At 35.2% G+C, this 117,412-nt stretch overlaps 13 protein-coding genes, 1 long non-coding RNA gene, 1 other non-coding gene and 1 pseudogene across 47 annotated transcripts; 9 read left to right on the plus strand and 7 right to left on the minus strand.

Moving 5' to 3' along the window:
- Window positions 1-5,176: 5,176 nt before the first annotated feature.
- BHLH093 (beta HLH protein 93) lies at window positions 5,177-7,123 on the minus strand. The gene is made up of 4 exons (XM_086650347.1): window positions 6,197-7,123; window positions 5,939-6,112; window positions 5,593-5,760; window positions 5,177-5,479 (listed from the first exon to the last, which is right to left on the minus strand). The coding sequence occupies exons 1-4, from the start codon at window positions 6,770-6,772 to the stop codon at window positions 5,393-5,395; spliced, it is 1,005 nt and encodes a 334-aa protein (XP_086506473.1). The 5' UTR covers window positions 6,773-7,123; the 3' UTR covers window positions 5,177-5,392.
- A 9,669-nt stretch (window positions 7,124-16,792) lies between these two features.
- On the plus strand, window positions 16,793-25,899 carry LOC147533483 (phosphoglycerate mutase-like protein 1). 4 transcript variants are annotated; one of them, XM_086645306.1, is made up of 11 exons: window positions 16,896-17,149; window positions 17,499-17,567; window positions 18,339-18,400; window positions 18,521-18,628; window positions 18,780-18,859; window positions 19,175-19,337; window positions 19,685-19,759; window positions 19,896-19,984; window positions 20,683-20,802; window positions 21,227-21,271; window positions 21,372-21,734. In XM_086645306.1, exons 1-11 carry the CDS (start codon window positions 17,020-17,022, stop codon window positions 21,496-21,498), a joined length of 1,068 nt encoding a protein of 355 aa, XP_086501432.1. In that variant the 5' UTR covers window positions 16,896-17,019; the 3' UTR covers window positions 21,499-21,734. The 4 variants fall into 4 exon arrangements, with proteins under 4 accessions (XP_086501435.1, XP_086501432.1, XP_086501431.1 ...); XM_086645305.1 differs by having other exon boundaries at window positions 16,918-17,149; window positions 18,336-18,400; XM_086645309.1 differs by lacking the exon at window positions 17,499-17,567 and having other exon boundaries at window positions 16,793-17,149.
- On the plus strand, window positions 24,252-25,899 carry LOC147533484 (Octicosapeptide/Phox/Bem1p family protein). The gene has a single exon (XM_086645304.1). The coding sequence runs from the start codon at window positions 24,252-24,254 to the stop codon at window positions 25,746-25,748; it is 1,497 nt and encodes a 498-aa protein (XP_086501430.1). The 3' UTR covers window positions 25,749-25,899.
- A 273-nt stretch (window positions 25,900-26,172) lies between these two features.
- LOC147533485 (GTP-binding nuclear protein Ran1A-like) lies at window positions 26,173-33,293 on the plus strand (annotated as a pseudogene). Its single transcript, XR_015228126.1, has 3 exons — window positions 26,173-26,364; window positions 32,548-32,693; window positions 32,795-33,293. The product of XR_015228126.1 is annotated as a GTP-binding nuclear protein Ran1A-like (transcript).
- A 6,079-nt stretch (window positions 33,294-39,372) lies between these two features.
- LOC147533486 (transcription factor GTE7-like) lies at window positions 39,373-42,102 on the plus strand. Of its 2 annotated transcripts, none has more exons than XM_086645541.1 (3): window positions 39,373-41,149; window positions 41,246-41,450; window positions 41,540-42,102. In XM_086645541.1, exons 1-3 carry the CDS (start codon window positions 39,614-39,616, stop codon window positions 41,629-41,631), a joined length of 1,833 nt encoding a protein of 610 aa, XP_086501667.1. In that variant the 5' UTR covers window positions 39,373-39,613; the 3' UTR covers window positions 41,632-42,102. The 2 variants fall into 2 exon arrangements, with proteins under 2 accessions (XP_086501667.1, XP_086501668.1); XM_086645542.1 differs by having other exon boundaries at window positions 39,377-41,149; window positions 41,261-41,450.
- A 1,324-nt stretch (window positions 42,103-43,426) lies between these two features.
- On the minus strand, window positions 43,427-46,828 carry LOC147533487 (heat shock 70 kDa protein, mitochondrial). 2 transcript variants are annotated; one of them, XM_086645539.1, is made up of 6 exons: window positions 46,664-46,828; window positions 45,975-46,039; window positions 45,806-45,884; window positions 45,148-45,714; window positions 44,448-45,068; window positions 43,427-44,317 (listed from the first exon to the last, which is right to left on the minus strand). In XM_086645539.1, exons 1-6 carry the CDS (start codon window positions 46,730-46,732, stop codon window positions 43,691-43,693), a joined length of 2,028 nt encoding a protein of 675 aa, XP_086501665.1. In that variant the 5' UTR covers window positions 46,733-46,828; the 3' UTR covers window positions 43,427-43,690. The 2 variants fall into 2 exon arrangements, with proteins under 2 accessions (XP_086501665.1, XP_086501666.1); XM_086645540.1 differs by having other exon boundaries at window positions 45,975-46,099; window positions 46,209-46,828.
- A 1,238-nt stretch (window positions 46,829-48,066) lies between these two features.
- On the minus strand, window positions 48,067-51,086 carry LOC147533488 (endoribonuclease E-like protein). The gene is made up of 6 exons (XM_086645544.1): window positions 50,803-51,086; window positions 50,189-50,463; window positions 49,860-50,025; window positions 48,980-49,224; window positions 48,664-48,851; window positions 48,067-48,543 (listed from the first exon to the last, which is right to left on the minus strand). The coding sequence occupies exons 1-6, from the start codon at window positions 50,993-50,995 to the stop codon at window positions 48,339-48,341; spliced, it is 1,272 nt and encodes a 423-aa protein (XP_086501670.1). The 5' UTR covers window positions 50,996-51,086; the 3' UTR covers window positions 48,067-48,338.
- Window positions 51,087-59,714: 8,628 nt separating this feature from the next.
- On the minus strand, window positions 59,715-63,553 carry LOC147533489 (pentatricopeptide repeat-containing protein At4g14850-like). 2 transcript variants are annotated; one of them, XM_086648125.1, is made up of 4 exons: window positions 63,143-63,543; window positions 60,172-62,748; window positions 59,864-59,994; window positions 59,715-59,789 (listed from the first exon to the last, which is right to left on the minus strand). In XM_086648125.1, exons 1-2 carry the CDS (start codon window positions 63,233-63,235, stop codon window positions 60,553-60,555), a joined length of 2,289 nt encoding a protein of 762 aa, XP_086504251.1. In that variant the 5' UTR covers window positions 63,236-63,543; the 3' UTR covers window positions 59,715-59,789; window positions 59,864-59,994; window positions 60,172-60,552. The 2 variants fall into 2 exon arrangements, with proteins under 2 accessions (XP_086504251.1, XP_086504249.1); XM_086648123.1 differs by having other exon boundaries at window positions 59,715-59,994; window positions 63,143-63,553.
- A 458-nt stretch (window positions 63,554-64,011) lies between these two features.
- On the plus strand, window positions 64,012-64,084 carry TRNAE-CUC (transfer RNA glutamic acid (anticodon CUC)). The gene has a single exon. It is a non-coding gene; the product is annotated as a tRNA-Glu (tRNA).
- A 407-nt stretch (window positions 64,085-64,491) lies between these two features.
- On the minus strand, window positions 64,492-70,288 carry SHM1 (serine transhydroxymethyltransferase 1). The gene is made up of 16 exons (XM_086645545.1): window positions 69,513-70,288; window positions 69,328-69,375; window positions 69,095-69,181; window positions 68,816-68,937; window positions 68,637-68,713; window positions 67,900-68,024; window positions 67,698-67,790; window positions 67,378-67,470; window positions 66,826-67,023; window positions 66,510-66,614; window positions 65,834-65,899; window positions 65,644-65,721; window positions 65,326-65,437; window positions 65,114-65,227; window positions 64,829-64,991; window positions 64,492-64,703 (listed from the first exon to the last, which is right to left on the minus strand). The coding sequence occupies exons 1-15, from the start codon at window positions 69,600-69,602 to the stop codon at window positions 64,843-64,845; spliced, it is 1,557 nt and encodes a 518-aa protein (XP_086501671.1). The 5' UTR covers window positions 69,603-70,288; the 3' UTR covers window positions 64,492-64,703; window positions 64,829-64,842.
- A 445-nt stretch (window positions 70,289-70,733) lies between these two features.
- On the minus strand, window positions 70,734-74,983 carry LOC147533492 (Magnesium transporter CorA-like family protein). The gene is made up of 6 exons (XM_086645546.1): window positions 74,501-74,983; window positions 73,354-74,324; window positions 72,712-72,791; window positions 72,138-72,402; window positions 71,745-72,034; window positions 70,734-71,140 (listed from the first exon to the last, which is right to left on the minus strand). The coding sequence occupies exons 2-5, from the start codon at window positions 74,102-74,104 to the stop codon at window positions 71,766-71,768; spliced, it is 1,365 nt and encodes a 454-aa protein (XP_086501672.1). The 5' UTR covers window positions 74,105-74,324; window positions 74,501-74,983; the 3' UTR covers window positions 70,734-71,140; window positions 71,745-71,765.
- A 1,895-nt stretch (window positions 74,984-76,878) lies between these two features.
- On the plus strand, window positions 76,879-79,740 carry LOC147533493 (uncharacterized). Of its 6 annotated transcripts, XR_015228211.1 has the most exons (6): window positions 76,887-77,239; window positions 77,358-77,447; window positions 77,675-77,807; window positions 78,130-78,334; window positions 78,414-78,465; window positions 78,710-79,740. It is a non-coding gene; the product is annotated as an uncharacterized LOC147533493 (long non-coding RNA). The 6 variants fall into 6 exon arrangements; XR_015228212.1 differs by lacking the exon at window positions 77,358-77,447 and having other exon boundaries at window positions 76,894-77,239; window positions 78,540-79,740; XR_015228213.1 differs by lacking the exon at window positions 77,358-77,447 and having other exon boundaries at window positions 76,894-77,239; window positions 78,130-78,302; window positions 78,540-79,740.
- Window positions 79,741-83,962: 4,222 nt separating this feature from the next.
- Window positions 83,963-89,876, plus strand: LOC147533494 (oligopeptide transporter 4-like). The gene is made up of 6 exons (XM_086645077.1): window positions 83,963-85,159; window positions 85,263-85,360; window positions 87,643-88,206; window positions 88,343-88,595; window positions 88,737-88,919; window positions 89,035-89,876. The coding sequence occupies exons 1-6, from the start codon at window positions 84,647-84,649 to the stop codon at window positions 89,647-89,649; spliced, it is 2,226 nt and encodes a 741-aa protein (XP_086501203.1). The 5' UTR covers window positions 83,963-84,646; the 3' UTR covers window positions 89,650-89,876.
- LOC147533495 (heat shock protein) lies at window positions 86,455-93,999 on the minus strand. 15 transcript variants are annotated; one of them, XM_086645099.1, is made up of 12 exons: window positions 93,608-93,999; window positions 93,436-93,534; window positions 93,201-93,360; window positions 92,908-93,087; window positions 92,045-92,179; window positions 91,843-91,925; window positions 91,047-91,140; window positions 90,855-90,954; window positions 89,327-89,725; window positions 88,426-88,655; window positions 87,413-87,497; window positions 86,455-86,777 (listed from the first exon to the last, which is right to left on the minus strand). In XM_086645099.1, the coding sequence occupies exons 1-8, from the start codon at window positions 93,880-93,882 to the stop codon at window positions 90,871-90,873; spliced, it is 1,110 nt and encodes a 369-aa protein (XP_086501225.1). In that variant the 5' UTR covers window positions 93,883-93,999; the 3' UTR covers window positions 86,455-86,777; window positions 87,413-87,497; window positions 88,426-88,655; window positions 89,327-89,725; window positions 90,855-90,870. The 15 variants fall into 15 exon arrangements, with proteins under 15 accessions (XP_086501225.1, XP_086501226.1, XP_086501221.1 ...); XM_086645100.1 differs by having other exon boundaries at window positions 89,327-90,409; XM_086645095.1 differs by adding an exon at window positions 90,410-90,587 and having other exon boundaries at window positions 88,426-89,725; window positions 90,815-90,954.
- Window positions 93,214-101,049, plus strand: LOC147533496 (Homeodomain-like superfamily protein). 7 transcript variants are annotated; one of them, XM_086645080.1, is made up of 13 exons: window positions 93,214-94,037; window positions 95,682-95,934; window positions 96,510-96,576; window positions 96,669-97,168; window positions 97,260-97,320; window positions 97,491-97,717; window positions 97,837-98,077; window positions 98,171-98,271; window positions 98,390-98,433; window positions 99,307-99,604; window positions 99,820-99,964; window positions 100,352-100,476; window positions 100,598-101,049. In XM_086645080.1, the coding sequence occupies exons 3-13, from the start codon at window positions 96,531-96,533 to the stop codon at window positions 100,769-100,771; spliced, it is 1,962 nt and encodes a 653-aa protein (XP_086501206.1). In that variant the 5' UTR covers window positions 93,214-94,037; window positions 95,682-95,934; window positions 96,510-96,530; the 3' UTR covers window positions 100,772-101,049. The 7 variants fall into 7 exon arrangements, with proteins under 7 accessions (XP_086501206.1, XP_086501210.1, XP_086501204.1 ...); XM_086645084.1 differs by having other exon boundaries at window positions 93,913-94,037; window positions 98,174-98,271; XM_086645078.1 differs by lacking the exon at window positions 95,682-95,934 and having other exon boundaries at window positions 94,015-94,303.
- A 3,957-nt stretch (window positions 101,050-105,006) lies between these two features.
- LOC147533497 (bZIP transcription factor 44-like) lies at window positions 105,007-106,755 on the plus strand. The gene has a single exon (XM_086645547.1). It carries the CDS (start codon window positions 105,887-105,889, stop codon window positions 106,412-106,414), a length of 528 nt encoding a protein of 175 aa, XP_086501673.1. The 5' UTR covers window positions 105,007-105,886; the 3' UTR covers window positions 106,415-106,755.
- Window positions 106,756-117,412: the final 10,657 nt, after the last annotated feature.

Consider the following 117,412-nt stretch of genomic DNA (forward strand, 5'->3'; position numbering starts at 1 on the left):
ATGTTAATTAGGTTATTTTTCCTAACAGTTTTTTCATTTATTCACCTCAACCATTTTTCTCCCATCCACATCCCCATTTTACTCTGCATGATCAAACACTCTCCTTTCTCTACTCACCTCTTTTTCTTCTTCACGGTCGACAGTAAGAAGTTGTCTGCTGACAACCTTCTCTGGATCACGTGTAAAAAAAAAAATTTATCTCCCCCCCTCTCTCATCTCTTTCTTCTCTCTGTCTAGGGAAGGGGGAGAGTACTGGATGGTTTTAGACCTTTTTCAGATAGAAAAGAGAGAGAGGGAGAAACTTTATTTTTCCTTTTGAAGGTCGTCGTATAAGGTTGTTGGTCGACAACCTTCTGTTGGGCGACCGTGAAGAAGAAGAACATGAACAAGACCTAAGGTGGAGTGTGGAGAGTGTTTGATGATGTGGAGTAAGGATGTGATGTGAAGGAGAGAAAAATAGTTGAGGTGGAAAATCGTTTTTTTGTTAATATAGTATCACAAAGATACTTTTAGAAAAAAAATACAAGACAATTGGTTCTTGAATGCCAAAATGAACTTGCGGGCGCTTATGAAGACCAAAATAGTCTGTTAGAGCATCCCCAACAATTCACTCTAAAAATTTACCAAAAAAGAATATTCACCAAAAATTTTTTAGTGTTATGAAGATTTTGATTTCATAAATTAAAAATGAGTTAATTCTTATTTGGCCCCCTACTTTGTGACCAGCTTCTTTTATGGCCCCCTTTTTTTTCGTAAATTCAAATATGGCCCCTTTTCTTAACACCGTCAGTCAACCTTTATGTTTAATCTTTTTGTTTCCATTATTACCCTTGTTTGTAAAAGAGATTTTGAAAATTCAAATTTGACCCCCTTAAAAAATGGGTTGATTCTCAAAAAATTTAAGGTGTTTAGAAAAAAATTAGGGGTCAAAACAGAATTTCTTTTAAAAATACCAAACACACTTCTCTCACCTCCATGTCATCACCAATCTGCCCACGTCATCACTCACCTGCCACCTCACCATCTTCTCCGGTCATGGTTGCCGGACGGCAAAAAATTCCGGCGACCATCTTTTTTTTTCTCTTCTTCTTCTTCATCTTTTCTCTTCTTCTTCTTTTTCTTTCTCTCTCTTCTTTCTCTTTCTTCTTTATTCTCTCTCTCTCTCCCTCCTTTCTACTCTCTCTAATGCTCCGGCGAAGGGGTCCTCCCCTTCGCCGGAGCAATGGAGAGAGAGAGAGAAAGAGAAAGAAGAGAGAGAAAGAAGAAGAAGAAGAAGAAGAAGAGAGAAGAAAAAAAATGGTCGCCGGAATTTTTGCCGGCCGGCGACCATTGCCGGAGAAGATGGTGAGGTGGCCGGTGAATGATGACGTGGGCAGATTGGTGATGACATGGAGGTGAGAGATGTGTGTTTGATATTTTTAAAAGAAATTATGTTTTGACCCCTAATTTTTTTCTAAACAACTTAAATTTTTTGAGAATCAACCCATTTTTTAAGGGGGTCAAATTTGAATTTCCAAAATCTCTTTTATAAACAAGGGCAATAATGGAAACAAAAAGACTAACCATAAAAGTTGACTGACGGTGTTAAGAAAAGGGGGCCATATTTGAATTTACGAAAAAAAGGGGGCCATAAAGGAAGCTGGTCACAAAGTAGGGGGCCAAATAGGAATTAACTCATTAAAAATGCAGTGCACCCTCTCAAAAAAGTTTTAGTAAAGATTCACAGTAAAGATCATAATCGGATGAGGAACAAGAGAAGGAACTACAATCTTCAGCAAGACAAGTATTTCTTTTCGTCTATATCTATCCTAATAGAAATTTGATTTGTTTTAATCCTGATGAGCCAACAACATAGAGCAATCTCTTTGTCGAAAAGTGGAAGCCCTCCTTGGTGGATTAATTTCCAGATAGTAAGTACAATGGCTTCTTATAATCGATTTTGGCTTCCATCTTTTTACTATTTCAGATGTTATATAACTTTTTAGTTTGGATACTGGGTCTTAATATTTAACACACGTTGAGGTGACCCTAGTAGATTTTGGTCTGATACTTGGACGTTTGATTCACTTAATTGGTCCTTTTCAAGACTTGTCAATAAAGGGTGAGTAGACAATAATATCAGAACGCAAGCATAGTTGTTGTTACACAACAAATGACTCTTTGTCTTTTCAAAAAAAAAAAAAAAAAACAAATGACTCTTTGTGTACTACCTCTTGTTGGTTACAATAGACTGCAGAGGTGTTACATGCCATGATTACCATCATATACAAAAAATTTTTTTTTAGACTGCCTTTTGAAATAAACTATGCAAGATGGTGATGGGGGAGTTGAACCTCTAACCTAGTAGGCAAACGATGCTCCCTTTCACCGTCAAGCCAGACACACTTTTAGTTGGTACTATTGGCATGACCAAAGTAGTGGAGGGATTATAGAGGCTGCATTTCTAGTCCTAGTTTCACCACAAAAGTGAGGAGTAACTGCACTACGTGCAGAGTGACCGGTTTTTTTTTAGTTTTCTGAGTTTAGTTTCATGACAACTTAGCTTTAGTCATGAAATGTGGGGGAAGTGTGGAGCTATGATATGTCATAGTTGTTTTCCATTCAATGTTGAGGATTTATGTTAAAATTGGAATCGATTTTGATTAATCTGCAAATGGTACATAAGATATATACCAACGTATAGTTTTATAAAACTATATGAATGTCCAATCAGTTGTCGAAATCCACATAACATATGTGTATTTCAACTGAAATAGATAAGATAAGAAAATGAATTTCTCAGAGGATATTCGAAAATATAATATGATAATTCATATACGGATCGACAAAATAGTACCATAAAATAGTAAGGTCGTGGTATATGAGTCGACATAATATTATCATGAAATGATTGCTCTATACAGTTTGATAAACTGAATCAACTATGCATGCATATAAAGTTGAACGACAACCTAGTAGGATCCAATTAGAAAAGGTGTGTCAATCGCGAGCAATTATCATTAAGGGGAATGGGACTATTGCCTAAGTAAATGAGTAAAGTCATAACGGAAACCCAACCTAGTTGACTGGAGATCCCAAGATCTAGGTTCAATGGGAAACTGAAGTTATATACTGACTCGCCAGTAACACTGAGAGAGAATATTCTCTTACCCATTCCTATGATAAATCAGTGTTGCCTGTAATGAGTGAGGATAAGGTTATCTTTTAATGATTCCTAAATTTAGAATTATTTTCTCTAAATAGGGTATAACAGGATACCTTTAATAGGATATCACCTATATGAGTTTGAACTGGTGCCGGTTCCGTGAGAAGATCGTAATGGCCGACTTCTCTAAAGCGCTCATGAAACCCGAGAATGTTCAAGGCTGAAATGAACACAACCGAGAACTGAAGGTTACAAGGAGTGTCATGTGTGATAGCTACTGCATCCGTTTACAGTTCATAGGACCCAGTTCAAGACATAGTTCACTAAGGTCCTTGTAAACCTGGTATCTATTCACTACGGAATATTCAAAGCCAAAAGCTATCTTTCCCGATGCATGGTACCTCCTGTTATGCTCTCATATGTATGTATGTTTGTCTGTCATGTGTTTCTATGTCGTCTGTCTTTTGTTGGTAATTTCACTCATGTGGGGGATTGTTGGAAAATTATTTATGGTATAAATAATTTTTTATTTGAGTGAAATTATATCTAATAGGTACTTGTGAAAAATCACAAGTTATGGATAGTCATACCCCAATGGAGAGACATCTTGTGGATTTTGTAGAGTCATGACTAACTCTATAAATACCCAATTTAGTTTCTCTTTTAGATAAGTTTTTTGGACAGCTTTTAGTATATTTTAAAGACAATAGTTGAGTCGTCTAGAGTCATGTTTGAGAGCATAGTAACTCGATAGTTTGATGGAGCATATAGAATTGTAGTGCTTCTTTCTATATGCGTGATCGTTGTATCTTGGGAGACAAATGTCCGTAGACCGTTAGCACCGATGCGGGGACATGATTGTCTTAAGGAAAGAGTGACCACTCGCCTCGATCAAACAAGATAAGTTTTTCATTTTTATATTTATATAATCTTAAAGTGTTATATGATTAGTTGTCAAGCACCGAATCCGTAAACCCGAAGCCAACAGTCCCAACCACCAAATACACAGTTCATGGGACATTGGGTGGCCCGGGCCGGTGGATACCAACTCCACAAGACCACAACACCGATTTTTGGTGTCACGGATTGTTGTTGGGGATGCTCTCGGTAAACAGATCGGGAGCCAGGATAGATTATTAACCCTATTTATAAAGCTACAAGAAAACACATCAAAATAACTTTTGCTATGATTTTATGATTGAAACGTAACATCACTCTGGCTTTACTACACGGAAAAAGTAAAAGTGAAATTCCTTTCTATTCTTCTGCCAATTTGATTTTGATTTCATCCAAATATGTTCTTATTCTTGCACTAAAACATTTATTCAACTATTATAGACTTTTGAATCTATCAAACAAAGTTTCTCCAAAATATTATCTTATTACATGCTCATCATCTACTATTCTAACAGACAATTCTTAATGATCCGAAGTATCACAGCGAAGATTTCTACTCCTCGTCAGATATTATAGCCACTTGTTTTACTTCTCCGACATATTTATTCACACCGTAGAAAACAAAGTTAAGGTTAAACAATCGGGAGATGCTAGAGTTACAAAATATTTTGACAAAAGAAAGTTCCCAGCTGATGTGGCAGTTGTGATATTTATCTCTCAACGGCCTAGATTTGGTCAAAGTTTCAAACCACAACCGCCACATCAGCTGGGAATTATCTTTTGTCAAAATCTTTTGTAACTTTAGCATTTCCCTAAACAATCATACTAGGACTATAAAACTTAAAAATGATTGGATGAAATTTGTTAAATTACAAAAGTTCTATTATAATGTTTGCATGCATATGCATTACTGGAATAGAATTGGAACCGCTTGGGGTACGACCGACTGAAGAGGTTGCGTGTTAAATTGCCCAGTTTTTGTTTCCATATTGTTTTTTGTCGTTGGATTCAAGTTGATTCTGATGAAAAAAAAAAAAATGTGTCTTGGAAAATAAGTACTTTTATATTGGAAACCAAAATGATGACATTTTCCCCTTGCAAAAGTTCCAAAAAGCTCAATTCAAAACTCCTAACTGATTGAATTTGGTTTATTATTGCTGTAGGGTTTCAGAAAAGGTACACATTGTTCAGTTGCTACAAATGCTACTCTGAACCTACAGACTTTTAAAAAGTCACAAATTAATCAACATCTCTCATTGTTGAAGCAAAAAAACACAAACCACTTATTTTTTGAAAATAAAAAATATTACAAGAACTAAAAACCCTCCCATCCTTATTCATTTTCTCTCTCTAGATAATCCTTCCTCCATAGCCTGCTCCTCTGAATAATGTTTGTTTTATTTCTTCAGTACTCATTAATTGTCTCTGCTCCAATTCCTATCATCATCAACACACAAAAAAAAAAAAATCCAAAAAAGAAAGTTAAGGAAGAAGTCATAAGCTCAAATTTTTATAAGCTCTTTTAGTTTAAGTGATTTTGAATTTTGTACCTCTGAACATGATGCTTGCATGGAAAAATCATTGAAACAACTTATAACACATTGTTCAATCTCAAAGCCTAAAGCTTCAATGGTGTTTATCGTTGAAAATAACAAACTTGGCTTCCCCGAACAACATATCTCGATCCGGGTATCAGATATTCGCCTTTCTACATCAAACTAAAAAAAAAAAATCGTTCACGAAAATTTGAAAAAAAAAAGGTTATTAGTAAAAAAAAAATCGTAATAGTAAAATACGACTACGTTGCCACTTGTGAGTTAAAAAGTCATTAACATTAAGTAGTAATATTTTCAGCAAAAAAAAAAGTAGTACTAGAAGTATGTCAAATAACTATACCTTGGGAGTATTCCTCACTAGTACTTCCTTTTGTTTAATATCTTCCATGATATTCATTAGATTCAATTGATTTGAGTAACCCTCTACTTCAAACTCACCTCTCAAAATCTTGATTCTCTCTAATAGCTCTTTCATGTAATCTATGGTATCTCCAAGTATAGATGTCCTGTCCATCTTTTAAAACATAAATTACAATTCATTAGACCTTGTTTAAGATGAGCATTACAAGTAGTAGAGAACAAAATAATTTGATCTTACCTTACTTATCTTAGGAACAATGGATCGAAGCATTGAGAGGCGATCGTTTAATCGTTTTCTTCTTCGTCGTTCTGCCATGAGATTCTTTGATGGCTGACCATCTACTTTCTTTGATCTTTGTTTCTTCTCTAAACACAAACCCATTTCAGATACTTGAATTTCAGTAGGTTGAATTGGTTCAACTTTAAAATTAGTTTGATTCTCTTCTAAATTTTGAGGATGATCTTGATGACCAAGTAAAATGGATATTTCATTCTCCATTGTTGGTGGAATTTGTTCTTGAATAGATGTAAATAGAGGTGAATACTGATCTTGGTAAAGTGAATTGATATTTGGTATAATGAAGGAGTTATTTCCAAAATGGGAGTTGAATTCATTCAATGAAGAACTGAAATCTAGTTGAGTTGAAATTTCAAATCCTTCTAATGAAGAATTTAGTAAATCCATGCTTGGGTTCTCATTGTAATTAGTCCATCCATTGCAGAAAATGTCATTTACTTCTGGAGGATAAGTAGTCTCCCATGTCTCTCTTCTTAGAGTTAGTACATCCTCAAGGAAACCACTTTCATCTTCCATTTTCCCTTACTTCTCTATCTCTCTGTTTCACCCTCTCTCTTGACCTTCTCTATGTTTTGAAAGCTTTCAAGTACCAATTCAATTAGGAAACAATGGTATTATGAAGCTTTACAAGTTGAAGCAACTATATATAATAAGTTTCAAAGTGAAGATTTAGAATCTGTGTCATATGTCAAATAATGTGGTTTTAGAAAACTAGGTATAACCCTTGCCTTTGACACGGACGAATCAGATAAAAATTAAAGTTTGAACTGGTAAAATATGAAGGTTATTTTACAGTCTTCTTAATATTTGACAAAGTTGATACGACAAAGTCTTCGAGAATAACATTTTTTATCTTACTTATCTTACAAGTGAACTTATAGGTCTACATTATCTATTATATTAAACAAAACTTGGACCAATTATAATTCTTGAATTGAACACTAATAAAATAGCACAAATGTTAAAAAAATTGTAATATATTTGAAAATACGAAATATAAAGAATTTACCACAAATTTTCGAGAGAGAGAGAGAGTAAATGAAATTATTTCAAAAAAAAAAATACGAGAGTGGGTTGGTTCACATAGGGGAAATGGGAGTTATAGGCATTTGTAGTCTCCCTTATTCTCATTACCAGTTTGCCCGAACAGATCTTACTGGTCTACCTTGACGCTTCGACCCCATTGAAACTCGACGAGTTTGATCAATTACTTTCTCCCTTTAGGTTCCACCACAACGGTAAAAACACCACTGAGAATGTCATACCGATCCAACGATGTCCCTTGATTGCCCATTCACAATCGTTGGAGACCTTTCTATCTCTATGTTTTTCTTTTTCTTCCATTTTTCACATTGTTTTGCAATAGGCTTTTTGCAACAGTATGTTTCTGTCACAACAAACAACGCTTCTAATATCGTGATTTTTCTAATTTTTATAACGTTATGACAACCGAATCAACCACTCCTACGGAGACCCTAGTTTCCAACAACACATCTTAATTATAAAGCAATGATTTCTTCATCACCGGACTATTCAAATGATTATTATATCTACCCATTTGACAACCTGACTTGCGTTTCTTTCTTTTTTTCGAAAAAAGTAAGGTTAAAATTTTAGTGTCTTCAATATAATGAATCAAAATATAACTACTCAACCGTGGTTAACTTGGCATTACTAATTAGTAGTAGAGAAGTTTCCATTCACATGTGTGTCTGAATCGAAAAGATTTGTTGTTTGACGTAGTCAGGGGCTACTATTGTCTAGTTCTCTCAATGTCTCCTCTGTGTGTATATATTTATGTACATGAAGAAGATGTCATCTTGGGTCCCGTTTCATCAGTACTTATTCATGCCTTTTGATGCCTTTCTGGAGGAGATACAAAATTTTCAAATCTGGTTAGGTAGTGAATAATAAATCATCAATGTGTTTCTTTTTACTTCATTTCAATTACAACCAAGGACACTCAGGTTTAACTCGTTAGGTTAATGGTAATACTAGAGGAGGTGTCAGGTCATATATATTGAACTATTGAAGTAAGGTTGGGATGAATTTGTATTGAAAGTTTAAGAGTAAATTTTCAATCTTTTGTACTCCAATATTTATTGAATTATGTATCTATATAGATATATAGACTCGTATATTTAAAAATATCATGTTAACAAATATAATGAATCAAAATATTAGATCCTATCTCACATTAGGTTATGTGAGAGGAGTTAGCTACAGAAATTTAGTTGTTAGGTACAAAAATTGCATTTACAAAAAATATTAGGTCTTAGGTGATTGATTGACAATGGGAAGATGATTGGTGACAAAGACCAGGAGAGTACACGTGTACAGAAAGATAACGGTGGTTTCCCAAACTCCCGGCAAAAGCAGTTTCAGTTTAGCTGTTTTTAAAGGAGCGCCCACAATATCATTTTCCCCTCGCTCGCCCACAATATCAACTTATTACCCCGTCCGTCCTCGTCCAAAACCGCTTTTTACTGGTTTTGTCGGGTTCTCTCGTAGCAAAATGAAAGTTGAACACCCCAATAAAGTACTGTGAAGAAAATCACGTCTCTCATTTTTAGAGAAATAAAGTACTAACACAGTACCAGAACCCCACACTTCCTACACCTTCGACAAATTATAGGGTCTGATAGAGTACGTAATATTACTATGAGGCCAAGAGATACTAGGTCACTTAATTATGCACATATTCTTTAAAAAAAACTTACTCGTCACATGTTGGATTGAAATTCAGAGATCATGTGTTCCATATACAATAAAGATGGAATAATTATTTATCGAATAATACTGAAAGGTATAAAGTAAATGCAAGAATAGACTTTCGTTCCTCTCTTTACGTGGTCATTATGTCTAAGATGTACTCTTTAGAGCTGGTAGTTATCTAGTTTATTTAATTTATGTTTTTATTCATCATGTATCTATATATCATATTGAATGTAATGACTCTTCTAGCCTATGTTAAAAGAAAATAAATCGTTATGTGGTCGTTAGAAAATTCTAAATTAAAATATTTATTTAAATTAAAAAGAAAAAACTAAGGAAAAAAGTTATTTGATCTCAGATTTTTATCGGAACACAACCTCAATGATGATTTGATATTATGTAAAGTAGAAAATGTACATGCAATGTCATCACTCGGACCATTCATGATCGAATAAAATTCTCGAGTCAAGTAGCAACATTTAGAACTAAAATTAGCACGGGTACTGAAGAAAAACATTTTTGGACATGGCAATATCCATCAATATCTGAAATATTTAAGGCATTTAAAATGTCTTCACTGTTTGTTCGGGATATTAGATATGGATATTTCTGATGTCCCTTAATGTCTGGAGTATTGGTTTGTGACGGTCATATGTTTCCCGATATCAAGAATGTTGGTTCAGCCTTCAACCCGTTATATTTGGAGATACGAATGATGGTAACAAGATATTCTTATAATATCATTGAAATACTTCCAGTCATAACATAATAAGTATAAAGGTTAATTTCGTTTTCGTCTTCAATTTGTGACCAACTCGCCCTTTTTCTTCTTATAAGTATCTGGGAGTTCGATTTGGCTCCCAGGACTGCTTTTCGTTTTCGATCAGTAATTACATCAACAAATTATGACCCAATATTTTCTATTCCGAGGGGCAAATCGAATTCTCTGACATTTATGGGGGCTAGAACGATGAGTTTGACACTATTGGGGGCCAAAACAAAATTAACCCTAAGATAAACAAAATATTCACCCATACTCAAAAAAATAAAAATAATTGTCTCAAACTTTCATTTCTGGTTTGTTAGTTCAAATGATCAAAAATAAGATAACAATTATATTATAATAGTAATTATCCACCAAATGCCCACGCGATGTTTCCAGAAGATATAATATCAGTAAAAACATGTTATTTAATATGGTAAGATAATAATAACTATAAGTCAACATTTGGTTGCCCAAGTGATTGATAGCGTTGACATAAACTTCAAAATCTGGAAGGTTCCGAATTTTAAAGCTAAAAGAAATTCAAATATAATTGTACTATTGTGGTGTAGCAGAGGTAGACAAGAGAAAAAAATAGCCAAGTAACATTCGTGTATGCGTTGAACTTAAGTAACTTAACTTTGAAGATTTTTTTTTTGCGAAGAACTTAAGTAACTTAACTTTTTTAACTTAAGTATTTTTTTTTGGAATTTGACTACGAGAGACGATAGTCATTACAAGGTATTGATACATCGAGTAGATAGGATAAGCACGATAATCGTCAAATTTAAATCCTTATAGTTTAGTTGTGCTTTAGGTCTATTCTTGTTAAAAATTTGGCGGTTATCATGCTTAGATGTATCAATGGCATTGTAATAACTATACTACATTCTAGTTAATGAAAAGGGTTTCCATGGTTTCAAAAAAAAAACTATACTACATTCTAGTTAATTTCCAAATAATAAAAGACATTATCAACCACTTGGACAAACAGTAATGCCACAACTACGTTAAAAAACTTTTTTAATTTAACCTATAGTTGGGTAATTATTTTGAAAGTAAGGAAGACTGGTTTGATCTTCGTTCACGTCTTTCAGGCCGATCGGCACAAAAGAGAAGGTGTTTGTGCCTCGTTGCCTAGTTAATTTAAGAAGTTTTGCCCCACTTAATTTAAAAAGCACGTTTGAAGTGGTATTTATTTTTCATAAATTGTTTTAGTTCATTTTATTTTAATTTAATTTTGTCTGGAACATAAAGAGTTACAGAAAACATTCAACAATATTATTTAATTTAGAGTTTTTTTTTTTTTGAAATTTAATTTAGAGTTAGTTTATGTATGATTTACATATCTTTAAACTTAGTTTGACTAAGCAATTTAAGTAAAAATTAGAAGATAGTAAAAATATATTAAATCCGAGCTCATACATCTCAATGACATTGACACATCATGATCATGCATAATATGCAATACATCATGCGTTTAGATTATCACTGTAACATGAGATAAATCTTGATAACAAACTACTTCACCGAGATTCGATTTCAAAATTTCATAGATAAGACTTGTGTCAACCACTATACCAAAGAACGGGGACAACTTTACGTCAGGCATATGAATTTTTGATATGGTACATTGGCACATGATAATGTGGGTGAAGTGGACAAATTGGTTTTGATTAAAATGGTAAGGAAAACAAGAAAGTGGGCCTCAATTCCCTCAACATTATTCACCAGGAGAAGGAAGTAGAAGGGGAAGGGGGAATGCATGTAACGGGTATCAAGTCAAATCAAATAAGCTGGAGCGTGGAGGACCCTAAACATCTAAATCTACCCACACATGCTCAACAATGGATCTACTATTTGATGAGATTGTTTCCTATTTACTTCTCTATTTGGTAGAAAATAGGAATAGTTTAGGTTAAGAGAATAGGTTTCTGCTCATTAATTACCCGCCCCATACGAGAATAGTCGAGAATAGTCGAGAATAGAGGTGTATAATGTATAGATTTTCTCTTTCGTTTTCTATCGATTTGGTTAAATGACCACGAGCTTAACATAAAATCAAAACTATGACCACAATAATATATTTAAGTGTCACACATACTCTATGTTATTTAAAAAGAACAGAACACGTGCTAAGCTAAAAAAACAGTTTCACGCAAGAGAGTATGTCAATTAGTTTTAATTTAGATGACCACAAATTTAACATACATAGTATCAGAATTTTCCTTACACGTAATATGTTTAAACTTGCAAGTGTTTCACATCACGAGGAAAAAAAATTATTCATGTCGGTATATATATGTTTTATTTTATTTTGTTGAATTTCATATAATCATTAGTTAGTAGAGTTGAATCAACAAGAAGCTAATGTATAAAACATGATTGAAGACAAACTAATTTAATCACATAATGATGAGAATGAAGATCCTTGTACAGCTTTTCTGGTAATTATGTTCCTACGAAAGTTAGTACGGGAGTAATAACTTTGCAGAGAATATTGATAGCAAGGGTCAATTAAGTACTAGGGTTGTGTGAATCATTGCTCGGTTTACAATCTTTTTTTCACTGATTTGATGTTAGATTCGCCTCACCTATACACCGATCAAGTGAGTGTCTATAGAATTTCCAGACAGGATGGCCCTAATATGGTATCCATTCTTCAAGAACAAATGTTATAAAGCACCCACATAAAATGATACACATTCACTTTTCACTTGACTTGGTCACTTGAATTATGTGTGTAACTGTGTATATAAAATTTTCCGTTCTGAAGTCATCTAGGCACAACGATCTTTTGCGCCCCCTACCATCTCGTGTGGGGCTCCAGTTTTTACGTTTACGGTGCTATCTTTTTCTTTTCTTTTACGAGAAATTTGATGTACACCTGTTGACAGAACTATATTTTTCGTCTTTTCTTTTCTAATTTTATGAGAAAATTAATGTACAAGGAGATTGATCTTGTATCACTTTTAAGTGATATTATTTAAAAAAAAAAATCACTTGTAAGTGTGAATGTGTGATAATAACTTTTGTTTTCCACCTCTCGACGTACATAATGTTTCTCTTCGAAGAAGAGTTATTACTCATACTAATTCATTAAGTGTTCGAATTTAGTTGAAAAAGAATTATAATATTTTGTGCCGAAAATATACATCAAGAGAAACTAATATTAATAATAAAAATATGATCAAGTTGTATCATGGAGTTAAAGTGTCGAAAACATGCATCATGAAATTTCATAAGTGCAAAATATAATTTCCAAATTCTAAGTTGGAGCTTATCTTTCTGCTTACTTTGCCACGCTTATAAGTGATTCTCACTTATCAAGTGAAAAATTAATGTCTTAAATTTGTTCCCGTTTAGCGTTTCTTCCACCTTCCCGCTTATCACTTAAATCCACTTTTCACCTCTTAAATTCACTCAGTGTTCATACAAGATATTCATCTTCACCACCACCTCTGGTAAACACTACCCAGGGGCGGACCTATGAGTAGACCAGGCGTGAGGATTTGTAAGAACTCATGTAGAAATGTGGCGGTGACAGAGTTGTAGCTCAGTGGGTAGTTCTTTGCTTCGCGCATGATCACAGTTTCACATCCAGTGCAATGCAATTCTAACCAATTTTTGCTCGTATTCTTTACATATTATTTTGACACCAGTTTTACCTTGATTCTTTTTAATATTATGAAAGATAAAGAGTTATTATGAGGGAGAATAGAAGATTCGGTATTTTTCCTCTCTACGTTTCTCCTCAAATCTAAAGTTGTTATCTCTTCTTTTATCTTCCCCTCGTAGAAGACGATATTCATTTGTAGAGACGGACTAGATTCATTTGTAGAGACGGACTAGTGTCTTTCTCTCTTTTTCTTACCTTCCCTTTTCAAACTATTATCTACTCTATCTCGGGAAAAAAAAAATCAAGATTTGAATATATGATAATTTGTGAAATTGATAGACATATACCTCATATATATATTTTTTGCTTACAGTACTTTAAGTTTATCCCGACTAGTTAAAAATCTTGGTTCTGCCCCTGACACCATCTCAGACGACCACCACCTTCGGCTAGTGCCACCACCACTACCACCTCTATGTTTCTTTCTCTATTGTCACCTCCATCTTCATCATCACATCCTTCATCACTGCCTCTTCGTCTTTATCGTCACCTCTTCATCTTCATCACCACCTCTTCATTTTCATCACCACGTCTTCATCTACTGCATGATCTTAAAGACAAGTCAATTTTTTTTTCTTTTTCTTCAAATCCCTGCTCACCTTCTTAACCATTAGTTTTCTCTCCATCATCACCTACTTATCTCTCTCTTCTATTTATTTATGAGTGAGGTCTTAAAAGAATACCTTTTGTTCAAAAAAAGATATTCTAAATATGTCTTCTCCCTATTGTTCACAAGGATATCCCATTGTAAACGAAATGGTTTCTATGAAAAGAGTAAATATCTTTTGCCAGAAGAGAGAGAGAGAGAGTACGAGGTCAGGGTGAACATCGGTTGGATAACCGACTTTTTGGGTCAATCCAAAGTCCAAACCGAAGGGTTCGATTTTTTCAGATTCAAATCCGAACCAATCTGTTCATGGTTTGGTTCGGTTACCGATCCGAGCTATGCATTAATGGTTTGAATCAGTTGGATAACCGAACCACCTGTGACATTTTACCATAAACAAAATTTTGCATTTTGCAACTTAAAAAGATGGAACTAACTTAACTATTAAATTAAGTTACAATTCTCCACGCCATTACTTTCTCTTAGACATGCATTAAGTTACAACATCAACAAACATGAAACTAGCTTAATTATTAAATCTCAGTCATCTATCATTCTCATCATATATTTATATTTATAATATATAAAAAATAACAATAAATAGTTTGGTTCGGTTTGTTCGGTTATCCATAAACCGATCCAAACCAATCGGTTTTGCCATTTTAACATCCGGATCACTATTGGATCGGTCCCCAAACCGTTCAAATTCGTTTATCGGATTGGATTGGTCGATTCGGATACTAAATGAACAACCTTATATGAAGTGGGGGTGAGTGTCAGTGAGAATTGACTTAGTGAACTTGACCGAGTCAGGTGAGATGTGACTGTGCCATATAGAAATAACAAGTGTATTTAAAAGTTTCCTTATCCTACCCGAACAATCTCCCACATATTTTTTCTAATTTTCCCCTCAACTACGGTAAGGTAACAATGTTAACGCGGTTGTCATCAATAGCTTGTTTTTTTTCGGTTTTTTTTTTCGGATGAAGGAACTCCTTCCAAACCGTCCCTCTCTCTCTCTCCTAGGTTTTGAAGAAAAAAAACAACCTTTAACTTTCTAGGGATTCCGGTGAAGGGATCTCCCTTCACCGGCGCAGATCTGTTATCCTGTCTCCTCTTCCTCTCCTATTGCTTTCGTTCCTCCCACCAACCACCATCAATGAAGATGAAAATCAACTACTCATAACCAATACAAGTCTTTATCTTCATATCCATAATAGAATCAACAATATCTTTTCAATCTTCTTTCATCTTTGAGAGAGAAAGGTGTTAACGGGATAGAGGGAGAAATACATAACTTTATGGGTGAACATCAAAAGAAGAACCCAATGACGAGCAACAAGAACAAGGGAAGGCTAAGAAATCATTTCTTCTTCTAGACCTGCTTAGATATATGTAGATCTGATATACATCCTTATATATAGTAGTATTAGATGTTCATAATTATCTCTTGATTTTCCTAGTCTGTTTTCTTTTTGTTGTAATACTTAGTCTGTTGTTTTAATTCATCATCATCATTAGACTTGTTGTTTTAGATTTCAGGAACAAAGGTGTGCAATTTCGAATTTCATTAACGTGTTGCCGGTTTTTCTAGGGTGAAGGCGGTTTTCCGATGATGAAGGCGGTTTTCCGACGACAAAGGTGGTTTTCCGGCAACAAAGGTGGTTTTCCGGCGAATGTGATAAATTAGTTTTCTTAAATTGTATTATCAGTTATTTTGGTGACCTTTAGGGTCTTTTCATTCGTGATCTTTAGGATCTTCTCATCCTTTTTCTATCTTTTTTCGTCAGAGTCTAGTCCAATTTCTGTCTTATTTATGAGGTACTTTGCATTTAAAGGTATGCAACTCTCATGAAGTTAGAAGAGAGAAATAACAATTACATCCATGTAAATAATGTGATTTTTATCACTTATGAATGTAAATCGATTCCCGTGGCTTCAAAAAAAAAAAAAAAAAAAAAAAAAAGCTTGTTTTTCTTTATCAAACATGGAGTCTGGTACTCAGTTTGCATGCCATATTCCATCCCGTTTTAATTTTATTTGGGTAAGGTAGTATTTGTTTTTGTTTCCTCTTAATAAAATATAAAATTTAATTTTGAAACAAAAAAATATAAAATTTAATTCGAATTGATTAAGTCAAATTTTAGCATGTAAATTTAGGTTTATCTAATTTAGGTTTGTTCTTTTAGAACTATTCATATTCATACGGATACGGAGTCAAATTAATCTGCCAATTAAATTCAAAAAAAAAAAACAAACACCACGAAAGAAATAAAATATGTTTTAGTTAAGTATATATTGTCTGAAAAACTATAAGATCATTGAACTCATTACCAAATCCAGTCACGTTCCGAAAATTAAGATTTAAACGAACAATATTCACGCAAATCATGTATTTAAGACCATAAACAATGAAACAAATATCACTGCATTGTCGAAGGATTAGCTCATTAATGGTAGTTATGCCCGTAATAAATCAAAAATCTTTGGCAAGAATAATCACAAGTAAATTTCAATTTTTTTTTTTTTTGGAAGTCGACTACGATCAACGTATGTCGTTTCATTTGACATTTATACATCAAAGATGTGATAAGCTCGATAACCGTCCACTGAAACTCTAACAGAACCGGGCCTATAGTCCAACTACATTATTTATGCCCTCATAATCCCAATTCAAATAAACCAAAAATCCCACCTTCTCTGGGATATGAACCTGAGACCTCCAAGACTTTCTGGAGTTTATGTTAACACCTTGGAACTACTTGGGCTACCAATGGTTGACTGTAAATTTCAGATTTAGAAAAGAGAGTCATGCCCCTTAAAAAAAATATGTTCATTTTTGTGCAAAATAACCCCAACCGGGCACTTTATCCATATCATTGGGCATATCTCATCTCGGACTGTTTTAAGAATCCGAACTTAAAAAAAAGGTGAAAGTTAAGGCTGAGAAGGTTGATAAGGAGTATTCAGAAATGACAAGCAGTGAGTGACTGACGGATATGTCTGCTATTAACTTGTTTATTCCACCATTAAAATCTAATAAGTTAAAGGGCATCACTCCCAGAAGAGGAAGAAGATCATCATCTCCTACTATTCTTCTTCGTACCTCCTCCTCCTCCTGTGTTTCAGGTAAGTTTCTTTTAAAACCCTATCCCTATCTCTCCTTATCTCTTTCTTATCTACTTCATTATCTACAATTTATCGAATTTAGGTTTTAGTGGTTTTGATTGATCCTAATTCATGATGTGAGTTTTACTCTTCAATGTATAATCAGTCTTGAAGTTCGTTGAAATCAAATAAACATTAGCATTTTTGTAAACTAAATTGCTAGCCAAATAGGTGAATGGAAAGAATTTAATGAGATAAAGTTGGTTTCTGTGAAAATAGTTTGTAATTGAACTATTATTATTTCGCCAATTGAAGATGAAATTATGAGAAAACTGGTGGAATTTGACTGAAATGTTGTTGTTGTTCATAGTTGAGTTCCGTCGGGAAATCGGTGAAGTCATCTCGTTTCATACTTCACTAAAACCACATCTTCCAATAGGTACCTCATTCCCAAATCTTCTTCGTTTTTTGAGGTAAAATGTTTATATATTGACCAAGGGCTAAAGAAAGAGTGAAGTACGTCGTATTTTAGGAAGAACAACATATACTTAAGTCGTATTCGTACAATCCGATATGTTGTTACACACTATACAACCTCGTAACCAAGTAAGTGTGTAACACACATAAGCATACGACTGATGCCGTAAGTGACCGAGAGTTTTTGGTAAAACTAGTAGTGAAATTCTCCAGAGGCGAGGCTTCTCCTTAGACTTATAAACTGACCACCACTCCCTCTGTCATAACCAATGTGGAACAAATCAAACATCGTTTTCTCCATGCGTTGGGACCTGGAAAACTATCTTCATCCTCCACAATGGGACATGAAAGGGTTTGGGGAATCTGGGTTTTGATACCATTTGTGGCTAGGGTCTTGGGCCTTCCTTGCCAAGTGTTCTTGGGCATACCTCACGCCAAAAGCTGCCTCAAGAGGTCAGCCTTTTCCTCGTACTTACAAAGCGACCACCACCCCCTTCGACAGTTGATGTGTGAGTGTGACTAACTTCAACACTGCATAGTAGTGAGTACTTTGTACGGTTTGAGTAGATCATATTTCTTGTACGTTTCCGATTTCGTAGCTTGTCATTTCAAGCGTTTCATAATGTTAAAACTTCAATACTGTTACTGAGGAACAGTTAAAGTGACATTATCTTATCATTACAAATCAATAAACCTACGGCTAATCATAACTTTCCTAGTTGGTTCTTAGCAGATATGGAAGGCGCAGCAACTCCGAGTCTGTACCCATTACACCGTTGTAAAACTTTGCATCTGGTTTGTTTTGATCACCTTTTCAATTTGATCAATGTCAAATTTGAGCTTGATTAGTTCAAAACTAACTTTTTGTTCTGCTGTATTCCAATGCATCTGTTTAATATATAACCACAAATTCAGGTGAGGCATGCACAAGGAATTCATAATGTAGAAGCTGAGAATGACTTAAACGCGTACTTATCTCCTGCACTTTTGGATGCAGCTTTAACCCCTCTAGGTTGGCAGCAGGTCCACTCTCTATCCCTTGCATATTTCTTCTTAAAGAACATGAAGTTTAATATATATATATATACTTTTCCTTTAGTCTAATCATGAATTGCACAATAAGTGTTCAATTGAGAGACCTACTCTCCTGTACAATTTTGTCCAATTTAAATAGGTCGATCATTTGCGCAAGCATGTTCACTCCTCTGGGCTTTCCAAAAGGATTGATCTGGTAGTAACATCTCCTCTTCTTAGGTAAGATTTTCGGTTCTCATAGTCGTAACTACTATTCATTTCTCTATTACACATGATATCTAAATGGGGTACTACATGGTTGAAAAATCTTAAGGTGGTGAACCATATTTGTTTAGAGACTGGAGTTTTCTTTTCTCTTCTTTCTTCAGTTGTTTATTTATTTGTGATTTTCTGTACCCTATTAATGGCGGGCAGATTTATGATAGGAGAGATTGGTTCGTTTATTTCTAAAATCCATCTTTACTTCTATAGTCTGGCAAATACAGAAGTTTGTGGAGGCATAATTTCATCGAATATGTCTCATCTCAATTGCAGGACATTGCAGACTGCAGTAGGAGTATTCGGAGGCGAAGGTTATGTGGATGGAATGGATGTACCTCCACTAATGATAGCAAATGCAGGAAATAATGATCGTTCTGCATACTCAAGTTTGAATTGCCCACCTTTTCTGGCAGTAGAACTGTGTCGAGAACATTTTGTACGTATCTCAATTACGTTGAGCATTACTCTGGGAGTAGGGTAACAAGCTTATTTCGATAAGTTCTAGTATTGCTGAGTTATTCATTTGCTGTTTGTTTGCAAGGATGAATTTTTAGCCCTGAAACATCAATATCGTTGATAAACTGTAACTCTGTGCTTGATATAAAAAAAAAAAAACTTCGCAACTCTTGAGAGTTTATTAACTTGCTCTTTTTTTGCTGGAGTTGCATACATTTTCTTATTAGAGAAATATGATCTATGTAACATAATATATTTTATTCATCCAGTTGTATTATGTATGTCCCACTTTGCTTTTTCCTAATTAGTGCTAACTTATAACTTCAGGGTGTTCGTCCATGCGATAAGAGAAGAAGCGTTACTGAGTATGAGCATCTTTTTCCTGCAATTAATTTTTCACTGGTGAGTACCTAATGATATAGGTACATAACCATGTACTCATGTGTTCTCGCTGTCAGGTCTGGCTGAACTCAGATTCTAGTAGAAATTTGTTGGAATTTTAGTTTCTAATTTTGTAAGTTTGTTTCTTTTTTTTAAGATAGAAAGTGATGAGGACGATTGGTGGAAAGCTGATATTAGAGAACCAAATGAAGATGTCGCAAATAGAGGGCTGAAGTTTTTGAACTGGTGAATACTTCTCTTTTGCCAGTACGAAATGTATTTGAGTATTTTTAGAGTCGGAATTTCTTGCTGCGAAACGCCCCCGCCAAAAGAGTGATTTTCCATTGTGGGGCCTTCCCGGTCAATAAGTTGGTGCACCTTCGTCCATTCTTTTGGAATGGTATGCGGTCCGTTTTCATAACTACCCGAGTAATCTCTAAAACACGTAGAAGAAAAAAGCTGCATAGAAATGTCATTTTATTATCGTGCAAACTGGTTTGACCAAAACTATCTTATTTCATGAAAAATCCGATCCTTATTATAAAGAATCAGACGTTTCTACTAATCATATTTTAGTATAAGCCATTTGCTCAGTTAGATAAATGACTTTATGCCTGTCTTAAGAAATTGAATGGTGAAACCAATATTAGTATTTTCCAAACTTGCAACCTCAATTAGTCATGCATGAATTTATTGTCGCTTATCAGTAGAATGAATCTGTTTATAGGTTTTGTTATTGTTAAGACACTCCGGCCATTGTTGAAACAACGTAACTGAAGAAGCACATAACTAACTCCAATCTCACTCCTATCGTGTACTCAATATTTTTCGTATTGTTAACTGTATTTTAATATGTACTCAAATGTTTATACACCGTAGGTAAGAGACAAATGACAAACGTATAATTCTACCACCGTCTAATAGTTTTTTTTTATTTCATCCAGGTTGTGGACAAGGAAAGAGAAGGAAATTGCAGTTGTTACCCACAGTGGGTTCTTGTTTCATACGCTAAAAGCATTGGCAAATCAATATAATCCAGTTATGAAAGAAGAAATCTGCAAACAGTAAGTGAAAATATAAGTTCTTTCAACAAAAAAAAAAAAAGGTGAAAATATAAGTTCCGAAACACAAAACAATTATCTTTCTTAGCATGTGTTCGAGCTAAGAGTAGAATATGGATACAAACCATGATTTTCTGTGGTTTCCTTTTGGCTCAAATACCCATGATTTAAGTAAAGTTCTACTTCCACACGTCCATGAAGATTGACCCTTGGAACGCCGAAAAATTACCTTAATATTTTTTTCCGATCTTTTGAAATACACATTCCTTCTGTAACCATCCGAGTCACACTTGATGTCTACTTCACTTGGTCGAAACCGAAAACAGAAAAACCAGATCTAAACACAAATTTTGTGGTTGGTTACTCTGATATTTGTTGAGAATATCAAAGATAGTGGTTCTAAGTTCTATATGTTATTCACCTGCAGCTTTGCCAACTGTGAACTTCGTTCAATGGTGATCATCGATAGAAAGTCAGTATCTCTTCCTTTATGAAATTTTTTCACAGAATATTGTCATCTGCTTCTCAATTCATTCTCAGGAATCTAATATCGGATTTTGTTGAATCTGCAGTTTGATAGGATCAGATTCCTCAATGACTAACTATCCTGGCAAGATTCCTTCCGGACCTGACCTCCCAAGCGATGATACCATTGATGAGAAACACCAACTAAAAACATCATCCAATTCGTCAACGTAAAACAAGCGGTAACCCCAAAACAGAGTTCAATACTTCAATCCACTCTTCATACTCTTTTATGAACTATTCCTTGTTTTATACTCTATTTCCACTCGCATAAAATCCAGTATCATGAACCAACTTAAAATCTAACTCTAGTATCTAATGGAAAGATATGAAGAAACATTCAAGATCAGATCAATATCATAACTGTTGTTATTTGCACAACTTCTTAATACAACAAGATATATCGAGTACATGCTTACGTGGGCTATAGTTTTCTATTGGGATTTTTCGCAGAGATCTAGATAGTATAGTGCAGGAGAATCCAATGATAAAGATTTATCCTGACTCGAATACTGTTAATGCTAAATTGATTAATATTATATGTACCACTATGTTTAATTTAGTATTATACATACAACTATATTAAATTTTTACGTACGTAATATACAAATCTATACTGACATAGTCAATCTATCATGTGGTTCCATGTGTATCCATGCATTTTCGTCGGACTTAGCCGCTAATTTTTGTGATTACTGTCTGATTTCTGCATGAAATAATAAAATAACATGTTCATGAATAAATAAAAAACTAAAATAACAGCAAAAATAATTCAGATACTATGGTTAACTGGATATGATAAATAAATAGAACCCATCTCAAATTATTCAAACAAATATAAATAATTAGAAAAGTTATATAATTAGCTGAAAAATATAGCTACTAGTTTATAATTATGATCATTGGATGTTCCAATAATGCAACTCTCATAAACAAAGAACCCAACTTGTAGTTGTATAAGAATGTTAGACAATAAATACTTGTAAGTTCTTTGTATGGGGAGAAAATGTAGAGTTGTTGAGGTATAATAGGCATTAATGGTGTATGGTGCATATGCATATATAATGATTCATGAGTGAGTGGAGAGAGAATCCTAAGCTAAATTGTTATTGAGCTGGTATCTGTACATACAACTCCTTCACATAAGAGGGTTGCCCGACAGTATGTTGAATCTGTAGGTGACCCACTTATGCGTTTCTCACGTGAGAGAGTTGTATGTACAGACGGAGTAAGTTAATACAACAACACACAACACCTCCGACAACGGGCCCAAGTTCAATTGAATAAAAAATGTGAAGATTATATAGTAATGAGGTCAAGCCTCAAAAAATGCAAACTAGGCTAAATTAAAAATGATGTATATAAAAAAAATGATGTATATAAAAAATACAAGAAAAAGAATGTACTTTTGGGTAGTAAATAAAGATTCAAGGTTGATGCTAACAGTTGTAAATTCCAGCAAGATACCAACCATAAAAGTATCAGAATTGTTATAATTTCAAGAATACTTTCAACCTAGAAGTAAAAAAAGCTCTTGTTGTCTTCAAAGTAGTAGTAGTATCTATTTAGAGTTTCTCTCATCAGTTTCTCTCTCTCTCTACTGTGTCTCTGTTTCTGCAAACATTTCAACTAGTTTAGTAATACTTCCTTCTCCCAAGAAATAATATTATATATATACAACAAGCTAGTAATCATTCATTTATATATATTATATTAGGGTATAAGCTGTATTCTTGTATAATCTATATGAAAAAACAAGAACAAAAAGAGAAAAGAAACCATTGAAATGTAGAAAAGTGAAAAAAAAACAGCAAATCTACTATGTTACCAGCTCACACACAGCCCAACCTCACCCTCATTTCCAAGCCTTACGGCACCCTTTTCTTTTTCTTCTTCTTTGACCTTTTTGGTATTTATTTGTTTATCTTTTCCACTAGTTAACATTACATAAAAGAGGACACAAGGCACCACAAGTAGGTTATATTATATGGTCACTAGACCTCATACCATTGTTTATGTTATTTGTTTAACTTTGTTTAGATAAATTCAAAGATTGTGTAAAAGGTAAAATATGCACACTTGGAACAATTGTTGTTCGAAATTCAGTTGTGTTCATGGAATTGAGAGTTTTCTTTATGGTCACTAGAATTCATACAACTCCAACCAAAGATTGTCCATGGAGATATCAATAGACAATAGTCTAAGTTTTGTCAAGTAACTCCCACCAAATATTGTCGACGGATATGTCAATAGTCTAAGTTTTGTCTAAGTAGAGTCACTGTTTTGCAAGATCTCTCAACTGCTCGTGGTTGCGGGATCTGATTTTCAGACTTTTACTGCACCTAAGAAGAAATCTAACGTAACGGAGAAGAAGTACGTTTAGTCCAACCAGTGCTGCGTGTACTACTGAATCAAACCTCTCCACACTCACAAGCATTGCCTCGTCATCTCTTCTCATCTCCGAACGGCGGATTTATCACGCAAATACATAATTTTATTCACTACTTTCTTTCTCACTCTAAACTCAATACAACCACCTTTAATATCCCAACAAGTGTAAATCCTCATTCGCCTATAACCGTTAAAAATCTATTGGACGAATCCAACGAACCAAATCCATCAGATCAAGTGGGAGAAGCCGTCCGCGGTCCGCCCATTTGTATCATTTTTCCGAGTATTAATTAGGTGGGTCCCGCTACTAGCACAACCAACTCCAATAAAAGGATCGTTTGGTTCTTTCTTTCATTTTCCACATTCACACATGAACCCTCAAAATCAGAGGAACAAGTCACGCGCGATTTTAACTTTCCCCACCGAATCCATGGCGCACTAAAACCCCAAACTATATCTCTCTTTCTCGCTCTCCATCGTCAAGACGAAACCCTAACCCTAGTTTCTCACTCTTGTTCGTTGATCTGATTACTTCGATGGAGAATTCTTACTCTTCTTACGCCGAATCAGGAGATTCATCACCAAGATCACGAGAGATTGACAGCGAACATCACTCCTGGGATGAACTTCCTGCTAATTATAAGGTGAAATTTATGTGTAGTTATGGTGGTAAGATTCAACCTAGACCTCATGATAATCAACTTGCTTATGTTGGAGGTGAAACTAAAATTATTGCTGTTGATCGTAATACTAAATTCTCAACTGTTAATAATAAACTTTCATCAATTTGTGATTATGAAATTAGTTTGAAGTATCAATTACCAGGTGAAGATTTAGATGCTTTAGTTTCTGTTACTAATGATGAAGATCTTGATCATATGATGATTGAATATGATCGTCTTTATCGTGCTTCTGCTAAACCAGCCAGACTTCGTCTCTTTCTATTTCCTATGAAATCTTCAAATCCTTCTAGTTTTACTGGTAAAGATCCTAAAAGTAATCAACAGTGGTTTGTTGATGCTTTGAATTCTGCTCAAATTCAACAATCTCTTGATGCTACTTCACCTCCGGCATCTGATACTCCTAGTAATCCTGATTTTCTGTTCGGATTGGAGAATACTAACAACAACAATAAAGGAATTACTCCAGCTTCTCCGGTGGCTAAATTGCAAGATCCTTTGCCTGAATCAACAATTCATGAACCAATTCAAACACCAGATCAGGTTCAAGTTGGATCTGATTTCGGTAGAGAAGAACCGATCGTTTCTCAGGCAGAGATTCAGAGGCAGATCCATGAATTACAGAGGATGCAGATCTCTAATCAAGAACAAACTATGTATCAGAGAAATAGTGATGAGAATTTGAACAGAGGTTTTCATGGAGATTATTATGTTCAGAAATTTCCAGAAAGTACAGTTCAGGCTGGTAATCAGGTACCGGTACAACAACCACCGGTTTCAGTTCCTCAAGGTTACTGGCAAGAAAGGCATATAACGGCACCACCGGCTACCGGAGCTGATCATCCTGTTTACTTGATACCAACACCTTCCGGTTACTATCAAGCTCCAACTACAGTACGTCAGGTGGCAACTGGTCAAGGTTATTACGCGATGCCTAGAGATGTTTACAGGGAACAGCCGGTGTACGGCGTTCCACCACCACAACAAGCTGCTCAGTCACAACAGCAAGCACAACAGAGGATGGTAGCAGGATATGGTGAAGGGGTTGGGATGGTACGACAACCACCACCACAAACTGGAGGAGGAATGACAATGGCAATGGCGGACGGGACTTATGCTCAGGTGGGGTATGACAGTGCAGGAAGGCAGGTATACTATACCACGGCGGCTCCAGGAGGAGTAATACAACCACCGCAACCTTCATATGCGACCGTGACGGCAGGAGGAATGGATTTGAGACAACAACAAATGGGTGCAGTAGGAGGAGGAGGAGCTTTAGCTGTTAATCAAGAAAGTGGTGGTGGTAAGATCCCTAATCAGATTCAGAAGCCATCACCTCAAACTTCTGTTTGATTCTCTCTTTATCTTTTCTGTTTGTTAATTCATATTAATCATATACTATTAGCTATCTAGAATTGTTGAATTCATGCGTGATGTTTCTGTTATTAAACTCTTATTTTTTTCGTTCTCTACTGTGTTTAACTATTAGTTTTGTAGTTAAAAATCTTATCGACTCTATTAGTTTGCTTTCTGACCAGCTAAATGATAGTAGTAGTATGCCCCAATGAGTGGGCAGACCTTGGAGGCTGACGGCCGTTACTGGTCTCATGTCTCTCTCTCTCTCTCTCTCTCTCTCTCTCTCTCTCAATTGGTTGGTAAAATCCGGCTGCCTGCTTGGATTTCGGACGGCCGTCTACATTGGATTTCGGACGGATTTCGACTTACTTTTTAGGGACATAAGGTCATTGTTGTTATGACCGGACAATAATGAAAATTGATGATAAAGAGTGGTGGTCCAAGGGAAGATCAACCTGGTTGGGATGTAGTGCCTGAAAAGGAAACGGTGGTGGTGACTGGTGAGGAAAGGTGGTGGTGGGTTTTTGGGGCTGAAACTTTTGCAGGCGATTCAGGTGAAGGTCTGGATTCAAGACAGGGAAAGAGAGTTAATGAAGGTAAACAGGGTGGTGGGGTTTGGGGTGCAAGTTGCAAGTGTGAAAATTGTGACAGAGAAAGTCAAGAGGCCAATAAGGGATAAGATGCTTCTTCTTACTTGTCTGGCTTTCTCTTCCATTTTTCTAATGGTGGGGCTCCTCCTCTCTAATAAAATACACCCAAACTTGATTTACAAGTTACAACCCCAAATCTCACTCATAACTCATCTATAATATGAGCTCATAAAGATACCTTATAGGCATAGATAGCTCCCTGCCTTTGAATAATTTGTACAAAAATGATGAAAATCTAGTCTCAAATCTAAGGTACATGATTGGATTTCACGTCCTATTTCTCTATTTTTAGTTGTTATGGTAGAATCACTCCATCCACTTCATATTTTAGTCCTATAATTTGAGCTTGTTTATTGTTATAAATTGTGTGCAATTTCTTTACTCGAGTGATTAGATAGACAATCGTGACTTGTAAGACCTATTACTTGTATCATATCATTTTTTTTTGAATCATGTCTATTGAGATTATAAGGCTCTTCTCTCTTACTATTACTGATATTTCTACTCTTGTTTCATAAGCAGACCAAGACTCAAGTTATGGTCATATCTAGGGCTTATCCATTCTTATATTATAAGAGAAAGAAAAAGCTTGGGGACTCTTCATTTAAAAAATTGTTTATAAATTGAATAAGCACAGCTGTTATGTTTAGTGAAAGTGAAACATGTTGATTAGAGAAAGGGTCATAGTTGAACAACAACCCTATAGTAAAATTGGACCCACACCATCTGAGCTGCCCCATCTCTAAGGGATTATGGAGTTTGAAAGGTTCTTTTTTTTTTTTTTTTATTTTATTTTACCCTGATTTTCAGTATAAGAAAGTATTAGGGGTAGGAGAAAAGTTGTTATGAATCTTTTTTTTTATTTTACTAAACCCTTATTTCTAAACCTAATCCCTTCTAGATGACACCTTTAACAGAGGAAGATTGCTTAATTACCAACAATTTTGCTACAAGATTCTAACCAATTCTTTGATGTGGAGGAAGAAAATCTGAAAATCTGAAAATCAATTAAAATTCCACTCTAATGATGATGTTGAGTTTGCCTTTGAACAAAAAATTTCAAAAGTAATCTTTGTGGTTCACTTCTTTGGGGATGTTTGAATGTTGAAAATGGGTTTTCTTTTTTACGAGATCAACTATTTAAACTGAAAGAGGAAACCAAGTTATGAATGGAACTTTGCTCTTTGTTTGATTACTTTTTTGTCTTTGTTGAATGGCAACCAAATACCCACCTTTCTCACTGTCTCAACCAAGTCAACCAGAACGTCAATGGGGCAGCTAAAAATAGTGAGTGTATATAAAATTACCCAAGTGGATTTCAATTGTTTATAAAAGTGAAAACTCAACTATGAATTTGGTTATAAGCACTCTAAGAGTATCTCACTTCAAATATCTATGTTGGAAATTAGAATTGTTGGATGTAAAAGATTTAAGTGCTTTTGGGTAGTACTTGTTGAAAACCTTGCAACATTGAAATTTCCAATGGCAAGCTACTCTCATCATTCATTGTCTATGTATTATTAGTTAAGGAATCTTCTTTATTTAGAAATGGAGAACCCTAACTCAAATTCTTCAATTATGATGTCAAACTCATATGACAATGTGTGTAACTATTTGGGACTAACTATATTTCTACATTCCATTTTAGTTTATTTAGTGTTAAAAAATACTTGCATGATCTTAGAGCGCATTACCCTAAAGCTAAGAATTGCATGATCAAATGAATAAAAAATTAAAAAGATGGAATGTAATATTGATATTAGTGTAACCCTTCCCATACCTAGGATAACAATTAAAACTAGCAGAGTTAAATAACAAATACATTTCAAAAAGTTTCTCAAAGGTTGAGTCTACTTATGCTTTTATTATTTTGAAATTGTATACAAATTCGACTACATACCTCTACTACTAACTACCAATTATTAAAGAGAATGAACGAATCCAATAATAAGATGGGGATTGATAGGGGTGTTCTTGTTGTTATGCTCACAATTACAATTATCTATTTCCTCACTTCCTACCATTTCATAGCAGCTTTCAAAAGTTTCCTCTTTAACTTCCATCCATATGGACAATATGAAAAATAGAGCCAATGCCATAGGCTTAAACCTAATAATACTCTGTTTTGATCTCCTTTCCGTTCTTGCAATAACCAGAAGGGTGACTTTGTACGCGCCCCACCTTTTCACATATTTTGTCTCTAGGCAGTCCCATCACTCCTTTACTTTTTATTCTTCTTTTTATTCCAATTTTCTTTCCGAATCTTCATCGCAACATCTTTTAGTGTTTAAATATACTAAAAAAAAAGACTTCAAAAGATCAAAATTTCTTGTAAAAACCAGTTCTAAAAACTCTGATTTTCTTTTTTAATGATTTTATTTTCTAATCAAGTGTGTGAAAAATTTGGAAATAGTTAAATCCTAGAAAAGTATTCATCGTCGATTTTGGATTGATTTCGAATAATTTGTAAGTAATGTTGTTTACTAGATCTGACAATTTATGAATAGTCTCAGATTCGTATCGATCTGAAGGGTCTTGAACCAGAAAACTAAAGCTATAGGTACAGCCTCCGGCTGGCCGAGACCACAAACAATGTTCCGAACTATTGAAGATTATGCTTGATTGACCGGAGTCAGTGACTCAACCTAGCGTCTACAAAAAAAAAAAAAAAAAAAAACATGGAACCTATATAGACACCCTCTCGTAAATCAAAACAACCCCTATGGGACTAGATAGCAGATAGTGTAGTACTTTCGCATAAATAGATTCAAGTCCTTCATTTCTTTCGGACCTGATTATTGCGAACAAGCATTACATACAACAACTAATGCAAACTAAAAAAAATAACCAAAATTGTAGCCAAATGAAGTTTTCATATCTACTATATTAGGAAGAAATTTGATTCATATAATATGGATTAATATTTTTGAAGGTTGTCGCACCAATAATTAACTGTATTACTCATCAAACTATACAATAAAAAATATAATATATAGTAAAATAATGAATTTATATATTACTAGAAGGATCATTATATTATAATAGCATGAAATACATCATGTAGTACATTATGTATCATGAGATAAGGAAACCCTTAAACGGTAATTTAAGCAATATAACTATATAAACAAATTGAAATGGTCCCAACAAGAAGAAAACCTAATCTTAAAAGTTTATAACAATGAACTTATAAACCAAACAAAAAACATGATAATTTTATTTTGGCCCCTCACTTTTTAATTCATTTTGCATCCTCGTTTTAGTTGTTTATTATTTTCTCATCCCTTGAATCATTTTAGTGTTTGTGTTTGGTCTTCATGAAATATTTTTTTATTTGGTCCCCAAAAAATAATAAAATGTCGTAATGATCTTAATTTGTAACTTAAGTCTTATATTTTCAATTATTATTTTAATAAATTAATTGTTATCTCATTTTATTTTAAAAGTGAGTATTAAAAGCGATAAAAATAAAATTTGGTGTGATGAATAGTGATCTGGTGGGAGTTTTGGTGTTTTGTCTTTGGGTTCAAAAATTTGAAAACACCAAATAATTTGGTGAAGATTCCTTTTTGGTGAGTAAATTGGTGCTAACCATTCGGGATGCTCTAGGCCCTAATTCCACTTTGTTGGGATTTGGGTACCCATTTGTGTACTTATGGATTATATTTAAATGCTTTCACTCCAATATTATCCTCCGTATGTCTTTACTAAATTAAATGCTTCAACAAGCCGAAAAGTTTATTTTTATCGATCATTCACCAAATAAAATTTCCTATGGTGATTTTGAATCAACAAAATAAGTCATGAATTTGATGAATGGACACTTGTTGTAGTTCGTGATGATCTGCCTTCAAGATTAATTGGTCCACCTAATGAATAAGATGGTCATGACTAGATTTAAGGTGAAAATTTGACATAATAATTGTGGAAACACAGAGTTCTAAGGAGAGAAATAGAAGAAATTGCAAAGGGAGAAAGGGAGAGAGGAAAAAAGAAAGAAAAAAGGGTTATAAGAAGTGAAGAGGAAGGGTGTCTTAAATGGTGGAGATCAATGGAGAAGAATGTCGTCTTTGGAACTTAAGATTTTGGGATGACATGTAGATATTCTTGGAGGGGCAAAATCGGGTAAGAAAAATACGTGTATCTAACATCTAGCAAAAGCAGGGCCGGCCCAAGTATATCGGGGGCCCCAAGCGAAATTAAAAATTGGGGTCCCATACAATGGATATTAGAAAAAGTTTAACAAAATTTAAACAATGTAAAGGGTATAAATCGAACCCCTTGACCTTTTATCCAAGATCTAAACTCTTTACCACTAAGCTACGCCTTAAATTATTTTCGAAATTAGTTTGAAGTATAATTAGTTTTTTTAAAGTTATATACGAAATATGAAACATGAGGCCCTTGATTATTTGGGGCCCAAAGCGACCGCTTTGGTGGCTTTGGTCACGAGCCACCTCCGAGCAAAAGATAAGACGGAAAAATGAAAAAAATGAACCTAAGTGGAAGCTAGTTATCTTTAGGGGCCATTATGGTATCGATTCAATGGGGTCTTTCATCCTGATCGCAGGAGAAATTACCAAACGTCTAGCATTCCCTCACGCTTGACGCTAATGAGTTTTTATTTGAGAGAAAAAGTAGACTAAGCCTTCACCGTATAGAATATGAATGATAAGTAATAACAACATAACACTTCAAGGTCGAGCAAACCATTATCATTTGTTCATAACAAGAGATTTTGTATCAAGAAAGTGGTATGAGATAAAAGGTATTTGGGATTTTTGAGGGAGCCAAAATAGAATTTTTCCCATAAAAGAAATTTCCAAGTCTTCCCTCAAACAACTTCATCTTTCTTTGTCGGCACTTGCTTGCCCAAGTGGTTGGAAGTATTGGCATAAATTCCAAAGCTATGGAGGTCCCAGATTCGATTTTCAGAAGAGGTGAAATCAAAGATTTATTAAATTTAGGTTATTAAAAATGTTTAAATAATGTAATAATTTGTCGGTCTTTAGAAATCTTTCATGTTGTTTGGCTTTGAAACTTCTTTTATTAATAATTTAATTTAGACGGCGGCGTGCTTATCACATCTTGGTAATGTTTTAATATCTTGTAATGGACTAATGTAGATAGGGTTGGGAAAACGGTCCGGGAATCCGAGTCCCGGCCCGGACCGTTTGGACCCGCAACCCGACATGTACCCGAGCCGGGCTTACCCGGCCCGAGAGAACCGGGCTTATAGGGCGGGCCTCGGACCGGCCCTCAATTCCGAGTCCCGGCCCGTTTGGCCCGTCCGACACCCGAGCCCGCTGGAGAGCCCGACGGACAGCCCGATAGAAACTACAATCCGTGTGAAATGATTTAGATCCGTAGATAGGGCATCTGTTCGTATTATATCTGGACAATTGGATCAAGTTGTCCCTTCATTTCTTATAAAACCCCTCCCCAACCAAAAACCCTAACAACTAACCCTAAATAATCTCTCTTTCCGCCTCTCTCTCGCTAACTCAGACGGAAATCTGTAATTAGGGTTTTGAATTTCGTTGCTCAACTTCAAGACTAGGGAATCTCGAGTACTGTTTTCAGGTATAGACATGTTCTCTTTTTGTTTTATTTTTCCTATTCTTGTTTTAAATTAAAAGAAACCCTAATCCGACTTGATTTGTGGTGAAGAACTCATCATCTCCAGTGTCTGGTTGCTGAAAGCCCTAATTTCTTTTTTACTTGGTTTGTTTGTTTATTGTTTTTCACTTCTTCTACTTGTTCCTAGGGATAGGAGAAAAGAAAGTTTGAATTTTTGTACTCACAGTTCATGAATCTGCTATTGGGTTGAATTGAGTCTAGAAAAATACTTTTCTTCTAAGTTAGAACATTGAAGAAGTGGTAAAAATAGAAAAGGATTCATGAAAGATGATGAAGATATTGTTTTATTTGTAATGAACTCAGTTATTTCTTTGATGTTTGTATAGTGTGTACATGTTCTAGTACGATGTTCAATATTCTTAGCCGTTAGGGTTTAATTGAGATGTAAATTTGAATCTAAAAGTTTTTCACCTTCTAAGAATCTTCGGATTAATCGGAACAAGATTTTGTTTTTCTTTTAAAATTTACTTCTCCTGATGTTGTTTTATCCCTCTATTCTATTGTAGGAGTTCATCCTTGCATCTTACTGTTGGGATACAGCCGGTCAAGAGAAATTTGGTGGACTCAGAGATGGTTATTATATCCATGGACAATGTGCGATCATTATGTTCGATGTTACAGCTCAACCGACATGGCACAGGGATCTCTGCAGGTCTGTTATACAAACTCCGATCTTCTTATTTGCTGTTGTTTAAGTATGTTCGTGGTCGCATTTTCTATATGAATTTAAATGAAATGGGTATGATTTTTTAGGGTTCGCGAGAATATTCCAATCGTTCTTTGTGGAAACAAGGTTGATGTCAAGGACAGGCAAGTGAAAGCAAAGCAACTTACATTCCACAGGAAGAAGAACCTGCAGTACTATGAAATTTTCTGCCAAGAGCAACTACAATTTCGAGAAGCCTTTCTTGTATCTCGCCCGAAAGCTAGCAGGTGATGTTAACCTCCACTTTATCGGGTCTCCTGCTTTTGCCCCTCCAGAAGTTCAAATTGACATGGTTGCACAAGAAAAGCATGAACAGGAATTGCTCCAAGCTGCAGCTCAGCCTCTTCCAGATGATGATGATGATGCATTCGATTAAATGTGATGATAATATTAAACCATGTAGCATCAATGATCCTTTGATTGGGAAGATTTGTGTTAGGAATTTGAGTGCCCAAAGACTATGCTGTTTTTTCTTATTTCAGCTTTAATGGGTTTGTGTTATTAAGGAGGGTCATTGTTTGAAGTAAATGGTTGAGACAAAAAAAATTGGTTTTTTTTTTTTTTTTTTTCAAGTCACAAAAACCCGAGCCCGTCCGGCCCGAGCCCGTCCGGCCCGAGCCCGTTGGAACCCGCTCGGGCAGCCGGGCTCGGACGGGCTACGGGCTCTTATAGTCAGTGTTTGGTCCGGCCCGATCCGCCCGACTCCCTATTGCGGGCTCGGCTTATTCGAGCCCGATTCGCCCGAGCCCGTCCGAGCCCGTCCGATTCCCACCCCTAAATGTAGATAGTACATAGTAGTCTGCTTTCTTACAAAAAAAAAAAAGAAAAGAAAAAAGTTATCCTTCTTTTTTAATCCTAATAAAGATTCATTGAAGTTGCCTAAAAGAAGTGCCGATAAGCCACGCATGCAATAAAAGGATTTTTTAAAGGATTTTTTATTGAAAAACCCAAAAAATGGGCTCAAATACAAAACCAGGCCCACTATGTATTAATATTAGTTGAAAAACCCATTTTTTTTAAAATAAACAAAGATCAAACCCTTTTCCTGATCCCAATGCTCATTTACTCATCTCTAAGTAGTCATATTTTCAGATAATACCTCTTTTGCCCTTTATATATTAAGGATTTTTTTCCCTCTCAAACTTCCTGTATATATTTAGTTTCCCTCTTTACAAAACTATTTTCCTTCCATCCTCTCTCTCTCTCTCTCATATTTGGCAGCGAAATATCACACACAAATCATAACCGGACTGAGCATCCCGATCATTTCGCCGGCAATCTCTCTCCTTAAATCTCTCCCCTTCCATCTACAGGTACTTTATCTTCACAGAAAAGTATTTCTTGATCTTCATCTTTCTTCCATCTTTTCTCTCTCTAGATTCATCTTCATTTCACTTTATTTTCATACTAACCATTTTTATCTATTTCTGTTCATCTTTATCACCAACACCATGTTTTGTTCATCTTCATTTAAGCATCTTCATTGCACCTTCATTTCATGCTAACAATCTCTATCTATTTCTGTTCATCTTTATCATCAACACCATGTTTTGTTCATCTTCATTTAAGCATATGATTTGTTCTTCAAACTTAAGCATATGATTTGTTCTTCAATGTTTGATATCTTTTTAGATCTATTCTTTTAACTTTAATATGATATTTTTGTTCTAAGAAAACAAAAGTACAATTTTAGATCTGTTTTTAAGTTTCTCTCTCTAGATATTACGTTTTTAACATATTTTGATTTTTAACAACCAAATTGGTTGTTGTTTTAAGCATTTTAAAATATGTTTTTAGTTCGATTTTAATACATCGAGCAAATTTACAAATGTTTTATTCATTTTTATTGATGTTACCACCAGAACTCAGATTTGTCCCTTCCACAAATTGATTGGTGTTTTAAGCAATTTAAATTTGTTGTAGAAACAATGTTGATGCAACTAGCAAACTGGAAAATATTTTATATATTTCGTCATTTTTAAGAACTGAAAAAGTACAAACTTAGATCTATTTTTCGGTTTCTCTCTCTAGAAATTACGTTTTAGTATATATTGATGTTTAACAGACAAATTGAAAAGTATTGTAAGCATTTTAGAATATGTTGTTAGCACAATGTTAATACAACGAGCAAACTGAAAAATGTTTTCTGTATTGTTATAGTTGTTACCATCAAAATCCAGATTTCGTGTCTTACAAAAATTGATTGGTGTTTTAAGCATTTTAAATTTGTTGTAGAAACAATGTTGATTCAGGGGCCAAACTCGAAAATGCTTGCTCCAAATATTCACTTAGTGATTGTGTTTTTTAACTTAATAATATTTTCGGCAATGATGATTTTTTGGTTGCAGTTCCTTGGTTGATGTTTGCAATTCCTAACTTGCTATCAACATCTTCTTAGATGTTTATGTTTTTGCAATAATGCTTTGAGCACGAAACTATTATTAGCAATAAAGATTTAATTACTTCATTTGTCATCCTTCTCTCTGCAAGTACATTAATGTTCCAAACAATTTCAAATATGTTTTAGTTATACCAAGGGTTTGGTTTCTTTTATTAAGTTGCTCTCTGATAGTTTTTATTTGTTTGAGACATATTTTAAAATGTTACTGTACATTTTCAGAATAATAATCAAATTGTGAAATGTTGACAACATTTATGTTTGTGTCCAAGTTTGCATGCTATATGTTTTTGGAAAATTTCTGAAGCTGATAACAATGTTATAATTGTCCTATGCAAGGAACCATTTGCTGCCATAAAGCGGAAAGAAAAGGGAGAAATGAGAAGGAAACAGAGGTGGTTGAAGGAGAGAGGAAAAACATCCTTGGGATAAAAAAGTTGTCCAGATTAAATGTACCTTAAAGTCGGGCTAGAAGAAACTTGCACAAAGAAAACGGGCAGAATTGACAACTTTAACGAAGATTGGAAAATTAATGAAAATAATTGTTTTCGTGTCAACAAAACTCAAAATGTTTTGGATTCTTAGAGTGGGATTTCCGCTGTAAATACATGTTTATATAGGTTGGATTTTGTTGTGAGGAAATTTGCAGATGCTTTTGCAATAAGCTTCTTTTGTTTATTGCAAAACCGAAAAAACAAGAGCAAATTTGTTTTCGCTTTGAACAAACTGAGATGTGTCAGAAGTATTTTGATGTGTTGTATTTGTCAATATGATTTGTTCGATAATAGTGTTCTGTTTTATTTTCTTTTTTTTGTTTGCAAAAAAATGGATGTTATCTTCGAACAAAATCGGAAATGTAGATAAAACTGACTAAATAAATCAAACATTTTCGAGTTTGCTCGTTGCATGAACATTGTTTCTAAAACAAATTTAAAATGTTTAAAACATCAATTAATTTTTTTTAAGGCACAAAATCTGGATTTTGGTGGTAACATCAATCAAGTTATGTTGAAGACATTTGGGGTTCTTTTTCAAACATTTATGGTTTTGTTGACGACATTTTGTGTTCAGTTTCAGACATTCAGGCAAATGTTGATGATTTTTAAGTGCTTTACTTGGTAAAAAAAACTTTTGTCTTCGTTTAGCATTTTGGGTGGTTTTGAAAACATTTATAGTTATGTTAAAGACATTTTGGGTTCTGTTTCAAATATTTACAGGTTTGTTGTAGTTATTTTGGGTTTTGTCCCAGACATTCATTGATTTGTTGATGAATTTTGGGTGTTTTAAAGTCTTTGTTCTTAGTTTAGCATTTTGGAGAGTTTTTGAAAACATTTAAAAATATGTTGAAGACATTTTTGGTTTTGTTTCAGACATTCAGGGGAATGTTGATGATTGTTTAGGGTTTTACTTGGTAAAAAAACTTTTGTCATTCGTTTAACATTTTGGGGTTTTTTTTTTGAAACATTTAAAGTTATGTTGAAAACATATTGGGTTATGATTTAAACATTTGCGGTTTTATTCTTGACATTTTCAAGAATGTCACCTACAATGTTGGACATGTTCATAACATTTTATGATTAAGTTAACAAAAAATTTGTTCTTCAAAATATATGAGATGCAGAGACAATAAACAGTTTGTCTCAAGAATTAAACAAAATATGAAGAAACAATCAATAATGTTATGGACATTCTTCAGGTGCGTTTTTTACATTGTTTGACACTCTTTTGGATGAATAAGAAATTTACAAAATAAGAGTTAGCCATGTAAGGATCCATTCACTATACAACATGAGTTAGAATGTTTGGAACAATATATAAAATTCATAGACAAAAAGAAGAGTTTCTAAGACAAATAAGCAACATATTTGCAAATATCTAATTCATGTTGGAGACATACGGAAGAATGACAATTACAATTGGGTTCGACATGATTCACAAACTAGCTTTTCTTATCATTATTTTGAGAAGTAACAGGTACTCTATCCGGTTCCATAGATGAAAATTCTGCAAGCGGAATGAACAAATGATTATATGCAGTAGGAATATTGGAAAATGCTCGAGACATTAAAACGAACGTTATCAACATTTCTAAAAATGTTTAGCATTAGCGAAAAATGTCAAAGACATTCTCATTCAGAATGAATCCCGAATATGAAGAGCAAAAATATAGATTAAACAATTGATAAGTATGCTTTTAACAAAAGAGAAAGTGTTCTCATTATTGAAGAAGTGTCGGTATTTTGAACAACAAAAAATGCTTAACGAAGAACAATCACTTTTGTACCAAGTAAAAAAAAAATATCATCAACAACCCCTAAATGTTTGAAACATAACCCAAAATGTCTTCAACTTAACTTTAAATTTTTCCCAAAACCCCTAAAATGCTTAACGAAGAACAAAAGCTTTTTTACCAAGTAAAACACCCAAAAATCAACAACAAAACCCTAAATGTTTGAAACAGAATCCCAAATGTCTTCAACATAACTGTAAATGTCTCCAAAAAAACTCCTAAAATGCTTAGCGAAGAACAATAGCTTTTTACCAAGTAAAACCCCAAAAAATCATCAACAAACTCCTAAATGTTTGAAACAAAACCCCTTAACGAACAACATATTCTAAAATGCTTAAAACACCTGAAAATAGATCTAACTTTGTACTTTTTGGGTTTTGTCCCAGACATTCATGGGTTTGTTGATGAATTTCGAGTGTTTTACTGAGTAAATAAGTATTTGTTCTTGGTTTAACATTTTGGGGGGTTTTTGGAAACATTTTCAAATATGTTGAAGACATTTTGTGTTATGTTTCAGCCATTCACGGGAATGTTGATGATTGTTTAGGGTTTTACTTGGTAAAAAAAACCTTTTTTTATTCGTTTAACATTTTGGGGGTTTTTTGAAACATTTAAAGTTATGTTGCAAACATGTTGGGTTCTAATCTAAACATTTGCGATTTTGTTCCGGACATTTTGAAGAATGTCAACTACAATGTTGGAAACAGACCCCCTTAACGAACAACATATTCTAACATGCTTAAAACACCTGACAATTTGTCTGTTAAACATCAACATCTGCTTAAACGTAATTTCTAGAGAGAGAAACCGAAAAATAGATCTAACTTTGTACTTTTTAGTTTCTTAGAACAAAAATCTGTATAATGGATTTTACCTTGTTAAAGAAATTAGAGAATGTAGAAGTAAAACTCAAAAATCTTATAAGAAGTTTGAACATCATTAAATAAAACTTATGATTGTATGATGATGAAGATTAAAGAAGAAGAAGAAGATGAAACATTAAAGAAGATGAAACATTAAAGAAGATGAAGATGAAATCATACCGGTAGTTCAATGGTCGGACTTCGTTTCCGAAGAAACTAATTTCATGTCCGATCACCCAATTCCGGTGAAGGTAGAGAGAGAAAACGATTATGGTCTTTAGCTTCTGGGAAAGTAAAAAAGAATGAAGAAATAAAAAGTAAAAAATCTTGGTTTTTGTAATAAGAAGACTGCCCAAATTAATTTGGATGGGAAAGTGGGTGGGATTTTATGGGCATGATTTTGTGTAATAAAGGGTATAGTGGTACTTGTACATAGTGGATTTTTTTCTCATTAATATTTAAGATTGGGCCTCTTTCTTGTTATTCCTCATATTTTGGGCCTTAGAATAACGGGCCCCAATAAAATACCAAGTCGGGAGTATGATATGCAAAGAGCGTTTAGACCCACTGAAGAGTCCTCTCTCTATTCGACCCACGTGGATTTCGAATATGATAACTAGTCTGACCTGGCAACTCTTTATGATTTGGCGGGAAAATAGATGAATCTTCTGAACAAAAATACTTTTTTCAATTTGGTTTTTCCAGCTGTATTTACCTCCATGTCAGCAAAAAAAAAAAAAAAGAAATGCCCCACCACCGTGGCACCGTCTCATAAAAACCTAAATGCAAAGAGTCATGTACCCCAAAATTCACGCTAAATTCAACCTCCTCAAATGAAAATTTAGATCTACTATAATATGCAATTACATCTACGGTTTTAAATACTCCACGTCTATCAAACTCCAGATCTTCGCCCTTCATGACAGATAGGACGGTCAGTAATTAGGGCAACATGAAACGCGGATCAACCGTAGGATCAACTTTATTAATTAAATCAACGGATAATAATCTTCATAAGTACAAAACGGGCAGATCTGATTTCCTTTAAGAAGTGGTTCTCCCCCGCTCTCTTGTTCATCGATTGCGAGGGTCTTCTTCTCAAACCCTCTCTTCTCTTCATTCTCTCTCTCTAACCTTTTATCCTTTCAAGCCTTCTTCTCCGGTTGATTTCGTCGGCGAGGTGTCTGCTTCCGATCAATTTCCGGCATTTTACTGGTCTTCTGATGATTCATTACTTGCTTGCGTCTTTGAATGTTCGCCGGAGATTAAACGAGTTAATTCATCTAACCTAGAAGAGAGAGATTTCTGTTCATGCATGGCGTCAGCTCTCTTGGCCAGTCGGAATGAACCGCACTGGGGAGAAGAGAAGGTTTACATGAGGAAAACCCCTAATTCTAACCCTAACCCTAAAAAACAGATCTATAATGATCATCTTTCAAGCCAGATTAATGGCCGGCAGTCTGTATCAAACGATTCTTCTTCTCATAACCGGAAACCTAACACCGGACGCGAATTCTTGATGAATCGACATGTCACATTTAACATCTCTAGCTATTCTAAAAGAGAGTTGAAGGATCTGAAGAAACGATTGGTTTTCGAGCTGGAACAAGTCAGAAATTTGAGTAATCGGATTGAATCAAGAGATTTACAAGCAAGATCTGGTTATAGTGCTTCTCAGTTTTCCGGTGGATATGGCGGGAGAGAAGTTACATCATCAAACAGACCACCGCCGTCTCTGCATTTAAACAGCACCTCAAGCTCGCCGGTTTCCGATAGAACGCCGAGAACTAATCAGTACAACCGGCCATCGGAGTTCATATCGGGTAATGAAACGAAAACCTCAGGATTCAAACGCCCTCCTCCTCCGTTTGATTCAAAACCAGATCCGAAAAAACGTTTAATAGCTTCTGAAGGTATTATAGGAGGAGGAGGAGGAAAGGTATTCATAAGCGTGATGAAAAGATGTAGTCAAATCTTAGGGAAATTGATGAACCACAAATTTGGTTATATATTTAATTCACCTGTTGATGCTATTGGTTTGAAACTTCATGATTATCATCATATAATCAAGAACCCTATGGATCTTGGAACTGTGAAAATGAAGTTGGGGAAGAAACTTTATGGAAATCCATTAGATTTTGCATCAGACGTTAGGTTAACATTCAACAATGCCTTGACTTATAATCCTAAAGGTCATGAAGTTTATGTTCTTGCTGAAGAACTTCTCACTAAATTCGATAGGTTATTTGATCCTGCTTATAGGAAATTTGAGAATGAGATGAAGTTAATTGTTGGAGAAACGGTAGTAGAAACTAAGGGGGATTCGTTTTGTTCCGACGAAGAAAACCCTAATTTACAAGCTAGGGTTTCATCACCAGAGAGGTCTAGAACGCCTGATCGAATGCCAGCACCTAGAACAATACACCCATCTCAATCATTTTCACCACCTCCATTTTCACCACCACAACCACCACCAAGAACAATGGCACAAATTCCTGGTCCCATTTCGAAACCAGTTATAGGTAGAATGGGGAAGTTGCCAAGGCCAAAGGCGAAAGATCCGAATAAACGAGAAATGAGCTTTGAGGAGAAGCAGAATTTGAGTGAAAGCTTGCAATATTTACCACAAGAAAAGATGGATCAATTGTTGCATATCATAAAGAGAAGAAATGCTGAGCTTTCACAAGATGGTGATGAAATTGAGGTTGATATTGAAGTTATGGACAAAGAAACTCTCTGGGAGCTTGATAGATTTGTCTGTAATTACAAAAAGACAATGAACAAGATGAAAAGACAAGCACTTTCAACTCCCCAAGATCATCATCATATGGCGGCATTGGAAGGAAACAAGGTAAAACAGGAATAACCCAACTACCCAATTAATTTTGTTGTTTGCTTTCTCTTTGATCTTGTGTTTATCTAATGGTTTTTGTCTAACAAATTGCAGTCTCCTCTGGTACAGAGTACAACTGAAGTTCCTGAAGTTGGAAAGAACAAGAAAGGAGATAACTTTTTAGGAGGAGCAGAGGAAGATGTGGACATTGGTGAAGAAATCCCAACTAGCAGTTTCCCTCCTGTGGAGATTGAGAAAGATGCTGGCAATGGAAGTAGCAGCTCCAGCAGTTCCAGTAGTGGTTCTTCTTCCTCTAGTGGTACTTACTTGCTTTAGGTTTTATTCATTTCATGTTAGTTGGTATTGAATTAGATAGGTCTTAATTGTGGTAGTTTTGGGTTAATGTAGATTCGGATTCTGGGAGTTCGTCTGGAAGCGATTCTGAAGCTGATGATGCACAATCTCCCTTCGTCAACACAAGAGCTTCGCCAAGAAACTAATAACGCTGAGAACGGATCGATCACCCCTCTTACTTCAATTCTTAGTGAGAGAGGAGTGGATATTGGGTATTGGTATATTGCATGATCTCAACTGACATTCTGTTCGCAGGAAGAGGTTAATCTGATTGCTTTCTGAGATGAATTTTAACTGAGAACGAATTTTTGATTGAGATGCAAGTTGGGAATTAGGTTTTGGAGCTGGTTTTAGTAACTCAAGTGTACCATACAAACAAAATGTAGAGAAGAAAAAGAAAATCAAAGGAGTAGAAGGTAGATGAGTAGAAGATAGAGAGAGATAGAGAGAGAGAGAGAGAACTTAGTGAGACTGATGAGAGAGAAGGGGATGGGTGGGAGAAAAGAATTTGAATTGAATCTCTCCCCTCCAGTTTTGGGTGTTTTGTTTGTTTGTTTAGGTGGTGGTGGTGGTGGTGGGTATTTGAATGGCAATTGTGATATTGTTGTTGGTGTTAATTCTGGGTTTTGTGGTGTTCTATTTGTTTCATCTGAATATCCCAAGTTCAATAGATTCTCATTTTCTAGAATCTGCCCCAATTTTAAATTTTATGGATACAAAAACATTAACTAAGACAATTGACTGCTTTTAATATAAGAAAAATGAACAGAACAAGCTAAAAAAAATAGCCTAGCTCCTAGTTCTAAGTGGAAACCAATTGTTCAACAGAGAATGTTCATTTGAAGATTGTTGATTTTGTTCAAGTCTGGGGTATGATTTTTCTAGCATTCTCATAAAAACAACATTAAAGCTTTTTTCACATTGAAGTAATATGCACTTGCTTGCAACTCAAATGCGACCAAAACCCAGGAGTTGACTATGTAACCACATAAACTTAGGGCAGACTGAATCTCAGTTTTAGTAGCACTTTTTGGACCAATGTCTTGAGGTCATTAAGTTGTTTGATCCAAAATTGAAGTAATGTTTGTATTTGTTCTATGCGAAATGCTAAATGTACAAAGAATCTTTGACAAGATTCTTGACAAAATGCTATTTGAACGGTCCGATCAAAGTCAAACTTTGAAAAACTTTGATCAATTTTTACCATTTGAACGGTCCCGTTGTTCTATATTGTCTTGTTCATCCAACGCAAAGAGATTTGTAATCAACTCCAATCAATTGTTGAAATGACATCAGGAAACATAACAAAAAAAAAAAAAAAAACGTAATCCTCTCGTCAAAGCAACAAGCAATAATAGAAGCAGACCAAATTCTTAAAGTGACTTGTTGGTGTTCCTCGAGATCTGAGAAGCATATGACTGGAAAAACTCAGAGTCTCAGACATCAATTCATCCATCTAATGGATCTTATTAGCCTAGGGTTTATCTTTTTCACCATAATCTTTCCAAAGATGGGATCATTTGCGCCCAAGGAACCGGAACATACCTCCGTATCATATATCATCAAGGGAAGTGTATCTTGCCGAGGAATAAAATATAAAATGTAGAGAACAAATATTTTTTAACATCCATCACCTGCCTTTCACATCTGACCATAATAATAAGCAACCTCTACATTTTCTAACGAACTTTCCAATGGGAAAAGACTTTTGAACAACAATGAAGGCTTTTTTTTTTTTTTTTTTAGTGAAATCAGATTTCAAAATGTTTACCCTTCCCATGTTCCTTGACATGATGAATATGGAAGATATTACAGATGAAACAAAATAGCCACAATTTTAAATTACATATGAAACGAGTAATGGTAGAGAAGATATTACTACCTGACACCCAACAATGCCCAATTTAATAGCAGTAAATTATACGCCCGATCATAACACAATTGTAAAATAACACTTCTTCAGTTGATTTAACATATTTACTGTAAAAGATTTGTTCAGATTGCATCCGCAATCTTTAAGGACAAAAACACAATGGAAACCGAAATTCATCTGATTCAATTGGAACCCCTACAAAGACTGAAACTAAATTATGAAGTTGCAAAATTTAAAATTCAAACAAACTCGGATTATTGAGAGACAAACTCACTCTGCTCCTGAAAATATATCAAGACTCCCTCCCGTCTGTCGTTACAGCATCTAACTCCTCATTTCTTGACCTCTTCGTACTCAGCTTCTGGTGGTTGCTCACCGCCTTGAGAACCCTCTCCTGATGCAGCAGCAGCACCGCCGCCTCCCGTCATGTGCTGGCCGATCTTTGAGACTGCCTTGTTAGCGATATCAAGTTTCGTTTTGATCTCTTCCATGTTGTCTCCTGCTGAAGCTTGTCTTAGATCAGAAACTGCAGTCTCAATCTCTGTTGCAACTTCTGCGGGAATTTTGTCCCTGTACTCGCTCAAACTCTTCTCTATACTGTAGGCTGTAGAATCTGCACTGTTCTTGATATCGATCAAGGCTTTCTTTTCTTGATCTTTCTGGGCATGCAACTCTGCCTCCTTTACCATCTTCTCAATCTCGTCATCTGATAATCCTCCAGATGATCTGATTGTGATTTGTTGCTCTTTGTTGGTAGCTTTGTCTTTCGCAGATACTGTCACTATACCATTGGCATCAATGTCGAAAGTAACTTCGATTTGGGGCAAACCTCTAGGTGCTGGTGGAATACCCATAAGCTCAAATTCTCCCAGAAGCTTATTGTCCGATGCCATTTCTCGCTCACCTTGCAATACTCTTACACCCACCTGAGTTTGATTATCAGCAGCAGTCGAGAACACCTATGCACACAGTACAACAAAACCCATTTAGGGAGACAGAAACACAAATGTTCCATTTTCACCCGAATAAAGCAACAAGACAAGATACGTTAATGTTAAGAACCGAAAACTAAGGTTAATGTGTACCAACCTGACTCTTCTTTGTGGGAATTGTTGTGTTCCTGTTGATCAACCTTGTGAAGATACCACCCAAAGTCTCGATACCTAAAGATAAAGGAGTTACATCGAGAAGTAGAAGCTCTTTCACATCTCCACGCAAGATACCACCCTGAATTGCAGCACCCATTGCTACAGCTTCGTCAGGATTTACTCCTTTACTCGGGCTCTTACCGAAGATCTCTGTGACAATTTCTTGTACTTTTGGAACTCGGGTCATCCCTCCTACAAGAAGGACCTCATCAACCTCTTTGATAGATACACCTGCATCCTTGAGACAGCTCTTGCATGGATTCTTGGTCCTCTCGATTAAATCGTTAACCAGTGACTCGAATTTTGACCTTGTCAATGTGATGTTCAAATGTTTTGCACCAGATGCATCAGCCGTGATGAAAGGCAAGTTGATTTCAGTCTGGGAAGTGGATGACAGTTCAATCTTAGCCTTCTCTGCTGCCTCTCTAAGCCTCTGGAGAGCCAACCGATCCTTCGAAAGATCAATTGCTTCAGTTCTCTTAAACTCACCAACCAAGTACTCCAACAGTGTGTTATCGAAATCTTCTCCACCAAGGAAAGTGTCACCATTGGTTGCTTTAACCTGCGAAAATAGAGGTATAGTTAGTAGTAGAAGACAAATCAGATTACGTTATACTTAAAACGGGAAGATATAAATGTACCTCGAAAACACCATTGGAGATTTCAAGGATGGAAACATCAAAAGTACCACCACCAAGATCGAACACAGCTATAAGACCTTCCTTGTTATTTAACCCATATGAGAGTGCAGCAGCAGTTGGCTCATTGATGATTCTCTGTACATCTAAACCAGCAATTCTTCCTGCATCCTTTGTTGCCTGCCGTTGGGCATCATTGAAATATGCAGGAACTGTAATGACAGCTTTGGAAACACTCTTTCCGAGGTATGCCTCAGCAGTTTCTTTCATCTTTGTAAGAACAAAGGCACCAATTTGGCTTGGTGAATACTGCTGTCCATTAACTTCAACCCAGGCATCTCCATTAGGAGCCTTGACAATCTTGTATGGAACCATTTTCATCTCTTTCTGAGTCTGGGCATCATCAAAACGTCTACCTATCAAACGTTTCGTACCGAAGACGGTGTTTGTAGGGTTGGTTACAGCTTGACGTTTAGCTGGGGTTCCCACAAGTAGTTCCCCCTTTTGATTGAATGCAACCACAGAAGGTGTGGTCCTAGCTCCTTCCGAATTTTCAATAACTTTTGCGCTCTACACATAATAAGCGGCAATTAGATAACCAAAATAGGAATGAGAGACGTTAATGAGAGAAATCACCCGTCTAATGTAAAGAGAAACTAACCTTCCCCTCCATAACTGAAACGCAAGAGTTTGTCGTACCCAAATCAATACCAATTACATCATTTCCAGGTGGTTTGGAACTGTTCAAAAACAATATTACATTTAGCAAAAAAAAAAACACTTAGTTGCAAAGTCATCAATCATAAACTGAAAAGATAAATCAAGCACACCTGAACGGGCGTGCCAAACTTGCAAATGGGGAGCTCGTCCATGACTGTTTAACATTGCCAGTAAGCTGCATCGACATAAAACCACAAAAAGAAAATTACGAGTTTGAACTGCACAAGTAATTATACTAAACTAGCCCAAGAACGAAAAGATATTTAACTTAAAACTATCATATAGAACTCCACCAACATGAAAAGAATAAAAATAAACTAGCAATTCCACAACTTGGGGAATACCCAAATGAATAACCCAAGAACAGAATACAACTTTTTTGGAATATGGACTCTATTAAGGATTCAGAAACTACCATCCCATGTCAAAACTCCCAACTTCTAAAGAGTTGTAAAGACAACAAACATATATAACTCAACAATCATTTTCAAATACACAAATGAAATGATCTAACAATATAATATATTCACTAGAATTACAAGATATAGGTAACCACAGCTGAGACAATATATCAAACAAAATGAAAACCCTAAAATACAGAATGTTCAAATAAAGAATGTCATAATAGGATGCACAAGCTCAATTTATCACGTAGTATAGCCCAAGAAGCTGTTATAAAATCAAAATCATAGATAAACTGAAATCAGGATCATTTCATTTCACAAAAAAAAAAAGTAAAGAAAACTATGAATACTGAAAAAGAAATAGAAATGAATCAAGTGAAGAGAGAAGAACGTACACATCTATAAGCAGAAACAGATGATGAAGATTGACGCCTTAGAGATCTGAGAAGCATAGAAGTTGCCATGAAAAATTTCTATAGAGAAGAACTTTTTTTCTAGGGTTTTTTAGGGTTTTAGGGCTTCGTGGAGAACAAGAAATGCTAAATAACTAGCTCAACACCGTCCGCCAAATTTTTCTACTGTCTTTAAATAGTGAAGAGCTTGAAGGTCGTGGAAGTTTCTGGTCCCTTTTGTGGTTGATACTGGCACGTGCCAATTTACACACGTATGATGGGTGAACTTGTAATATTTGGTAAATAGGTTATCTTGAGCCGCAAGTTCGTTCGTGCCCTTACCACGTTTGAGGGTAATCTTGTTGGACTATTTCTAGCCATTGACACTAACCACTAATTTTTCACCCTTGGATTTTCTTTTATGTATACACTCAAACGTGTACAAGTATACACTCAAATCAAATTTATGTTGGGTTGGCCGATGCCTGTTTGTCCGAAGTCCGATCCACCCAAGTCATTAACAGGGCATGGGTGGGCTTTGATCATTCAAATACTTAAATTTGTCCGCCCGATTTACCCTACTGCCTGAGTGGTCAAGTAGTACAAGTACCCAACCTGCCCAAACCCGAAACTTAGCTACCTGTGGGTACCTATACCCGCCCGATTCCCACCCCTATTTCAGTATTTCTAGCCATTGACACTCATCACTAATTTTTTTCATCAAAAGACTTGGTCATGTCTTACTTGCATTATTGGCTGCTCTTTGGGCAAAGAATGAATGATTCTTGGGCGATTTTGGCACGTTTATACCTACTTCAACAAATGAATACTCAAGGGGGAGATGACGTTGTCTAAACTTTTTTTTTTTTTTTTTTTTTTTTAACAAAATAACATCTATTGATAATAAGATAAGGACAATTCCTTGATGTTACATTGTGATATCCCACAAGAAGGAAAACATGTAGAAACACAAGTCTTAGTTTTCCTAGATTGCACAGCAAGATTATGTGCTTTGCTGTTTAACTTTCTATTCACATAATTAAAAGTAAGTTTGTCAAAATGAGGATTTAGATCCCTAAACGAAAGGAGAGTATGTTTAGCAGTCCAGTGGACTGAGTTCTTCCTCCCATTCAAAAAGTTGCACACGTTCAAAGAGTCTCCTTCCAAAATGATGCTTCTGAAACCATGTTCTTTCGCCCATTTGATCCCATGCAAGCAAGCTTTTCCTTCCCCTTCATCTACCGATCTGCTGCTGCTGAATCTTGATTGCTCTGCAACTTTTTTATTTTTTGAATAAAGCTTTCAATAAATAGGAGAATAAGGTTTCTAAACTTTGTCTAAACGTGGTTTGGCCCTATGAGGCTATAAATTTCTCAGTAGTACTAGTAAAGGGTAGTTTAGCCCGATTGCCACACAAGAACAATATTTTATACAACATTTTCCATGATTAAATCATTTCCACTTCACTCCAAAGACATATCAGTTTACAATTACTTAAGCTCTCATCAATATGCAACTCTCTCACGACAAAATAGAACTGCATCGATCACATCGAGTCTTCTTTAACCTTATAACAGCAACAAATCTGTTTTAAGGTAAATGCTCGTATTTTGTACTTCATTGATGGACTTCACATTACACAACACATGATTTGATTCTTCGGTAAGAGCGAAGCAACTCATAGATCTTTCGATTCAGAGTTTTCTGTCCCAGGCGTTTGCTTCTTCAAGTACTCCTCTTCAATTGTTTCTTTGAGTATGAACAACCTTTGCATTACAACCGGTAGATTCATTTCTCTCACTTCACTGATGTCAGATTCTTCTTTATTCAAATGGTACGCGTCAAGCATGATCTTGATCCACTTGTATAATTCTTTCGGAGTTCTGCTTCACCACAACCCAAATTAGAAGGAGAAAAAACATCATATAAGCTTTACATTTTTAGATTTATATAGAGATAATTCTGCAAATCCACGGAGAAATTGTAAGTGATGGTGTTCTTACGTGTATAGAGCATTAGGATCTCTCGCTGCAGTTTCATCCCCGGGAGAGAAAGCAGTAGCTAATGCTGAAAACCGGTCTTCTGGATCTGTAATGTTCAGTAAATGTTTGAGTAGTTTTATCTCCTTCGGCGAAATGCTTCTAAGGCTACTCTTTGTTGTTTTATACAAGTGATACATTATGTCTTTGACCTGCAAGACAAAGTATAAATATTCAAGAAGCTTAAGCATGATTTGGGATTCAAATAGATTTCAAAGGTTTCAATTCGAAACAAACCCAAATATTGGTAGACATTTCTTGGTTTATAGGTTAGATATACCTCGTTCTTCATAGTTGTAGACTCTTTAGCTGCAGCCCAAGCACTATTTATCAATAAAATCAACGAAGAATCGAGCTCTTTCGTCTTTGCCAAACTTTTGATCTTCTCACATGCTATATCCAGAGAAGGAGAGTTGAGGATATCGTCAAACTTTACTTGCGCAGCTTCTAACATCTCTGTGTTTTCCACCGTGTTGTCATAAGCAGACACTGCAGAAAGACATCTAGCTCCAAGCCTGGCAATGGCTGTTCAAAAACGACAAGAAATGAAGAGAATTCTTTTTCCCATCAGTTAGAAGAGAAGGAGCAAAACAACAAGATAAGATTCCACTTAGTCATGAGGTGCATTCTACAAAAATACGACCTAAAGTGGTTAGATTAAGCTTTTGGGCCGTCTCTCTAGGTGCAAGCATATGACTAATTTGTATCAACCCCACGTTAATTTGGCCAGAAACTTCTGAATATTGGCAGCCATTGCTATAACGGATAATACACCGAATTCGGCTTCGGAAAGATTCATAACATGTGACACTGAATTTGAGTAACAACTAACAGAAGTTTGCAAAGCTTAATGACGAGTTGAAGATTGATAGCTGTCTTTATTTCTCCCAGTAGTTGATGAGATCATTAATTCTTTGTTTAATCGATTGTCTATTTTACCTAATAAAATCACTGTCTCCTAACATTTCGTTCTCCATAGTTGACAATGGAGAGAACTTGGAGAATATTATATAAGAAACATAAGCGAATGGTGGTACTTCCAAGCAACAAATCACAAAGTATACAAAAGCAGAAGCTGATTTGTATATCTATGGACAGATCAAAGGTGAGAAATTCATGCATCATAACAATGAAGATTAAGTTAGTGCTTTTTGACTTACCATCACGATCTTCCAAGCTATCATAGGTCTCCGATAGTAGAGTTAGGTGGCGGAAAAAATCTCCATTAAAGTCCTTACGCCTCTTTGCTACAACTGCATTGATATCAGTTGGGCTTTGCTCTAACTCTTTGAGAAGCTCAGCGTGTTTTTCCATTTCGTCATCAATCTGCAATTTTTACTCTTAAAATCAAACAAACTAAAACAAGTACAAGATATGTTCGAGAACACTAAACCAAATAGAAAAAAAAGGACTAGTTAAGCACTAAATCATTAATACTCTCAAGAAAACGAATTCGAAACTGAAATGAAAAGTAGAAGCGATTTTATACCTTCTTGACCTTTCTCCCTAACAAAACTAATTTCTGCCTCATACCAGGATCATCTTCTGTATCAGCCAGAGATCGACATCGATTATAGAAGTTATCCCTGTACTTGTTCCATTCTTCTCTGAACACCAATAACTTCCTCCAATCTTTTGTATGGGGTTTCTCATTCATGAAGACATCAATAATCTTATCACAAAATTGGGTAATTGTGTAACCTTCTGCAACTTCAACCTCACCTTGTTCTACTTGGGCAGTAGCTATATTACTTGCTTGAAGTTCTGAACAAGTTTATAAAGTTTTCAACTTTTCATATTGAAACAAACAAAACAAAGATATCTAAACCTTATCCAAAGCAAAAAAATAAAACACAAACTAAGATATAAAAGTCCCACATAAATAAAGAGGGGAAATAGTGTACCCAGATTGAAATCAAATACTAGAAGATATGAAACTGAAAGAAAATGAGAAAAAACTTATACCCATAAAAATAAAAACGAAATGAAACATACTGAGAGTCAAAGATTCAATAATAATGGAAGAGAATGAAATTAAGGAAATGGGAGTTAAATTACATGGGTAAGAATAGAAGTAGAGTAGGAAAGAGCTGTATTACTTACTTGGGTAAGAAGATTTTGAACATGGGGAGAAGTTTTTTGTTTCAGTTTTGAAGGTATGATTTCTTCTGCTGCTTCTCAGATTGATGGGTTTTGAGGGCAGTTTTATATTAGTTGTGGAAATTTCTCCATTGAAGGAGAAGAGATTACAGAGGAAGAGAGATGACCTAGTACTGATGAAAATCTCACTCCTCATGGCTCCTCTTTTTTTTTTTGTCTGAAGGTTTTCAGATAGGACTGGTACCCAAAATATTAAGGTATTTTTTGTGTGTTATCAGAGTGAAATCATAAAGGGTTGTTTCCGATATGGCTCCTATAGTATGACTAGTTTCCTATCTGGCCCTCTAGTTCACGTAAAATACTCAAATGAACCGATTTTTGCAATTTCCGTCATCCGACAAGGTCATATCTTATGTTCCATTTTTAGCCTGGTATTAATTTGCACTTATATTAAAAGTCAGAATTGGTCCACTTTTATTTCTATTTTCATTTTCATTAACAGCCTCAACTCCTTCCTTCATAAAATCACGGATATGTACTAAAGCCCAAAATTGTCTCTCGATCTCTCACTGCAAAGTTCTAGACCGACATCGCATTTTCCCTCTGAATTACATTCTCTAACACCGTCTTGTGATTGGATCGGTAATAACACAGGGTCTATCATCATCATTATCACTCCCTGTTACTCTACTTCAACTCAAACTCCATTTTCTCCCATCTTCTCCAACTTCATCTTATATTTCTTCATAGGTTGTTCTTCATCTCTCCGAATTTTTCACAGGTTGTTCTCTAAGTTCTCAACAAAAGCCACACCCCACTGGAATTTTCGCTTTTGCAATTACATGAATTGATCTGGATCATCAAATGCTTGATAATTCAGGGAGTTTTAGTTCTCTTTTAGCTTCTTCAAATGGGCAATTCGGAAATTTATTAGTGAGCTCTAATAATGTTTCAAGAGAGGTTCATCACAAATTTGGGAAATTTGTTGAGAGTCGTGCAAGTAACCAAACAACATTGGAGTTGCGATGTCTGGAGAAAGGTTCTTTGAGTTTTTTCCTAGACGGTCCACGATTTTTTTGAACCCAAACTTATCTTTTTTCTAGTTTCTCGAACAACTGTCAATTGGAGGCTATCTTTAGTTGTGAGTGTGGCACCTATGGATAAAGTATCTTTTGCAATCTTCAAACATTGTGGACTCACATTGCATGACCAAAAACATAGTAAACAGTTATCTAGTGGGGAACCAATATGATTGGGAACTTGTTTGGAACACTTGGTAGTTAAGTTTGACTATAATTGATCAAATTTGTGTGACTAATGGAAGGCTAAGAAATTAATTACTGAATTACAAAGAGAACCAAATTTGAGCAGAGGAAGATCTGAAATTGAGTAAAATTATACTAACACCGGGACCATGAGTAGCCACATTTAATATACAATATTTAAAAGGAAGTAAGAAAAATCAGTGGCATTTCATTTGACGAATGAGTGCGTCGAATATATCTATATAATAAAACAGGTGGATGGGTGCTGATTGGGACAAATTCCTAGATAAATCCAGTCGTCTGCCCACATCAGAATTCCTATCCACCGTTGGATTCAACCACGTCTAAAGTTGTGAAATTTCAGGATTCTTATAGACAGACACATCTCTTTCTCAAGAGACATATCTCTTCTCGCCTTCCTCTATTAAAACGATGATTTTTGAAGGAGAAATTTTTTTGCTTCGTTTGCACGCGGTCAGGTTAGTATTCTGAAATCATTCTTCACTGAAATTGTCAGTTGTTTTGATCTCTACTTTTTTAATCATTGGTGATATTTGATCTCTACAGTGAAATTAAGTGTCTTCGTAAGTATTTTTTTGAAATCTTCTATCATTAAATTTTTATTTTTAAGATCTTTTCTTCTTGAAATCGAAAAGATATGTTTCATCTTTGATTGATGTAACTGTTGTTGGTTGATGTTATTGTTGTGGGTATGCTGACGAAGTGTTTTTTTGTGATCTTCTACCATTAAATTTCAGTTTTAATGATACAAAAGATCTGTTTCTTGGTCAGTTTTGAAAATTTTGTTTTACTGATAGATATGATCTGTTTATTGGCCAGTTTTGATTGTGGTTAAGGTCAGTATGTTCTTCTTAAATGGAAAAGATCTGTTTCTTTCATCTTTGGTTGATGTTACTGTTGTTGGTTGATGTTACTGTTGTTGCTATGCTGACAAAGTGTTCGTAAAATATCTCATACAGGATTGTGGTATTATTCTTTTGAACATTATACATAAAGAACCGATTTCATGTGTTTAGTCAATTTTAGCAAGAAAAAACTCATTACCTTCCATATTGATTCTCAGAATTTGGGTTATAAATGCTTATCTTATATGTTGTTTATTCTAGATTACAGATCATGTAACTTAGTTATTTTGTAGCTGATCGAGTTTGGTTCGTTATATCTTGCAGAGTTTGTAAAAACAAATTGAAAAAGGACAAAAATAATTCCACAAAAAAAATGTGCATCAAGATGTTAGCACTTAGCAATATACATGGTTCACGATAGTAGGTTTGCAAACTAAACTTGTGAGCTTTTGAAAAGAAACTATTGCTCACAAAAAAGAGAAAAATCCAATCACGAGGTTCATGAAACGATACTAGCCCAAGACAAAATGAAATACTTATGAGGAGTAAAATATACCTTTCCCTGTGATTTTGATTTATGTAATGCTTTTGAAAATTATCCCCATAGCAATACATTATTGATACATTATTCCTCTGCATATGACATGGATTTAACAACATAGAGGAAGAAGTAAACATTTTGAACTCTTGCAACATATTTAATAAACGAGGGTTAGGCTAAAAAATCCTTTATTAAATGAAAGCTCATTTAACAAACACTAAATAAATTCTTTTGGTTAATAAATACGGTTATAAATAAGCTTTCAGTTGTAAAAAAAGTATGTTTCAAGAATTCAGGAGCTCCAAACATCCGCTTATTCTTTATCTCTCTTAATCCCTCTTTGAGCTTTTAAAAGATAATTTATAAATAAGAGTTTATTTCTAATAGTATTTATTAAACAAAAGAATTTATTTAATATTTTTAATAGGGTATCTTAGCTGCCATGTCTTATAAAAGAAATTTCTTTGTTTAATTAATACTATTAAAAATGAACTTTTATTTATAAAATATGTTTTCATGGAAGCTTAGTTAAGCTCTTCAGAAGTTAGGGGTGAAATCAGAGAAGACATTTATAAGAAAATATGTTTTTACGTTTATTCATTTGATACTAGAATATGTTTATTTGATACCCGGAAATATTCATTTGATACCAGAATATAGTGGATTTGATGTTGTATTATAAATTCTTTTGTTTAATAATATTAGAAATAGAGTTTTATTTATAAAATATAGTTAAAGAGCTCAAACATCTTTTGACGACGCCTGATCAATTGTTTCGTCATCTTCTTTTTCTTTTATCTTAAAAAGAAATGTTTAACCCTTCTAAACATAACCGAACTTACTAGTGTGTTTAACACTTTAACATAATAACACCACTATCCAACATAAAACATTCATGAGACTAGTCGTGGCATCATAAATCTGATGTTTTCTTTCATCAGCTAGAAGCTGTTTCATTTCATTTCTAAGTTGACGCAATTCATCTGCCATTTTGCTCTTTCTTAGTGTTTGTGTCTCTTTTTCTCTCAAGTTGGATTGGTGAAAACTTACACCAAACACAATAGTTAATTTATATTAAAAACTAAGATGCTTACAGTTATAGGCAAAGCTAGTTTACCTATTTAGAGCCTCTGAGAAGCAAAGATCAAGGATGTGTGTTTGTTTTAGAATGAGAAACAAGCCACCAACTTTCATGCATGTGGCACTTGACAAAAAAACCCCATACTTTTCTTCAAAATAACTGCTACATATTTACTACCTTCTCACATAACAATTAAAGAGAGAAACAAACTACACATATAACACATTAACACATGACACATAACACATTACAATTAGGTCGATTAATGTCAAATATTAAAAATGCTTATAGGATTGACCCAAGTTAAAGAACGTTGGAGTGTACGAGTCTTGGAGAGAATAAGAGAGAGGAAATCTAACAGTACAAGCACATAACGTATACCATATTAACACATGACACATAGCACATTAGAATTGGACCAATTAATGTCAAATATTAATAATGTTTTTAGGGTTGAACCAAGTTAAAGAACGTTGTAGTGTAAGAGTCTTGGAGAGAATAAGAGAGTCCAACAGTATCTGTTGCATTAAAGAGAGAGGGAAGAAAAATATAGAGAGAACAAAAGTTAGAGAGAGAAAGTAACACTACAACGATATTATATATTCCTTTCTTGTTATTGAGTATGACTTTTTTAGTTATAATTATTGACCAGCATATAATATTTAGGGAGCTTAGGTAAAGTTGGGGTCTTAGGGAGCTTAGGTAAAGTTGGGTTCTGATGCCACCACACCAGACACATCTCTTTACCCACGCATCTGGTCCATGACTACTTTGCTCGTGCTGAATTCTTCAAATACATTATTAATAAAGGCATACTTACAACATTGGGATGAAAAAACCCTCATCTTGTAGTGTTTTTAGCCATAGAAAGAGGTTCTTAGGACGTTTAACCACTACACAAAGGGCCCAAGTCATCTTCAATACTTTTAACCAAATGTTTGAATAAGGGGTAAAAAAATAAAAAGTAAAAAAGAAAAGTTAAAATAAGAGCAAAGAGTGACATTGGCAATAAAACCCTTAAAAACTATAGAGATTTTTAAAATGACATTGAACTACTACCGATCTCCTTCATAAAAAAAAAAATACTACCGATCTCCTAAACAACATTGTTGACCACATCATCCCTTTCAAACCATGTAGTCTCTCTCCAATAAATTGTACGTGCTACCTCATTTAGATGTTCAAACCCTAGCATTCGGGACATTGGTTCCACATTATTTTTTGCTTTTTCGTCACCTAATGTGAAGCCGTTTTTTTGTTGAACTATATATAACATTAAACAACAAAAATACCATTAAAATATATAAAAGATAACAAGTGAGGTACATCTATAATTTAGATCTATTCTTCCTTCTTGCCTATTTTGACAGCTTGTACGGTTGATTATTTTGATTGCAATTTATGTAGTTGAACTTGGAATTCTTTAGCATTTTCCTGATCTCTTTGATTTGTCGTATGTGGACCATTGATTTCCATTGGATTTTGTGTCTGGAATTGTTCAGATGTTGTATCAGGTTGAGATTGTCACTTTCGATGATGATATCTTTGTGATTGTGATCCTCAACCCATTTAATGCCCGAAGAATAGCTATAGCGTCACTTTCTTCGCTCTTTCTTGCTCGAGCAGTCTGTACTTGTGCCTCCATAAATTTCGAGTGACTGTTATGAGTGATCAAACTGGTTCCAATATTGGCATTAGTATCCGTAAAAGACGCATCCACATTTATTTTAATAAAAGAAAAATTAGGAGGTTGCCATTTTCCAATAACGTTATCATTGTAGGTATAACTGATTTGTGATGAGTCCTGCCAAGACAGAATCCATTCTGAAATGGATATCATATTGGTGGATAAAATATTTAAGTGGAACCACACACTTTTTGCGAAGGGACAATGAAGCAATGCATGCTCAATAGTTTCGATCTCATTACAGTTGGGACAAGCGTAACCATTCCCTATGAATTTGCCTATATGCTTACAAACTGGGAGGGCTCACGAGCAACATTTCCATAGGAAAAGGTGGATACGGGGGATGGTAGGGATAGACCAAATGAAGTTCCCGTTGATGGAAGGAGGATGTTGAGGGTTTTGGATCATACTGAGGTGTTGGTACATGGATTTGACCGAGAAATTTCCTGTTTGCGTGAGAGTCCATTTCATCTAATCAGGACCATCCTCCTGAAGAGGGATGGCTTTTATCATATTACAAAGAGAGTTCTCAAAATTCTCGCTTAGGATTTCGTCATTCTACTGATTATTATGAATAAGTTGTGACACCGTCTCAGGATTTGACTGTGATGTGTTATGGAGCGGCCCTTGAGTACCTGAGATCCAATTATCCTTCCAGATGTTGATTAGGTCCCCCGTGTGGACTTCCCAAGTGATAAGGTTCTCGATGAGACCACAGTGTTTTCATAGCACTTTCCAATTCCACGAATGATGCGATTTAGCGGGTCTGGGAGAATTGAAATGAGGAATATATTTGACTTTAAGGAGTTGAACCCAAATGGTCTTCGGTTCCGCTTTGAGTCTCCAAGCCAATTTACTCAGAAGGGTTGAGTTGTCTAGATGAGGATGATGGATTCCTAGGCCTCCTGACTTTTTAAGAAGACAGATGTCTTTCCAGACTTTTGTACATATACCTTTAGACTTTCCCCACCAGAAAGACTTTTGTAAAGTTTCTATGCGATTGCTTATGCTTTGGTATATAAACTTTTAGTTAATCAATGGGACTCGACCTATCTTCCCATCTCCTATTCGTATGACATAATATTCATAACTTTTGTTTAGGTGGAATTTTAAGTGCACCGCACAAATAAGTTCTTTTGTACAACTTTTTTCAAATTTTCATTGAGGGAGGGGCCCTCAACACTGAAAGATTTTAAAACTTGTTTCAACAACAAAAAAAAGGTAAAACCATCCGAACCAACAACGAGTTACAGTTGTCGAACAAAGAATATAAAGATTATGGTAATATTTGTTCATTTTAAGTTGTCTACTTCATTTGATGGTTGATTTAAATTTATTTGAGTCCGATGATTAATATTCAGATTTGTTAGATTTACAAATTCAGACAGTGTCAAAAATAAATAAATAAATAAATAAAGTCGATAACGGATTTTTTTCATGAAGACATATTACTGGCCCAAAGCCAGGCTAAATGAAATAGCCTAGAGCCTGACGAAATTAATTGACCAACATAAACTACTTTATTTATACCCAAGTCCAATATGCCTGATTTGCACTTCCATGTGATCGAACATGGGACTTCTGCATTACAGAGTATATGCACTTACCAACTGGGCTATACTAGTTGTTGGCGACAATTATGTGTTAGAGCCTCATTAAGTTTATATTCCTATCTGTTTAATCTATTTCTGTTCTAAGACATTTTTCAGTACATGTTTTTATTTTTTTGATTGATCTATGGGTCTACTAATCTAGCAGGAAATAAACAAACATGTAAAAATACTGATAAACAAAAACAATTATATATCATTTGGATAAAAATTTACTTTAATCTACAACAAGAAAAAAGTATAGATATTTTGTTCTATCATGAACTCAATTGATAATTGATCTCTCGTTTCGATTTATTGTAAACCGGTCATAGTCTTCTAGGAATAGGGAATGCTAAGTGTGCAAAGGATTTTGATAAAATCCTTGACTGGATGAGTCACTCAGGTAAAAGAACGGTCCAGATCGTAGTTAAACTTTGAAAAACTTTGTCTTTCGGTGAAATTGAGTCATCAAGTCCAGGATTTTGTCAAAATTCTTTGCCAGTGTAGGGCCTGTGTAGCGCTCCAGAATCTCTATTGAGTACCTCTTAGATGTGATACAAGAGTACGATCAATCTGAGCTTGGTGTTCAAGCACTTGCAGATTTTACACTTATCGGAATGAATCCACTAGCCACCACAATTCTGTAATGAAGAATTTTCATTTTCGATGATTATCTAGCTAGGCACCACCACCAAGGCAGCCAACTGTAAAGGACTCTGGTAAGGGAGCCACGGGTATGAGACTTCCTCTCCCGACTAGAATTGACAACGTGAACGGGACAGTTAACAGATTTGATCATCAAAGTCATGGTCAACCACCAGCCATAGCATTGTCATGGACACAGTGAGGTCAAAACCTAGGCATAAAGGCGAGCGAAAAAAAAATGCAGGAATACGATAAGGTAAAAGTCTTCTATTTAAGATCTGATATATCTATGACTCCATTTTTTGTGTTCCTCTGGTAATATTTACATGGTTCATGTAGTATTTCGTCTCCAAGATATAACACTTACTCTACTTAAATACTGGCAGGAAATCCAACACCTCATAGCAGCCTTTACTAGGTTACACTGCTGTTATCGTCTTTACTGCTATTATCTTCTTGTTTTATGGGTACTTCTTGAACAGCAACGATATTCCAAAATATTGGAAATGGATGAACACAATCTCGATTCTCGACCAATGACGTATCCGTACCAAGGGTCCAAGGAATGTTGTGAATCAAACATCAGACGGCACACATTTTTGGTTATGAATTCGACAGAGGTGAAGTCACTGCGTTTATAACTTTAAGATACTACAAGGGTTGGACATTGGGATAAAGGAATTCGATAAAAGGAATAAGATATTCTAATGCTAGGATGGGCAGTTTTATACAAAGTACTATTTTACTTGGTCCTCCGCTTGCTTCCAAGTACCAAAGGAAGTGAAAATTCAAAATAACTACGAGTTTTCATTTCTTTTCCTCGCTCCGATCCCTATTAGTACTAGCGTGTATTGCAGTAAAAGTGAAGGGGAGACGATTATCAGAAAGAAATGATAACAAGAATGAGTAGGTGTCTGGCATAATCTGTGCCGTTACTAAATGATTGTTTTGATATATATATATATATATATTTTTTTTTTATAGTCGAGGCAATAAAACAGTAATGAATTGGCTTGTTCTTGATCCACTCCTAACATTTTTCAGCTCTGATATTACACCTGACTCGAATTATTTCTTTTCGAAGTCGGAAAAGCAAAAAACTTGTTTAGGGTTCTGTCAAACGAAGGTAAACTTCAAGATGCAGTTCTAGGTGAGTGCATTATTTGATTTTAGGTGCGTATTCAAGTATTATCAGGGAGAAGACCATGCCAAAGATAAACAAAATTAAACACATGACATTCTCAACAAAGATTCATTACCAAACTGCAAAATTCGTATAGTCAAATATCAAAAAAATGCTACAATGTTATAATCTAATAAACATGAGTACATTCAGAGTGATTTGCTAACAACTAAAGGGGGATAAGATTTTTAATTAAGGAAGTACTCATCTGAACTAGAAGGAAGGCGATTATGGCAGCAACTGCTATTTGGCCCCAACGATTACATTGAATCCATTCTTGCAGACGCTTCTTGTGTTCCTCGACTCTCACTGACTCGCCATATTACAGGTCAGAGCTGCCACAGGTCAAGTTTAGGTACAAGAAAGTTTAGTAAATATTACTTGTGAAAATCATAAAACTCAAAAGGTATGAAGTGACTATATATATATATGTAAAACCATTTCTTGAATTACATTCAAGGTACAGAAGGGATATGGAGACATCAACCAGGCAAAAGCAATAACATCATCACCTTTGTTGCTACCCGATGAATGATTAACTTCTTTCTTCATGACATCCAATCTCAAATTTTAATCTAAATTCAAGCTATTGTCAGTAATGAGGCTATCTCCACGAACATCTCCCATAAGGGATCTCCTCATAGGTTCAGTTCAACAAACTATACATTCTTATTAGGGTTTCAGTATGATTCAAGAAATTTGACGAATTACTCGCTGTTTATCTGCAGAGAACCATCAATTGTGAGAAAGGTCATGGAATATTTTGTCCTATCTCCATGGTTGGTAGTTAAAGAAGATTACTGGTGCTCAAAGGTAATTAATCTTTTGCATCTATCAGTGGGGTATAGGAGATGACTCTGGACCCAAATGCAAGAAAAAACCAATCAACATTTTCAGATAAGACTGGCAAAGTCTCCACAAGAACAGTTGCCGTCACTGAAGTGGTGAAGTCGTTTTCTATCCCGAATGATAATTTCCTTCTCAGTCAATTTGGAGATATACTTCATTAGAGAATGACAATCTCTACACATAGTAATACTCTTGATAACCCTTATAGATGAACCATTGCATAGATTCAACAAGCCGAAAGCAACAGCTAGTTTCTCACTATGATGAATAGAAGAAAAAAAGGACTTTTCCTTATCCTCTTCATCAGCCATTTCTAAGCTTCTCTCTGGCACGTATCCCTGACTTTTTGCTTTTTGAACCAGATTCTCCAATAATTTGTACATGTCTGCACTTTGGAAGTGTGATTTATCATCAGGTTTAAACGAATAGACCTTGTTCCTGATGCTTACTGAACTCCAATCTTGCAATTTCCCAAGCCCTTCATCCTTCATCAATTTTCTTACCTTTGATACATCTTGCCACCTTCCAGCCGAAAGATACATGCTCAATAATAAAGCATAAGTTTCAGCATCTTTAGGCCTAAGTTCAAGTAACCTTTCTGCTGCATAAAACCCTAAATCCATATTCCCATGACTTCTACAACCAGCAATCAAATTTGACCATATAAATTCATTTGGCTCAATATTCATTTCTTTGATAAACTCAAAAGCTTTTTCTAACTTGCCCACTCTAACAAACATATCAACCAAACATGCATAATGGTCCATCATAGGTTTGATCTTGTATGTATTCTTCATAATCTCAAAATAGTTTAGTGCTTCTTCGACCATGCCAGCATGGCTACAAGCGGAAAGAACACCAACGAAAGTTACCTTATTTGGTTTGACACCGGCAAGTCTCATATCCTCGAAGAGCTGCAATGCTTGAAGAGATCGACCATTCTGAGCATAACCCGTGATCATTGAAGTCCAGGATATCAATGTTCTAATTGGCATCTCTACGAAAGCTTTAGTCGCTCTTTCAATGCTTCCACATTTGTTATACATGTTAACTAATGCAGTTCCAACAACAACATCTGATAGAATCCCGGTTTTGATGGTCTGTGCATGTACTTGTTCTCCTTGATCCAAGGCCACCAGACCACTACATACAGTTAAAATGCTTGAGAAGGTAAATATATCTGGTTTCATGCTCGACCTCGTCAATTTGAGAAAGATATCAAGTGCCTCAGTTCCACTGTGGCGAGCCATAAGATCGTCCTTTCGAGAACCCATCATTTCCGCATAGCCTGAGATCATTGCATTCCATGTTACCAAAGTGACGGTTTCCATTGCATCAAACAGTTTACGTGCTTCATCAACCCGTCCAGATCTCAGATACAAATACATGATAGAATTCTTAATGGGTAGATTAGCCTCAAAACCAAGTTTGATACTAAAGGAGTGGATCTGCTCTCCAAACCCCAAAGCCTGCATTAGACAACACAAGCTCAAGACACTAGTCATGGTAAACTCATTCGGTTTTGCATCCTCTAGGAGCATCTCTACGAAATATTTCAAACCCATATCTGGTCGTCCATTATCACCACAAGCGGATAAAACAGTGGTCCACGAGATCACATTCTTCTCCGGAATCCTGTGAAAGGCTTTAACTGCATACTCGAAATTGCCACACTTGGAATATAAACTACATAGTGAGTTCCCCATACTAGTATCAGATTCAATCTGGTACTTGACAATGTAACCATGGATTTGTTTCCCAAATTCAATAGACTTCAAGGAAGAACAAGCATTCAAGACAGCTCCTAATGTGTAATTTGTAGGGTAAGTCCCAGATTCCAATAATTGTTGGAATACTTGGGTGGCGATTTCCGGCTGAGAATTTTGAACGTAACCCGTCATCAAAGCAGTCCATGTAACAATATTTCTATTAGGCAGTTTATCAAAAACGTTACGAGCATACTCCATCATCCCACATTTTGCATAAACATTGAGAAGGAAGGTCATGAGAAACAAATCTTCATGGATTCCAGTTTTTATAATGTGGGTATGAATATTTTGAGCTTCTAAAACTGAATTCCTATCCAAACATTCTTTTAAAAGAGGAACATAAATGGATGATTCAACATTTATGCCTTCTTTTAAGATCGAAAGTGCTTCTCGGAAGTCCAAACTTTTCGGGTCAGATATTATATTCGATCGGGGAGTCGAAAAACTTTTCGGGTAAGAAATATTCGAATTCTGCAATTCAAGATGCAACCCATTATAATAAGATACTATAATGAAAATAGAAAGAGAACCAGTAAAACCCACAAAGAACACAATTGAGTAGGTGAAAACTACTTAATATGATTATCAAAACTTGAAAAATTTATGCATATAACAGGTAAACATAATCAACTAGGTTATACAAATGTAGCTGAAATTCAAAATAGTTTGTTTTCTAAGCATTTAAATTTGGATATGGAAGAAGTTTAAAACACTTAAAGAAAACTATTTTGATTACCCACATTAGAACTATTTGAGATATACTAGCTAAGTTTGTAGTGAAGTGAACTAATAATGGAGGTTAAACCTTTGGATTTTAGGTGTGTTGAGATTTTGGGATTGAATTCTTGAGAGGAAGTGGGCTTACCTTTTCTGTGGAGAGAGAAATTTGGGAGGACTTTCTGAAATCGAAATCAAGCTTGAGAGTACCACTTACTGCAACTGAAGGCAGAGAAGCCATGAGAGTGAGAGAGAGAGAGTGAGTGAGGGAAATTTGAGGGCTTGACTATTTTATCTGGAAATACGTTATCTTTGATGATCTGTTTAGGTCCTTTGAGATAAGCCCCATATCACATTGACTCATCGTGATTTCTAATCACATTAGTCTTGCATCAGTCCATGTGTGTGTTTACAACTCTGTCGGCCCGTGGACTACCACGACTGACAGAGAGGTGAGTCTCTCCAAATCATGTCCATCCGCTATAGTCAACTATAATTCTAGGTATTGTAACCTGTAAGTAGGTTTGATAGAGTTTTCCCATTTCAGTTATTTCTTTCCATATGTTTAATTCTTCTCCTCTCAATTAGGAGCTTTACTAATAGAGCTAGATGCCATAAGTACTGGAGTCGTTCATCATGGTGTCAAAAGTTTTTTTTTCTTTTGGTGGTATCTTTTTCCTCATATATTCACGCACTGTATTTGTAATTTTTTACATGGACTACAAGAGTCGTTATACATTTCTTTTTTCTGTTGACAAAAAGTTGTTATGCTTACGTAGTATACACATACAGATAATCTATAGTTAGGTCATAAATTGAACAAGGACTGTAATTATCATCATCAAAGACACCTTTAAGTTTATGGAAAGACAATCATCCTTTGGGGTTCCATTTCTTCTTACTTTAATTTATTTAAACCTTTAATATCACGACTCATGAACATCACCAAGAAATTGAGTTCCGATTTTCAATTTTCAATCTACAATTTATAATATTTGTTTGGATAGCTATCACCAATCCGTTGTAGTCTAGTTGGTCAGGATACTCGGCTCTCACCCGAGAGACCCGGGTTTAAGTCCCGGCAACGGAATATCCCTTTTTTTTTGAATTCTCCCACTTTTTGTTTTATTTTTCCCTTTTTATCTTAAAAATGTGTTCATTGTTGTTGATAAAGCTGAAATTACCAGAGTGGTTTCTCTTTCTCTCTCCATAAATCTCTCTAATTTGAGCTCTTTCTCTCTCCTAGGGTAACAGTCCCCACTAGTGGTGTGGAATTTCTGTATATAGGTTCTTTGGCCTAAAGATGATGAGCCAAAATCAACAGCTGACAAACATTTATCATATATCCAACAGCAGCAGAAACGAGCTACTACTGCCTATAAACATATTAATAGACCATCCAGACTCATAGTCTCGTACTTCTGATCAAATGGAGGTCCAACACAACAATTACGCTCACTGCACACATTCAAGCCCATTCAGGCTAGTACACGAAAATATTCAATATAAGCTTATCTCGAAAAACATCAATGTACATACACATTCTTGGAGTTGGACAAGGTAGCAATTACACAAGTACATTAACTTACAACTTGTAATGTCTACAACATAACATTCTTGAGTCGATAAACATATTCCCTTACAATAAGGTGTTCTCTCTAATTCACCCCCAACGCTTACTCAAGTATAGGTCCATCGATGCCAGACTCCTGTTTGACATACAATTTACCAAGTTATTGCATCTAGTATGAATGACAAGGAAAATGTGAAGGAAATGAAATCTGTGTCAGTAAAAGTGGGAATGAGCGATTAGTAATGAGAGAAAGCTACATACATTGCTTAGGCTAATCAATCTTTATATTTCATTGTCTCTTTGTTAAATCCGATTGTAGGGAATTGTTTAGCATATTCCTCAACCTCGTGGCGGAGCTTTGCGATCTCAGACTGAACGCCTGTACTAGTTTGGATTGTTGCCATGAAGTCCTTCAACTTTGTGCCTGCATGATATAGTGTGCATATTAGAATAGTGAACAACCTATAGTTACCACATCCACATGCTTGTTAGTTAGTGAAAATGCACAAGAGCACGTATGTTTAGAAATTGTGATAGAAGTTCGACCTTTTTTTGTTTCGGCTTTGACCTTCAGGGCCAACTTCACAGCCAAGTCGAAGAATTCAGCTACTTTAGCAAAATCTTCTTCAAGAAATCCCCTTGATGTAAGGGCTGGGGTTCCTGAATCACCAAATAGGCCAATCATCGAGTAAAATTTAGCTTTTAACTACGAATTAAATAATTAGGACTGCGATTGTAGTACAAGACGAGGTCTTTACCCATTCGGATGCCACCAGGAACCATGGCAGATACATCCCCGGGAACAGTGTTCTTGTTCGCAGCAATGTGAACCAATTCTAGAACTTTCTCAACTCTTGACCCGTCAATACCCTGTAGAAGGAAACCCCAGAGACAAATTTGAATTTTCGACAGATCGCTAGGGCCTAACCGTGAGATTGTTGCTATTTTTTTTTACTTTTTATTAGAATTGTTTCTTCATTGGCCATAACTAACCAGTTACGTGCCTTGGATATTTATCATAACAAGTATCCAAGTGACCTGGATTTATGAATCAATGTGGGAATGATTTCCTTTACCTTGTTTTTCAGGTTGACCAAGACCAAGTGGTTTTCAGTTCCACCAGACACAAGCTCATATCCCTTCTCTGCCAAGGTCTGAAAAGTAGCAGGTTCTAATAATGAGAGACAAAACGTATACGAGAAGAAAAAAATATGGCATATATTTCTCCAATACGGAGAGTCTGTTCATGTAAATTGTCAGCCGTACCTGTGCAAATTTGGAGCAGTTACTGAGAACTTGTTCTTGATAGGCTTTGTACTCAGGGGTAGTTGCCTGCACGATATGACATAAAGGAATCAAGCTACATAAACTTGAATAACATATAGCTTTACAAGAAAAAAGTAAGAAAGAACAGGATATCTGGTAAGAATATTTTTCCAACTACAAATCCACTTGAAAAAATAATCAGAAGGAAACATTCATTACTTTATTGAGTACTTTTGTCTTGCTTGTACATGAGTAGAAGCAATACACTCTGCCTCACATGAGATATAGTTTCTGACTGCTATTTTGTTAGACAGTCTCTCGAAGAAACTACTGTTACATACTTAAAACAAGAAATCATGGTATAAGTGATTTTAAGGTCAGCCTCAAACATAAACGGTGCACACCAATACCAATGCAAAGATATGCTAGTAGTTGTTTCTAAATTGTTAGAAAACTTTCAATAGCCAGTCTATTGCTTGTCACAATGGAAGAAAATTTACACGTATAAACTATATTCACTCGGATAGAGGGAAAGATATAGTTACAAGCTCAAAAGGATTTCGGAACACCAAATAGACAAGAATAAGAGAAGGAAAACGGGAATAGCAAAGGCTGCAATAACTAAGGAAAAGACCCATTCGTGATCAGGATAAGACAATGACATCAGTATGCAAACCTGTTTTAGTGCAACTGCTAAGCCGGCAATTGTGTGATTGTGTGGACCTCCTTGAAGCCCAGGAAAGACAGCTTGATTGATTCTGTCTTCATAGTCATAGAGTACCTTCGAGACAGAACAAATGGATTAACTTGCATATATGTTTATAATGATTTTTGTTAGTCACCATGCGTAACAACGTAATCTCAATTTGAGTATTGCAAGAAAAAAACATGCCCAAAGGGACTACATCTCAACAAGAATAACAAAGGATAGCTTGATGGAATAGGTAGGCCTATAATATTTATGCAAATGCAATTTTTATTATGAAACTCACCTCCTGGCCTTGTTTGTTAACTTCCTTCACCCCCTTTCTGAAGAAAATCATGGCTCCACGAGGTCCACGAAGTGATTTATGTGTAGTTGTTGTCACTACATCAGCATAGTCAAATGGAGATGGGATCACACCAGCAGCAACCAACCCGCTAATGTGAGCCATATCTGCCAATAATATAGCTTTCTGCTTGTTGCAGACCTGCAAATCGATTAAAATTGAAAGGCCGTCTTGTGAGTCAAGGTGCCCAACAAAATCATAGATGAAAACACTAGCACATGGAACGAGAGTAGTCCTTCAATAGTTCAATCTCATTAGTTTCTCACAAAGATTCTGAGAGAATGGTCAAATATAGTCTTTTCTGAGCAATGGAAACATGGAATCTGTTGTCAACCACAAAATATTTCCATAACCATACTCTAAAGATATTGATAACTCTTATATTTCGATGTGCCAGTTACAAGGAACTTATATAACCATAACCCAATGACTGTTTTAGAGTATGCAGCTAAAAACTGCCAGATTGGATAGGTTTAGCTGATTGATGAAGTTTACCTGGCGAATACGTGCATAGTCATAGAGTCGAGCATAAGCACTGGCACCGGCAACTATAAGTTTTGGCCTGAAGAGCGTGGCACTTTTCTCCAACTGAAAATGAAATTATCATAGGCATAATAACTTCTGTTAGTGCAAGGATAAAACTACTGTGAAAAGAATTGCATAAATAGCTCTCAAATAGCTGCATCAGAAAATTCCATGTTTCATACAGTTAAAAACGACTAGTGAATATGGCAAATCAAAATAACTAAATTTCTCAATCCAAATAATAGCATAGTGTGGATCCGGAACCACCTAGATCTGAGAGAAACGTGTACCTGGTCATAGTCAATGTAACCAGTGCTCTCATCCAATCGGTATGGCATTGTTTCGAAGAATATAGAAGTAGCAGAGATCTTCTTGGTATCGGTCTGCAGAAAAGCACAAGGATAATGAAGTCATGTACATCTTAGTGACTGGTTGATAGTGTCTAGCCATGTTTAACTTTGCAGAATTACTAATAAGCAAAGCTATAAGCACCTGATACCCATGAGAAAGATGCCCACCATGGGGAAGGTCAAGTGCCATGATTCTCTCATGAGGTTTCATAAGTGCAGTGTAAACTTGGAAGTTGGCAGGAGAACCAGAAAGTGACTGCACATTCACTGCAAGAAAACACAATATTTGCTATCCAATGGTTAGCTATAATCTATATCTAATAGAATATCATGGTCTGAAATTAATTGACAAAAAAAAAAAAACGAAAGACTTTGATTGTTTTAGTGTAAAGGAGACTGTTTCAAAGATCAGAAAAGATGCCAAATTGAAGACGTAATCTTTAAATTGAAATAAGAATAGAAGGAAAAATTCATTATATTGCTGTTGCAACGGCCAACTATTTTTTATGGACGAGCCCGAAAAGATGGTTGTGTGAACTCTCAAGTTGGCCTAAAGCACACATGAAGAGCAAACACATATGTAGGAGAAATGTTTAATGAAAGTACAGAATGGAAGTTATGCCTGAGCAAGTACCAAGCTTTGAAGGTCCTACTTTGTTTCTCAATCGTCAAGATGCATAATGGATTGGCTAGCTAGATGCAATGGCAAGACAAATGAATTTGAGAAATTGAGTTGAAACCCCAAAAAATAAACCGAGAATCTGTGTAATGGTGTAGACATAATTCTCAATAAAAGCTTCACCTCCATGAGACGAAAAAGTGTGGACAGAAGGAAACGATAACAAAACAATATTTGGCCTAAAAACATGAATTATATACCTCCCCATTTAGCGGGATCCAAACGAAATGCTTCCAAAGCACGTTTTTGACATAAGGATTCTGCCATGTCAATGTACCTAAAAAAGAATTATGGTTGTCTCATATCAATAAAAAAATACGAAGAAAAACAAATCAATACTAAAAGGATCATGGAGAAAAACAGAAGAAGTTTTTCATACTCATTTCCTCCATAGTATCTAGCACCAGGATATCCTTCACTATATTTATTGGTCATGATGGACCCAACAGCTTCCATTACTGACACAGAAGTGAAATTCTCCGAAGGAATGAGTTCGAGTCCCTAAATAATAAAATACACATAACAAATTAAAAATCATCCCATATTAAATATAGAAGAACTAAATCAACCCATTTTCAATTTTTTTTTTCTTATATCAATATTATATAACAAATCAGAAAATTAAAAAAAAAAAAAAAGTTAGGGAAAAAAGTGCTACCTTCCATTGTCTAGCTTTCTCGTGCTCAATAATGTCTGCAATTTCTGGATCTATGACTTCAAGTGGAGCATTAAGTTGTTTTGGCCACTGATAATAATAATTGAATTCAGTAAACATAGAAAGGCTCAAATACAAAAATAAGGTGGAAATCTAAATAAACAAATTGATAAGTTAATCATCTTCACTCCTAAATCAAATATATTTGACGAATCAATGAAAATTGATTTGCTTACCAGAGCATTTTTCTCTTTGTCGTAAACAGCTTCACTTGGTAAAGATGACTGGAAATTGGAAGAAATTAAAAAATGTTAGAAGTGAAAAATCTCTTGATTTTTTGTTATTAGAGAACAAAATCAAACAATCAGATTAAGAAAAGAAAGAAATAGTTAGAGAGAGAGAGAAAGTTAGGGAGAGAAACCATGTAATAATGAGAATCGGCATTGAAGAGAGGTCGAATCGGCTTATTCACGGAAGAAGAAAGCCTCCGAAGCGCCATCGCCATTGCCATTTCTCTCTCTCTCTTGTTTCTGTATCTGTATTGGTGGAGCAGAGGGGGGTTGGAGTTGGTGGTTTAGATAAAAGTGCGTTATCGGTTTCTCTCTCCTCTTCAGGTTTCGAGAGTTGGTTGGTGAAAATGCAATCTTAAAAATAAATTTCTTTAAATAATATGTTCCACCATTCAAATTTTTTAAAAAAAATTTGTAAAATACAAAAACATCCCTTTTTATGCGAAGTGTAATAATATATGGCCTGTCATAGAATTCCGGATATTTCAGGCCGGAATCTTGCAAGAGTATGATATAGATTTTATCTAGTAAAAAGAAGTAAAATTAATATTTGTGCAAATACGTTTAATACTGGTTAAGATAATCTACTTCAACGATCTTCAATATCATTTAACTACGAAAGAAATATTCAAATAGTCCCACAATTACCTACAACTTGACGTTATGGATAATACGGTGTGTAGTTAACATTATCATTGTCCTAATGGAACTTTAAAGTATTAAAACAATTTTCTAAATTCTTTTATTGTTTTAAAATTAAAAATTGAAGAATAAATTGTGAAGTAGAAAAATAGAAAAGTTTGGAAGGTGGTAAAGAGGTAGAAAGAGAAAAGGAACCAGCCACGTATACATAATATAATCCTAAAATAAACCACCCATTGCCTATCCAAAAACTCATCAATTTCTCAGCCACAAAGGACTCAACTAGTGCTGATAAGTTTTCACAACCAGTCCTTGTCTTGGTGGTACCTTCTAATATAAATATATAATGGACTGGTGGGGACGGGACTCTATCGCCATTTTCCTGCAACTACAAAGATTGCATCTCGAACGCTCCAGTAACCAGTATAAAATTTGATTCATTTGAATCTGACTCGTCTATATTTAAAAATCATGCTAAATGAATGATAAAGGGCTCCTTATTCGGAACTAAATTGTCGTCATTCTTTAGCTTTCAAAATTCACTTTGAATTAGGGAACACACTAAAATCTAACTGTGGTCAAGTTAGACTTCGAATCAGATATCAGACCTGAAATTGTACACCGAAATTGAATGCCAATTCACCTCAAAAGTTAAGTGCAAAAAAAAAACATCAAAACAACCGCGGCCTGTGACGAAACAATCTTAAGTAGTTCACAATATAACAAGCATTTCGATTGCAATCTAAAACAATCTTGAAATCTATAAATAATTTTACAAGGGGTGAAGAAGCTCTAGAAGATTCAAAACTGAAAAGATTTCCAGTAAATTAACAAAACAATGAATTCAATCAACAAGGAATAGAAGCTGTATGCAAGTTGGACAAGGCTCAACAATCAACAGAGAAAACTCTGCCTTCCCCTATGTCCAAGATCAAAAGCCATTGAGTACAGATAGCTGCAGAAGTCCCATATCAAGGCTAGTACCAGCTCCTCGAAATCTCGTCTGTACAAGTTAATGTCATAACTGAGGCAAGAGTTAATGCTACGACAGAAGCCATTCAAGTTGGGAATGAAACCAGCCATATCGCTCAGGTCTGAGTTGGCGTCGCAAGTTTCCCTGAAAATCATTAGCACAAATTGGTGAAACCAATTAAGAGAATCAGTCATTGCTTGTGGTTGTTTATTTCTCTTCCAGTGTCTGACTCGCTTGACTTTTCACCTCTTCTACATCTGACATAGTTTGAAAATGAGTAAAGGAGTGTTTGTTTTTTCCCTTTTTATCTAAGTCAGATTTGAAATCTCACTCGAGGTCTGTATTGACTCCAGTCAGATTTTAGAATTTTCGTTCATATCTGACTCATAGTGTCTGACAAGTCTGAATTGCTGATATGGTTTGATTTTAGGCCCATTTGGTCCAGACAAGTTCACCTTCAGACGAGTCAGATTCAGACAACCTAAGATATATTTATTCTATTATTCAGACTTTAAAGTCAACTCGAACTACTAAAACGGGTCCAGAATAGCTCTTAAATCAGACTTTTTTAACTAGTCAGACTCGAGGAGACGGAAATATTAAAAGATAGCACGAAAAATCTAATCGAAGTTGACATTGAGCCAGATCCTATATATGAACCAACCAAGTACTACTAGTCTACTACACATGAAAACTTAACCACTTATAAGTTTGAAATAAGAAAACACGAAAAGAATGGGCTGCATACCAGAAGTGCATGCCAGCAGCTTCAAATCCGGAGATAACCACGTCTTTCCTGAAAGCCACCACCTCCAATGGTTCTCCTCAAAAACGATTTTCTATTCAAAGACCAACTCCTCTTCAATGCTATTCGTCTTTTCCAAGCAGATATATGAACATAGAGAGCCGGAAAAGTGAAGCAAAGTAGTAAAAAAAGTAGCGTTCCGACACAGATAATCATAACATTACGAAACCCTTCTTTTAGAGCAGGATTTTTTTGCTCCGTCCATGGAACACCACCAACATTCATCCCAAATACTGTACAGAAAATCAAAAGAAAATGGAGATAAAATTAGCCATTTCAGGTTACGATGAAAGCAGAACAAAGAACTTATAAAACTTCAATCATTATTAAAACTACCTCCGGTTATGATAGACAAAGGGAGGAAAACTATCGAGAGAAACGAAAGATAGTAGAGCTTCTTGTTTATTTGCTCTGCTTGCCAACTATCAAGACCAGCTTGGATAGCTGTAACACGATTTGCTATAAATCCGACATTCTCTTTTAGTCTCCTCAGTCGTCCGATTAATTCTTCAAGAGAAACAATATCTTCATTGCCGAACCAAGTTTTTAAAGCACACTTTTCTTTGACACGCGGAAACACTTGCTCACCATGTGCGATAACCTTGGTTTGAAATCAGACCATTGTTGAAATAAAATGAGATGATACCATTAGTGTAATATGATTTTAAAGATTAAACGATTGGAATAGCATTAAGATCTAATTGTGAATTGCAGTAAACCTTAAACATGATAAGATTTAGTTGGAATCTGAGGCAATTTTCAACCCGACTAGTTAAATCTAGATTTACCAACTTGATACCATCAGTGTGATCTAATAATAATTAAGACCTTTATCTTATCTCCTGCAACGACTAGATGACAGTCTTTGTTTACCCTTCTATGTCCTAGAAAAATGTAACTTGAGTAGTACCTGTAGGAGGCGCTGTATATTAAGATGCATTTTAGGGAATCTTCTGTCATCCAACATTTGTTTCTTCAAAGCAAAACCACCTGAATTTCAAGGCAAACAGAATAAACTTTTGAGTTACTAAAACGAAAGAGAGCTTCCAGTAGTATTATAATTTTCACCACATTAGATTGCTAATAGCAAAACGATACCATATGTTCGAAAACTATAAATCAATTCCCGGGTTTTGTTTTTCAGAAGGATATATAGGTTTTTTGAGTATTTTTTTTTCTTACTCTATAGATTCTTTTTTCATGGAATCTTCTGTCTGATTTAATTGCCGTGGAGATGGGTTCGTGGAAAAAGTTAATCACGTTTTCAACACTACCTCTTCATTACGTTTTTTTGCAGCCAATATATGTCATAGCTTCATGTGGTCGGAATATATATCAGGCTTAATGTACATCGTAGTAATGTGAGATAAACAATTCAATATACTGCAAACTTTATAATTGAAAGTTGAAAAAAAAGAGCTGAGAAACAAAGTACCAATCTAGACGAACGAAATAGAATAGGCCAGTTGATCACAAGATGTATGAGTCTTTCAAGTGACAAAGCCAAATACATTAAGAAAACGAAAAATTCATGCTTTTGAATGAAGATTACCTTTATCTAATTCGATCTCGACCGAGTCCAACTCCATCTCAAGCTTGGTCACTATATCTTGAAGGTGATCCATGTGAGTATCAATTACATGAACGACAAGATTCGATACAGTTTTGGGAACAGGATTATCAGCTTCTTCAGAATGATTCATTGTCAAAAGAAACTCAAGAACATGTTCCGCAATCACAATTCCACCCTCTTCTTTCTCCTCATCTTTACGAACAGTCGGACTTTCGACGCTAGGAATTTCCGAAAGAAGTGATTGACCCGTCGGTGAAAACCCCAATCTAGGAACACGGCCTAAAGATACAGTTATTAACGAGTTCTCCGTTATTCTTGCAGCAATTCTTAAGGTAAAATTACTCGAACCAGGGCCAGGAGAATTCACCCTAAAGACAAGGGCACCATCGACATGACCACAAAATGGTCCATTTGTGACAAGTGATAGAATATCTTGGAGTTTTAAAGGCGGGCAAAGACTATCGATAAGGTATTGTGCCGATAACGATAATTTCTGATTACCCCTTGGGAGTTCTACATGATACCAACAAAATTCTCTACCTCTACCTTCTGTTAGATCCCATTCTTTGTTAAAATAACCCCCTAATCCATCAAAGGTATAAGCTTTTTGTCTCACAGCACCAGGGAAACGGGTTCGATATAAACGAGTTTCCCTAATTGGGAGTTCAGTGGATGATGTTCTATCCACTTCCTCCAATTCCCCATTTAGTTCTTCTGGAATAAAATCCATAAATTTACAAAAAAGGGTTTTCAAATCTAACAAGAAACCCTACTCAAGATTAGATAAATATAAACAACAAAAGATCAGATCTTATCAAGCAAAACTAAAATCTCATCCCCTACAATTTGAAATCCTTAAGAATCAATGAATCTTATCTGATAACTTCAGAAGTTATAACAATATGAAGAAGATGGGTTTGAATCGCCTCAAAAACAAAAGAGAATTTGACCTGCATATATCAAAGACCACCATTGTTTAAAATCTTCATCAATCAAAGCTTCATCATGAAGATCATTAAAGTTTCAGACTTTCTAATAATATTATAATAAGACCCAGATTTAAAAATGACAATAACTTCATATCAAAAATATTACTCAAGACAAAAACATTAGAGAGAGACCTAACCTCATCAATCAATCCCTAGAAAGCAGCACTCACCCAATTAAGCCAATGTCAACAAACATCAGAAGAAATCAAAATTGGGACCCGAATTTTGAATGGGACCCAAAAATTTCCTCTGGGCGTTTGCTTGTTCAATCAATTCGAAGAAATGAAGAATGGGTGAATGGATGGCTTACATCTAAAAATTGAATGAAATGAGAGAGAGAGAGAGAGAGGAGAGAGAAGGGTAAATCTTAACGACTGGATCAAGTTGGTGTTTTTCGTTAATTTCTATGAAATTTCCTCTCCATTTGGCGGCACGTGCAGTCAACTTGGATGTGGATTTGGTTTATCCGTGTGATCGCCACGGGGATACAACCTTGCGATGTTAACTCGTATGTTGTGCGCGATAACATAAGATACGGATGACAATCTTTTAACAAAAGAAAGAAAAAGAAAAACATGTACTTGACAATTATGAGAAATGCAAAATCTAAGCAAGTGTGTGAGATCAATAGTGTAATTGATTAATGATTACAAGAGAAATTAACAAGGAAAGTGAATCTCTTGCAACAAAAAAAAGGAAGAGAATCAACACAAAATAAAGTGTGAGATCAATAGTGTCATAGTGTGATTGATTAATGACTACAAGAAAAAGTAAGAAGGAACCCAATCAACACAAAAAGATGTTGATGAAGTTTCAGAAAGTACGAAGGTGATTAAAGACGCCATTAACATGTGGTCAGACTTTCGAAAAAGAGGAAGAATCAGAAATCCTGCTAATATAGCGAGCAAAATCAAAGGTGAGTCGAACAAGACTTGAAAGCGACCACAATCAAATAAAGGTCGATGGGGGCACACAAAGAGTTAAAGGGGTTGCAGATGTTGTTACTCGAAATGATAATGGTGAGTTTGTAGCAGCGAAAGCGATGTGGTTCAATACTAATCATTCAATAGAAACAAAAGCTCAATGAGTTCACGTGGAGATAAAACTAGTGATTCAACTGAATACAAAGGAATAGAGTTAAAAAGTGATGTGATCCAAGCTTGATCGATGAGAGAGCTTTCATTCCTTGGAAAATAAGGAACATGATTACTTAGATAAAGAGGCAAGCAACAAAGATTGAAGCAATATTCCGACATGTTCCAAGAACAACAAATAGAGTCGCCCATGCTCTAATCAATAATGTTTTAGAATTTAAAGTCTGTAAACAATGGAGGGGAAGAAAGGTATTGTATTGTTAGTGAAACAGATGCCCTTCGATCAAGATAATAATGCGTTCAATTTGTGAGATAGGATAAATGATTAAGATCATCAAGTCCGATCGTTGTAGGGATCGTAATGTAGAATAAGGAAAATTTGGCCAAAACTACCTAAAAATTTTGGATTTTGGTTAAAAATGATATATCAACTTTTTATAGGTTTTAGCTCCCTGTGACATTTTGTAAATTATCTAATATAGAGAAAAGACGAAACTGACCTTATTGCAAAGCAGTGCAAACTAGTTTGCAAACCAAATTGCAAAGCTCCGCAAATTATATTGCAAAGTTCTGCAAACTAGATTGCAAAGCAAACCAGATTGCAAAGCTCTGCAACCGCCAAATTGCAAAGTGTGAAGCTTTGTAAAGTCATTGCAAGGCAGACCAGATTGCAAAGCAGTGCAAACAGAATTGCAAAGGTCAGCAAACCAGATTGCAAAGCTCTACAAGACAAACAAGATTGCAAAACAATGCAAATCCGTTCGCAAAGCTTCGCAAACTCAACATAAACCCTAGAAAAATAAGTACTAAGAAGTAGAATTATACCTTGAAAAATTAGCAGATTCTCCTTCCATTATTATTGTTTATGAGTCTAATTATGAAGAAAACTATATACGAACCCTAATAAAGTTGAACTATAAGTGAGAAATTTGTACTTTCTCTCTCTAAAATTCTTTCCCAAAATCTAATGAAAACCATCAAAATCACTTCAAACAACCAAAACAGAGATTCAAACAACTAAACCTAAAATAAATTGATGATTTGATAGGAAAAAATCGATTGAAAATCCCACCCTTTGATTCAGCTCGCGGTTTCCACTTCCCCTTCGCTCTCTCTGAACTCGTTAAGATTCTAAGTCATAGATTTAGCAGAAATTATTGGGTGAACAAAGGGTAATTCCGGCAGTAAAAATGAGAGTACTTTTAAAATTGTCCTTCAAGTGCATTTCCAAATTTTATATGGTACCTAGAAGAACAAAAATATAATATTTCTTTTTAACATAAAAACATGAAATTGGGCCGAAAGTGTGCCTTAGGCCCAATTTGAACTAGCACGTATATCTATATAACAAATCAGCTTGGTTATGACTAGGACAAGCTGACTAGGACAAAGAAAAAGTTAAAATTGCCAACTGGATTGGAATTCCAAACACCTCTCCCCTACAAATCATGGAATCTAATGGTTTTTATACCTCCTTTACTCTTCCAACTGCCAATTCATTTAATCTAATAAATCAAAGAATGGCTTTGACCAATCACAAATTAGGGCATTTTCGAAAAGCACAAACCTCATTACTGAAGCAAGCAATCCCTTCGAACAAAAAAAGAAGAAGAAGCAAGCAATCCCTCAAACAGATTTCATCCTCATTCTCTCTCTTACTTCAAACTTTTCTTCCAAACGTTTCATTATCCTCCCATTCAATATGAGGGTTATCTAGATTTTTTTGACAGAGAAAAAGAGTTACAGAAAGAAGAGGAGAAGTTTGATTCTAATGTTACATAGGTAAGAAGAAAAAAAAATTTCTGATTTTTGTGATGAACACTTTCTTTATGGTATTATAATTTATTTCCGGGCTCAATGGATTCTAAATATTATCTCTTTCTTCAATTTGGTTTCTAAGTATTTGGGAAGGTAATCTTAAAATGAAGTTTATGGAGTGCCTGTACTTGTTATGCTCTTCTTTCAATTCTTAATTCCTGCCAATTAGGGGGTTCTCTATCTATTTTACTTGCAAGACCTAATTAGTTTTATGAACAAATTTCTATGCTCTATGGAATTAGCTTATCTTATTTAAGTTCTTTCATTTGATTGGAGTAAGAAAAGATATACTTTGAAGTCATTGAGCTTTAACTTTCTCAACAATATTGAGTTACTAAACTGATATTCCAATTTCAGTTTCTTCTCACTAATTAGGATTATTTTTTCTTTGTAATTAAGTTTGGACATGGACAACCGAATCCAACTTTTCTTATGGAAGTTAGTTCAGGAGCTTCAATTAAGCGTTACGTTCTACGAAAGAAACCTCCAGCGAAATTGCTTTAATCTTCTCATGCCGTCGACAGAGTGTCAGGTTAGCTAATTATAGTTTCTTTCTTTGATTTAATTAGTAGTGATGTAAAAAGATGAGGATGAAATTATATAATTAGTGAAATTTAATTCTAGCTAAACATCGATGTAGTGATTGAAAGGTTTATTTATTATATCATATGATGTTATCTGAAATGCCTAATAACTTTATGTGTGACTGTTACTGGTCTGCAGAGAGTCTGATTCTTAAGACGTTTGATAATTAGAGTCACTGATCCTTGAGGCATTAGTTATTCATACCCAAGTTCCCGTTCCTATAGTCTACCACTATCTCACTCTAATCATCCCCTTCATGACTTGCTCAGTTACATTATCACAGCCACCACCACTTCTAATAACAAATGGAAGAGAGATTTAAGTATATGTTGTTCCATAATGGAGCAAGAACAAGTCTCAGCGGATGAAGCAGCAATTCAAACAAAATCATTAGCCACTGACGAAGAGGAACAAACAAAGCAGGAGAGTTCAGAAGATCAAGGTGAAGAAGATACTATAGTAACAAAGAAAGTGGTATTCACACTAAGCTTTACTATGGTAACTTGCCTTTTTTTTTGTTGAACTGTGGTAACTTGCCTTATAATTGTGATAGTGCTCAACTTGCTGGAATAATTCAAGAGTATGGAAGTCCTGAGATGGTTGAGGTACTCTCATCCTGTTCTCTTATTAGTTTGATATAAAATTAGGTAATAATCACATGATCTATCTATTCAATCAGGTTCACTCGTTACCCGAGTTTTAATGGGAATGACTGTGTTTTACGGTCAACCGGATTATCAACGAATTCATTTGTTTTGATTGATATCCGGACGGTAATTGAAGTTTTAAACCTTTGTAGCAAAATCTAAACTAGATTTTAAATTAAACAAAATTGTAATGTTTATGTAGGCGCTATATGACAGGGATACAGGGAGAAGCAGAGGATTTGCTTTTGTTACAATGAGCAGCATTGAAGATGCTAATGCTGTTATCCAAAATCTTGATGGAAGTGTAAGAACTTTTCCCCTTCCTAAAATAATGTTAATTGGGGTTTGAGTTGGCTCAAGTTTAGTCCATGAAGCTGTTTTTTAAACCATACCTCTTCCTGTATATTTTACACTTGGTCCAAACCTGATCTAGACATAGAGATGAACTTAAGGTAGATCGTCCTTTTGTCATGAGGGTCCTCACTCAAACGAGTACCGCTGAATGGTGTAAACACGGTCTAAGATTATGCAAGTCAGCCCCTACCCTCTGCTCATCTTTATGTAAGGTTCATACATGGACCTGCCAGTCACCTCCAATCTACTCTTTCTATAACAACAAGATTATTCATTATCGAACAAGTTGGCTTCTTGGTTACGTTGGTTAAGGTGGCGTTCATTACATAACTTTTTTTACTAGATTGTGATCGTTGTTAGCGTCTGTTAACTAAAAATTACACTTGTTTTATCTTGTTAATCATCTTGGGGAGAAATTTAGTATATGTACTCAAGAAATGTTATATAGATACAACTGGAGTGCCATCGATCGAAGCATTTTAGGACATCACATTCGGTTTCAATATAGAATTGATTCATTCCACTTTTGGTTGTTTTTGGATCTTGCATTCGGATGATTACATTTTTCTTCAATAGGAAAACAAATAATTGCCCAAAGAAAGCTTCATGTGATATAAGTTAAGATATTTGATAGGATTATGATTTTATTTTTTGTTAAAAGGGATTATGATTTTGTTGTTAAGGTGAAAACTCACTAAGACAATTGGCAATGTTAATGTAAAGTACTCGGCTAACATTTGAGCTCTGTTGTGAATTAGACGACTTTATTCGGATGGAGAACAACCTTTTGTTTTTTCACATTTTTTATTTATTAGAAAAAACATTATCGAGACTTCTACTGATTGAATTCTATAACAACTAGAATTAGAATTTTGCTTATGGGTTCTTAACTATTGATGTGGTTATGCTTTAATTTGGCCATATAAGGTATCGTAATCAATTATGACTATTTTAGACAGAATATGTTTTAAAGATATCACAATGATAGTTGAGATACTTGAAGGTGAATCATGTTCAAAAACGACTCTTCAAAGGTACTTAGTGATGCGATTATGGTTTCAGATTGCTATTTACATTATCCTCTCTAAGTATACATTGTCTTTTCGACATGGTGAGAAAGTCTCACTATCATTTAGGAAATACTTTATTTCTCAATGCTTGATATAAACTTTGTACAATTGTACCGGACTATGAAACTAAATGTGTATAAAAATGATACAGGGACTTCCCCGTGTACTCCATGCCATACTTCTTTGCTGAGGTGACTACTAAGACGAGTTACTTTAGTTTTTCCAAATATTGAAAATTCTGTCGAAAGTTTAACCTATTAGGGGGAGTGTACCAGGAAGTACACAGTGTCAGGGATGAAATGTTTATACCACTTGTACCTCTCTACCAAGTGTAGTCCTTAGTGGCCATATTTTTCTTTTTGCCGCGTACGGAATTAAATATAGTTATGGAGTACATTGTTTTTAGTGGTTAAGGGACTTCTTAGATTAAATACTTAATATAATCTAAAATACTTTACGGAATCGTAAATCATTTTCTTCTTCCATGAACAGTTTTTACGAGATTGTGTGTGTCGAACCACGAGTGATGGCTAATAAAATTTGAAATGCAATGATCAATAAGATAATTCCTTAGAAATATATGTATATGTGATTTAAATTCTAAGGCATCATTCTTGGATATGTATGTGATTTAAATTGTAAGGCATTATTCTTGGAAAATAAATATTTCAAAATGTTCGTGCCGGGGAGGCACGGGTTATGCCTAGTATATATATATATACTAGGGTATGTCCCGTGCCTTAGGGCACAGACACTTGTATCAATCAAATGTTACGAAATTTATTGTTATATTTTATTGAGAGAGAAAGAGAGAAAGATTTTAATTTCTTTTTTTAACCTTTGAAATTTAATTTGTTTTTTTTTTCCTTAAATTAGTTATTTTATTTCTAAGAAGGAAATGATTATTGTTTTTTTTAAATAGATAACTTTATTTCTACGAAGGATTATATTTTAAATTTTGAGAAGGGCTTCTAGACAATATTTATTATATTAAAACAGATCAGTTGGTTATCTAGGGGATAAGTCTGACCGTCCATTTTATTTTAGAGATTTAGTTGGGAACACATCCGACGGATAATATAAAATCTTTTTATCTAAATAACCAACCCACTCTCTCATATCTTCCTAATTTCTCTCTCAACCACCTAGATATTTCACTTAAAATAGAAATTAAATCTCCCTCAAAAGCGTTAGCCAAGAGGGATCTTCCCCGTCCATAGGACGGAGAGGAAACCTAGTGCTTTATAAAAAAAGATGTTTGTCCCAGTCATTGTTTTCCCTTCTGTTTTGTTATATATATATATCAAGCTTCTTAACACAACTTTAAATAAGTTATAACAAGGTATGATATTTTATTAGTCTTTTGTTGAAATTTGATATTTTTAGTTAGTTTAATATGGAATACAGGATATAATTCAATTCTTATTTGAGGAGAGAGAGAGAGCCCTCGGTCGGTGAATTGTTAGATATAAATCAAAACACCATATATTTTATATAGATGCAACGAATCTACTGAAATTATTTCGAATATAGATGTCTGTCTTAATTTACGATCCAAGAAATCGTAAATATTTATTATGTTTGTTGTACTCTTCGAAAGGATTGTTACTCATGTAACGGCCCCCTACTAATGGGCTTCTCTCGGTGATCGAGCGACTTCGTTCTTTGTTCCATCTAATTTCGTATTCTGAACTCTTTGATGAGTAACTCCATTCTCTCCTCGAATCTATACTAGTTTGCAACTCATACTTTAACTCTTGGGAGAGTATTCTATTTTCAGTTTTTTGAGAAAAATTAGACCAACTTAGTGCTAAAATTTTATCAAATAATTTTAAAATATAATTTATAACATGATGAAGTTTACACATGCTCACTAAGATAAGATCCTTCAAATAAGATCAAGGAAGGTTTTAAAAGCGCCCTCTAGTCTTTGTAAAAGAGTCCCCTGGTTTCAAGTTCTAAAAAATGGTCAAAAAAACACCCCTATCAAAAAGAGACACCATTTTGTTTTGCTCAAAATCAATTAACTCAACCCTATTTGGTTGTACAATCAGCTTAAGTCCACCCGTTTCAGTGGAATCTAACACTTTCTACGGGATACAACTAAAATTCGTAGATCCGAGTAAAAAATTTTAACAAAATTCAGCTCAACTGCACCGATTTCAATTCCAACTTAGTCAAGTTGAATTTATTGGAATTGAACCGAATAGAAAATAATTTTTTTTTAGCAAAACTTGTCTTTCTCTAAATATGATAAACTATTGTGTTGAACTGTATTTTTTTTCTATTGAGGCAGTCTAGAAGGTATCCGATACAATAAATCAAAACTAAGAATAAATAGATAATGTTTTATTTACTTGTGATATATGGATTTTATTTTTTATAATGAAAAAGTGTTCCCAGAAACGAAATTTGATGGTGTCGCCACTATTTATTTTATTATTTCTTTTCTTGGTTTGCTTGTTTTTCATCATATCCGAGTTTTTAATATCTTAATTGGAAGAAAAAATCATGTATTTGCAAGTAATTATCACAGTTCTCAACAAAAAAAAAGTAAATTATCACGGCTGAACCTTATGTACCAATGATTTGATCTTTAAGTTCGAAGAACCAATGCATTATAAAATATAGCATTTACTTTGTGCGTATAACTCACATATTAGAACTGTCATGATGAATTATATTTTCAATTATACGTATAAGAAGGTGGTAGCATATAGTTATAATCTACGTATATAACTATATATCAAATCAAACGATATAAAGTAGATTTTTGATGGGTTTACCCAAAATAAGTACTCAAACTTCAAAATGTGCGAACGCAAAAGAACCAGCATATGACAATTTTTTTTACCCTTGTGCTTTAACTAAAGAAACATGTTTTGCAGAACAAAATAAACTACTATTAGAGGGACAAAGAGCCTTGCCAAGTTATTCCAATGGTAGTGGTAGTTTAATATATGTTAGTTTCGGTTTAATATATGTTAGTTTTGGTTTTCAAACGAGACTATTAATGATATGAAGACAAACTACAAGATAGAGAAAATCCATATCATAGTATATGGAAAAAGATTCTCCAAGATAGGGAAAATCCATATCATAGTACATAGTCATGTTGAAGGATTAACCTTCTAGGCTTAATTCTAAAAGAAATGAATAAAGTCTTCTTCTACTCTTCCACTAAACGGGTCTCAAAGCTTTCCACTAAAATGGGGTCCAGCCTTGCTACTATAATTTTCTTGTGTTTCTTTTGCTTTTATTTTACTTCATTGATTTCCACTCTCAGGGGATTAATATTTTTTAAAAGGCCAAGTTGGGGATCTAAAATAAAAGCTTGTTTCTATGTTTTATATATTATTTTTTTCATATAATATGTTAATAGCATTTTATACCGGTCAATGTTGATTTGTCATTGTCAATGATCATCTATTTGTGTGGTATTTTCGCGATTGTATTGGGTTATATACACCAAAAGTGAAGTTCTATAACTTGTGATGCGGAATCCGCTTGAGAGCAGTCGTTCATCTTTATGCTCAACAAGATGCACACTATCTCTAAATATACAATGATTGGATTCAACTTAAACTTTTTAATTCAACTGAATATTAATGAGCTTTGAGTATAGTTGACATAGAATACAAGCAATAAGTGAACCTAATTCTGATATGTAGTTTGGAGGCTAACTTTGGTGTTAGTCTAACTACTAACTATTACAACACCCCCAAGCCACATCCTCATTAAATTTTTTGAAATTGGACAATTTATTTAAAGACAAGCTATTAGTTTGAGACAAATTTTCCTCTAAGTAGGTAAACGCGAACACATTGAGATGATCTCATGTAGATTGTGACATGAGCATATAATCTACTTTTACTTTAGAGAGAATGAGCTATAACTTAATCCGACCGACACTAAAAACCACCTATCGCTAGTATAAGAGCTGAAACAGTCAAACAACATGTCTCAATGACTCAACCCACGTCCATCGAGGTGAGAGTCGATGTATTAAGAAAAATTGTTAGAAGCGCGCCAATTGTGGAAGTAGAAGAGATAATTTTAAGTTGGAAATATTTTTTACCTCTCTCAATAGCCTTTGGCTGGAGTTGTTATCAAGTTGATTTTCAGGTTCGAGATGAAGATTAACCCTCCTTAAAGTCTGTTTACCTTTCAAAAGAAAAACCTCACCCCTCTCTGTCCTAAACTTTGGGGATGAGATACCATACTTATAACCCCACAACCTTATGTGCATTGAATCTCCTTGGAGTTGCACAATGTTTGTTGCAGACCAATTATACTGTTTGTGAGATTATAATAACACCTATAGGCTCTAGACCCACTACTTCATGTGCACTAAACCTCTTTTAAATTGGACAATTGCCATATTAGACTACTAAGATGCTACCTTGTTTCCTACTTGACTCCCTGTAAAAATGAATATTTGAATTAGGTCCTCATTCATCATTTAAAATAGAAAATGAAACCTCCACTTGATAGCATTTCTCTATAAAAAACAAAACAAACCAATCCTGTGTTTTGATTCTCTCAAAAAATGGAAGTTTGTCATGATTTCAAGTCTTCCTAATAATATCTAAAAGCTTCAACCTTTATAATTTTTATATAAGAAATCAAAACCCAACTCTCACCTTCTCACTTCTCACTTCTCACCTTCCTCCCTCTCTCTCAAGTTTCCTACCTCTCTCACTTGTTCTGTGGCCATGGAAACAATTGAAACAGAGAACCCAAAAACAGAGAGGGATGAAGAAGAAGCTATGAAAGTTATAGATGAAGATGAGATATCTCCAATTGAACAAGTTAGATTAACAGTATTAAACACAGATGATCCAACTCTTCCAGTATGGACATTTAGAATGTGGTTTCTTGGTATAATCTCTTGTGTTCTATTATCTTTCTTAAACCAATTTTTCGCTTATAGAACCGAGCCACTTGTTATAACCCAAATCACAGTTCAAGTAGCTACCCTTCCCATTGGAAATTTCATGGCTAAAATCCTTCCAACTACAAAATTCAAAATTGGGTCAAAGAGTTTTTCTCTTAACCCAGGACCATTTAATATGAAAGAACATGTTCTGATATCTATATTTGCTAATGCTGGTAGTGCTTTTGGAAGTGGATCAGCTTATGCAGTTGGTATTGTTAATATCATTAAAGCTTTTTATCATAAGAATATTTCATTCTTTGCTGGTTGGGTTCTCATTGTTACTACCCAGGTTTGATCTCTCTCTCTCTCTACCAGAATCTTTCTCTCTCATAATTGATATGAAGGGGGGGTGGGATTGGGAATATCCTGAACATGAGCATGTGATGGTGCAGGTTCTAGGATATGGTTGGGCAGGGTTGCTGAGGAGGTATGTTGTTGAACCAGCCCACATGTGGTGGCCTAGCACTCTGGTTCAAGTCTCTCTCTTCAGGTATGTCATTACTCCTAGGTCCCCTAATGATTTCCAATGAAATTTTACATCCTTTTCCATGTTTAGTGGTGTTTATTTGAAGAATGCTCATAGAATGTCCAAAAAAATTGGGTGGAATTGAGTCGAAGTTTGATGTAGACGGTTAGATTTTGCCCTACAAAATTAAAGAGAGAACCAAATAACAAGACTTGACTGTTTGAGTCCAATTACGGCCTGTTTTCGTCCATTATTTGGAATTTAAGTATTAACATGAAAATGTCACATTACATGCAACTTTAAAGTTAGCAAACTGATTATATTTAGTGGAGGCTAATTCATATAGCTACTTTCCTGGTTAGATTGACCAGGAAATACGAATATATTTGTCCCGGGTGACACCCCACTCCAAAGGAAATACAAGTAGGTTAGTCAGGGCCCCCAGGGTCCGGGGTGATCCGCCTTCGAAAGGAAATACAAATAGGTTAGCCTGAGGCAAAACCCTACCCAAAATTCCCCTTAGATGTTGGACATTTATGCCTAAATCTTGGTGTGTTAGATGCAACTAGAATAATACATTTTACCATCTACTTGATCTTTTCCGGTCAAAGAACCATTCATATTCAACATTTGATATGAATTACGCAGTTTGCTTTAGTTGGGTGGTAAACATTTGTTTGTCAAAGAAGATTTCATTGTTTCCTAGGAAAAGAAAAGAAAAACGTTTCGTATATACATCCCCATGAATCTGGATAAGAATAATACATGTATGAAAATGTTAGGGTTGCGAACTTCTATTATTGTGAAATCGGCTTGAAATCCCACCGCTCCATCCGATTTCACGCCAATTATGGTGGCTGTATTATTGCCCATAGATGTACCACAAACCCCAGAAGTCAAAGTATCCGACTGTGTTCTAAGAATAAACAAACCATAACAATACATACCCATAAATTATTTTTCTGTTTCCTTCTTTCAGGGTTTTCAAAATTTTTAGTTATATATATTTGTCCTCAGTGATTCAAGTTTTTCTTTTTCTGTTCATACCGACAAACCGTTTGCTCACTCTATGTTTTTTAAATAGTTAAGTGACAACCATACAGCAAATTTCAGAAGAATGAGTCCATTGGATTGGCTGAATATAAACTCCATTAAACCCCGTGCCTTAGATATGATATTTTATAACCGACGACTTGGACAAATTATAGCAGAGATAACAAATTTTCTTTTTCAACTTGACACACTAAAATGTCAGGACCACTTCCCTGAAAGAAATGATATATTTATCGCGAAATTTGTGAAAAACAAATCTAGTAAGAACTTGACTCTCTCCCTCCCCCCTTCTAGTATTTCTGAGAGAAGCTATATGTACAGACGACTGGTCCAGCTGAATCTGTACACTTGGGTCTTGTGGGTTGGGCTGTAACCGGCCCACATGAATCTGCATTCGTCACAGATGATATAATCAGAATATTTTATCTTTTCTCTGACCAATGTATTATGGGTTCAACTGGATATAGGTACAAATTTTGCAATTTAGGGAGTCAATCACGGGTAGCTCAGATCGTTGCAACCCTATTGGTTGCTAGTTGTTATGACCACCGTCTCTATATAATTCAATTGTCTAGCTTCAAGTTTCAAACTCTAATTTGTCAGACCCATACCCACATCTCTCTCTCTCTACAATTATTTGTTGTCTAGACTTTTTGGGATATCAGTTGCTTAATTGATACTTGATTCTGATGTCACATGTTGGCTTTACTAGTTTATCTTTACATGTATTAATGCAAATGTTCATCATGGATCAGAAATGTAGAATAATGTGGAAACCTTTAATTATATGAATCAGAAGTTAAAAACATTGACCAGGAAGGCAGGAATTCAGGATCATTATTTGATTATGCATGGTTCATGATTGACCATAACTGTCGGGCCTTGATATCTCAATTTCTTAATGTAAATTACTACAACCCAAAGACTTAAAATGATACGAAAAGCATGCATTTTGGCATCAGACTAAACATTATAGACTTCAGAGAAGTTAAACTTGATCTAGATTTTGGAAAAAGTAGTTACCCGAATCTCATTTTCAATTTGGCAGGATCACATTCGAGTTTTTATTTTTAATTCACTTTCGAGTTCCAAAGCTTGATTTAAATGCCTGCAACACAAAGATTTAACGGTTTAAAACTATGTAGTTATCAGTCTAAGTTGTTCATAATTCACCCGTCAAAGAAATTAAAATCTTGATCAAATCTCAAAAGAAACTAGTTTTATACGGATGGATTATTTTCTTCATTTTACAGGACATTACACGAGAAAGATGCTCGACGAATGACAAGAGCAAAGTTTTTCTTAATTGCACTAGTATGCAGTTTCTCCTGGTATGTGGTACCAGGCTACCTATTCCCAACTATAACGAGCATTTCATGGATCTGTTGGGTATTCTCAAAGTCAGTAACAGCTCAGCAACTTGGTTCTGGACTATCGGGTTTGGGACTTGGGGCGTTCACACTTGATTGGTCTACTGTGTCGTCTTTTCTGTTTAGCCCTCTAATATGTCCTTTCTTTGCTATTATGAACGTTTTCGTTGGCTACGCCTTAATCATATATGTCACAATTCCAATAGCCTACTGGGGATTGGATCTCTATCACGCAAAGACATTTTCTATATTCTCTGCAGAATTGTTCACAGGCACGGGACAGAAGTATGATATACCTGCCATTGTGAACGAAAAGTTTGAGATTGATATGGCAGCTTATGAGCGACAAGGACATATCAATTTAAGTATGTTCTTTGCCCTCACTTACGGTTTTGGGTTTGCCACAATTGCTTCTACACTTACCCATGTCGGTTGTTTCTACGGAAGGTAAATTCTTCTCTTGAAGCTCGTTATCGGTAATTGTTTGTATATTTATGTTTCATGCTTGGAGCATGAAATACCTATTTTTACAGTTGTACACTATTATCATTATCATTACTCTAATGTTAAAATAAATGATCAGTGAGATCTATAGCCGGTTCCGTGCATCATATAACGGCAAGGTGGATATTCATACAAGATTGATGAGGAAGTACGCGGATATACCTGACTGGTGGTTTTACCTCTTGCTCGGTGTGACAGTCGCAATCTCCCTTTTCCTAACAACGTACTTGAAAGATCAGGTTCAGATGCCTTGGTGGGGACTCATCTTCGCCTGTGTTCTTGCCTTCATATTTACTCTTCCCATCAGTATCATAACAGCAACGACAAATCAAGTAACGAACTTGAACTTCTAATCCAATCTTCTGCTTTTAAAATTGAGTCTTCTTTTGATTCTAACTCCGCAAAATTCATGTGAGAACAATATTAGCTACCGGAATTCATCAACAACTAAATATGTGGTATTTCTGTTTCAGACACCAGGGTTAAACATTATAACCGAGTACGTCATGGGTATTATTTTACCGGGCAAACCGATTGCAAACGTGTGTTTCAAAACCTATGGGTATATGAGTATGGCTCAGGCTGTTTCCTTTCTGAATGATTTTAAGCTAGGCCATTACATGAAGATCCCACCGAGATCAATGTTCTTGGTTCAGGTACTTGTTTCTTCTTCTAATATAGTAATCAACCCATTTATTTTTCTGCTTCTTGATCATGAACTCAGCATCTTTAACAAGTTGCGCTAATGTTCTGTTGACTGTTGTTGATCAGTTTATAGGAACCATCATAGCTGGGACAATCAACATTGGAGTAGCTTGGTGGTTGCTGAACTCTATTGAGCATATTTGCCAGCCAGATCTCCTACCACCTAATAGTCCATGGACATGTCCCAGTGACCGAGTTTTCTTTGACGCATCAGTCATATGGGGTCTAGTTGGACCACGGCGTATTTTTGGTCCTCTTGGAAACTATCCAGGTCTTAATTGGTTCTTCCTCGGTGGTGCAATTGGGCCAGTTTTAGTTTTTGGCCTACACAAATTGTTCCCAAGGCAATCTTGGATACCTTTGATTAACCTTCCAGTTCTTCTTGGAGCGACAGCTTCGATGCCACCAGCAACAACAGTGAACTACAATTCCTGGATTTTGGTTGGAACAATCTTCAACTTCTTCATTTTCAGGTATCGGAAGAAATGGTGGCAGAGGTACAATTATGTTCTTTCAGCAGCTCTTGATGCTGGAGTTGCTTTCATGGGTGTTTTGTTGTATTTTTCACTGAACATGGAAAATAGAAGCTTGGACTGGTGGGGAACCAGTGGTTCGCATTGCCCTTTGGCAACTTGTCCAACAGCCAAGGGTGTAAAAGTTAGTGGGTGTCCCGTTTTCTGATACCTTAGGTTGGAAAAGTTGGTTAAAATGGTTATTACAGTCTGAAAATTGCAGGTGCCGAATCAATCTGATGTACCTGCGGAGTCAAAATCACAAATTCTATAAAGAAGCATTGAATGTATTGGAAGATATCTTATTTATGTTTAAAGACTCAAAGACTGAAAAGATTTCTACCACATGACATTTTATAGTTAAGAAGTAATTTGGTTCGAAGTTTATTAGATTAACATATGACTTAACTACTTAACAAAGTCATTTCTCTTCTTCTACTATCTTAACTTATCCTTCTTAAACGTGTTGCCGAAACTAGTATCACTGTTACACTTCACTACCACTACGCCACCTCATCATAAATCTTCTCCAATTGTTGCTTCATCTTAATTCCTGCCATCAGCACCATAATTGCTAGTTCGTGGAGTTGATCACCATGTCCCCTCATGCTTCTAAGTTCTATTCATATTCTGTAGGTAGGTATATGTCCAAAACGAGATCAATATGAAAACATGGAAAGGTAAATGGAGAGAAAGTTGTTATGGTGTAATTGTAATTTATAACCTATTTAAATAATAAGTATATCATATTAACAAAGACTTATCCAAATGATGTAAATTCTCCTGATATTCTAACTCTTCCTTTCCCCTAGTATTCTTCACAAGGCATCCCCTGAAGTTCCTAGAGCCCAATGATTAACCTCTCAATCCTATCCAGAGCTGCAACCTGATGCAGCCAGCAGTAGCTTTGGAACAAAGTCATCATTTACCTGTAAGGAATTATGACTTATTCATCTTTCGATCCCAAGAACAATGAAGCACAATGCAACTATGTTTTTTCCGAAGCTCTTGATGCTGGAGTTACGCTATATACTTGGTGCTGAGCAAGTGAGCACAAGCTGTGACTAGTGTGACTTGGCAACTTGTCCAATGTCCAACTGCGAAGGGCTGCAGACGATTGTCCTGCTCATTACTTCTTAATTATTTTTTCGTTCGTAATTTCTTGTGCAACTATAGCTTTTAGCTCTTTCTGACCAACATATTTAATTGTCGTTTATCCTCCTTTTTCTACTTTCTTTTATGTTTCTTGGGAAAGAACACATGAGAATTCTCAAAGGCCTTGAGATTGTTGAATTTCTAATCTTTGAGATAGTTAAAATTGTAAGCCTAGTGACAGTTTGTATAAAATGCCAAGAGTATGTCCATAGTTCATACCTTACTAAATTCGTGATTAACTCTCCGATATCCACCGATTGTACTCGTCCATCCTTATTATAAAGGAACTGGAACTTAAAGATCCCCCTCCACCATATGCCTTTATGTTTAAAGAGACAAATAAGTATATACCAACGTTTGACATTTTGAACATAACACGAGTGCATATCCTGAGCATGATACTACGCATACCTTAGCTACTTCAGAGGTGTCAGTATTTATGTCAGTACTCCTCAAGCACATTTTAAGATTACGACGCTGCATGTAAACAACTGCACCTATCGGCCTGAAATCATCAAAGAGTTGTTCTCAGATTTGGCAAGAACAAAAAGAGTTGTTGACACCAGGTTCTCATTAAAGTTCAAATATTGAGGACCAAAAGATGTTTCTTATTCAAAGTTATTAAGCACAGTTACCGTGTTAGAACCAGTAACAGTATGAAGAGTGAGAATGGAGAAAAAGTTTAACCTAATAAGCATTATATATCAGAAGGAAGAGAGGGTCCCACAAGCAACACTTTAGGCTCTACACTTAATAAGATTTAGTAGCATGTAGTAAAGACCTACCCATCAATCAAACACATCCAAGTCTCACAGATTTAACAAACACGAAAGTTCATACGCTCTGAATTAGTTTTAATTACATTGATCATTATACCCCTCGTGAAAATGAGATGACTAAGGTGAGAATGGTCATTGGAGTTACCGTTACCATGACTTTGGTTATTCCTGCATTTTTTATGCCGCAGAAACACCATATTAAAGCATTTGGATCATTCTATTTAAGCTCAACTTTTGAGGGTACATTTCATCTGAAAGGTATGCTTCAGAATTTAGGACAGAGGTCCATGCACGTGTTTGATATAACAGAAGATTCTATACAGGTAAAACATCAAAAGAGAACTGTTTATTTAACAAGAGAAAAATTATGTAATAAAGAATAGATAGGGCCATCAGTAAGGAACTTATTGCTAGGCAGATAAAATCACCTTAACCCAGCTGTGGCGCTCCTTAAACTAAGTTCCTCGCCAATTTCGTTGGTTAAGTTGGAACTTCCATCAGCTCTTATTCCCTAAATAATACTAAAATGATAAGTATACCAAAGCCACGGTGATATTTTTCTGATTCAGCAGATTTAGCTATATAATGATTCAAATTTTTAGGTTGGAGCGGGCGGGAAAAAACACTAACCAAGCATTCTCCATAGAAGCCTTTGCCTAACCGGATTTTAAAAGCTTTATCCAATAACCTGTGAGCAGCATCTTTGCGGGAGGATATGTAAGAATTTCCCCTAGTGATTAAACTTTTGGAACTGAATTCCCGTAGCTGCTCACGTATAATGTTCAAGTTAAAACAATGACTACAGCATAGATGAGCAATATTAATTGTCAATGAAAGGCAAAAAAATCATATGCATGTTGACATATACTCCATCCAACTTCCTTAATACATCAATTATGAAAGTGAGTACAGACTACAGACGAAAAGTAAATTAGTACAAAATAGGGATGGAACTAGGCATCCCTGTTATACAAAAATGACATAGTATAAGTTAATAAACAACAAATGATTCACGAACTAACTCTTAGGCACAAGAATGAGTGAAATCAGATCTGGTGTTTCAAGCTTAATAGCTTGTATACATGCACTTCATAAACCAACATTAAACAAAACAGAATGATGGACCACCCTGGGATTAATTGAAACCACGTTTTATTTTCTTAAGAAAACGTTCGATCATGTTCTGGATTTCCTGCCTCCCCTACAAATTATAAATTACTCACTTTTAAGTTTTATCACGACAGTCAGGAGCTAGCTGACAAACAAATTATAACAGATGGAATAACTCTAATCCATCATAAGATTCTATCTATATAGAAAAAGTAAACAATGTGAAGATCAACACATTCCAGAGAAGCAATCAAGCAACAAGCTCAATGATATGGCCTTCAGTGACATATCAAGGTTATATTCGTAGTACGAGATTCACAAATCACTAATGATGAATATGCTGATGTATAAACCAGGAAAGAAAGAAATTCAAGAATACTAACCTGATCAAACATGTAAGGATTAGTAATGCAGTTCAACTTAGAACGCTCTTCACTCAACCCAACATTAAACGCCTTGATATCAGGAAGGCTCCATTTGCGAAGATCTCCATCTTCAATGTACTTGAGCACGGTTTCCAAACGATCTCTCTCTTCAGGTTTCACAAGGCTAAAATCATTCCCCTTTTCCAAAAAAAAAAAAAAAAAAATTAAAAAAAAAAATTCTTAATCTTCCCCATAATTAGAACAAATACCATAGTCTTAATCATAGTTTAAATAACAAACTTTTTACTCACATTTGGAAATTGTGTAGCAGCAAGTTTATTGGAGAAGTACTTGTATACAGAAGTAGAACTACTCTCATCAAGATTGGTAATAAAGGTAAGATTATCTGGAATTTCCTCTACTTGAGGAATCTTCGAAACTGTTGATTTCCGATGATCAAAAGCTATCACCCTAGTTCAATAAAAATGTCAAGTACAAAGAGTTAAATGGAAGATTGAGAGAGAGAGAGAGAGAGATGAATATTACTGGTCAATTGATCGAGAAAGCTCAATAGAGAATCGTGGAGATCCAACGAAGTCAAGAAGATAACATGTCTTAAAACCTCCAAAGGTCAAATCTTCAACCCTAGAAAGAATCAAAGAAGAAAATCAATAACCGAAAAGACTGAAAAAGGTAAAGAAAACTAAGAAAAAGTTACCTGAGAGGTTCAACGGATGAGAAAGGCAAGACGAGAAAAGGAAGATTGAGATGAGAATGGTAGAGATGAGCGAAAAGAGCAGCAAAAGCTCCTGAAAATGAAGGATAGTTGTAAAGAATCAAATTTGGAATTCTCTCTTCGGAAGCTGTTGTTAGGGCATCCAATGCTGATTTTGACCGGAAACTTCTCGATCCATTGTATAGATGATGAACCAGAGACGTTGATGAGAGAGAGATTTTGCATATTCTTCCCCGAAAGAGAGATGATAAAATCATGGAATTCACCGGTTTCCGTCTGGTTCAATAAGCTCCCGGCGAAAGTTAACCCGCGGGAAGGGAGCTAGCTAATTTCCCTGAAAAGCAAAGAGGCAATTACTGAAACCCCCACCTTTTCTGAAATAAAAAACTGAGCGCCTTCGAGCAAAAAATGGGTGTGCTAATAACCGACTCTATCTTCCCTCTCAGCAAAACGAAACCCCATTCTTTACCACCGAGCAAATTGGGGATTTTTGGAGCAAAAACCGAGCAGCAAATTGGAGATTTTTTTGAGCAAAAACCGAGCAGCAAATTGGGGATTTTGGTGGCTCGAAGTATGAATCTCGTTGGCTAACCCACTGTATGTTCTCCATCCTAACAAAAAACGAGTTAATCTCAAACGAGTTAATCCATTCAAACCGAGGTAATCTCAAACGATCAGGTGCTCTCTCTCTCTCTCCCTCTCTCTTGTAATCTATTCAAAACTACTGCAACCCCCCTGAATTTATGTGTATTATGAGCTAGGGTAAGGTAATTAGTTTGATATTGATGTGTTTTTGAAGTTAGGGTTTAATGTATGAAATTAGGGTTGGGACAATTACTGAAATTAGGGTTTAATTTATGAAATTAGGGTTTAATATATGAAAATTAAAATTAAGGTAGTTTTAATGAAGTTAGATTAGTTGTAGTTGTGTCATTGTGTGGTTTCCCTCCTATAAGGGAGGTTTTTGGGTTCGACCCCATGTAATCAATTAAGGTAGTTTTAGTTGGTAGTCTTGTAGATTTAGCAGGCTTAGCTCGTATTAGGTTTTGTAATCTGTTATTTAGACTTAATGGTGTGATCAGTTTAAGTGATTTTGTAGCTTCAATGGTGCGATCAGTTTAAGTGATTTTGTAGCTTCAATGGTGTGATCACTTAATGGTGTGATCACACATTTTAAATTTATACTATCAGTTTAAGTGATTTTGTAGCTTCAGTTTTGTGGAAACAGTCCAGTTAGTTTGTTCTGGTCTCACATTTTAATTTTATACGATCACATAATTTATAGCCGTACTAGAACTCCATACGGATGTACTGTTAGAGTATTTGAATTCGTATGATTCCTGTTGATATATAAGATTCATGTGTTCTGAATATTTTTTTTGTTAAGATCGTGTGTTCTGAATTAGGTACCATTATTGAGTAAACTGCATATTGTAAGTTTAATCTTTGGTTATGATGCTAATGTTACCTATCTATACCCTTTATAGCTAGTATCCTCATGCAAATTTCACAAATAACCTAAACATAGTGAATATTGAAAAATCAGTAATTATATAAATCAATCAAAAGAACTAAAGTAAAAAAAACTACCTCTTGTTGTGATCTTGCATTTTGATACACATTTGATGAACTTGAAGAAGCCATTAAATAACTAAAGTAAAACTTGTTGATGGAAGGGGTGAAGTTTATATGGTGGTCTCAAACTTGGGTTTAAATAGAAAAAAAATTGCATAAAAAGGAGCAAAAAGCAGTCAAAAAGTGGTCAAAAGGTGGGGGTTTCAGTAAGTGTATTAGAAAAGGTGGGGGTTTCAGTAAGAGTCCAAGTTTGTTTAGAAAAGGTGGGGGTTTCAGTAAGTGTATTAGAAAAGGTGGGGGTTTTAGTAAGTATATTATGAAAAGGTGGGGGTTTTAGTAAGAGGGGTAACAAAGTAATATTTAAAACTTAAAAGTATAAAGTTAAATCTAACAGAATTTTCAAAAAGGTGGGGGTTTTTGTAATTATAAATGAAAGGTGGGGGTTTCAGTAATCTGCATTATGAAAAGGTGGGGGTTTCAGTAATTGCCCCAAAATTCTACCACTCTCTATACATGAGAAAACAAATTTCTCACTCACCCTAAATAAAGCGCGCACGCGCTCTCTCTCTCTTTCGTCTCTCTCTCCTGTCTGCTTCTCTCTCTCTCTCGTCTCTCCAACTATTCTTCTCAACGGGGAACCCCGTAACAAGAACAACCGCTTAAACTTTTTGCTCTAGCTTTTGGAAGGAGAAAGAGGAAACCTTTCCTTTTGGAAATTAGGGCATCAAAATCAAGTAAGTTCATATTCTGTTCTTCTAAAATTATAGTATTTGAGTATATGATTTTGTAAATATGATATTGTTAATAATGTATTAGTTAGAAAAAGTTATTGCTTGAAGAAAAAGTTAGTAACTTTTGGTTGGTTTAAATTTTTGGATTAGAAACATTTAGAGTATTAGTTTTAGGGTAAGATGCTGGATTAATGTTGTTTGGGTGATCCATTAACTTGGTTAAAGTATTATCTTCAGGAGTTAATGATTTATGTTAAGTGCTAACTATAAGTAACTTCCACTTGATGGTTAGAAAAAAAAAGGGTTTATTTACTTTGCTTGAATAACCTGTGCTAATCTCGCCTAAGTTTCTTTCTAGAAAATAAATGGTTTGGTGCTTGATTCTGCAACTGTTTACACATTTGTTTCGCATACTTGAAGCTTTTCTCTGATAAGAGTCTAATGAGGAAGATTTTGTAAATAGTCATCATCTGTAGGACTCATTTTAGTGATTGAGAAAAGAAGTTTAAATACTCGCTGAAAGGATGTAGATTGTCCAAGAAACCAGATACTCACTTCAGATAATTGAATGTCTTTAGGTGAAGAGTTGGGGTTTTACAATGGATCCTTTTGAAGATCTCTTATCTGAGCCTACTGCAGTAAATGGTAAGTAATGACTGCCTTTGATTTATACAAACCGGTCTCTGTATTTTATTTTCAAGGAGCTATGAGTTAATGATCATATTGTTTAATGGCAGTTCGGGCTGGGGCGAAGTTCCAACCGAAGGGCAAAATCAGAAACAAAAAGGTAGCACCTATCCTGGCACCGTCTAGCCTCCATGATACTACAAAAGAGAAGGCGGTCACAGTGGAGTCCAAAAACGATGATACTTTAAAGTCTGCGCCTCCTTCTGTTCATCCTGCTGAGATAGGATCAACTGATCATGTGCCTTCTTTAGATGAATCCAGTGCAATGCAATGTAGCTGGGGTACCGTGAACGACCAATCTAGAAATAAGCTGCCTATATCGCGCCCTTTTACCAGCGAGGCAGATTGTCCCACTAGTTGTCCTGAGGCTTCAAGTATCCAGACCTCTATGGACTTAGAAGAGGGACCTAGTCCTCCAAAACTTTCTTCTGAACCGACTGGGAGTAATACAGATTTTCTTGTATCGGGCGATTTCTTGAAAAACAGAGGGTCTGCTGATTTTGCTAACCATGGAGATTTGGGGATGGATGACGGGATGTTGGGGAGAGAGGTAAAGTGTGCATATTGTGTACCAAGTTACCATGTTTCTGTGCTTCACTTTCATTTGTTTAGATAAGTTGACGAAAACTTCTGTGATGCAGAAAGAGAATTTTCAAGGTTACCCACCAAATGGTATTATTTCTGGAGGCACCACTACTGCTGGTAAAAATCCATCTCCACTGATCTTGCTTTTATAATATCACAGGTTGGGGATATCTAGATGTAATCCCAAAAACGCAATGCAGATAGAAAAAAGAACACCCCCCACACTATCAATCTTCACTGTATTCTGAAGTGTCTATTAATATTTTCCATGTGATGCTTGTGTTCAGATCCTTCTGAAGCTGAATATTACGTGGAGGATACTCATCCCTTTCCTCCTGATGGTTACGTTGACTTATCAACCATGGGGGTTTCTGATCCTGTTTCTGGGAATGAAGCCTCTGAAATTCACGTGACCGAAGAGTTGGGAAACATTGATGATATACCGAGTACAGAAGTTGTCGATTCTTTCGAATATGTAGGTTCTGAAAATGTTAATCTGGAATCCCCAAAGGAGGTAAGATCTTTTTAATCTTACAGTATATACAAGCAACTAAGCGAGGAAGGTTTATAACTTCTTTATTATAGACTGATACAACAAAAACCGACTTATTTTCTTATATTGTTGGGAAATAGAACGCTAGACCTGCTGCGACAGGTAATGAAGGAAATGGAACTCGTAAATCGTCGAGGCAATTGCAGAAGCGGTTGAATGCAGGTGGTGATGAGACGGCTGAGGTGACTCAGGAGAAGCATGTGGATGAAACTGAGAAAACCGTTCGAAAGCGTAGAAAAACTTCTGATCCTTCAGAAGCTTCGAAAGAAGTAGCACCCAAAAAGAAGTTCTCTCATTCTACTCGAAGAAATAAGAGACGACGTATTTCAAAGTTTTTGGTCGTCTGTCTTTGTAATTCTTTTTGCAATATAATTTTCTCCTTGTTTGGTTTTTCATTTAGTTTTACTTTTGTAGTAGACAAGGCATTGCTTGACACCCCCGAAGATGAAATTAATCCCAGAAAGCTCCCTATCAAGGACTTAATCATGCTTGCAGAAGCCAGGGAGCGGAGAGCAGTATATACTCTTCCTTTCATGTTAAATACATTCTTAATTGAAATTTTCATTCTGCGGATTCAACTGCACGTTGTTTTTGAGATTCCAATCTAATTTGTTTTGCTTAACATCTTTGCAGATGAAAGATGGTAATGTTTCAAAGAATAGCTTACCCAATCAGAGGTAAAATAAATTTAAGAGATAAGCTGTTAGGATGTACCTTTCATTTAGTTTAACAGTTCTTTGAAATTCAGAGAAGTTCGCATGAATCATAAAAAAAACTTAGTCTAAACTTATTGATCTACTCATCAAAATTGAGTATGGCAACTTTGTTTTGTTAATTCGTTGTGACAAGGTGAATAAAAAAAGTAAAAATAAGAGAACTAAGACCACCTCTACTTCTTAGGAGCTCTTATCCTTTTATGCCTCCCATGCTTGTGTTTGTATTATAGTGACTGATAAATCCAGGCTATGCAAACACGTCCTTCGCATAATAAGATAGGAATATTCGTAGAAAGTTTGTAACTTTCATTTCATTATTTGGCTCACATGCTTTGCTTTTTTGAATGTTGAAGAATTATTTCATGCCTATATCTGCGGTTTACGTATAGAATCAGAAAAAGAAAAGTTGGGACGTTCAATCGACATGCTAGCGACTTAAATAATAGTAACTGAACCTTGAAAATAAAATTTATTGGATAATTTTTGTTTGTCCGCTGGTAGAGCCATATGCGTTAAATTTTTGTGTGCCTGAATATAACAGTTTGTGTGTTCAAAATAACTGGTTTGCATCAGAAATTGAAGTTCTTGGAGTCATGAATTCATGTATATATGACTGATCTAGGCATTATGAACATTTTTTTTCTGCTGGAATGGGAAGGGAAGACCCTTAATAATTGCGTGTTTAATTGTCAACTTTCACTAAATTGACCTATATAAAAAATGGAGAGATTTTGACCGATTCTTATTCACACAAATCACACTTTTATACTTTTTCGGTGTTTTTTTTTTGCTGGTGATGCTGAGTGTAAAGTATTTTTTTATTATTCATCTTAGGAATTCTTTTGCCCAAGACGACCCCTATGGTACGCAAGACCAATACCAAGACCCTTATGGTTCGATGCAAGACCAATACCAAGACCCTTATGGTTCGATGCAAGACCAATACAATGACCCTTATGGTTCGATGCAAGACCAAGACCCTTTTGGAACAATGCAAGATCATGAGATGAATGATGATGATGAAGCAGCTCCTACTATTGAACATAGTTCTATTAAAATCAATTACCACAGTCATATGGAAAAGACACCAAAAAACCGTTGGTCGAAACAAGATACTGAACTGTTCTATCAGGTAATTTTATACATGTTTCTGTAATTATATTAAGCTAGTGTGGTGTTCTCGCCCTAATGCTAACAGGCATTGCAGTCATGAATTCAGTTTGCGGATGTATGAAGTGAAGCCAAAGTCACTTCCCTATGCCGATAATGCTAATATAAAACTCCAATGTTGAATTATAATAATGAATTAAATGAACCATACTTATTGCTCTTGTTCCCATTTCTTAGGGTCTTCATACATTTGGACCAAATTTTGCAATGATACAACATCTACTCCTTGGACGAACGCGAAATCAAGTCAAAATGAAATTTAAAAGGGAAGAACGCCAAAATCCTCAGTTGGTTAGAGATGCTCTAGAAAATCGTTCACAAAGTAAGTCAAATTCTGTGACTTTTCCTTAATTCATTTTAAGATTTTACATGTACCGAAGGGATGAACCATTGAACCCCTTGAGGGTTTTGGACCGCGTGTTTTCTGAAGCATGACAGTAAATGATCTCAACTTCAATTTTCCTAAGTCCACCCTCATCATTATCGTCCCTTGATCTGGCTGTTGTTTGGGATGTAAGAAATGCTCATTTCCCAAGTCAAGCAATGATAAACCTTGTCAAGAAGATGCATTAGATTCTGCTAAGCTCCTTGTAAGATGTAGGAGATTAATTTTAGTATACTTGAGAGGTTTAGCTGTGGTCTTCTAAAGAGGTGGTGATGGACATGCTTGGAAACCATGGTGTATTGAGTTCATAATTCTATCTTGCAGATCAAACCCTTATCGATCTGGTTATTGAAAGGATAAAAAAAGCTGCAGCTGAGGCAGACCCAAACTCGGACAGAGAAGAGTCAATTGGTCCAAATGACGAGGAAGAGGTCGCTCCTGAAACTAATGTAAATCCCCCCTACTCATTTCTCATTTTCTTTCATCAATTTTATCTGACTAATTATAGTTATGGTCTTTTTGGCGAACCTCACTATAGAAATATATTTTCGTTGTTCTTTCCCCGTCCAGGAAGGATCAGGGAACGTCCAGGAAGGAGCAGCTGAGAAAGTTGAGGAAAAGGGAAGAAAGTCTGAGGAAGGAATGGTGGGTGAAGAAGGTATGGAAGCAGATGAGGTGGTGAATGAGGAAACTGAAGAAGATTTGTATAACAGATGGAGTCAGTACAAATGTGACTATGATTGATTAGAGGTAGCATTCCAAATCTCTTATTTCTTATAGATTTTCAATCAAATTTGTTCTTTCAACACTCTCTCTCTTTCTAGGATATTTCTCCATTCAATTGTTTGTAGTTGTAATGTTCAGTTTTGCAATTAGAGTTGGAATATTTTCTAGAAAAAAAGTAACCCATCTTCTTTCTTCTCCAACCCCTTCAACCATCTTTAACTGGGATCACTATCTTCATCTTGGACCGATCATTTTAGTCTAGATTTGAATGGATTTGTAAGAAAAGTTAATGTAAATTTTAAGGTCTATTGGTAGAACCATACTGAATTTCATAGAGAATTTCGACTTCATCGCACCCGTTTAAACCCCAATAACCCAAACCAAGTTATTGGAGCTCAAATGTCGATTTTCTCTCCGAATTTCGATATGGAACCACCAATTTGGGCTTTAGCAGGAAAAACTATATTCCTGAAGTCCAAATCAGTGAGCTCATACTGATTTCTCGTAAAGGAATCAGCCTGGTTCCGCCGAATTCCACGTGAGAAATCAGTGGCACCATACCTATTTTGAGCTCGTGATCCAATTCTTTTTTTCATAATCGATAAATATTTCCTACAAGCAACAATGTGTCAGGGAATGTTCATATGACTTGTTACAGACTGAATCTCGCCCAAAAATCGATTTTGTAGAGTATTTTGATGTTTCCCCAATTTTTGTAGAACTTCTTCGTATATGGTTGTTTGTAACAAAAAATGGTTGTCTTGCACTTAGAGGTTTAAGGAGAAGATGAAAGAATGAATTCATGGCACTCAATCCATTTCAATGCTCAACGAAGATGTTGAGCTTGATGATTCCAATGACTTGAAGATGGTACTTAGGGATTTGGGAGATCTAGAGTTTGAGATAGTTTCAGATATTTGGAGGGAGAGAAAAAAGAAGAAGTGGGTGACAAAGACCTCAAAGAAATTGCCTCCAACCATACTTGGACTTAATATCTAGCAAACTGACTAACGTTGTTAGTTTGAGCTATGTGACGGTTCCTTCCATAAAACTAGATTGTCTCCAAACTTCAATGATATGATGTCCCAAACCAATACCCCATTACATTAGTGAACATTTTAAATGTCCAAACCAATGTGTCACGCATTAGAAGACAAATGACTCAAACCAGCGCCTCATATACTAAGGGACAATGCCTTACACATTGATGGATATTTGAGATGTCCGTAACCTAGGGGTGTACTCGAGTCGAGCCGAGCCGAGTAGTAAGATGTTCAAGCTCGGTTCGTGTATTTGACTGTCGAGCTCGAGCTCGAGCTCGTTCGAGTAGTTGTCCACAAGATGGGATTTTTGTGGCACGATATTCTAGTTTATGAACTTTGTCATAGGTTTTCCTCTTCGAGTAAAAGAGTTCAAGTAACGTAACGGAACTCTTAAATTCGTTCTATTTTCTTCAGAGTTGCTTGAGATATCCAATGAGAGTTAACTCGTTTACTTTGAAGGTAATAGATGACATAATTTGATTGTCGCTTTCGATGATTATCTGATTAAAGTCTAATAACTTGGGCTACTGCACTCCTTCTAAGATTGTCTTAACTTCTCATTCTTCACTATTTCTTGCTCGATATTAGTCATTTTTGTCTTGAAAATTTGAAGATTGTCCAAATACATTGTCCAAATACACCACCCCAATCAAATTGGACCCAACAATACATAATTAGTAATGGGCCTCCATTAACCGACCACGTGAGTGATACGGCATTACTTCTCTCCCCTTGTTAATTTTGTACGGGAAACTTTCACCCCTAATATCTTTCTGTCACCCCTCACTTGTGCGGCTAAGATTGTTTTATTTACTTCCATAGTTGATTTCTTAAATATGGACGGCTCATATTGCTTGTTTGTAGTACTATACCAAACACCGTCGAATTGACTAGCCACCAAATATATATAGCTAATTAAATACCATTGGTTCATTTATTATGGACATCTGCTAGTGTGTCACTATATTTAAAAAACTTATTTTACTATAAAATTTACATTGTAACACTCGTTTTGTTCAATTCATATATATTTATTCATGATGTATCGATGTCACATTGAATGTAGTGACTCTTGATGTCTATATAAAAATAGCACTCATTTATACTACCTTTATGAAAACACATATGGGACAAATTGTGTGCAAAGGAAAGTGGTGCATGATGTATCTATCAATTTTCAAAAAAAAGTTCAACAATTTTTTTTTGAATGGGACCATTTGAATGAGACATATCTAGACTTAAAATAAACAAACTGTCTGTTTAAGTGTGCAATGTATCAGATGAATCTAAAATCTATAGGCAACCATAATAGTTCACAACATGTCCTATTCAAACAATATTGCATGTTGGGAAATGTTATAACCATTCACTGTTTTTACGGGATGTATGCACGGTGGTTCGCACTCACACTTAAACCTCTTTTTATACCCTAACACACTCATTTTTCCTGTACACACATTTTGGTCAAATGTCTTAAGCAGTTTTCGTCAGTAAGACGAAAACGTTCTATACTCAAAACTATCGGAAAAATATAAACGAGCATTCAAAATGAATTTTGATAAGTTTCCATCGGTAAGATGAAACCGTTCTTATATTCATACTATAGGAAAGATGAAACCATTAGGTAATATAAGACATCGGTACAATCCTACCTATTGATAACAGAGAACAACATTTGAAGAGAACTTTGATAAGTTTTCCATCGGTAAGGTAAAATTGATGTGTTCCATTACATTTCAGTAGCTTCATGTCAACTTATAATACAATCTGTCAGACTGGTAACTCCGATACCTTTATGAAGTTTTTTCCTTTTAAAAAATAACACCTTTTTCATTGAGAGAAAAACTTGAAACGAAGATTAATAGGATATTTATATACATTTTTAGTGAGTGGTTCTCCAGTCTTTATAGTTTTATTTGGACCAAAATAAGAATGTGAAGTTTCTCAATTTTCTATTATTTCCACCATTACATTACCAATGAAAAACTTCATTAATAATTTGAGCATGCTTTTAAAGGAAGATAATTGTTTAATTTTGGATTGTTTCTATCTACAAAAAAAATTTTAAGTGCTACTGAGTTAGTGTGTGTGGTTAATGGAAGAATTAATGGAGAAATTCTTAGGTTTTGAGAATGGAAAGTTTTAGGTACGCTTTTAATCAACTTCACCAATATTAACATAGTGGTGAGTGTGAATGACATTTGACTCTGTCGAGACAAATTGACCAAGTCAACTTGAATGTAAGTGTGGTCGTAAAAAGGGTTATTTCCCTAATAGGCCCAACTTTGTGACTGGTTTCCTGCCTAGCTCCTTACTTTATCAAAAATACCCAGATGACCCCCTTTTTTAGATTCCGTCATAACACCGTTACCTAGTCATCATTTCTTTCTCCTCCATCTCATTACCTCTCTCTGCCACCTCATGTCTTCTCCATTAAAAAAAAACTTTGTTTTCATCTCTCTCTCTTTAAAAAAACAAAAAAAATCTCTCTCCTTTCTCTCTAGGTCTGCAACAGACCTTCTTGAAGGTCTCAGATCTGGTTTATATGAACCAGATCTAGAGAGCGAGAGAAAGTAGAGATTTTTTTTAGAGAGAGAGAGGAAATTTCTTTTTGTATTTTTAATGAAGGTCACCGACCGAAAAATTGGCCGGTCGGCGACCTTCGCCGGTGAAGACGATGAGGTGGCGATAAGGTGAGGTGGCAGAGAGAGGTAATGAGATGGAGGAGAGAGAAATGATGACTAAGTAACGGTGTTATAACGGAATCTTAAAAAACAGATCATCTGTGTATTTTTGATAAAGTAAGGGGGCTAGGCAGGAAACCGGTCACAAAGTTGGGGGCTATTAGGGAAATAACCCTCCTAAAATTTGTGAGAGTTTACAAAATCTCACTAGTTTAGTGTGTGCCATGACACCACCCTGTTTAGCCCTGTTTATGGGCCGTGCAGCCAGTCGGTAGCCCGTTGTGCGACCCTGGCCGCAAGGGGGACTAGGTATAATTGACTGACGAAAATACCCCGAATTCAAAACGAGGATACCACCTCCGTCCTATAAGATTCCAACCGACCTTGTTTTGATTCAAATGTGGAAGAAGGTACAAATGGTGAAAGAAAGGTGTAAAATTGTTCAGAAAATTTCAGAGATTTGTTAACCCTAGTTTGTATTGTTGCTTACCAGCTGTTTGTTTCATGAAATTTCATCACTAACCTTACCCCACATGCTTCATCACTCTCTTTCCAAAAACAATTTTCAATCAAAGAGATTCTCTCTCTCTCTACCTCACTCTGCTTTCTATCTTTTTCAATTTTTTAATAGTTTTTACATCTTTTTCTTCAATGCTTTCATCTCCTTGTTTTGCCTTTTGGGTTCTATAAATTCCACTATCTCTAATCCAAGAAGCCTCTTCCACTTCTCTTCTCTTTTCATTCATTTTCTCTTTCAATAATTGTCTTTTGCTTTCTCCTCTCTGTTTTTTTTTTTTTTTTTTTGAGTTTCAGAGGTTCTAAATCTCTTCTGATTTCTTTCTTTTCTCTCCAGTTCTTGGTTATTCAGGGTGGATTTTAATCTGGGTATTCTTTAGATTTCTTACTTAGAACTTGGTTCTTTCTCTTTTGAAAAACTGATTTAAGATTTATTTTGGTTAAATTTTGTTCAGATATTAAACTTGGGTTGTTTAATTAACTACTAAACCCCTTTTTTCATAATCAAGTTTGAAATCTTAAATGCTTAAAATCTTGACCTAATGTTTCAGATTCATGTCTCCAATCCTGAGTGAAATCCTTCTTTCAGGGTTTATGATAAACTCAACACTAAGACGCAGGACCCATTTAGTTCAATCTTTCTCAGTTGTCTTCCTTTACTGGTTCTATGTTTTTTCATGAATTATCTCTCTCAAATCTGATCTTCTAAACCCTTTTTTTCTTTCTCTCTAGATTAATCTCCATTATACCAATCTAAATTAGTTCTAAATAAAACCTGGGTCCTGCGTCTCTGTTCTCTAATTAATCTCTAGTATTAGCTAGTAGTTCCAAATTTTTCTTTCTAATAAGTTCTTAAATCTTGGGTCTGTAAATATATCAAAATCTTAGCCATGGCTTCTTCAAGTGGAACTTCTTCAGGATCAACAAGTCTTCTTCAAAATTCAGGTTCAGAAGGAGATCTTCAACAAGTAATGGATCAAAGGAAAAGGAAAAGAATGTTATCAAACAGGGAATCAGCAAGAAGATCAAGGATGAGAAAACAGAAACATTTAGATGATCTAATGGCTCAAGTTTCTCAATTGAAGAAAGAAAATAACCAGATCCTTACTAGTATAAACATCACTTCACAACATTACTTGAATATTGAATCTGAAAATTCAATATTAAGAGCTCAAATGGGAGAATTGAATAATAGATTACAATCTTTAACTGAGATCAATCATTACTTAACTGGAAATAATATTTGTGGGTTAGGGTTTGAGACTGAAGATCATCATCTCATAAACCCTAATAATCTTCATCTTCATAACCAAATGATGGGTTTTGATCCTACTATGAATAATAACTTGATGAATCCATGGAATTTGCTTTACTTGAATCAACCCATCATGGCTTCTGCTGATATGTTTCAGTATTGATGATCAAAGTATGGTTTGGGTTGGGTTGGATTGGATTGGATTGGTTGCTCATAAGGAAAAGATGATTGGACTGGATTGGATTGTATCAATGTTTGAGTTTAGTTGTTGGTTTTTGTTAATGGTGTTTGTTCTAGTAATTAACATGTTAGTATTTGAGTAAATCATGTGTGTTCAAAACCAAAGATGGTTTTGGTAGTTCTATTATTATAAGTACTATATATATTAGAGTCTTAATTGAAGTTTATTAATATTAATATTGTCTATTGAGGGAGGGAGAATTAGTAGAGCATGATGTGATAATTCTACATTTATATGATATAAAATAACCTCCATTATTGCAATAACTCTGTTCCTTTCTCTTTAAATTAGTATATCTTTTTATTCTAAGAAACTTTCAAGTTAGAATATATTGATTTTTCATTTATATATTCAATTTGTCTGAACTTTCGAAATAACCATTGCTTTCTTATATTTAAAATTGAACTTTTGAAAGGTACAGTGCCCTAGTGCATCGAATTTAGTCTGACCTCCACTATTACAAGGGGTGAGAGTAAGAGTAGCACTACGATAAAGCAATGGGTGAGAGTGGTACTACCATATATGACCTACTATACAAATACACATCTTAATGTTGTACCTATTTTTCATATAGTTACCGGATTTAAAAAAACTGAAAGTTTTAATATTGTACATATTTTTCATGTACGACCTAAATTTTTCTTTTTTTTTGTATTGTTAGTGTGCCTCGGACCCATGATCTAGAAGGTGGAAGGATAAACCTCCTACCACTCTAACTAAGGATTGTTGACCGTAAATCACCTAAGTTTAACTAAGGATTGTTGACCATAAATCACCTAAATTTAACTAATTGGAAGTCCTACTACTGTACCTATTTACATATATTAACAAGATTTAAAAAAAAATTGTTCATAAAGAAAAAAACAAGATTTAGAAAATCAAAATTTGAAACCGAAGATTAGAGCTCATTTTTAGGTATGTAAAATTGGAGACTTTAATTTCCTTTCAAGAGGTTGGATTATACTCCTTTTCATATTTGTGAGAGGTTAGTATCTCAAAAATTTCATTGCAAGATGATGATGTTTTTTTGTTACTTCCCTATAAAATCCACATACTAATGTGTTTTTCTATTGAAGTCCAAAAACGAAAAAAACTCCATTAACTAAGGAACTGTGTGAGCGGAGGAGTCAGAGTATAGACGGGAAACAAGACGGCAAATTAATACGCCATTTATATATATAAATAAGTTGAATAATAAATTGTTAATTGTGATCTTCAACCAAGGTTAATGTTTGTTTATGTTCAGTGAATCTCTATGGAGATGTGTGAGCTTCAATTCTTTAAACTCCAACTGTATGGTAATTAGTAAACTAATCCAAGAAATAAGTACTAAATTAAGTAAGTAATTAATCATTTAACTATTTAAGTACTCTTCAAACGTGAAAAAAGATAAACAAGTACAATTCAACTCCATAAGAAATAAAAACAATCTCAAAAAAAAAAAAATCATATTCTTTGAAGATCTCTCCACTTTTCATGTTCAGTCAGGAAACATTGCAAATGGGCTCAATGTGATTGATTCTGAATTAGATCAATCTTGCTTTTTCTTAAGGATCTTTAACAATTGGAATATCCTGTCGAGAAACAATAATAATTTTATCCATACCACAAATTTAATAAATATTTTACATGTAGGTCCAATAAGAGGGCTTTGGACATAAGTACATTTTATAGATTAAGCAACATAGCCATAAAATTGTAGTGACCTTAAAATTAAAGGTTAAAAAATACATAATAATAGAAATGAGCTAGTTCTTTTTTGATACCTAAACTGTGACCAGTTGGCCATTTTGGCCCATTAAGTTTGCTTTTGCTTTGGTTCTGTCTTAATGGTACGTATAACGTATCAAATCATCTGCTTCTTTTGTTTTATTATTTTTTCTATTATTTTGACATTAACCCCCTAATTATTTAGATTTGGGTTTGACCTTTTTTTTGTCAAATGTACTATTGGTTTACACTTCCAATTGCATTACATCTCTTGAATTTCATTAAATGGGTGGTGCCCGTGTAAAACCCATAGCAATTTTTTTCGTTTTGTTGAAAGACAAAATTACACTTCTTTAAATAAACATTTTCCACCCAAAGCATATCTCTTCACAATCAATTGTCATTTCACAAACCACTCACATCTTCATCTTTTCCGTCACCAACCTCCGCCACGGTGAATGATGGCGGTAATAGTGGTGTGTAGTAAAATATAAGACAGTAGTGATAGTGCTAGGTGAAGGAGAAAATGAAGATGATGGTAATGGTGGGGGTGGTAATGGTTGAAGACCGTGGTGGTGAAGATGGTGCTTAATGATGAAGGACAGTATTTGAGGTAGTTATATTTTAAAAATGGGGTGAATGCGAACATCGCTAAATAATTTTGGGTCTATGTCAAAACCAATCATTTTTTCTCCCTTATGTCTTTCTCCTCTCAACTTGATCTCTTATCTACTCTGCTAATCTCTGTTTCCATTGTTCTTGATCTGTCGGTTCTCTGCCAAAGACTCCCTTTCTTTTTTCTTCTCTTTAACTCCCCATTTTCTTTTCTCTATTGTTTTTCTCTCTCTTTCTCCACCACCACCACCACCACCACCACCACCACAACCACTCTGATGTCACTTTCTTCATTTTCAGACGAAGGAGACCTTCCTTGTTCGCCCAAAGAATAAAGATAAAAAGAAATTGGTGGTGGATGAAATTGTTATGCTGGGAGATACGATTGTGGTGGATGAAAAGGTGGTGGTGGTGATAAAGACAGACCCCTGACACAAGGCTATCCGCCATCGACTCTTTACCGTGGACAATAGAATTTGAAAAGGAGATGAAGTGGAAGAGAAAGTGAGACGAAGTGGGGGAGAGAGATGACAAAAGGAATTCATAATAATAAAAGAAAATTAACGACATACATATAAGAGTAGATTCACAGAGGAAAAAAAATGCGTTAATTTTATTTTGGCCTCCAATTTTTGACCAAGTTACCGTTTTGGCCCCATAAGTGTCGAACAGTTCGATTTGGCCCCTCAAGGGTAAAAAATTTCAACTTTTTTCTAAAACTACTTTTCGGGGCCAAACTAGAATATTTCAAAAAAAAAATTAAAACAATAAAAGTCACATCACCTCTTTTCTCCTCCATGTCATCTCTTCCTATCCATCTCACCTTTCTTCTCCGGCGAAAAGTTGTCGACCGACAAAAATTTCAGCCGACGATCTTACAAAAAAAAAAGGGTTAATTCCGTTTTGGCCCCCGATTTGTGACCAACTCGCCGTTTTGGCCCCTATAAGTGTCCGGCAGTTCGTTTTGGCCCCAATTTCCTGTTTGGCCCCAACATATTTTTGTAAGCTTCTCCATTATACCCTTATGGCAATTCTGTAAATTAAATGTATTTTCTTTCTCTTTGTCCACCTCACTAAGCAATTGCCACGTCATATTCGTCCACATAAGGTCGCCGGAAAATGTCGCCGGCGACATCATTTCCGACGACCACCATTTTTTTTTTTTTTTTTTAACTTCTTCTTCTCCAACCATCTCCTTCTCCAACCATCTCCTTCCTTCTTCTTCTCTCTCTCTCTCTCCTTCTTCTTCTCTCTCTCCTTCTTCTTCTCTCTCTCCTTCTTCTTCTCTCTCTCTTCCCCTCTTCTCTCTCTCTCCCCCTCTTCTCTCTCTATCTTCGTCTGGATTTTCCAGATGAAGAGGTCTGGATCTGGGGTTTTCCCCAGATCCAGACGGTTTCCGGCGAAGGGTTTCCCTTCGCCGGAAACCTAACAGAGAGAGAAGAGGGGGAGAGAGAGAGAGAAGAGGGGAAGAGAGAGAGAAGAGGGGAAGAGAGAGAGAAGAAGAAGGAGAGAGAGAGAGAGAAGAAGAAGGAGAGAGATGGTTGGAGAAGAAGAAGGAGATGGTTGGAGAAGAAGAAGTTAAAAAAAAAAAAAATGGTGGTCGCCGGAAATGATGTCGCCGGCGACATTTTCCGGCGACCTTATGTGGACGAATATGACGTGGCAATTGCTTAGTGAGGTGGACAAAGAGAAAGAAAATACATTTAATTTACAGAATTGCCATAAGGGTATAATGGAGAAGCTTACAAAAATATGTTGGGGCCAAACAGGAAATTGGGGCCAAAACGAACTGTCGGACACTTATAGGGGCCAAAACGGCGAGTTGGTCACAAATCGGGGGCCAAAACGGAATTAACCCAAAAAAAATCCTTTTTCTTCCTTTCTCTCTCTTCTTCTTCCCTCTCTCTTCTTATAAAGCTCCGGCGAAGACCCTTCGCCAGAGGTCTAGAGAGAGGAAACAGAGAGAAGAGAGGGAAGAAGTGAGAGAGGAAAAGGATTTTTTTTTTTTGGGTAAGATCGTTAACCGTAATTTTTGTCAGTCGACAACTTTTCGCCGGAGAAGAAAGGTGAGGTGGAGAGGAAGAGATGACATGAAGGAGAAAAGAGGTGAAGTGGAGGAGAAATAAAGAGGTGATGTGGCATTTATGTTTTAATTTTTTGGAAATAATTATATTTTGTCCTCCAAGAGTAGTTCTGAAAAGACCGCGGTTTTGGGGAATAAAGAAAAGTCTCAGGGGAATAAAAATTTTTGTCAGCTAGATCTGACTTATGGGACATTTTTATTTTGAGTCTAAAAATTAATTTTTTTTGACTTTTGCTACCTAATCTTCATCTCCTCCTCTCTTCCTCTATGTCTTCTGCTCATCCTCTCTTATCTTTCTCTTTGTGCTACTAATTCTCTCTCTATCTTTTTCATTGTTGTTCTTTCTCTATCTCATTGTTGTTCATTCTTTTTGGGTTTCTTTTGTTTATCGCTACAAGACAACTCTCTCCTCTAATTTTTCTCGCTCTAAACCGTGGAACCTTTATTTCTCTCACTACAAATCCTAGTCAAAGTCAAACCCTGAATCATAATCTAAGTGTTTTCCCAATTAAGAGGATTCAAGAGAGACAACCTCCATGCTTAACGCCACTATGTAACAGAAATTGATTCATCCAAAACCCTAATGGTAAATAATGAATTCATATAATCCCTCATCTAGATAATACATGGAAATCCACACAAAATATGAAAATTCTCCACCTCCCTATTAATTTCGAGTATTAAGATCCAACCACCACTGGATTCATAGATTCTTGCCTTTCCAATGGGTTGAATATAAGAGAAAGGAAAAATGAACGGTAAAAATTTTGGGGTTAAGAAGATCTGAAATTTCGATGTCTATTGAAGAATTAATGCTGAAAATTCAAGTAACATACACAGAAATTATCAGATATCGTGGATTTGATAAATTTATTGATTGTCCAGATGAAGAATTTGGGAAACCTATTCTAACAGGGTATGGATGGAAAGAAAGAAAAAAGGATTAGAAATAATTCAGAAGAAGTTAAATTGTTGAGGGTTGAGGTGGAAAGGCAGAAATTGAAGGATTAGGTTCTGATCAATTCTAGAGAGAGAATGATCCAGAGATAGAGGAAGAGAGAGAAAAAAATGAAGAGATGAAGATTACGGGGTGAAAAATAATAAAGTATATTTTCGGACCCAAAATAAAAATGTTTCTTATGTCAAGTCTAGTTGACCAAAGTCTTTATTCCCCTGAGACTTTTCTTTATTCCCCAAAGCCGCGGCCTTCTGAAAAAGGTTGAAATATTTTTGGGTTCGTTTGATACGTGGGAAAATAGAGCTGAGAAAGTCATTTTCGTAAGAAAATTGACTTTCAGCTGTTTGTTAAAGCCAAGTTAGTAAGAAAGTTGATTTCCGTCAGGAAAAAAAGTAGGAAAAAAGGCATCCAAATTTTCCCACTAAAAAGATGAGAAATCGATTTTCCCACACTCTCAAAAGACAAGCTCTTTCTCCTCCTGCGGTCGTGCTTCTCTCTCTCGTTTTTACTTTTTATCCCTCCAAAAAAAAACACACTCAACTTCTCTCTCAACCTCTGGATAGAACTTCTTTCTCAATCTCTGGTATATAAATAAGTGGAGAAACGATCTCATAAACTACAAAATTGCATTAGAAACATGAACTGGAAAATCCAGACTTCACCTTTGGAGTAATAATCATAAGCTACAATCTCATAAACTGCTATCTCTGATGTTCCGCCAAATCAAAAAGCTTTGAACATGTAATGATCCAGACTCTAACTAAATCCACTGGTGAAAAGTCAAACTTTAGATATATATCTCTGAATGAACATTCCATCCATGTCCATTCAAACTCTAAATAGAATCATTGCTGAAGAAGCACACCCTAATAAAAAATCATACAAGAAAGCCTAAGTTTAAGAATCATGGTAACAAAATCAAACTCGAAATGGTTGATAGAAAAAAAAAACACTTGAAATCAAACCCTAGTTGAAGAGATCTGTTATCATTTGTCGATTCAAGACTAGAGATCCGCCACCATTTGGTTTCTTTTAAGAGATCCATCCAGAAAACCCAAATGAAGGATGAAGAAGACGAGAGGTGAAACCGTGATTTAATTTGGGAACTTCTAAGAGTGCCTCGTGTTATCATCAAGGCGCCCTACTTCATGAATATAAATAGGTGCCAAAAAGAATACATTTGGGCGCCTTTAGAGCTTCTTCTCAAATTTTCTAATGCCTTACCAAACAGTATCAAATGGATATCTGATAAGAAAATCTTGTTTTTCACGCGTATCAAACAAACCTTTAGTCTCTGGGGGTCAAATCGACCGTCGGACATTTAAGGGTGCCAATACGGTGAGAATATCAAATAAAATCTAGAACATTAGAAACTAAAACAATTAACTGATTAGAAATTGAGAATCAAAAAAGAATTAAAGATAAATAAATTTATTAAATTGTTTTTAAAACACAAGGGTATCCACCTCCAAAACTTAAGAAATCATAAATTAAAAAGTTAGAAGACTAATGAAATGAGAAACAACAATAATTAAGAGAAATTTCATTTGTTGATGAGCTCTGTTAGGTCTAGTAATATTGAAAACCTAAAAAAGTTAGACAAATCACATATGTCCTCTTTCATTGATAAAATAAAATAAAATAAGAAGACTACCAGATACATCCTCTCAAAGGGAGGGCACAACTTAAAAGTATGATGAAATTGTTTTCGTGTCTTTATATGTTTGGATTTGAGTTGAATATTTGATGGAGATAAAGAAAATATAATTAAGGTATTTAATATATATCTATATATATACATATATATATATATATATATATATATATAGATTAAGATGATGATGATGAAAGCAAATAAGGGAAAGCTATTTAATAATGAAAGAGAAAAATTGATATCTGTTGTGAAAAATAAAGGAGGAAAAAAAGAAAGACAATGGAAATATATTAACCAAGAGATTGGAGACAAGAAGAACTAGATTTATATTCATATGTTTGTAGAGAATTTCTCTACTTGGTATATTGGTATATTGAGTATTACTAGTTTGGTACATTGCTACATTAGCTAGAGACCTCTTTATATAGGCCTTTGAAGAGTTACATATCTAATACAAGAGTTACATATAATCAATGGTGCTTGAATACAAATAATGGTGGAGAACTTATGGTGGTGGGAGTTACCAAAGTGTGGTGGTCATCCACCATAAATCAAAGATTTATAACACTCCCCCTGGATGTCTACCACATCAGATATTGCCTCATTAAAACCTTACTAGGAAAACCCAATGGGACAAAACCATAGTGAAGGAAAAAAGAGTACAAATTCTTTGTTCATGTACATCTTTTATGTACACATAATCTGCCTCATTAAAACCTTGTTAAGAAAAACCCCGTGGGAAAAATTCTTAACGAAGGAAAAAGAGTACTTTGTGAAAATATAGTATATAGTGTCTTCATAAACTTGCTCCCCCTCATGAAGGTTGAGGGCATTGTTCAACTTTTTATCGTCAGCTTCTTTTTGGTATATATACACAAAATACAATTTGTAGCATTTGACATTTCAAGTTGCATTAGTATAATGTCTTAAAGTTCATGCATACTTTAACTTGAAGCTTGTTAATCCTTTAGGGATATCGATTGAAGTCACTATTTAATGATCCGTATTTGTGTATCATGTACATCAGTAAGATAACTATAACATCTTGTGAAATTGATGTACTTATCACATTTCGTTGTATAATCCACTTGACACACATAAGAGGTGTTAAATTCATCATTCGATGACTATTGTCTTAAAATAGAGTTGTCTCGCCAAAACCTTGTCAGGAAAATCCAACGGGACAAAACCTGAACGAAGGAAAAAGACTACAACTTTTAAACAAATTATAACAATTTTCAATACGCATAGTTGTCTCGTTAAAACCTTGACAAGGAAAACCCAATGGGACAAAACCTTAACGAAGGAAAAAGAGTACAACGCGATTGACATTTTATATATGAATGATGGTTGTTTTCTAAAACCACATTTCAACAGACGTAATGTATTGTCTGAACTATATTAGGTACTTCAGGACCTGAATTTCCTTTGATCGATTACAACTCGAGACAATGTGAGTTGTTTTGAAGCTTGAAGCTTTTAAGTATTTTAGAATATATTTATTTTCAACATTTTCTTTACTTGAATAATCTTTTTCAACAATGTACTCCGAAGCTTTGATAAAATCTTCAGGAGTCACAATAAGACTTTAACTCGAAGATTTGTAATTCATATTGAAAATTTATAAATTGGTGTCAAGCCCTTTATAGACTAAATGACATTTCTTACATATGTCTACTTTATTACCTTCAGGGTAATTCTTGGTTGGTGTTTCGACTTCATGTCTGAAGACTTAATTATTTTGTAAGAAAATTCACAAGTAATGAAGTATCTCGTCAAAAGTTTACCAATTACTTAGAGTAACTCGGGATCAACATGCTCCCAGTAGCTAGTATTTTCATAAATATATCGTCTGAAATGATTTATCTGATTTCTCAAATTTTAACATCATACATCGTTTAATAATCTCATGTATGTGCCTAAGTAAAAGGCCGATGTCTCTTTTTACACGTATCCTCTTCGAATAATTTTTTTAGGAATATGAATCACATATTCATTTCAAATGTTATAGCCTCTTCAGGAGGATTCTTTTATAAAATTATTCCTCTAGGAGTAATGCTACTTTGATTAGCTTTGATCATTTTCCATGACCTTTATCCGTGTATGAGAATATTAAGCTCTGGAAACTATTAAAATTTGGAGGTATAAATCTTCGTATATTGATTCCAAATGAGAGGACTCGATCAATATCAAGTATTTTATGACATTTAATATAGGACTTCCTCCCCCTAATGTCGATAGATTTTCGTCTTATTTATGTGCACATACTTCAAGGATGCGACATAGACGAAAGGGAAATCAATTGCTTCAGGCAAATTTTGATTTCTATTTTTATATCATATGATCTGTTGGACCAAAATTGTTATCAGATCACAACTTCAGGTGTGAGCAATTTGTTCTAATAACAACTTCAGATGTGATTGATTACATGTGAGATGTCATCTTCATGCGATTTTTTCTATTAAAATCCATCGTCACTTTCTTTGTGTATTACAACTTCAGGTGTAATATGAAATCAAATATTCAACAATTTCTATTTTCCAAGAATTTAGAACTCATCGTCGTCCAAAGACGCGAAAGAAAATATTATCACCACTTGATGAAAATTTTATTGAAATACAAGTACAACCAAAATTGTGATATTATATTCTCGTTAAAAGAATTTCACAAAAAGTTGTTGTCTTTCACCAATAAGAACTTTTTCAAATTTAATCAGAGTATATGTTGGTATAGTAAAATGAGATTCTCAATTTTGTTACTCAATTTCCAATATGAACTTGGTGTAGGATTTTTCTTATCACTGTTTAATTATAATCCTTTCATAATCAATGGAAAATAATTTCAATACTGAAAAATTAGCATTTGTCATTCTTCAGGAATGCACATATAAATTTGTTTTCCAAAGGGTGTACCCTTTTTGGTGACAATTTACCAACTCATAAGAGATAAACCTTTGAGATTTTTTTTTTTACTCTAGTAATTATTGAAGAAGTATATACACCAAACTTCAGGTTTGGTAATAAAAATAGTTGTTTCAATTTGATCTTAACCAAATTTGGATGGTCAAATATCCTCTTAGGAAAAATCTTCATTAACAGATCAATACCAACATTTTCATCATTACGATACATACAAAATGAAACATTAGCTATGAGAGTAATACTAATTTATTTTCGAAGACAAAACTTACCTTGACCTTACCATAGAATGAATTGGATTTACATTCATATTAGTTTGCAATATTAATCCTTTAGTCATTATCATCTATGTAATTCTCATATCCTTTTGATATAATTTATTATGTCTCAACAAGCATAAAATCATGGTTAGGGTTAGATAGGAATAATAAGAAAAGTTGAATATACAACAAAGAAATATCCAAATACCTTTTGACTTACCAATAAGAATTGATCAATCTTACCAATATTTTATTTGTTTATGTTTTGATCAAGGAGATGGATTAGTTCTTCTTCCCTTCGATCATAGAGCAATTCGTGCTGATAACGTGTTGTGAAAAATAAAGGAGGAAAAAAGAAAGACAATGGAAATATATTAACCAAGAGATTGGAGACAAGAAGAACTAGATTTATATTCATATGTTTGTAGAGAATTTCTCTACTTGGTATATTGGTATATTGAGTATTACTAGTTTGGTACATTGCTACATTAGCTAGAGACCTCTTTATATAGGCCTTTGAAGAGTTACATATCTAATACAAGAGTTACATATAATCAATGGTGCTTGAATACAAATAATGGTGGAGAACTTATGGTGGTGGGAGTTACCAAAGTGTGGTGGTCATCCACCATAAATCAAAGATTTATAACAATATCACATTAGTTGAAAAACGTCTAATTTTTTTGTTTTGTTGTCGAGTGGGGGTGTTAAAGTGATTTTAT

The sequence above is a fragment of the Eschscholzia californica genome, unplaced genomic scaffold (genome assembly GCF_041429995.1).
Source record: "Eschscholzia californica isolate CP2 unplaced genomic scaffold, dmEscCali1.0.p SCAF_6, whole genome shotgun sequence".
Taxonomy (NCBI): Eukaryota; Viridiplantae; Streptophyta; class Magnoliopsida; order Ranunculales; family Papaveraceae; genus Eschscholzia; species Eschscholzia californica.

Coding starts and splice junctions, on each gene's coding strand:
- BHLH093 (XM_086650347.1), bottom strand. CDS start 6,772: ATGGAAGATGAAAGTGGTTTCCTTGAGGATGTACTAACTCTAAGAAGA. Junction 6,113..6,196: donor TTGTTCCTAAGATAAGTAAG/GTAAGATCAAAT, acceptor ATGTTTTAAAAG/ATGGACAGGACATCTATACT. Junction 5,761..5,938: donor TAGTGAGGAATACTCCCAAG/GTATAGTTATTT, acceptor TTTTTTTTTTAG/TTTGATGTAGAAAGGCGAAT.
- LOC147533483 (XM_086645305.1), top strand. CDS start 17,020: ATGTCTGCTATTAACTTGTTTATTCCACCATTAAAATCTAATAAGTTA. Junction 18,401..18,520: donor GTTGTAAAACTTTGCATCTG/GTTTGTTTTGAT, acceptor CCACAAATTCAG/GTGAGGCATGCACAAGGAAT. Junction 19,760..19,895: donor CTGCAATTAATTTTTCACTG/GTGAGTACCTAA, acceptor CTTTTTTTTAAG/ATAGAAAGTGATGAGGACGA.
- LOC147533484 (XM_086645304.1), top strand. CDS start 24,252: ATGGAGAATTCTTACTCTTCTTACGCCGAATCAGGAGATTCATCACCA.
- LOC147533486 (XM_086645541.1), top strand. CDS start 39,614: ATGGCGTCAGCTCTCTTGGCCAGTCGGAATGAACCGCACTGGGGAGAA. Junction 41,150..41,245: donor CGGCATTGGAAGGAAACAAG/GTAAAACAGGAA, acceptor AACAAATTGCAG/TCTCCTCTGGTACAGAGTAC. Junction 41,451..41,539: donor TGGTTCTTCTTCCTCTAGTG/GTACTTACTTGC, acceptor GGGTTAATGTAG/ATTCGGATTCTGGGAGTTCG.
- LOC147533487 (XM_086645539.1), bottom strand. CDS start 46,732: ATGGCAACTTCTATGCTTCTCAGATCTCTAAGGCGTCAATCTTCATCA. Junction 45,715..45,805: donor TTTCAGTTATGGAGGGGAAG/GTTAGTTTCTCT, acceptor TATTATGTGTAG/AGCGCAAAAGTTATTGAAAA. Junction 45,069..45,147: donor TCTCCAATGGTGTTTTCGAG/GTACATTTATAT, acceptor CTATTTTCGCAG/GTTAAAGCAACCAATGGTGA.
- LOC147533488 (XM_086645544.1), bottom strand. CDS start 50,995: ATGAGGAGTGAGATTTTCATCAGTACTAGGTCATCTCTCTTCCTCTGT. Junction 49,225..49,859: donor TAGCTTGGAAGATCGTGATG/GTAAGTCAAAAA, acceptor GTTTTTGAACAG/CCATTGCCAGGCTTGGAGCT. Junction 48,544..48,663: donor GATCCTAATGCTCTATACAC/GTAAGAACACCA, acceptor GTGGTGAAGCAG/AACTCCGAAAGAATTATACA.
- LOC147533489 (XM_086648123.1), bottom strand. CDS start 63,235: ATGGCTTCTCTGCCTTCAGTTGCAGTAAGTGGTACTCTCAAGCTTGAT. Junction 62,749..63,142: donor TTTCTCTCTCCACAGAAAAG/GTAAGCCCACTT, acceptor CTTGAATTGCAG/AATTCGAATATTTCTTACCC.
- SHM1 (XM_086645545.1), bottom strand. CDS start 69,602: ATGGCAATGGCGATGGCGCTTCGGAGGCTTTCTTCTTCCGTGAATAAG. Junction 68,025..68,636: donor GGATCCCGCTAAATGGGGAG/GTATATAATTCA, acceptor GTTTTCTTGCAG/TGAATGTGCAGTCACTTTCT. Junction 66,615..66,825: donor TTAACAAACAAGGCCAGGAG/GTGAGTTTCATA, acceptor TCTGTCTCGAAG/GTACTCTATGACTATGAAGA.
- LOC147533492 (XM_086645546.1), bottom strand. CDS start 74,104: ATGGATTTTATTCCAGAAGAACTAAATGGGGAATTGGAGGAAGTGGAT. Junction 72,792..73,353: donor CGAGATCGAATTAGATAAAG/GTAATCTTCATT, acceptor CTTGAAATTCAG/GTGGTTTTGCTTTGAAGAAA. Junction 72,403..72,711: donor ATATACAGCGCCTCCTACAG/GTACTACTCAAG, acceptor TTTCAAACCAAG/GTTATCGCACATGGTGAGCA.
- LOC147533494 (XM_086645077.1), top strand. CDS start 84,647: ATGGAAACAATTGAAACAGAGAACCCAAAAACAGAGAGGGATGAAGAA. Junction 85,361..87,642: donor GTTCAAGTCTCTCTCTTCAG/GTATGTCATTAC, acceptor TTCATTTTACAG/GACATTACACGAGAAAGATG. Junction 88,596..88,736: donor TAACAGCAACGACAAATCAA/GTAACGAACTTG, acceptor TTTCTGTTTCAG/ACACCAGGGTTAAACATTAT.
- LOC147533495 (XM_086645099.1), bottom strand. CDS start 93,882: ATGATTTTATCATCTCTCTTTCGGGGAAGAATATGCAAAATCTCTCTC. Junction 93,535..93,607: donor TCATCCGTTGAACCTCTCAG/GTAACTTTTTCT, acceptor GATTCTTTCTAG/GGTTGAAGATTTGACCTTTG. Junction 91,926..92,044: donor GCTTCTATGGAGAATGCTTG/GTTAGTGTTTTT, acceptor AGTATTATTTAG/GGAATAAGAGCTGATGGAAG.
- LOC147533496 (XM_086645080.1), top strand. CDS start 96,531: ATGGATCCTTTTGAAGATCTCTTATCTGAGCCTACTGCAGTAAATG. Junction 98,434..99,306: donor AATAGCTTACCCAATCAGAG/GTAAAATAAATT, acceptor TATTCATCTTAG/GAATTCTTTTGCCCAAGACG. Junction 100,477..100,597: donor AGGTCGCTCCTGAAACTAAT/GTAAATCCCCCC, acceptor TTCCCCGTCCAG/GAAGGATCAGGGAACGTCCA.
- LOC147533497 (XM_086645547.1), top strand. CDS start 105,887: ATGGCTTCTTCAAGTGGAACTTCTTCAGGATCAACAAGTCTTCTTCAA.